At 34.9% G+C, this 127,096-nt stretch overlaps 5 protein-coding genes across 5 annotated transcripts; 2 read left to right on the top strand and 3 right to left on the bottom strand.

The window, feature by feature from the left end:
• Positions 1-6,825: 6,825 nt before the first annotated feature.
• On the bottom strand, positions 6,826-70,602 carry LOC128214072 (muscle, skeletal receptor tyrosine protein kinase-like). The gene is made up of 10 exons (XM_052920325.1): positions 70,173-70,602; positions 62,876-63,148; positions 61,191-61,324; positions 57,398-57,590; positions 56,785-56,808; positions 48,439-48,451; positions 28,032-28,319; positions 19,735-19,901; positions 16,015-16,263; positions 6,826-14,842 (listed from the first exon to the last, which is right to left on the bottom strand). The coding sequence occupies exons 1-10, from the start codon at positions 70,264-70,266 to the stop codon at positions 13,665-13,667; spliced, it is 2,613 nt and encodes an 870-aa protein (XP_052776285.1). The 5' UTR covers positions 70,267-70,602; the 3' UTR covers positions 6,826-13,664.
• Positions 70,603-75,419: 4,817 nt separating this feature from the next.
• Positions 75,420-80,962, bottom strand: LOC128214229 (PAT complex subunit Asterix-like). Its single transcript, XM_052920588.1, has 4 exons — positions 80,839-80,962; positions 79,226-79,325; positions 78,555-78,652; positions 75,420-77,253 (listed from the first exon to the last, which is right to left on the bottom strand). Exons 1-4 carry the CDS (start codon positions 80,886-80,888, stop codon positions 77,184-77,186), a joined length of 318 nt encoding a protein of 105 aa, XP_052776548.1. The 5' UTR covers positions 80,889-80,962; the 3' UTR covers positions 75,420-77,183.
• A 4,158-nt stretch (positions 80,963-85,120) lies between these two features.
• LOC128213319 (uncharacterized) lies at positions 85,121-101,543 on the top strand. The gene is made up of 13 exons (XM_052918922.1): positions 85,121-85,227; positions 85,978-86,075; positions 86,539-86,743; positions 87,387-87,480; positions 88,415-88,591; positions 89,013-89,121; positions 89,892-89,987; positions 90,843-93,180; positions 94,110-94,272; positions 94,669-94,746; positions 94,985-95,125; positions 96,225-96,312; positions 99,686-101,543. Exons 2-13 carry the CDS (start codon positions 85,994-85,996, stop codon positions 99,766-99,768), a joined length of 3,654 nt encoding a protein of 1,217 aa, XP_052774882.1. The 5' UTR covers positions 85,121-85,227; positions 85,978-85,993; the 3' UTR covers positions 99,769-101,543.
• A 2,382-nt stretch (positions 101,544-103,925) lies between these two features.
• Positions 103,926-108,408, bottom strand: LOC128212940 (uncharacterized). The gene is made up of 4 exons (XM_052918344.1): positions 108,302-108,408; positions 107,179-107,295; positions 106,171-106,272; positions 103,926-104,115 (listed from the first exon to the last, which is right to left on the bottom strand). The coding sequence occupies exons 1-4, from the start codon at positions 108,344-108,346 to the stop codon at positions 103,993-103,995; spliced, it is 387 nt and encodes a 128-aa protein (XP_052774304.1). The 5' UTR covers positions 108,347-108,408; the 3' UTR covers positions 103,926-103,992.
• A 1,275-nt stretch (positions 108,409-109,683) lies between these two features.
• LOC128214851 (dynein heavy chain, cytoplasmic-like) lies at positions 109,684-118,249 on the top strand. The gene is made up of 5 exons (XM_052921532.1): positions 109,684-109,796; positions 110,697-110,865; positions 112,412-112,471; positions 114,907-115,032; positions 117,615-118,249. Exons 2-5 carry the CDS (start codon positions 110,704-110,706, stop codon positions 117,636-117,638), a joined length of 372 nt encoding a protein of 123 aa, XP_052777492.1. The 5' UTR covers positions 109,684-109,796; positions 110,697-110,703; the 3' UTR covers positions 117,639-118,249.
• Positions 118,250-127,096: the final 8,847 nt, after the last annotated feature.

The following is a 127,096-nucleotide window of genomic DNA, read 5'->3' as shown; positions in this document are numbered from 1 at the left end:
TACCAGAGTTTGAGAGTTCAGTTCCATAAAACACTTAAATAAAACTTTTCACAAAACTGCTGCCTGATAGAGCACTGTCAAAACATTATCAAAATGACTGAAGAAACTAATCACATAATCAAACTCCGGTAATAAAAATAAGGTGGGGCTCTTTAAAACGACATAGACTGCCCTTTGCTTCATTTAAAATGGTGTAAAGTAAGCAAAATGTTGCCTTCCGACGTAGCATATATGACATAATTTATGATGTGGTTTACCCACTCTGGGTTTGGTACATAAAGGCGATGTGTTTCGGGTAAAACCTATGACCGTACCTCTTCATCACTATCCACACTTGAGGGAAACCAAAATGAGGTTTGGTATGTCCTTATAATTTATGTTAGATCTTCCTGAATGTAGGCATATTAGTAATTGCATAATCCATTGAATTGGTTAGCACCTCGGGGGCATTCATCACTTACTGTGTCAACTCTTGTTGGAATTGTGAATACCCAATAGGGCTAATTTCGGCCCCATTTTAGGAAGAGATGAAACACTGGAGTGCATCCATGGGACCTAACTGTTTTACTTTGTTAAATGTTGTAAAACAAGAGTTGTTTCCCATTGCAATTTTACCTTGGACCTAAAACGCACACTTCTGTTTGGGTTACCCAACCATAACTACGAAATAGGCTGGACCATATTGTTTTTAAGTACTGTTAAGAAAAAAAAGAACAACAGTTTTTTGGGGGGGGGTGTTTTAATATTTTGATTAAATGGTTTAATGCTGAAAATTATTTTTAGGCGTGTCTACCCCACCCGTTTTTGGACAAGCTGTAACTTTAACCACACACATTTTTTTTGGTGGGGCCTTTTGCTATAATTGTATGGTAAGTATTTCATAGACCTTCTTATATCAGGTCATTTTCTTCTACACCATGGGGACCAAAATGATCGACCTTATTGATGTAAAGAATTCTGGGTTGCTGCCCTTAAGGATTTTTACGAACCATCAATGATTTTGTACGGGTAGTGCCTTTATGTCATAAAACTCCCCATTCCTGTTCATTTAGTACTACATAACAGATAAAACATCTGTTTATTTTATTATAATCCATTCATTAAATCATATCTTCCTTACTTATCTATGACGCTGGTTTTTTATTTCTTACATTAAGATAAAATACGGAAGTACGATTGATAGATTTGAGTTTTATATTAAAAACTGCTTTTGAATGACAGAATTTCCGAGGTCTGGTTTTTTTTTGTTTTTACTCCAGGCGAGATTATATCTATGTGCTTTACTACAAGGTTGGATCTCTTGTAACAATACCAGCATGTGCCTACAACTTGTAAAAAATGCACAAACGAGGATAGTTTCATTAAAGGATTTTTGGACCCTTTTATCAACGATTGTAACTATCATTCGATCGCTTTTGTGAATAAGAAACCATGGATAGAACTTGTAGTGATATAGAATTGGAATACAATTTTAAGAACAAAGACTTAAGACAAAGGTTAATTAGGGTTTTAACTGGATGGTAATGAGAGGGTGCTGTACCCTGTTCTTTTTTTAGCAGCACCCTTCTGCCCTCATGGAGACCAGAATGTGCACCTTCCTTCAAGTTATTAAATGCGATAATCAAATATTTCTTTTGTTTTGGTACTTGAAGTATGGTTATGTCCAATTCAAATAAACTTTACATATTTGGTAGTTGGAACCTTATATTTCTAACATTTTCTATGAAATTCATAATGCTTGAATTATTCACTGCCTGGTACAATGTGCCCTTTTGTCCAGCAGCACCCTGTCCCTTTTCTGTAGCACCCCGTCCTGGTAAAACCTGGCTAAAACCCTTGTTATTGCTTAAATGCAAGTATAACTTTCTTTTCAACACTGATATTACATGCACCATAGTATCAAACTGAAATTTATTCTCATCCTTAGGCCTTAAAAAAATAGTCCAAGTTTAGGGCAACGATGGTCTCAAAAATGCTAGGTAGCATGGGGACAAAGTGTTGTTGTTGGTTTTGTTTTTGTTGTTTTTTAATTCCAGTTAAAATAACAAGGCAAAACACAGATGCTTACCATGACATTCTGGTTAATTGTGTATTAAATAATGAATAATTAATGTTTTTAATTGTAATAACACAAACACAAATGGATTTTATGATCAAGAACGAAATAATATTGGATAATCAAATAACTTTTTTTATCTCAGGTTGTAAAAACTCTTAAGTTTGAGGGGTTTCACCAGGAAGGGTTGTGTTGCCCTAAACACCGGTATTTTTTTCTTTAGGCCTTGCAATATTTTGAAGACTTAATATTGATAAGATGTCTTCAAATGCCATCGCTTAAAAATGCATGTGTCTTAGTTTGAAGGAGATGTTTTCATTATTTTGCTTTAAAAAAACTTTTTGCAAAATAAACTTGTAGATGGTATTTATATTAGCTTCTAGGTTCTGATCAAATTCCTAACTATTTGTTTTCAAATATGTCAAACTGTCCTTTTTAATAAAATGAGTATGTTTAAAAGAAACAAACTCAGTCTTACATACAAACTAATAACTACATTGTAAATTGACGAAATGAAACCAATCGACTCTTTGTCTCGCAAAAAAAATGTCTACAAACTTCAGATGTAGATAATATTGAATTGAGCCCCCCAGAGTTTTTAGTATTGCGCTAACCATTAACACAAATTCTTGCAACTATTTTGTGCTTATCATCATGCATAAGTTATTAAAAATAATTTAGAGAAAATTTGATATATTCTTGAATGAATTCGTAATTGGCTTTATGTTTTTTTTACTATGCTGTGTTGTATTACAAAGTTTTGTATTGAAAAAAAACACAAGGCTCATCATTATTTATTTTTCTTGAGAAAATTGACACTTTGTTGATGTTTTAAAAGAAAACTTTGTCTGCTATATGTGAACGTGACAGAAAAACTCAATACCCTTTATATGAGATCAGTAAGATAGACAGTGGAAATGCAGCAAGAATTGAGATACCATTCATTACCATGTCATGAAATGTTCACTTATTAATTAATATGTGCAAATTTTCGAGGAAAAAAATCAAGGAATCGAGACAAGCTGCCCGGTCAGTGCAGTGGTTAGCGCACTCGCTTCTCACCAAGGCTACAAGGGTTTGATTCCTGGCCTTGTCCAGCATGTAAGTTTGGTTTGTGGTCACCAAGCCAGACAAGTGGAATTTCTCCGGATACTCTGGTTTTCCTCACAACACAAGACCACACTCTCGGGCAACAATGTGCCAATTCGAGTGACTTAGTATAAGTTATCATAACTTTCTTTACAATCGTTGAAAAATAAATAATGTTTAAACTTAGGAATCAAGTCTAGGAATCATTGTCACCTTGGTGTCATAAATAGCCGTAACTTTAAAACCACTCAGCCATGCAGCTAGGGGCTATACGCATATGTATAGCAAGGTCAATAACTCTGACTTAAATAATTATTAAGTTATGGCCCTTTTTTGACTGAAAATAAGCACTAGACAAGTATTAGCACTTGTTTCGCTGCGATCTTGTTTTTGCCTGGTCATACAGAGCAGTTAGGTCCACAAATCTTTCAATTCTATTTGAGCTAAAAATAGTGTTTTGGCCATTTATGTAACATGACATAAGGTTCGTTGATTATTGTTGTCAAAAATCGCATGTGCCTTCATTAATTATAATTGGATAATATTTTGTCATTCAGACTCCATTGCACCTAGAGTTATATGGGAAATCTTTTTAATGCTTTTAGCATATTTGTGTTCATTCATTGAATCACTTGCACCTTCATGCAATTTTGCGATGTCATTCTTTGAAATTCTTAGCTGCGGTTGCTGCGTCATCTCTCATATGGGGCTCATTAAGGGGTAATGCAGTCAGGATGAAATTAATGCTCACCATATGAGGTGTTGAGTCAAGCTTTCATTATACCCATAGGTAGATATACATGGGGCTATATGTCTTTTCCACGCTGGCTTGAATGCCTAAAACATGATAAAACTTGTGCAATGTTCTACTCAAAACCAGGGCAATCTAAGTGGCAAACTACTACAATCCTGGAAAACGTAGAAGTTTTTGCCTGTTCAAATCTAGCTGATAAATATGTGTAAAATTTCGTTTTTGTACGCTTTACAACACTTATCCACACTGTTTTTTTATGCTTTCAGTTCGTATGTAAATATTGAATTAATTAGAGCAAATATACGAAAAAAAATCATTTTACAATGCAGTATGAAGTATATTTTTTTTTTTTTTTGTACGCTTTACAACACTTATCCATACTCTGTTTTTAATGCTTTCAGTTTGTATGTAAATAATGAATCAATTAGAGCAAATATACGAAAAAGAATCATTTTACAATGCAGTATGAAGTTTTTATATCAATCGAGGTTGTTGTTTTAACAAGCACCTAATTGCTACAAAAACGCTGCATTAAAGTGTATAGCAGACTGTTATTTGTGAAGCACTTTCCTACAACTACCCCTATACAATTAACGGATGTCTGCTTTGATGGAACTGTACCTGAGTGCCACTGTGTACTTGTTTACAAAGTAATTAATCTTTGTTGGGAAATGTTTTGAGTAAATGCAGCATTGTTTTCATTCTGTAGGCATTCCGGCCATCTAACAAGGGACTGGATGTGGGTAAATTAGGATGGATGACAAACATCGCCAGAAAATAACATCAATCTCTGACGAGAGCCAGTTCGTTATCTCTCTGTGTTGTCAACGAGCTTGGAACTGGGTGCTGGTCATTTCACTGATTGGTTGAGAGGACCACCACAGCTGATCAAAATTCCACATGTTTGAATTTGACAGTTTAAGGGATCTCCCCCATTATTGGCAAGTACTGGTAGCAATTTTAGGGGAAAACATTTGCCTGGCTGAATGCAATCACAGCAAATAATCACTCAATAACTGAAAGCTTGTACCATAAGGAAAATTGCTATTTAATAAATGTTCAACTCTTGTCGTTGAAGTATAAAAGTTTGAACAGCATAAGTAAAAGTGATGACAGGGCATGCATAACTGACAATTCTGCGATACAATTGGTACTATCGGATGACAATACAGCACCATAATCAGTGTTGGTTATCTAAGGACTGAAATCAATATTGGTACATTTTGCCAGGAATCAGCATTATTTTGAAAACAACAACACCAAAACCAGTTAAATAATTAATTTTAATGCTGATTTAATTGAAATTGCATGTTGGTCCCAATTTATGAGAAAATTTGTTTATTTGCTTAGAGAGTTGGGTTCACAATTACAAATGATACCAGAGCCCGATTATTTCAAAACCAAAGCACAAATGAGATTGCATAAAATTGTTCATTGCACTATAAAACATATTTTCTGAAGATTACTGAAGATTAAATTATTTTCGAAATGTAAGGTATTAGAAATATTAAATTTTGTGCCAAGTTACTTGCTTTTTCATTAAGAATTTTATTCTAGAATTACAAATTCTGCTAATGACAAGCACATTTCAGGAACTCCTATCTGCAACTGTAAATAATTCCTCCAGCCAGTGAAAGTCATCATTTATCTCGGCATGCCCGACACCGATGTCCAGATAATGATCTACCCCTGTAGTGTCCCGGCACAAAAGGTGTGCCTGACCTCTGACTACACACTGTCAAAAGGTCACAGGGTTCAGCTCATGGTCATTGTAGTTGACATTGTGAATCTGCTTGTGATTTTCTCATTACCAGGGTGAGGGAAAGGGGTTCTCAGTAAAAGTGACATTCATTTCTTAAGAATTTTTTTGACAGAAAAGATATGAAAATATTTTTTAACCTATAAAAGACTAAGCTATTTTCAGCTTCTACACTTGTGAACTATTTAAGATTTGCTTGTATTTTAATGATGCAATTCTTGGCCAAAATTTCAACTTGATGGAATTTTGTAGAAAGATGCAATGCTGAAATTTTGGCCAAGTATTTTCATATATTTTCTTACAAAAAAGTTACACTTACTGTTTGTTTACATTGGTTGTGACCCGTATTGATCCATGAGAGAACCCCATTAAGTCACGTGATTCTTCACCCTGATTACTATGGTAACCAGAACCATTGTGAAACTACTCCTGATTTTCTCATTACTACCTTAGAAGCTTTGATTGCACTGCTTCTCTTTCTAGCTAGGGTGCTCTATGGATGTGCAAGATACTGTTGACTGGTTATACAACATAAATTGCATAAAAAAATAAGTATCAACTTCATAACCATATCTTGCATCTTTTACTATGGCATTAGCAATCGTTCAGCCATCTCCTCCATGTGACCAGTCTCGGATGAATGCCAAGTAGTTTGTTAAATTAAAAGTAATGATATTAATTATTGTGTTTTAACATGTAATTATTATAAAAGTCAAATTGATTCCCGGTGAAGTGTATTATTGTATGAACAAAAGAGACTCTGCAGAGTTAAAAAACCTTAACTGCTGAATTGAAATAACTATGCAATCTACTTGCAGCAAAGTTAAATATAAAGAATTCTGGCACTGTACACCATACATATACATTCGATTACTGGCAACATGGGTACATAGTTTCATGGGAACATCTTGGAATGACTACACCAAGGCTAACACAAAACCTCAACTTGTTTTTCCTAAAAAACCAACAACGTACCAGCAGATAAACGACAAACGCAGATTGTTTTGTTCATGTCTAATCTGGAGCATCACATGTTATGTACAGTCTGTATAAAATAAAACCATATATTCAAATAAATATGAGACATTTAGACGAGCAAAATCTTACAGACAAAACAAGAAGTTTCTCTCAATAAGAATGTGTACATATATATATAACAACAGTGAATGACTTTCAAAGGATTCTTAAAAATGAACAATTTTCATCCTTAACTTCATGCAATAAAAAATTAATGCAGATTTCATTTAATCCAAAAACAAGAGAGGGAACGTAAACGCTCATTTATTTTTTTCAGTGGATTTTGAGCCATATTTTAACAATCAATAAAACTAGAGTTATTGGCCTTGCTAAACATGTGTGTGTTGTCTCTGACAACATGTATACCAAATTTCATTCAAATAATTTGAACACTTTATGAGTAAGGGTTTAAATTTTGCACAACGCCGAAATTGACACTTTGGCTATCACATTACTTTGAAAAAAAGTTCTGCAAAAAATGGACAAGATCAAAATAATACACATTAAAATTCTGTCTCCGTAGTTTAAAGACAGATTATTAACTTCAAAAACTTATGGTGTAATTGTATTGCTAAGGTCTAAGAATATAAATTAAAATTGCATTAAATGGTTTTTCTTTTTAAACATGTAACAAATGATGAATTATGATTGCCAAAACTTTAATACAATGAATTTACATTCTGATTTCATATATCAGACAAAAGGGCTCAAGGAATCAAGGTTCAAAATAAGATACAGTCAAAACTCGCTATGTCAAACTCTGTTATCCCGACGTTGTGTTTATGTCAAACCTTTTTCGAATGTGTTCCCAATGGTCCAAGTTCCCAATGACTTTGACATAGCGAGTTTTTAATGTATGAAACTGCTGTGTTAATTTTTTTTCTGACAAAATATATTTAAAGGCATCCTAAGTATATTGTTTAAAGTAATTTTCTGGTCAGCTTGATATAAGAAAAATCTTTGGACACTCACACATCATACTATCTACATTCATTATAAAATGTATAAGTACAAATACATCCTATATAATAAATATAAAAGATGTTACGATGAACGTAAAACACGTGTACAAGTAATCAGCACTTGCTGCCTCAAAAAATCGTGAACATTTATAAATAAAACAGCAAGTTGGGTTAAAAGCTGCACTCTCACAGATCGACATTTTTGACAACTTTTTTTTTATTTTTTGTCTGCAATGATTCAATTTTTGTGCAAATGTCTGGAAAACAGGGATACAAGACTACTGACAAGAACAGATCAAAGTTTGTCATATTTCTGTTTCAAAATTGATGTTTTATTTCTAAAAGCATTACTAACGCATTCAGAAAAATGGAAATTTTCTGAAGTATTCCAGACAATTGAGATCTGTTCTATTGATGTTATCTTATATGAAGGCATCGATGCAAAAATCAGTAGTTTCTGAGACAAAAATTAAAACAAATGTCAAAACTGTCAATCTGTGAGATTGCAACTTTAAAATGATAGCAAAATTATTTCATCACGATACTGACAAATCACATTAACTTCGTGAGCATTAGCAAGTATCTAAAATATTTACAAGATTTTTTGCAAATCTCGGTATTTTTCTCCGAATAAATAATGTTCTTTCATCTAGAAAAATTTACTAGTCTTATCATTACTGCTATTGCATTTTATCTTACACAAGCATCTGCTATGGTGGTGTATTTTTCTTATCTTTTAAATGAAATATCAACTTCTGAGACATGTGTCTCTAGAAATTATCTAAAAATCATACGGAGCCAGTGGGGGTCCAGAAAAAGGTGTTTAATGTTCGGTTATATTCTTAAATTACATTACTTAACTTCTTATATTTTTTTTGGCTTGATGTACCGTTAATGCAGATGTTTCTGATCGCAATCTTACGAGTAATTTTCAGATCGCAGCATTAATGAACAAATGACTATAAAAGACTCACAATTCTTGTTTCTTCATGATATTTGTAATTTTTCTGAGAATTTGATCTTCACGATTTTTTGGCTTATCAACATGGCCACGATCTTTTATCATTGCATTTTGACAATGAAATATGGTGTCACAAACTTTAAACCTCAAGAAAAATTTGCCAAAACTGAAAAAATCTAAAAAGAAGGCCATCGCGAAATTAAAACATACAATTTTTAACTGACATGAAAGATAATATTTCCTGAATTTCCTGTTTCAAACTTGATTGTGTTTCGATAGCAAGGATGTTCATAATATTTAAGATTTATAGACAAAGAATTAACCAACTTCTTCATCACCTGATTTTCAAATTTCAGATACAGTAAAACCCCTAAAAAATCTTTTTAAAAATATCTCTCCAAAGTTTGTAATTTATAATACCGCTTTCTACTCATTCAAAAAGATTCTGCAAGCAAGAGCCATCAATTAAAAGTTTAAAAAATTGTTATTCAATTTCATAATGAGACTTAATGCAAAGTTGTTTGATGAATTAATTTATAAATACATCAGTATTCAGGGTTTGGTCCTTGGTTAAATGAAAACTCATCAACTTATTTTCTTATCAATCACGAAGAGGATGCCACGATAAAAAAGTTCTCATCAGAATTTAGAATAAGCCATGCTTTGAGGATGACTCCGTTTATGAGAGCTAATATTATTTCTGAGTACCAAGAAATGATAAAGTTATCATAACTCCCCAGAGGTTTATCAAAAATTGAGGGTTATCTGTCCTTATCTGATCCTTATCCCATCCGCTTCATTTACTCATGATGGAATATTAGCTTAATGTGTCATTGCTAAAGGATATAGTTTCCAGCTTTCTACAAAATATTAGCCAAACCTTATTTTATCAGTACCATCTTTAATCTTTGATTTCCTAGTTCAAATCCCCATGTATCTTCTTAGAAAGATGGCAGACTAATAACTGTAATCAATTGGGTGTCTTTTAAAAAAATCTCATGATAGAACATTGGCCTTTGTGTCGTTGGTAAGGCAAATATAAATGAATTGCTAGATTTTCAACAATTTTATTTTATATGGGGGCGGATCAACATTTTATTATTTTCTTAGATGACTTTCACCAATATAATGTGTTCATGCCCTTTCTTATTGCATTAGGGACCATATACATGTTTCTAGACAAACCAGGAACACCATTGTAACATGTTTACATCGACACTGTAGGTATGATTAAACGTCATTCCCGGACAGTGCCGGACTGATACGCAAATGCAGACCCTAGTTCAACATTTTTATTTGATAAAATTTGAGGGGCAGCGGAAAAAGAGGCCTGGGAGTCAGGGATGAAAATCTAGCAATCAATTTAAATTCACCTAAAGGATATATTTTCCAGATTTCCTACACAATATTAGCCAAACATTACCATCTTTTAATCTTCAATGATTATCTAGTTCAAATCCCCCATGTATCTTCATAGAAAGACGGCAGGGATGGCAGACTCATATCCGGATCTTCTAGCCCCATAAACTCCGACATTTGTCCTTTAATCCTGGCATTAAGTCAGGCATCATGAATTTCAATCTGATATTTTATTCTGCGGAATTATTTACAAGGAGTGAGGTACATAATTTAGATGGTATCAGATCCCCCAGGCCGGGTTTTGAAGTCTTGAAGTGAAACACAGATACATTTTGTTCGAGAACTTCCTCATACATGCCTTACTTAAGTTTTCCACTCAGATTTATCTACAACTATCTGTTTAATAGCATCACAAGTGTGCTTTAAAATAGTATTAACCACAAAATTTTAAACAAAATAAGAATTTTTTTTGGTGAAAAAATGTTCATAGCCTTTTTTTTAGTTCTATAAAAACCTGTTAATCGTAAATGATAATTTATCATTTGAAATGTAAAATATATTTAAATGTGAGGAATAACTTTTCATAGCAATGACATTAGATTTGTGATTTTCTGACTGAAGTTACTTTCCAATTTCCAAATAAAAGTACCGTCATCTCCCTTGTCTTATGATATATTAATAACTTAATAATTTTCTTAAATACTTTATTTTCATCAATTTTATTGAAAAAAACACACAATTATTTTATGTTAAAAACTCTTAAAATATTTTTCTTTAATACTATGACACTTCTAGGAAATCTTCTCGAGTTAGGATACATTTTAGATGTTTCATAAATACAAGCCCTGGCTTTTCTCTATACCAAATTTTTAAAACTCTAACACCTCAATTTCTGGGGGAAAATAGCTTAAATATATTAATTTGGATTCAAGAACATTCACTCGGTAAAAAGTATAAATTAGGCATAATTAATAAGTTTTTTCACATTGGTAAAAGGCCTAAAGATCTCACCCAAATGATAGAAAGGAAAAATAGCAGGAAGTTCTTTTACATGTCACGTTATAACATTATATTTCATCTATAGACACATGCCAGACCTTTCTGTCAAACACTTGTGTAATTTACTGCATGTTCCGCCCAAAGAAGGGACCTGGGTCCCTTAACATTTATAAACAACCATAGGTACTGGGGCGGCATGTATTTTGCTTATGAATAATCAAATCTTGAAATTGTGTCAAACATACCAGTTGGGATATATTCTTTGATTAAGAAAAAGGAAATGAAATGTCAACCACTAATAAATCATTATATTTGTTACATATCATGGATTGTTGCAGTTTAATGGGCACATAAGATTGTTGCAGTTTAATGGTCACAGGATACTGTTGGAGTTGAACGGGCACAATAGATTGTTAAAGTTTAATGGGCACTGAAGATTGTAGCAGTTTAATGGCCACATAAGATTGTTACAGTTTAATGGCCACATAAGATTGTTACAGTTTAATGGCCACATAAGATTGTTACAGTTTAATGGCCACATAAGATTGTTACAGTTTAATGGCCACATAAGATTGTTACAGTTTAATGGCCACATAAGATTGTTACAGTTTAATGGGCACTGAAGATTGTTACAGTTTAATGGGCACTGAAGATTGTAGCAGTTTAATGGGCACTGAAGATTGTAGCAGTTTAATGGCCACATAAGATTGTTACAGTTTAATGGCCACATAAGATTGTTACAGTTTAATGGCCACATAAGATTGTTACAGTTTAATGGCCACAATCGATTGTTACAGTTTAATGGGCACTGAAGATTGTAGCAGTTTAATGGCCACATAAGATTGTTACAGTTTAATGGGCACAAGAGCTTGCTGGAGTTTAATGGGCACAATAGATTGTTACATTTAATGGGCACAAAATATTGTTGAAGTTTTATGGGCACAATCGATTGTTGAAGTTTAAGGGGCACAATAGATTGTGGCATTTAATGGGCACAAGATATTGATAAAGTTTAATTGGCACAGGAGAAGAAAAAATGTACAAATACATACCATAGCATTTGATACTTATTCTTTTAATATTTAAAATATTTAAGGTATCGGATACACAAAGTGTGAAATTTGGCTGCCTGGTGACCACATGCTATTTTGGTCCCATCAGAAAGGGTATATGTGCAGAAATAGGACATTTCACATCCAGTTTCTGTTGAAATAAACAGCAAAAATATACAAACTGTAATAACTTTATGTACGATGTATTTTCAGGCATTTATTTTACAAGCAAATACCCTTTAAACAAAACCCCAAATTGTATGGGTGTAAAAATGAACATTAAGGTCAATTAATCTGGAGCTATCAGAGAACTATCTTAATTGTGGGTCAGATTCAATAAATCTACACAAACTAATTCTGAATGTTTTCAAAGAAAGATATTTAATTATGGGATAAACATTCAAAACTATCATACATGTATATGATCCATATTGAGCACTATGATTGGTTATGAAAATAAATACATGAAATAAATGATCTACTTCCAGTTCCAAAATTAGCATATATCAATAATACATATTTTTGTTCAGTTTTTCCCAACGGACTCACCAAAACACTGGTGGACCCAAATAGTTTTTTAAGCCTCTTCAGAGGTCATTTTTTTTATTTTTCACTTTGGACCTAGGAAGTAAAAATACAAAATTGACCTACATGGACCTACCCACACTTTAAAAATTGGGTAAAGAAATGCCAAATAAACTATTCATTAATTGAGGCCTTGCTTTTCAACAATAATGCCATCTGCCAATGCTAGATTTATTTTCAGCACAATCAGTTAAACCACAGTATATTTCATTAATTTTTTTATTTCAAATTCATTTAATTATATTAAACCTGCTTCTCAAAGTTAAAAAACCATCTTTCTTACTATACATACATGTATAATATATAAACAATCAGATCTATTTTTTGTAACGGCATATACATATATCATTTGTTCCTATCTAACTACATGCAACCGAATGATAGTTCAATAATTTATCAATGACAGATGTAGATGATTGAAATTATATAAATTCTTAAAGGGACTCTCCGATGTATTTTCAAGGCCAGACATTGAAAAATTCAATTTCGTGAGTAATGTGAGCTAACATTATTGTAAATGGTCATCCTGAATTTAAATCAAGGATTTTAATAAAATTTCATAGTTTGAAAATGTGGCAGAATTTTTTTTATGTTGCCCAAAGGCGTAGAGCAATTAATTGTCAATGTTTATAATTGTGTTGTCGTTTTCTTCACTTGAATTCAACAAATATTGACATCAGAGTTATGGCCCTTGCAATTAATGTGCCTATAGTCTCTTGCAAGTTTCATTTGAATATGTTGACAGGTTTTTTAATACGGCCAAGGTCGAGTTTTGACACCAACAAAACCAAGATAACACAAAATACTCAGACTTTCTTTTTATAGAAAAACAGACGATATAATAAATTAATAAAATGACAAATGACTAAATTCATCTTTAACGGATTTTGAAACATTTCTACGCAAATACTATATCTGTGGGAGAGTCCCTCAAAGACTACCTCAAATTATACAATAAGCACACTTGGTCAACTTGGTCCATTAAATCATTAGATAATTAAATAAAATCTGAGACAAATCAATGCTTAAAAGGTGGCGTACACCAATCTGACAATAAATACTGCACAAGTTTCAAACGATAGTAGAATCTTTTGTTCGTTTTCTAGTCAATTCATCATGTAAAGCACTAACTGCATTGAACAACATTTGAAACTTTGGACGACTAAACGGTTTTCTACTCCAGCACTTTAACATGAGCTCGTACACTTGGTTAGGCGTGTGTTCTGGACACACGAGGTTCTTGCCCTCTTTGAGGTATTCAACCACTTCCTCGTGCGTCATTCCGTAGTACGGCTGAAGTGCGAAGGAGAATATTTCCCAGAGAATAACACCATAAGACCACACGTCTGATTCTACCGAAAATTTGTTATAAAGTATAGATTCTAATGGCATCCAACGAATCGGTATTGCGTCATTATCACTTCCCTTGTAATACTCCAATCTATGCACGCTTCGCGCTAAGCCAAAGTCTGAGATTTTTACAATGAGATTATCTGTAATTAGACAGTTTCTTGTGGCCAAGTCTCGATGAACATAATTCTTCTCAGAAAGGTAAACCATTCCTGCAGCGATCTGCCGAGAAATGTCCAACTGGTCTGTAATGTCTAAAGTCACTATTTCACCTTCGATAAATTGCAAGTTTCTTTTTCGAAAGTTAATATACATTTCTGGACTACACATCCTCAAATAACCGTTTAAATCTCCTCTACTCATATACTCAAATAACAAACACATTGGTTTTCCGATTGCACATACCCCTAAAAATTTAACAATATTTGGGTGGTCAAATTCCGCCATTAACGATGCCTCTCTTTCAAAGTCAGTCTGCAGATCGTCTGATGCATCTTCCTTAAGCATCTTAACAGCAATTAGACCATCATCCTTTTTACACAAATTTGGCGCCTTTGCCTTAAACACACGCCCAAATGCACCTTGACCTATATCCTTGACATAAATTATGTCATTTCTAGGATATTCAAATGCCTCGAGTTTTGGATTCATCCTGACTGGTTCTTCGACCACATGGTACGACATGTTCGCTGGAAGTTTTTGAATGTCGATCTCAAGGTCGTCTTGAGGTGTGTTTTTGTACTTGACGCTTTTCCGCTTGCTTATGACAAGATGGTAGCAAAGTACGCCAACGAGTATGAAGACGAACACTCCAACGGCGCTGACAACGGTGATGATTACAATGGTTTGCCATGAAACAGGCTGATCCTCGTCTATCCGCGCTGAAATTCCCTTGTCACCTAAAAAACAAACAAAAAAACATGTTTCATTATTTTTTTAAAATATATAGAGTGTTAATTGTATTTTTATTTTTAGTAACAGTGACCTTCACCTTGACTCCACCAAGGAAGTTAATAACCGAAGTTATTGAGAACACCAGCTTTATTCTAACCTGCTAAAGATATCATCATTCTTATAACCTGGTTTTTATTGAATATGGAAGGAAAAAAAGAGAGAAAAAGTTCATACTGGAATAAGTTTATAGATACAAAATATGACCACTGGGCCCATTCTGCATATGATACAAAGATGTCTTGATCTAACCAAGGCATCCCTTAAATTAATACCTAGCCAATCTGCATGGAAGTTTGATGCATGGTTAGTTCCTCAAGCCGTACAAGTGGGACCTCCAGTTTCCCCTACACCATGAGACCATATTCTCAAATAACAATTACAGGGCTGATTAATATATTGTTGCAAAAGCCTTTTTCTCTGTTTTTGTTTTTTTAAATAATCAAAATATTGAGCTAACATGCCAATGCCTATGTTTTTATCTGTGGAGCAAAGGGAATAGCACAATAATTACTATAGCCAGAATAATGGGCCTTGTTTAACATGTGCATAATGTCTCTGGAAAAAGATAGTTCCCAAATGGCGATGTTTTGTTGAAAGAAGCTGATCTGAATAAGTTTTTCATGAAACACTAGTGTCATAAGAGAAAGGTATAACCTATCAACAATGTGTAACCATTGTGTTTTAATTTAACAATGCACTGTTAAATATTGTGGAATTACAGTCGAAGAATATATTTTACAATATGAATCAGCCGCCTTTAGGCGCTACTTGACTCGCGTACTTATGAATAGCGGACAAAAGGTCTATTTTATTTGGCCGTGCACTTCCGTTTAAAACTGGTTCCTGGATGCTTCTGTTTGAGGTATGAAGCCGGGGGACCAAATGATGCATGCCTGTCGAAAAGTAGCATGATACCTATGAACAGCACTGCTTCGCAGTACCATCCAAAATGGAATACCAAGTTTTTTTGTTTTTTTCTGAGTTATGTCCATATTTCTAGTTTTTGCATAAAAACAAAGCCATTGACAACGACACTGAGGCTACTTGACTTTTTTCCAGACAAGTTTAAATAGACCTGTAGGTTCATTCTTTGAAAACCAGAGAACGTGTCACATACCACATTGAGGGATATCACAAAGCTCCCATCTGAGGCCAGGCACGTCCAGGTCCACGTAGCACCATGGTGACACTTCCTCCGCACCTGGGTTACGACAATAATTTTCTGCCCCTTCCAACTCACGATACACGTCAGGTTTGCGTTTGTGTTTCTGCGGTGTGTCCAGTTCCCACCGCTGACACGGTCTACCAGACCGGGTAACGTTGACTGTGCCATTGTACCATCGACCTCTGGCCTCGTAACATTGGGCTGGAAATAGTGAAATTAAAAGGGCATTAACAATTTGTATTTTCATGCATTTTTGTCTATCCTAATTGTATTAAAATCAAGTATTCATTCAGAAATATAATCTAACATCAAAGACATCTGGCACTAGAGACCTCCAGTGACAGTCAGGATTTGAAAAGGGCAGGGTGGTGAGAAGAGGCAGTTTTGATGCACATATAATGAGCCTTAATCGGGCACTTGCAAGGGTCCATGTTCAAATTTAATTGTGTATGTGTTGTAACTACTATCAATACTAATAATTTGTTATGAATACCTAAGCTGTTTTCTTTACTATAGTGTCAAATAATGTATATTCATTTTATACTTATTTCTGAAAGTTGACCCTGTCAAACAAAAGGGCACAGCAGGGTGTAGTTAAAGGCAGCAGATTGCCGGAAAAGGGCAGCAGGGAGCCCGAACCTGCCATTTAGGCCAAGCTGGAGGCACTGTACCTCCTTTCTTGACTTTATTGTATTTTTATAGAAGCTTAGCATAGCTATTTTATAAATATTGTGGGTTTTTTTGTCATAATAATATGAAATATCTTACTTAATCCAAATGAAAACATGCGAAATATGTTCATGAACAATCTGTGATATAACTTACTTATTTTACGCTATATATTTATTGTATATACACATATGGTGAATTTTTGGACAAAATCAGATAATGATTCTGCGAACTCATGTTTAGCAATCTTATTTGTTTCATTCCTAGATTGTTTAAAGTTAATTACAAAATAAACATAATCATTACTTTGTTATGGGGAACAGCTGCAGATTCAATTCTTATCATTTGATCTGAAACTTGTCGATAATACAGACACGAAATTACAAACACGCACACAGTAAGCGTAAAATTGTGCAGAAAATTTTCAGACAAATTTCAAACGCTACAAAGTCACTTATCTCACATGGAACATCAAGTTCCATAGTTTTTAAGTGATTGTTCAGAAAGCCACTTTGTACTGGAACAAATTTCTGCAATTTCAAAGCAACCATAACATTGGGCGCAATTTCTGCATCACTTAACATTAACCACAGCTTTGCCAATCTTCAGACAGGTGGAACACTATAGTGATAAGACAATTAAGAAATTTTACCCAAACTTCAAACCTTTTCTAAGCAAGACATGGAGTTATGTAGACCGATTGACAGATAAAAACTGTATTCAAAGGCTCCAGAAAACTGTTCTTAACTTATTTGATTTCCAAAATATATGATTTCTTCTCGAGAGAGCGAGGAATTTCACAGATATCACAATATCACAAATCAGGAGAAAAATTAATTCTAAATGGCGCCTAAAATTTGATTTGATTGGATTGGATCTGTCTAAATCCAATATTTTATTACAGCGATGAAAACTTTATGACTCACTTCATCTTATTTTTCATAGTAATCATTCATCCTTTGTTTGAATAGTCAGCACCCACAAGTAAAAAATGGTTCTATGTGAAGTTTATTAAAGAAGCAGTTAAAATCTTCACATTCACTCCTCGCAATATTCTTCTATGTTTCTCTGTCATCCAAATATGCCACGTATGTAATGATATTTTACTGTACAAATATCTTGCAAGAGGTATGAAACTTGTTACACATATGAGTAGTGTCATTTGAAAATTTGCACCAAGTTTCATGAAGGGCAATATAATTTTTATGGGAAGATTCAGAATTTGACGTTAGACGTAGCACATTTAGGTCGCTTAACTGAGAGAGGTAGAGGATTTCCATCCCCTTGCCGAAAAATAACTTAAAAATATAATCTCCAAACACATGTACGTACAGGTCCACCAAAGAAAATGTTTGCTTTTTTAGTTGATAATCGTGGGTTTTCATGTAATTCATGCAAATTTGTTCCACAATACTGTAATGATGTAAAAACTTTTTGTGTGATGCTTGCAGGGTTGTTAATATTTATAACCAAACTGACAGATTTCATGCAGCCTTGCAACTTCGGAACTTTTTGATAAATTATGACATCTGTAGTAAAAACAGCTGAGTCAGCAGTTTTCTAGAATAATTGTAATTACAATTAATTCTACAACTTTTCTTGAAGGTTAATTACCCAAAATACTCGTTTCCACTCCACTTTAATGAGTTCTTAAGTATATTCTGCAACATCCAATTTACTACAAACATTGGAGTGTGAAACTACAATTATATTTTCTGAATAATGATAAGGATCCTTCGTGTTTGTCAAAAAAAACTCCTTCCATTACAATAAAAATAAACAATTTATTTTTTTTGGCATAATTTTGCTCAAGAAAATATTGCCCTAGTAGTTACAAGCATAAGTGTTTACATAATTTTAATTTATTTTTAAGCCTTTTTTCAGTTAAAAACAGCATTAAAATTTTTGATGGGTCTCCTGACAATTCCAACAACATTGAGTGGGGAATCCGTGGTCTAGTGGTAACACACTTGACTGTCAATCCATGGGTCGCAAGTTCGATTCCCCGCCGCACCACTAAAAATACTAATTGTCTTATGGGAGGAACGTTGAATTGGGGCCCCATGTGACAGTGCTATACACTAGTGCATGTTAAAGAACCAGGGTAGCTCTAACCAGGGTTACATTCTATCTGTGCACTATGCTAAAAAACAACATAAAACGACTAACAATCTTATCGGAGCACTCGCCGAATGGGCAAGGCCTGAGTGGGAGTATAAATAAGCTTATACACCACCACAGCAATGATAACAAGACTATGACAATACCTCAAATATTTTCTTAGAAAACCAGGAAAGTCTTATTACCCTTATCTGAAGCATTAAAATATTCAATAAGATGTTTTAAGGCCCAATATTAAAAATCCAACTCCGGCATCTAGCAAATAACATTCAGATATTCATCATCATTGGTATGTTCTCTATTTTATTAATTCTCCCATCATATTATGATCAAGATGAGGTGAGCACACACACGCTTCTCACCAAGGCATCCCGGATTTAATTCCCAGTCGGGAACGGATGTCAGTTTTGTTTGTGGTCACAAAGCCGAACAAGTGGGTTTGACAACATTCATGCATAAAATCGTCCCAACACGAGTGATTAATGTGATGTTGTATTAACTTGTTTCCCGCAAAATATTTTTTATACTAAATAAAAAAAAAAATTATTACTGTAACATGAGGCTACGCTGACTCCAGACAACAACTGATTCCTATAAGTCTGCTTTGCTGCACAGGCGAGTCTTAGCTTGAATTGGTACCCATTGTATTCATAGTCAGGGTTGTCAATAAGAACCGGCCACCGGCCGAAATGGACGGTTCAAATGGAGTTTGGGCTGGTTCAAATTTGGAGGGGAAAACAATTGATCGCGAGTTTTTTTGGTAATAAATGTTCCTTACTGCTAATAAATGACTTTTCTGTTTCAGTCGGTTCAACAAAAACTTATTGACAGCCCTGCATAGTTCCGCAGTAATTTTATTAAATATATTGAAGTATAACCAACCTGTCACTTCTGTCTCATCTCGGTCAAACATCTTGGCCTCAGTGCACTTGCTGTCCCACTTTGAAGGGAGACGGTCACACATGGGCAGACGGGCGTCCGAGCTCGTGTACACAATGTTTGACCACTGCACATAACACAATAACTCCGATACTGCTTTGCAACTCTCTCTGAAATGGACGAAAAAGCAAACATTGATGTTAGTTGCAGGTTGGTTTAGAATAATTTATTTTTCAATTAAGAAAACAGCTGAAAAAGTTCACAAGAATCACTCAAGTCTGTTTCATGGGCAGAAACAAGTACTGTGGTCTTCATGAGGGGCCAAGATAATGTTCACCTGGTGTGGTATTGATGCCACAACCTCTGGGGTTAAAGAGGTAGACATCTATATCACTCTAGTTCACTTTCACTCTGACACCTATACCACTAGTACACTCTCAGCCTGGTTGGAATCAAATCCCCAACCTATCAGGAAAGAGGCCAAAACCTATAAACCCCTCAGGTGCACTCTCACTTTAGTTGGGAAGTACACATAAACTATCAGGTGAGAGGCGGACACCTATATACCAGTAGACCACTTTCACCCTGCTTGGGATCACACCCATGACCTCTGAGTCAAGAGTGGGACACCTATGCAATGAGAGGTGGTCACCTATACCACTAGTCCACTCTTACTCAGGTGGGGATCAAACCCATGACCTCTGGAATGATCTTACCCATGATCAGGTGGGAACCTATACCACTAGTTTACTCTAACTCAGGTCGGGATCAAACCCATGACCTCTGGAATGATCTTACCCATGATCAGGTGGGAACCTATACCACTAGTTTACTCTAACTCAGGTCGGGATCAAACCCATGACCTCTGGAATGATCTTACCCATGATCAGGTGGGAACCTATACCACTAGTTTACTCTAACTCAGGTCGGGATCAAACACATGACCTCTAGAATGATCTTACCCATGATCTGGTGGGAACCTATACCACTAGTTCACTCTCACCCTGCTTGGGATACCACCCATGACCTCTGGAATAATTTTACTCATGATCAGGTGGGAACCTATACCACTAGTTTACTCTAACTCAGGTCGGGATCAAACCCATGACCTCTGGAATGATCTTACCCATGATCTGGTGGGAACCTATACCACTAGTTTACTCTAACTCAGGTCGGGATCAAACCCATGACCTCTGGAATGATCTTACCCATGATCAGGTGGACACCTATACCACTAGTTTACTCTAACTCAGGTCGGGATCAAACCCATGACCTCTAGAATGATCTTACCCATGATCTGGTGGGAACCTATACCACTAGTTCACTCTGGCCTTGGTGGGAATCAAACCCATGACCTCTGTGGTGAGATGTGGACAACTATACCACTAGTCCACTTTGGCCTTGATTGGATCAAACCCATGACCTCTGGGGTGAGAGGCGGACACCTATACCACAAGTCCACTCTCACCTGGGTGGGAATCAAACCCATGACCTCTGTGGTGAGATGTGGACAACTATACCACTAGTCCACTTTGGCCTTGATTGGATCAAACCCATGACCTCTGGGGTGAGAGGCGGACAACTATACCACTAGTCCACTTTAGCCTTGATTGGATCAAACCCATGACCTCTGTGGTGAGATGTGGACAACTATACCACTAGTCCACTTTGGCCTTGATTGGATCAAACCCATGACCTGTGGGGTGAGAGGCGGACACCTATACCACAAGTCCACTCTCACCTGGGTGGGAATCAAACCCATGACCTCTGTGGTGAGATGTGGACAACTATACCACTAGTCCACTTTGGCCTTGATTGGATCAAACCCATGACCTCTGGGGTGAGAGGCGGACACCTTTTACCACAAGTCCACTCTCACCTGGGTGGGAATCAAACCCATGACCTCTGGGGTGCGAGGCGACACCTATACCACTAGTCTTCTCTCACCGAGGTGGGGATCAAACCCATGACCTCTGGGGTGAGAGGCAGACACCTATACCACTAGTCTTCTCCCACCGAGGTGGGGATCAAACCCATGACCTCTGGGGTGCGAGGCGGACACCTATACCACTAGTCCACTCTCACCTGGGTGGGAATCAAACCCATGACCTCTGGGGTGAGAGGCGGACACCTTAACCCATAGTCCACTCCCACCTGGGTGGGAATCAAACCCATGACCTCTGGGGTGAGAGGCGGACACCTTAACCCATAGTCCACTCCCACCGAGGTGGGGATCAAACCCATGACCTCTGGGGTGCGAGGCGGACACCTATACCACTAGTCCACTCTCACCTGGGTGGGAATCAAACCCATGACCTCTGGGGTGAGAGGCGGACACCTTAACCCATAGTCCACTCCCACCTTAATTATAGATTTAGAAATTATATGTTCTACAGGTCAAGTAGCTTTCTATAGGTCAAGTAGCTTCAATGTATCTTTTACATTTTATGAGCAAAAAAAGAAAAAATTATCTAGCTTGAAGGGTTTCACATGCCATTTCTAGAAAGTGCAGTGGCAGATCATTAATTAAATATTGATAAAATTCCATTACTTCACAGATTCCTTTGCACAGTTATTGAATATAACCTAAACATTTCATTGATAAATGCATTCCTCCACTCGCAGAATATGCAATAACACCGGAGAATGACAGAATTATCTTAACACATTTTGCAGTTATCTTGCAACAAAAATCAAGGTAAACTTTCTGCAAAATGTTCAAGTTCATGAAGTTCTTTATTTTTTTTACAAACTCTATAAAAAGATGGATATTTTTTTTTTAGAGATTTTATGACATAATATAACAAATTTTCATTGACATATCTGTCACTGGGGAAAAGAGGTGACATTTCCCATATTCACTCATATCTTTTTGTAAAATCCACTTTTTTTTGTATGATGAAAAAAAGAGTGGCATATCATTAGCAGTGTTAAACTAAGATACCAAAAGCTGGAACCCTTCAGCAAAGTTGATTTTTGCTCAAATATCATCTTTGAAAAACACAATTTTCATTAGCATTAATAACATTTTCACTTTGATGTTATCAATGTATTGTAAAAAGGCCAAAGTATCCCATATTTGTATAAGTCATGATGGCCTAGTGGTGAAAGCTTCGGATTTCTATTTTGTCTTGACTTTACCGGCTTCGCTTCGCACCCCACTAAAACCTAAATATTTTTTTCTTCAATTTCGATATCATAGAGTAAAATAATGATAAAAAGAAATGTTTTGTAACACAAAAAAATCTTGGAAATCCATAAAACATGGAAAATTCTCAAACTTGTATGGTGCAGAAACAAAATGCAAATCTGAAATACTGGCTCAGGTTTCATGACCTTGACCTTGACCTAATGTGTTTTACAAAATGTCCTTGAACATTGATGTGACCTTAAGTTGATAATCATTCTTCAAAAGGTGAACCAGTTATTATGCAGACAGAAAATGTAAGACTCAATATATAGTGTGACCTTGACCTTGAGTTTGACCTTGACCAAGCATATCTGCACATAAACTGAATCTATCCTTCAATAACAGTAGGATTTACCATCAATGAGCAGACATGAAGGTGTTTGGAAATAAAGGAGAAAAAAAGGGGATAAACAGAAACAAAGAGCATTCCCATCCCACTATGGTAGGTTAAAAAAGGGAACATCAAGAGGATGTCAATGCGCATCTATTGTTGTTTCACTTCAGTTGATAAAGGGGCATAAGTTGAGTTTTTTTTAAAGTCAGAGTTATGGGCCATGATACACTGCGTATTGTCAATGGAAACATACTTATGTACTTTTTTGTGTGAAAATTTTGAAAAAAAAGTTAGTTTTGATTAATATTAAATTTTATGTACATCGCAGCAAGCAGACAACAACACCATCACTAGCACTATACATTTTTTCCCCAAAAAAAGTCAGACAAGCTAAAAAAGGTTGTAAGTCATTTAGTCTTCATCATAACTGGCAATCAATTATTTGTCTTTATTAATTTTCTTATTTCACAGATTAAAATTTCTTACATTTAACCCATGTATCAAGAATTCTCATAATTCTTACACCCATCAAGGCTAAATAGTTGCCCATCTGTGGTATATCAGTGGGCATGTCATGATAATCAAATTCCTGGGGAATCCATGTTCCACTGATAAGCATGCTGGCTGAACAAGCTACTGTATATCATATGACATGGGGAGCAGTCAGATGAAACTCTCCACATAAATCAACCATACGAATCATTCAATCTTATTGCTTTATTTCGGATTATCATTAACAATTTTCAAATTTAGTTCCAACCTAATACCTTATCAAATATTTCTTGTTTAAAAATTAACATTATGATGTCGCTTATCACATTGTTAACTTTACCAAAGTTCTGATCAATTGGCATAATAAAGCTCTTTTTTGCCGTTTAAATAACGCTTACGAAAAATAATTATTTTTAGGCTTAAACTTTCAAAATTGGGTTCAAATTAAATCCGCTAATTGCTGTTTGGTATTAATGTCAATAAACTAAATATTTTTTAACAAAGTTTGAAAAAAAATATTGCCATATAATATCTAAGGACAAGTCCCTCTAAAAATTGGAAGCAGCTCTAAAATGTTTTTGGACTTTGTAAAATTACAACTTCAATCAACTACATGAAAACAATAGAACTTAAAAAGTTCTAAAACGAACTTAAAAAGTTCTGCCAAAGCTTGTCTGTTGCAGCTTTTTAGCAAAAGAGGGGCATAACCCAACAATTATCAAAGCCAGAGTTATTGCCCTTTCCACACATATGCCCATTATCTGTGGCAACCGGTGCGATAGTTTACATGGGAATATCTTGAACTTTTTTTTTCTACAAGGCTTGACTTTGTTTTAGTGGAACAATAGACATTCAAGCTTATGCTGGAATCACACAATCATGGAGCAAGCAGTCTTTATATTGTTGTGAAAGTGAGTAGACTGTTGTTCTTTGCCAGACACTTTCACCCAGGCATTATAGATGATAAGGTTGCTTAACTTCTTGGTCATTTATCTTTCCACATGTACCAGGCCTTCAGTAGAGCACCTGGTCTCTGACATAGTACAGACTTAAAGACATTAGGCCATGCAATTACCAAAATACAGTGCTTTACACCGAGCATGTTAAAGAACCAAGAGGTCTCTTCCCAAAAAGCTAGGGGACCGCACCCAGATCTCTTGTATCTCACTGTTTCTTCAAGTCTTCCAATGTCTGGATTTGACTGCAAATGGCTGTCACTTCTATCTCATATGTCACTTATGGCATTTAAACGCAAGTCATAGTGGCGTTAAGGCGAGGTCAAGTCAAAATGCAGCCAATGGGCGTGGGCAGACCATGATAAATTCACATAAACAATCAAACTACATTACTCCATGTTTCTTCCACAAAACCTTAGTATGGTTACTATGCTAGGTCAGATAAAAACAAACAGTCTAAAGAAACCTATAACCTTTCACTTGGACAATAGCTTGATCTCCTTCAAGCAGTTTTATCTGTGCTCAACAGATTGCTAAAGAAACATTTTTATTCATTTAATTATTTTATTATTATTTCATTATTAGTATAATTACAATCATTAATATTAACTTGATAAGTATTTTTATTTTTTACTATTTTTAATTGTATTTCATTAATTTATTATTATTATTATTATTATTATTATTATTATTATTATTATTATTATCAGAATTATTATTAATTCTATGATAACTATTATAATTTTTATTTGTAGTTATGAAACACAAGTCCTATTGATAACTGTGATTTATTACCCTATTATGCTATATTCTATGCCTCTATAAACTCTGGTGGTTTCAAGACATGAATTCTATTATTACCAATCAGACAAATACCTAATAACATTGACACAACAATATTTTTTTCTATTTTGAAAAAAGCTCAAGTGTGTTTTTTTATGGGATGAAAAACAAACATAACTTGCCCGATAATTGATATCAAACTGCACACAGAATATATTTGGTATGGCCTACTCAAGCCACACATGGCTCACTTATCAGCAATGGTTCATATGATATGGCTCTAATTCTTAGTCAATCATTTTCCCATAAACATATAAACTGATTTATAACATCATCCTTACTAAAGAGACCAAACGATACCCTTGATGGTGTAGTTACAAAACTATGCTCTTAATTATTGACATGATTTTTATCAGAACAACATTACTTTTATTAGGAACTTTTATCAGGTGGTCATTACTTTTATTGGGAACATCTTAACCATGGCCTTTAACATCTAAAACTGAAGCTCCATCCAGCCATAACAACAGCTGGTAATGATCAGATCGAAAGAGGTGATAGTTTTCAAAATAAAACATCAATGCAGTCAAGTTTGACATTATTATGATATATTCCCACAAAATGTTTGAATCACTAATGATAAAGTCCCACAAATCTGGTTACCTTTTATAAGTTCACTTAAAGACAAAATAAACACTGCATTTTTAAAATTTAAATCATTATCTACATTACAATAATAATTATAACAACTTCTGTGAAATTTTTAGACAACAATTAGGTTAGATTTTCAACGGGGAAAATATTTTAAAGTATAAGAGGCCCTTAATGGGTTGATGCCCAAAAAATAAAAAAATAAATTAATGCATTACAATGTTTAAATCATTTTACGTTAATGATCAAAACAAAAACAAAACATGTGATTTGTGCACAGTTCAAAACATAAAATAAGTAAGACTTTAAAATAGTTTTTTTTTAATAAATAGCTACATGGCCACAAATCAATTAATCAGTTAAAAAAAAAGCCAAAATATCGCTAATATTTTTTTCATCGGTACAAAAATGGTACACTTTTTTGTTTTGATAATTACAGTCAAATAAATTTAACTTAATAATGCATTTCAATTAAAAACTTTTTTAATCAACCTATATTATGCCACTTTAAGACAAAAAAATATTTCATTTAGACTTCATCATTCTTCATCGGTGAATTTTATGCAAAAGTTTTCTATAGGTTTTAAAAAGGATATAGTATTTGCCTTAAAACTGCACTCCCACAGATTGACAGTTTCGACACATTTCAAATTTTGGTCTCAGAATCAGCTGATTTTGGCATCAATATTTTAAGTGTAGTCATATAAGATAAGTAAGAAAAGAACAACTCTCATTTGTTTGAAAAACTGCCGAAAACTTTTTTCTTAAAGCGTTAAAAATGAAGATCAATTTTCCGGCGTATATATGAAAAACTATGGTCTGATTATTTGTCAGCAATGTTTTATCACTGGTTTCGAAACAATAACCCAAAAATTGGCTCATTCCAAGACAAAAATAAAAAGTTGTCAAAACAGCTAATCTGTAGGATAGCAGCTTCAAAAAAAGTTATCTGCAATCATATTTTAACAATGCACCGGGGTGAAATATCCAATATTCAAAAATCACAGACCATGATCAAAATAATGCTCTTATCTTCTTAAATAAAATTTAAAATAAAATCTATGGACCACATCAAAACAAAGTACTTAGTAGTAAATTACATAGTATGTGGTAAATGACATTTCACAAAAGACATATACAATAGTGTGATCGGTTAGACCATAGTGTATACATAAATAAAATACTAGGGCGAAATACAATTTGACAGAGTGACAATAGTATGTAAACAGATATTATTGATTTGTTTTGAGATACACAGAACTGTTAATTGTTTTTATGTCTGAGCATATGTATTAATTACATACTTAATTAACATTAAAGAGGTGTCATATAGCCACAAATGACAGCAAAAACTGATCATGTTTATCAATAATGACAAGCGATTTCTTTTTAAGTTTTTGTAAAACTACTCGCACATAAACGAAAAACAAAGGACTTGTTTCCAGGCCTCTGACAGAACTCTGCAATTACGTAGGAATGTTAGGTCGCAAAAGCAAAGGTCCTAAAAGAAAAGTTAATTATCCATGCAAGTATAGTGTCACATACATATCTTTGCACATAGAGCTTCTGAAGCACAGAGCTTCCCTTAGAGCTTTAAAGCATTGGATTTAGAATGGCACTCGATCATCTCCAAGCTCCGTGGGTTTGGGGTATTAGCTGGAGTTATGAAAGGGTGCACTACCATATCCTTTTTTCAGTAGCACCCTAAATCTGCCTTCATCGAGACCAGCATGGGCACCCTTCTGTCTTCATAGAATTAATTGCTCAAAACTGCGAAATATTTTTATTTATTCCACATCGGGTTCCTAATACAACAAAGATAATATTTTTCTTCAGCATCAATGCAAACGATACAAAAAAATATTTCCCGGATTCTACATTTTACTTTCATTACCTGCATATTGGCGTTGGAGTGGCGCTGTAGTCCGGGGTCACCAACTCGCCATACCCGGGTTCACAGGGCGGGAACATGTGATTACAGATGAGGTTCTCTGCGTGCCCATTACACCGCTCCTGCAGCATGGGCGTGGCCGACACTTTCATAATCTGGCCCAGAAGCTCGTGGGCGATACGCTCCTGGTGTTCGAACGCGTTGGGTTGGCTCCCGTTCAGGAAAACATATGAGGATCCCAAAGATTGCGAACATATTGTGCCATTGTACGGGACACACAAACCCACACTGCTGAAAAGAGAAAAGAGAATTATTAATTTTAAGATTTTTAAATAATGTAAAAAATCTAAACTAATATTAGAATGAAACAAAATAGACTGATTATTCTGATTATTTAGATGTTTGTTAACATTAACATCATTGTTAACTTTTTTTAAATGATATAATTTATGATGTGCTCATTATATTTAAATAAGCACAGCTAAAAAAAAATTTTCTCAAAATTGTAGATCCCTTATGTGTCAATGAAACTTCCATGTAGTAACAATTTGGAAGTATACAAAGATGTAGTCTAAAATATAATAGATTTTCAATATGGGATTTTTCTAAGGAAGGATTTGACATATCATAAAATAGTATGTCCAGGTACAATTATTTGGACTGACAAAGACGATGTTAACAAGTTCCAATGTTTAGCAACAAAAATATTTCCAGATATTTTTTGTGGCCATATATAAATTTTATAAAAGACATATCACTTATCAGCAGTTACTGGAATTTAAATGTTTACAATAATATAAAATGCCTAAGACCAACTTAGATAGATTCGTGGTGCATCAATTATTAATTTCGTGAGGAAAATTTTCCAATCCAATTTTTACCCCCACTGGAATATCTGTCAGTTTCTCAATATACCATGATTATCTTCAGCAGCAGGGAGCGTAGAGAGTGCTAGACCCAGGACTGTCATTTTTTATCATACCAAAATCTAAACAGTGGTAATTCAAGAGCTCGAAAATCCCTGCTAAAATACACAAAATTCAAATAAAGAATCTTTTTTAAAAACTCCAGACTTTTGAAATCTTTATCAGATTTCATAACATAAGAATAATGGCAATAACAGCCAAAATGTTCTTGCAAATGAATTTCTTCAATGAAAACTTCAAGTAATATAATCACATTCTTATCATTTATCAACCTAGGGCTGCTTTTTGTGACTTTTCCTGGACCTCAAATCATATACAAATGGAGTTAATTAGAGGGAAATGTGAAAAACATTTCCTGTGAACCAAGATAAGACTAGTTAACATTCATTCATACTCAGATGGGATCATTCCTCATGTAAAATCAAGGACACAGTCTACTGCAGACTGGTACTTTTAGTTTCACTTTCAGATGCTATCATTTTGACATATAGATACAGGTGACAGTCAGATTGTTATCAGAGAGGAAAAATGGCTGCCTTCAATCTTTGGGACTCTCCTGAGTTGTGCCATTTCTAACCAATATTGACATTCACATGATCACCCATGTCCATGGACATAAATCATATCTTCCAGAAAACCATCCTGAATGGCCTGAGTCACATAATTACAACAATGCAAAAGCAATACTATGGCAAAAGAGGCAGACCACAAGTCCCTAGAATATTGGCTTATTGCAGTGGAAGTATAAGTGAGAGATTTCCCCTGTGTTTTCTATCATAGTACTTGATGCAGGCCATGTTTGTGAGATGGAAATCAGTCTAATAATGCTTGTAGTAAAAAGAACATCCTTACTGCATTTAACCATGAAACAATTGCTTGAAAAAACAACAAAAGTCTGACATATCTTTATCGACTCAGTCATCGACTGCTTCAGTTGCCCCCTTGCCCCCGTAGGCATTTTCGATAAAGGCGATACGGAAACACCCTGATTGCATGGCCATTGTTTAAAATATGCTGCCAAAATTTGAACAAAACAGATTTCCAATACAATCAGCGGAGTGCACATGACTAAACTTCCAAATATGGAATTGCTTCAACCCAAATGTACATTGCTTAAGCTGTTACGTAGCTCTCAAGCACTTTAAGAACAAATCCTATGTAACAGATCATTTCAAGCGAGCCATTCTTTTAACTCTTTATATATGGCTAGAATTTTGCTGCCTTGTGGAGTGTTCTTTGGCAATGTTCCAAAGATAATCTGCAATTAAACTGAACTGTACCTACCATGTGGATTTAAGGAGGCGGGGCATTTTACCTTGTTTTATTTTCAATGATAGTGCTTTAAGTGTTTTTTTTTTGTCCTAATAATATTGACCTGCATTGCATTGCCCACCATTTTTTTACAATGGTGAAAGGACTTGTTCGAACTGAATTTTCCACAGAAGGAGGTCTGGTCAAAATAATTATATTAACATTCATGATCAACGATATAAGTATATATTTGAGGGTCATATTTAAAAGTATTTTTCATGACACTTTTTTTATAATCTTAATTTCCAGATGTCTATTTTGTCTAACAAATATTTTGCTTTTTTCAATTCAATGTTGAAGAACTTTAGACCTACAATATTTGGACGTATAAACAAATTTTGGCATAAAAACATATGTTACTTATAGTGGAATGTTTTATTATGAAAATATGTCATGACCTCATAACTCGACTCCATCAATCGGACTGGCGTTTGTATACATTCTTACGAACCCAACATAAACACTGATTAACTTGTGTATACTTCACTGGGCACCTTTTATTTATAAAAAAAAACGTCTTTGGTGTTAAACAAGTCGGCACATATTCATGAAACCTTTTATATTGACAAAAATATTTGTGGTTTTCAATCTTTCTTATCAATTCAAATGTAATTTTATTTGCCTTAAGTATACCGAAATTCCTTAAACTCAAAACACCAAAACTACCTTGTATGCTATTACTCACTCTACAAAACAAAAATGATGTCACTGTTCATCTGATTTTAGATTTATCAACGAAAGTACGAAAATTATAAAGATCAATACAAACTATTCATTTGTTAAGGCATTTAAAACTTATTCATTAGGTTTTTGGACGCTTGAAAATATAATGAAAACCTTTCTTTTAAACAAAATTTCACAAATATTTAAATCTCGCCCATGAGGGTCTTTTAAATTCAGCATCCTATCCCGACATTTCATCGGTGCTAGATGATATCAGAGGAACATTGTAAATTGTTATTGTAACTTTTTTGCCTAATCTCTTCAGAGACAGACACAAAATAAATTGTACTTCCGCAAATTAGCAAGTGGAAATTCTAATCACAGCTGCAACAATCTAAAAAAGCATTTTAATCAGATGAATCAAAGATTTCAATCAAACTTATGCAGTGTTTTATTGAGAGCTTCCTGTTTTACAGAATTCTGTAAAATTAAGTTTTTTGGACACTGCATTTATTTTTTTTCTTGAAATTTGGCATGGAAAGTAGCCCGTTTAACAAGGTGATTCGTCCTGCTGAGTGGAAATTAATATTTTTACTTAGAAATAGCCAAGCTCGCTAAAAGCAGCATAATTCTTTCTAAAGGTTCAATGTCATCAGACTAGGTAGATAGTGTTTATTTTTGGTCTTCTCAACAATAAGCTGGCAAACCGCACACAGCCAGACTTTAAATAATCATTTAGAAGAACAAGAATAAATGCTTACTGTTTTAGTGTTCAGCACAAACTGTTTTTCGAAAGCCTTTATTATGTTACTAGCCAGTGCGTATGCAGGAGCTTCATAGTTAACCAATAAATGACTAAATTGAAATTTCGTGGGGTCTTTTGTTACTAAAAGGAAATTTGGCAGTTGTAATCTGCTAAATGGATTTTGGGTTGTGTTGGCTCCTGAAATTATTAGAAGTGAATCTGTCCAGAATTTCCATTGGCTGAGCTTGTTAGAGCTCTTTTAAATGATTAAATGAGAATCTGTCCAGCAATTCCATTGGCTGAGCTTGCCATAGCTCTTTTAGATGATAAAATGTAAATCTGTCCAGTGATTCCATTGGCTGAGCTAGCCGTCTGAACACTAAACACATTCAATATCACAATACATACTAGTTTATAAATGTTTGAAGTTTTCGAAAAATTGGACAAATGAATTTAATGTTTATTTGGAGCTTCGAGATTATCTTCTGTAATCCTAGCCAGCCGTAAAATATTTTATTGTTCCGCAAATGAATAATAAATAAGTAATAAAAATCACAAGAATGTTAGTTAAAATTCAAATATTTAAAATGATTTGAAACAAAGGCTTTTGTTTCAATAAAACAACTGTCTTTAAATCCTCCCATTATTTCTTTTTTCTCACAGTGCAGCTCTGTATTTTTCTGCCTTTGTTTGGAACCGCCTCTTGTAGAATATCTAATCAAGAAAATTTAGAGGCTTTTGAAGACAATAATCAAATGAGACAATATTTCAAATCGTCAACTCTGACAATGAAATTGCGAGATGCAAATTAAATTATCTCATTCGTCCACAACAAAACTCATGGCCACTCAAGTTTCGTCATCCCCTAATGAAGGAAAATAAAAAATTGATCCGTCTCATTCATACTGCAGAGGCATAATATGGAGCATGGATTGGGCAATGTTATACAGTAGTGACGAGCATGAATTGGGTAGTGTTAAACAGTCGACAAACATGAATTGGGCAATGTAATACAGTAGTGACGAGCATGAATTGGGTAGTGTTAAACAGTCGACAAACATGAATTGGGCAATGTTATACAGTAGTGACGAGCATGAATTGGGTAGTGTTAAACAGTCGACAAACATGAATTGGGCAATGTTATACAGTAGTGACGAGCATGAATTGGGTAGTGTTAAACAGTCGACAAACATGAATTGGGCAATGTAATACAGTAGTGACGAGCATGAATTGGGTAGTGTTAAACAGTCGACAAACATGAATTAGGCAATGTAATACAGTACTGACGAGCATGAATTGGGAAGTGTTAAACAGTCGACAAACATGAATTGGGCAATGTAATACAGTACTGAAGAGCATGAATTGGGCAATAGAATATAGTAGACAAGAATGAATTGGGCAATGTTATACAGCAGATGAGCATGAAATTGGCAATTAATACAATACTGACAAGCAGTACAGTAGATAAGAATGAATTGGGCAATGTTATAAAAGTTAGCCAAGCATGAATTGGCAATGTTATCAAGTGGACGTGCATGAATTGGGCAATGTTGTACAGCTGAAGAGCATGAATTGGGCAATGTTGTACAGAAAACAAGCATGAATTGGGCAATATTGTACAGCTGAAAAGCATGAATTGGGCAATGTTATCCAGTAGACGAGCATGAATTCGGCAATGTTGTACAGAAGATGAGCATGAATTGGGCAATGTTATACAGAAGATGAGCATGAATTGGGCAATGTTGAACAGAAGACGAGCATGAATTGGGCAATATTGTACAGCTGAAAAGCATGAATTGGGCAATGTTATCCAGTAGACGAGCATGAATTCGGCAATGTTGTAAAGAAGATGAGCATGAATTGGGCAATGTTATACAGAAGATGAGCATGAATTGGGCAATGTTGAACAGAAGACGAGCATGAATTGGGCAATATTGTACAGCTGAAAAGCATGAATTGGGCAATGTTATCCAGTAGACGAGCATGAATTCGGCAATGTTGTACAGAAGATGAGCATGAATTGGGCAATGTTATACAGAAGATGAGCATGAATTGGGCAATGTTGTACAGAAGACGAGCATGAATTGGGCAATATTGTACAGCTGAAAAGCATGAATTGGGCAATGTTATTCAGTAGACGAGCATGAATTCGGCAATGTTGTACAGCTGAAGAGCATGAATTCGGCAATGTTATACAGTAGACGAGCATGAATTGGGCAATGTTGTACAGCTGAAGAGCATGAATTGGGCAATGTTATACAGAAGACGAGCATGAATTGGGCAATGTCACACAGCAGACAAACATAAATTGGGCAATGTCATACAGCAGACAAACATAAATTGGGCAATGTCATAAAGCAGACGAACATGAATTGGTCAATGTCACAGTAGAATTATTTTTTTATGAAACATTATACAGCAGACATGTCCCTATAAAGAGACAAAGATGATGGTGCCACTACATGTTTTGGACATAGCAGCCACAGCCCTCTACACAGTCAAAGTTCAATGACTTTGAAATTCTAATATGAATTCTAACTTAACAATCATGGATGCATGATCAAATAGAATTATATATATATAATAAAAACAGTTTTTAACTACGTCAGCATTCGTATGTGATGAAAAGTTTATTTTCCTGAAGAAAGATTTTCAATAAATGTTTGACAGACTCAGAGAAATGTTTCTGAATGGATTGCAACAGGAGGCAAGCCATTTATGAATATCAATCACCACTGATTGACAGTGAATACTAATGTCCTATTGAATATTACGCCCACGAAATACTTTTTTCACACTAAAGTACATTACAAGCTATGAAATAGCTATACTTATAGAGTATGCATGCACTAAAATGAATAATGTATAAATTGTTGTTGTTTTCATGAAATATCCCCTTTTAGCTATTTTAAAATGATCACAAGAATATTCATATAAGTTTCATTATAAAACTGATTTAGGTATTGTTTATTTCTGAAAAATTGATCTGACCAAGAGAGCTAAAAGTTTTTTTCAGAAACAACTCAGGTTACAGAAAGTCCAGGGTGTCGTTCCAATTCAGGATTTTAGAATAACTCCAATAATCTTAAATCTGAATAAATATCACAAATTATTCATAATTACTTATTATTTATTTCCTCAACTTAGGGCTCATCTTTGATAAGTTAATTACATTCACACAAACAAGTATGTGTAAAATAAAACTATGGCACTAAGATAATTTCATTTTACGACTAAAGTCAGTTACATTCAAACAAAGATGAAATTAACAAAACTATGGCACTAAGATAATTTCATTTTACAACTAAAGTCAGTTACATTCAAACAAAGATGAAATTAACAAAACTATGGCACTAAGATAATTTCATTTTACAACTAAAGTCAGTTACATTCAAACAAAGATGAAATTAACAAAACTATGGCACTAAGATAATTTCATTTTACAACTAAAGTCAGTTACATTCAAACAAAGATGAAATTAACAAAACTATGGCACTAAGATAATTTCATTTTACAACTAAAGTCAGTTACATTCAAACAAAGATGAAATTAACAAAACTATGGCACTAAGATAATTTCATTTTACGACTAAAGTCAGTTACATTCAAACAAAGATGAAATTAACAAAACTATGGCACTAAGATAATTTCATTTTACAACTAAAGTCAGTTACATTCAAACAAAGATGAAATTAACAAAACTATGGCACTAAGATAATTTCAATTTACAACTTAAGTCAACTAAGATGTTGATTGAAACATGCCAGCCCCAGAGGTTTAATTGAAAATCAAGCAAAACAACATTAGCAATAAAATACATACATTCTTTTATTTCATCATTATAAATCATAATATATAAAAAAATTTAACCCTTTGTGTTCATTTTATCAATCTTAGTAGTGTGAGCTTGTCATGGGAAAGAAAACAGCCAGATAGGGCTTATCAGTACAGCTTCTGTATCCACTTGTACACAATCTAGAAGCATAACCTCATTATATGTAATTCTATCATCAAATCTTGCAATCTATTTTGAATTAATGTATTTTAAGGCGCTTTCATTTGCAGACATCAGACTATCACGAAATGCTTTTGACATATCCATACTCACTTAATATTGCATTTAAACTGACAAGTAAAAACATTAAACATTTTAAATTAAGAAAGATGTACAATTTTTGCCATCAATTTAAATTACTTGCTTTCTTGTGATACCTCTGCAATGATGCCAGAACTAAAGCAATCTTTCTGAAACTTATGCACAGTTTATAGCTATTTTTTATTCAAATAGAGAGCTGTAAGATTTTCTTTTATATTTTTCAAAGAATTGAGATAAAACAATTGAGTTTTTTCATCATAACAGTGTTGGTAACTTGGTATTTTTAATTGTATGTTCATAATGATTATAATCATGTTTGTAGCAAGTCCAACCATTCAGCATCCTAAACAAGGCTACGTTTACATGAAACTTGGTACATTATTATTAAAAGCTAATGCATAAAGATTTTAAGCATGTAATTGCAATTCCAACCATTTGGCAGCCCATACATGGATATACCTTTACATGGTACATTATTACATGTTCATAATGATTTTATGCATGTTTGTAGTAGGTCCAACCATTTGGCAAACTATACAAGGATCCATTAACATGAAACTTGGTACATTATTATCTGTTATTTAGTTACATATATGCTTTTTGTTATATTCGATTTGCATTGTAACATGTATTATGGGCTGGAGGCCTTTCATTTAATAAATTTTCGTTCGTTCGTTCATAATGATTTTAAGCATGTTTTGCAGCAAGTCCAATAATTCTGGCCAATACACTTGCTCAGAGCTTTACCCTTTGGTCATCTGCGAAACACAGACAATCACATCAGGCATTTGTAGTAAGGCAAATTTAAGGTGAAATTATTTATGTATTTTTTTTAATGCATAATTCTTCATTTTGCTAAAATTGCTAATTGTTTAATATTGCAGTTGTTGTTGTTGTTGTTGTTTTTATGTATCAAAAGACATCTTGAAACTATTTCAAAAGTATTCTGCAATTTCAGTTTTAATCTCTTGTGTTTGGTTAAAGAAATTAGGTTCTTTTGGAGTGTGATAATATGGATTGAGTGTTGGCTCCTGAAATTATTAGAAGTGAATCTGTCCAGAATTTCCATTGGCTGAGCTTGTTAGAGCTCTTTTAAATGATTAAATGAGAATCTGTCCAGCAATTCCATTGGCTGAGCTTGCCATAGCTCTTTTAGATGATAAAATGTAAATCTGTCCAGTGATTCCATTGGCTGAGCAAGCCGTCTGAACACTAAACACATTCAATATCACAATACATACTAGTTTATAAATGTTTGAAGTTTTCGAAAAATTGGACAAATGAATTTAATGTTTATTTGGAGCTTCGAGATTATCTTCTGTAATCCTAGCCAGCCGTAAAATATTTTATTGTTCCGCAAATGAATAATAAATAAGTAATAAAAATCACAAGAATGTTAGTTAAAATTCAAATATTTAAAATGATTTGAAACAAAGGCTTTTGTTTCAATAAAACAACTGTCTTTAAATCCTCCCATTATTTCTTTTTTCTCACAGTGCAGCTCTGTATTTTTCTGCCTTTGTTTGGAACCGCCTCTTGTAGAATATCTAATCAAGAAAATTTAGAGGCTTTTGAAGACAATAATCAAATGAGACAATATTTCAAATCGTCAACTCTGACAATGAAATTGCGAGATGCAAATTAAATTATCTCATTCGTCCACAACAAAACTCATGGCCACTCAAGTTTCGTCATCCCCTAATGAAGGAAAATAAAAAATTGATCTGTCTCATTCATACTGCAGAGGCATAATATGGAGCATGGATTGGGCAATGTTATACAGTAGTGACGAGCATGAATTGGGTAGTGTTAAACAGTCGACAAACATGAATTGGGCAATGTAATACAGTAGTGACGAGCATGAATTGGGTAGTGTTAAACAGTCGACAAACATGAATTGGGCAATGTTATACAGTAGTGACGAGCATGAATTGGGTAGTGTTAAACAGTCAACAAACATGAATTGGGCAATGTTATACAGTAGTGACGAGCATGAATTGGGTAGTGTTAAACAGTCGACAAACATGAATTGGGCAATGTAATACAGTAGTGACGAGCATGAATTGGGTAGTGTTAAACAGTCGACAAACATGAATTAGGCAATGTAATACAGTACTGACGAGCATGAATTGGGAAGTGTTAAACAGTCGACAAACATGAATTGGGCAATGTAATACAGTACTGAAGAGCATGAATTGGGCAATAGAATATAGTAGACAAGAATGAATTGGGCAATGTTATACAGCAGATGAGCATGAAATTGGCAATTAATACAATACTGACAAGCAGTACAGTAGATAAGAATGAATTGGGCAATGTTATAAAAGTTAGCCAAGCATGAATTGGCAATGTTATCAAGTGGACGTGCATGAATTGGGCAATGTTGTACAGCTGAAGAGCATGAATTGGGCAATGTTGTACAGAAAACAAGCATGAATTGGGCAATATTGTACAGCTGAAAAGCATGAATTGGGCAATGTTATCCAGTAGACGAGCATGAATTCGGCAATGTTGTACAGAAGATGAGCATGAATTGGGCAATGTTATACAGAAGATGAGCATGAATTGGGCAATGTTGAACAGAAGACGAGCATGAATTGGGCAATATTGTACAGCTGAAAAGCATGAATTGGGCAATGTTATCCAGTAGACGAGCATGAATTCGGCAATGTTGTAAAGAAGATGAGCATGAATTGGGCAATGTTATACAGAAGATGAGCATGAATTGGGCAATGTTGAACAGAAGACGAGCATGAATTGGGCAATATTGTACAGCTGAAAAGCATGAATTGGGCAATGTTATCCAGTAGACGAGCATGAATTCGGCAATGTTGTACAGAAGATGAGCATGAATTGGGCAATGTTATACAGAAGATGAGCATGAATTGGGCAATGTTGTACAGAAGACGAGCATGAATTGGGCAATATTGTACAGCTGAAAAGCATGAATTGGGCAATGTTATTCAGTAGACGAGCATGAATTCGGCAATGTTGTACAGCTGAAGAGCATGAATTGGGCAATGTTATCCAGTAGACGAGCATGAATTCGGCAATGTTGTACAGAAGACGAGCATGAATTGGGCAATGTTATACAGAAGACGAGCATGAATTGGGCAATGTCACACAGCAGACAAACATAAATTGGGCAATGTCATACAGCAGACAAACATAAATTGGGCAATGTCATAAAGCAGACGAACATGAATTGGTCAATGTCACAGTAGAATTATTTTTTTATGAAACATTATACAGCAGACATGTCCCTATAAAGAGACAAAGATGATGGTGCCACTACATGTTTTGGACATAGCAGCCACAGCCCTCTACACAGTCAAAGTTCAATGACTTTGAAATTCTAATATGAATTCTAACTTAACAATCATGGATGCATGATCAAATAGAATTATATATATATAATAAAAACAGTTTTTAACTACGTCAGCATTCGTATGTGATGAAAAGTTTATTTTCCTGAAGAAAGATTTTCAATAAATGTTTGACAGACTCAGAGAAATGTTTCTGAATGGATTGCAACAGGAGGCAAGCCATTTATGAATATCAATCACCACTGATTGACAGTGAATACTAATGTCCTATTGAATATTACGCCCACGAAATACTTTTTTCACACTAAAGTACATTACAAGCTATGAAATAGCTATACTTATAGAGTATGCATGCACTAAAATGAATAATGTATAAATTGTTGTTGTTTTCATGAAATATCCCCTTTTAGCTATTTTAAAATGATCACAAGAATATTCATATAAGTTTCATTATAAAACTGATTTAGGTATTGTTTATTTCTGAAAAATTGATCTGACCAAGAGAGCTAAAAGTTTTTTTCAGAAACAACTCAGGTTACAGAAAGTCCAGGGTGTCGTTCCAATTCAGGATTTTAGAATAACTCCAATAATCTTAAATCTGAATAAATATCACAAATTATTCATAATTACTTATTATTTATTTCCTCAACTTAGGGCTCATCTTTGATAAGTTAATTACATTCACACAAACAAGTATGTGTAAAATAAAACTATGGCACTAAGATAATTTCATTTTACGACTAAAGTCAGTTACATTCAAACAAAGATGAAATTAACAAAACTATGGCACTAAGATAATTTCATTTTACAACTAAAGTCAGTTACATTCAAACAAAGATGAAATTAACAAAACTATGGCACTAAGATAATTTCATTTTACAACTAAAGTCAGTTACATTCAAACAAAGATGAAATTAACAAAACTATGGCACTAAGATAATTTCATTTTACAACTAAAGTCAGTTACATTCAAACAAAGATGAAATTAACAAAACTATGGCACTAAGATAATTTCATTTTACAACTAAAGTCAGTTACATTCAAACAAAGATGAAATTAACAAAACTATGGCACTAAGATAATTTCATTTTACGACTAAAGTCAGTTACATTCAAACAAAGATGAAATTAACAAAACTATGGCACTAAGATAATTTCATTTTACAACTAAAGTCAGTTACATTCAAACAAAGATGAAATTAACAAAACTATGGCACTAAGATAATTTCAATTTACAACTTAAGTCAACTAAGATGTTGATTGAAACATGCCAGCCCCAGAGGTTTAATTGAAAATCAAGCAAAACAACATTAGCAATAAAATACATACATTCTTTTATTTCATCATTATAAATCATAATATATAAAAAAAATTAACCCTTTGTGTTCATTTTATCAATCTTAGTAGTGTGAGCTTGTCATGGGAAAGAAAACAGCCAGATAGGGCTTATCAGTACAGCTTCTGTATCCACTTGTACACAATCTAGAAGCATAACCTCATTATATGTAATTCTATCATCAAATCTTGCAATCTATTTTGAATTAATGTATTTTAAGGCGCTTTCATTTGCAGACATCAGACTATCACGAAATGCTTTTGACATATCCATACTCACTTAATATTGCATTTAAACTGACAAGTAAAAACATTAAACATTTTAAATTAAGAAAGATGTACAATTTTTGCCATCAATTTAAATTACTTGCTTTCTTGTGATACCTCTGCAATGATGCCAGAACTAAAGCAATCTTTCTGAAACTTATGCACAGTTTATAGCTATTTTTTATTCAAATAGAGAGCTGTAAGATTTTCTTTTATATTTTTCAAAGAATTGAGATAAAACAATTGAGTTTTTTCATCATAACAGTGTTGGTAACTTGGTATTTTTAATTGTATGTTCATAATGATTATAATCATGTTTGTAGCAAGTCCAACCATTCAGCATCCTAAACAAGGCTACGTTTACATGAAACTTGGTACATTATTATTAAAAGCTAATGCATAAAGATTTTAAGCATGTAATTGCAATTCCAACCATTTGGCAGCCCATACATGGATATACCTTTACATGGTACATTATTACATGTTCATAATGATTTTATGCATGTTTGTAGTAGGTCCAACCATTTGGCAAACTATACAAGGATCCATTAACATGAAACTTGGTACATTATTATCTGTTATTTAGTTACATATATGCTTTTTGTTATATTCGATTTGCATTGTAACATGTATTATGGGCTGGAGGCCTTTCATTTAATAAATTTTCGTTCGTTCGTTCATAATGATTTTAAGCATGTTTTGCAGCAAGTCCAATAATTCTGGCCAATACACTTGCTCAGAGCTTTACCCTTTGGTCATCTGCGAAACACAGACAATCACATCAGGCATTTGTAGTAAGGCAAATTTAAGGTGAAATTATTTATGTATTTTTTTTAATGCATAATTCTTCATTTTGCTAAAATTGCTAATTGTTTAATATTGCAGTTGTTGTTGTTGTTGTTGTTTTTATGTATCAAAAGACATCTTGAAACTATTTCAAAAGTATTCTGCAATTTCAGTTTTAATCTCTTGTGTTTGGTTAAAGAAATTAGGTTCTTTTGGAGTGTGATAATATGGATTGAGTCTGGACTATTGTTGTTTTTGCAATTGTTTAATCTTGTTTTGGCTTACTGTTTATTCAGTAATTTTAGCACATTTCTTTGTATGGTGCAGTGAGCCACCTGACACCTAGACATCAAAGTTTTTAGAGTAATTAACAAGTCTTACTCTCTTTTCTTATTTGCATAATTATATTATAAGTTTTAATTGGCCATAGGGCCCTTTCCTTTTTTGTTAAAGGTATTTTAATTGGTTGAACTTAATATGTTCCCTCCTACCATTTTATCATTGGGTGAGGACATTTTTGTAAATAGGTACTTATAAAGAATTTTAGAAGAAAAAGAAAAAGGACTTTTCGGGATTTTTGACTTTCAACTCAGAGATAACAAATAACAAGTAACATTAATCCAATTGTAAATTCAGTGTAAAGGTTTGTTTCATGTACAGTTATATATGAAATTCAGTAATTTTTGACTTTCAATTAGGAAACACCGGAATTCTTCTAAGTGGCATAACCGTAGCCACAGTGGCATAACCAGAGACTTCTAAATAGTCCAGCCACATATGAAGATTTCATATATAACTGTACATGAAACAAACCTTTACACTGAATTTACAATTGGATTAATGTTACTTGTTATTTGTTATCTCTGAGTTGAAAGGAACATTATACACAAATAAACGAACAGAAAACTTGAACAAGTCTCTGTGTTGAAACTACAGCAGCCAAACAGAATCACTCTAAGGCTGACCAACGGTGTCTGTTAGCAGGGACTAAGAGCAAGGAGGCACAGGGGCTCTACTGAGTTAATTCCCCAATTATTCGGAGTACCCCCTGTGACCGCGTTAGCGGGCTTGCGCCCAAGTCTTAGCGAAAGACTGCGCATCAGGAATGCAACCCCCCCCCCCCAAGGAACCTGACGCCACTTCAGCCCTGTGACACATTCTGCTAGCAGATCCTTCGTTTAATTTGTAGCTAGGATAACCAACTTATTTTTTGTAACATGCCAATCATCTTGCAGCACTTGCTGTACAAAAAAATGATTTTTTTGCTTTTCTTGTAAACTATATTGAGTGCAGATATTTACTTGATCAAGTATAAATGTATGACACGATAATTAGCTTTCTTTACAAGCAAAGAAACACTCTAACGCAAATTATGTCAATACCTTTAACATAATAACTTCAGTGTTTTTCACTTTTAAGTGACATTGATTGATTGAGGTAAAAAATTAAAAAGAACAGCTGACAAGAGTGCCGAGGAGTAAATTTAATATGTCAACGATTGTCTGTTGATTTTCAGTCAATAAAGGAGTATAACTTGGAAATAATTTATGCATGAGTTGCTGGCCTTACTTTATATGTGCGTATTGTCCCTTGCAACATAATTATGTACCAAGTTTAATTTGAATTTCCTGAAGGGTTTTATAGTTATTGCTTAGGTTAATGTTTTTGCACATCAATGCTGCTTAATTCAACCCAACAACGACAAGAAAACAACAACAGGGTTATGAATATGACAATACCTCAACTTTCAATGATTTGAATAACAAACAAGCCATTAATATCAAGTTAATAACTCCATTTATCTTTTGTAAAAAAAATATGCATATTTAAATGACTAGTTAAACAAACAAACAAAGAATCATGTGGCGTTAACCGGAGCTTTATAACAATTAAACTAAACTTGTAACTGTTCCAAAAACTGATGGAAGCGAGCAAAAATACATGCATCAAAATAAACAACTCCTTTATTTTTTCATGCAGCTTGAAAAACACGCAGTGACTGAACAGCACACTGCCCAGAAAACATTCTTGATGTTCAGCACTCACAACTGACCCCAAATGGCGGGGAAACATTTGGTCATCTAAATACAATTAAGAATCTTAATTCAACCTAAAGCCAACTTCTCAAAATCTTCAGCAAATACTACAGTATATTTAAACCAAGAGCACCAAAATTCTTCATTTTTTTCAGTTGAACAAATCCTTTTTTTCAGTTTTTTCAGTTGACCGTTTTTTTCAGTTCTTTTTCAGTTGACCAAGGGGTAATAAATAAAATAAATTTAGCCTGAGTCATGGAACTTGGTATACATGTGGACATTATCATTGCGAACAAATGCAATAAGCTCCATGGGGCCACACGCATATAATCAACGTACATATGATAAAATACAATAAGTACGATCAAGGAATTCAGTCAAACATAATATATAAGTGTTAAAAAAGTGGCACAAAAGAAATCAAACGTTTTGCTTGAAAAATCAAACTTAATTTATCTGAACTGACAATTGCAATTACGTCTCTTGAAATAGATGTTCTTAATGGCCCTGTTGAACATGGAATTATTATCTTCATAGGTGGCTCACTTGAAAGTTTTTTGCACGACAATGACAATTACGCGTAATGCTATCATGTGCTTAATACCTTTTTTCATGAAAACAGAAAAGCCTAAAAGAATGGTATATAACTTGAAAGCTTGTTTTAAAAAAAATAACTAAGATCTTTGTACCTTTGCAAGAGCTGTCACCGATTTAATAAACACAGACTACCCCCCAACGTTGTGAAAATACAAATCACACTGGAAATATAAAACTTACTTAGTAAATATTATGAAACAATAATATCTTTCGAAACGAAAACATAAGTATGATATGGTAATTTGTAAGGTAATATAATATTCATACACTTAGTTTATAATAAGAAATATCTTCAAATAAACAGGACTTTCACTGTAGTTCATGTTGACAAGACACTTCATTAACATTAAGATAAGCTTTTTTCAAGAGCTAAATGAAACTTGGGGGTAAGAAAATCATTAGCCTTGGCATCTACAGCAGACGAAAAACCTTTAAAAAACTCCATGTTTGGGTAATATTAATACAACTGCATGACAAATCAGTTTTACACATTAAAAAATAAACTTTCAAAGTGCACTATCATCGTAAGTAAAAGCATATTATGTACATAGGTATTTAACTGGGCTATCAAAGTTTCATTTCACTGAGTGAAGGACTTATCATGATATAAACGGTAAAAAAAAAAAAAAAAAAAAGCGGTCTAAAATCGTAATCGATCACAGGAAATAATCGGTCAAGACATTTCCATCAATTTTCAAATTTGCAATCAAAATCATAATCTGTTAAACAATAAAAGTACATGAAAGCAAATTTGTATGTTGTATTTTTGTTATTTTGAAGAATTTTTTGAAAATGATAAAATTAAGATTTTTTTGTCTGTTTAGACAAATTATTTATACTGTTTTTCAACCATTCATCTATTTAAAAAGAATAAAGCAAATTAGCTATAATCGATTCTGAGATTATGCAATCCATTTCCAGTGACCTCAAAAGAAAGAGTATTGCAGCTAAGAAACCCAGAAGTGACAAAACCTTCTCTAGCAGGCAGCAGCCAATCATATAAAACTGGATAAGTTATCCAAAGGTTATCTTTCGGTTAGTTTGCACATAAAAGCAATTTGATTGGTCAACAGTATTTCATTCATTTCGACCAATCAATTACCATTTTGGCTAACTTTAAATAAGTGCAAAGATTAAAAAAAAATGCACTCAAAAATCAGCTGTTTTTTTCTGTAAATCTTCAGTCAAACAGTAAACTGTCAAATAGTAAAATGCTTCATTTCCACTGGTTCTAAAACCCTCGTACAAACCCTGACCATATCTAATAAACCTGTCTCGGCAGAGCAGGTGGCGCAATAATAAAACAATGTAATGTCTTATTTTGAATTTATTGTCCAAGTATACAAACAATTGCTTATTGGTTTCTTTGAAGAATTTTTATTCCTCACACTCAATCATCTGTCTTCTCAGGTTGTACTTACTGGTTACTAACCAAGTGAACTAGATGGACAATTTGTTGGTAGACTCTGACAGCCATTGACATCAACAATTGGAGTATGATTTTCAAAATTCAAGGGACCACAAGCTGAGATATCCTCCCCAAATAGTAATTAATCATGTCTTGATTAAGTTCCTAGCCATAACAGTCCGTATATCAACACCCTGATAAATGCTTCCATCTATAAGAAGCAGCTGTTTTTGGACACCCCATAAACTATTCCTTATCAGTTCAGCTGACCATAGGGCTTTTACAAATCTCATAACTCAAGAATTTATTAGCACCCACCAGCAAGCTTCTTGGGGCACTTGAACCTGCTACTCTGGGTACTCAAAAAGCTTGTAAAATGAGCAGTTTTAAGCATTACTGACATATAATTGACATTTGAGTTTCAATATCTAACAGACATAAGCAATGGCATTTTAATGACAAAAATACAAACAAGTATAGCTTTCAGCAAACACAAACTTGAGCCATTCCTTGTAATTAGCTTCCTTTTTTTTAAATCCCAAAATTCAGGCACGGCAAGTCAACATAATTTTTTCCAATCTTTGATCATATAAGTGTGTTGTCAGATCAGGCCTAATGTGAATGTCAAACCTTGGACCATAGAAGGGCTTTGTAAGACCAAACCTTATTTAAAGGAAAACATGTCTGACCTTGAGCCATATTAAGGGAGCAGTCGGACCAGACTTGAAATTTAAATGGACATTGTAAAGCTGGACTTGGCCATATATTATGTAAGCTAAGGCATTGTCAGACCAGGCATAATGTACATGAACTTTGTTCAACCCGGGCAAAATAAGGGTACTGCCAAGGACACAGCCAAGCCAGACTTCAATAGGCCATATATAATGTAAGCGAAGGCGCTGTCAGACCAGACGTAAGTAATGTAGAGGAACTGTGTCAACTCACCTAGTAACCCAGATCTTTGAGATTTGGCAAATATAAATTGAATTCAAATATACAACATAATTATGCTGCAAGTATACAAATGATTATTGGCTACTGCACTTCGAAACATGCTTTATCAACAGTTTGCTAACTTATTTTTCCGACTAAATAAATACAGTCCTTTTGATAAAAGCTTACAATTTTCCATTCTCCAAAACAATCACGCTCCTGTCCCCAAACAGAGCGCGATATTAATCTGTTCTTTCTTTCCTGTACCCACCATTTTTATTAAATCCAATTGAAAGCCTTCAATTACGCAAATTTGAGATAAAATTTTGTCCCTGTTTTCTTACACGTCTAGTAAAACATAATGCTTCCTACATTAGGTACAAGTTGGATTCCTTATTTAGAACAGTCATTCAGGTTACTCTTAAACTCATCTTAATCGGGATACACTTTATCAATAGTAAAATATTTGAGAACTTTTGTTGAATATGATATACCTGGCCATTCGTCTGACCTTAAACTACATTTCCATAGAACACTGAATCAAGAGTTACTCCAGATGTTACACTTAAAGACCAACATTGGCTCTCCTGGAGAACCACTTTTGATTGACAATCTAAATGGCAAAAACCATGTGTGAAAACCATGGGAGAAAAAATGTTAAACAATAGATGTTGAATATAAAAAAAAGCATATTTCCTTAAATTGTTGCTTCCTCCATACTACTGTTATCAAATTAACTGGTTGTCAACATGTTAATCTTAGCAATGTCACAATGCCATTTTGCACTGCAAGTGACAGTCAATTCGTACAACCCCAATAGCAGCTTCAACAGTCAATTTCAACACTTCAAAGATCTTCATTTGTCACTGCCACACATTTTCTTGCCAATGAATTTAAAGCTACACCTATTACCATAAGTTACAAAGATTTAAGAAAAACCAATGCTAAACTGCAGTGTTCTTGTATGGATTTTTTTAAGCCTGCATCTTCAGTAGTTAGTTCCAAGTTATATGTAAAGTGACATTCATTCAAATGTACACTTTATATAGTTAATTTGCAAACAGTAATTATACATAATGTATATCATACACTGGAAAAATAGTAAATACCCAATATAAAGGAGAAATTCTTATTGACTTGATTCTTTCCTCAGAATAATTTGGGCTCAAGTAAATTAATTCTACAGAAGTTAGAATATTCGCCAGACATCTAATCCAATTCATGTTATTTTCCCCTGATCACTGCAATTCCTGTATTGATCAGAAAATTGCAGGCAATTTGGAACCAAAATGTTGTGGCCAAAATGCACACCAAGAACATGGTCTTCCCATTATATGAGATGCTGTGAAATAAGACTTAATTCTTAAATGGTATACATATAAAAATGATTTTGCACCAGACAGAAGGCATTTTTTGTTGCCCCAATCACTGCTCCAGAATGCAGACAGTTCTGTGGCTGCTTTCAGTGCATCAGAATAAATGCAGCTTAAAATTTGTGGATGCAATCACTTTATCACAGTAAAGGCAGCTTTGTGGATGCAATCACCTTTGTGGATGCAATCACTTTATCACCATGAAGGCAATATTTGTGGATGCAATTCTGACTTTATCACAATGCATACAATATTTATGTATGCAATCACTTATCACAATGAAGGACATATTTGTGGATGCAATAGAATGTTCAAGGATCAAACATTCACAACAAACAAATGTCAATGCTGTTCCATTTTTCAGAGTTGAGCAAGGGGAATAACTGCATAAATATTGCAGTCTGAGTGTTAATTCTTGGTAATGCACATTTTCCTTCTTAACATACATACAAATTTTCAAGATATAAGATTTTCAAAGTTATGGCAAATATTAAAAATATTATAATCAAGCAATTGGCGACAATACACTGCGAACATAGACACCAACACTTTCTATACTTTTTCCAGTGAAAAACAATATGCTTATTAAAAAAAATAATCAAACATTTACCTTTTGCTTGTGTCTGTAGTGGCCATGGGTGGAAGGCAGCACATGAAAAATAAAATAAACACAACACACTTCAGTTCCATTGTCAAACACCACAAATCAATTATCAAAACAAATAAGCTAAAATTCCTTTTTCCATAAAAAATAGTTCTTTGATTGACATGGGTTCTCAGCAGTAAGAATACTGTAAGTCCATTTTTCTTCTCTGCAGATTTTCTCAAAAAAACTGGTTAAGCCATTTCAGTTACGATATTTACAAGCCAAGAACTGCCTTGCAAATAAAAACACATCATTTACATCTTTAAACACCATTTACTGTCAAATTTCACTTTGTCTTAGCAAGTTATAATCCAAATTTGCAGGTGCTGTTCCAAGGAAAATCACAAATGTCAATCCTAAATTTTTTTCATCTAGTTAATAAGATTTCGGTTAATTACACAAGAATAATAAAATTAATGTTTTAACTGTTATTTTTGCACTGACGTTAAATAGTCTTAATACTTTCCAATTACTTTTATTTAAGCCAGGACATATTTCCCGTCACTTTTTCTTTCATTTTTTACACTCTTTTAATTCTTTTTGTCATAAATTGCCAACAAATACAATGTTGAGAACCTCCCTCTACCATAAAGATTAAATATTTTTCTTTCAGAAATACAATCACTAAAATATCACTAAAACACTTTCATGATAATCACTGTGAGTAAAAGAAGCAGTTTGTCATAAAATTTACATAAATATAAATTGTTCACTATTATTTTCTGCAAGCAACATTCTGGGAACACAATCATTTGAATTCTGGTGACAAAATCAAGCACAGCCAATGTTGTCTGCTACTGCCTGGACTGGTTTCTGTTATTTTCTTTTGAATCAATGAATTCTTACAACCAATCTTATAATACCATGCGACCAGTCTGGTCTTTTCTCACACAGAACTAGTTCCAAGCAAAGTAAAGATCAGGCCAAAAAATTGAGTCTAGTGTTTTTTTACGTCAGACTCATTTTGGAAAATCCTGAAAATCTTGGACACTAGGTTTTTATATTAAATTAAAGAAGTACAAGTTAAATGAGCTGAGGTTTTTATTTTAACAAGCAGTTTTCAAATGTTTGTTTTTCTCAAGGAAATAAAAGAGAAGTGAATCTTTTATTGGTCGATTTGAACTCAATCCTGGGTTGTGGCTTGTAACTCTTTGTATTTTTGATAAAACAATGAGACAGTAGCTTGTCTTTACACCTTGGGTTTGTGTGTGTTTGGGAGGGGGGGGGGGGGGAGTGGGGATTTGCAAAAAACAAACAAAAAAAACATCACATGCTGACAAAGGAATGTTGAACAAAAAAAGAAAGAATAGAAAATGGCCATCAGTCTTTCACATTCTTAGGTTAACAACCAACAATTTATATTTTGGCCTCATTGGCTTCTATATGAAACACAGCTCCCTTCCTCTGCTTCTCCCATCTGTTCTGGGACCCCTGGGGCCAGTGCTGGTAATTAATTGATAAATTCTCTCATATTATCAGTATTCTGAAGATTATTATCAAGTAAGCTTTAAGATTAGGGAATATGATAACCAAGTTCTGAAAAATGTTTTTTTGCTGAAACCATAAATAATAATCTCATTTTTCGTACATTATTTCAAGTATTTTAACTGAATATAATTGTTTTCAATGTATCAGCAGAGGAATGAATGCCACTCAGCATTTTAGTTACCAAAGGCTAACAGAAATCACATCAGTGACAATTTAAATATATGGTATTGTTGATAGCAACCCTTCAATAAAATTGACTATGCTGTTGTAAATATCTGAAGTTACTGACAATATATTAAGTGAGAGTAGACAATATTTAAGACTTCATCAATATGTTGATGAAATTAGAGAGCACAGATATATATTGACAAATATGTATTTGACTGCAACAGTATGGTTGATGGATCACAAATCAAATTATTCAGCAAAATGATTGCACAATTGGTGGCAAAAACATATTTGTCAATTTTATTTATTTAATATTATTGTCAAATTTATTGTTAATAGATGGGCTGTAAGACAAACATATTAAAATACTCTGACAGGAATATACATTTTATCAAATTGACTTTTGTTAAAGCCTTCCAGACATGGCAATATTAACTTTCTTCAAAGTAAGATTTAAAATTTGCACATCTTTGTTATTATTATACATTTTGTATATTAAAATGTAAAAAATGCATCACTGGAAACCCCTCATGGAACTATATAGTTCATCTCTTCCAACAAGCCAATCAGTGTCAAGAATGTAAATGTGCTCTCTATTTCATTTTTTAGCCTACGGGACTAAATCTATTCACTTATTGACTTATTATGTGCTTACCAGAATTTTTGAACATGAACAACAAGTCGGTATTAGTTCAGGTATATTACAAACTATAAATGATGACTTTGAGCAAATACCAATTGCACCAGTTCATTAAATGGTTAATAAACTTGCAGTCAATGTTGCACATTTGGAAGAAATTAGATGATCCATCAATAATACAAAAAATGTGATTGGTAAAGTATCATTTTTATGTAACAAAATGTAAAGTTTTAAAATTTAAGCATTATATGTTATTTAAGAAACTATTTGATAAAAGGACTTTATTATGATAATGAATTTAGTTGTATTAACTCCCTTTAATATGTCACATAATAATAGTGAGGTCATAATGGTGTGAATAAAATATGTAATCCTTGCAAAAAATATTATAAAGGTCAATGAATATCTATACTTAACATAAAAATAATCTCGATGTTAATTTAATATCTAAAATGCACTAACACATCTTTGCGTCCTAATGATGGATGGCTTACCTCAAATTTGCAAAGCATGAACTATAACCTATACTTAAAGATCTTTATTTTGATGGACAAGCTTCATAATGACAGGGTTTAACATGTCTAAACAATCATAATTTCTGCAAACCTCATGCCAGTCTTTTTAAAAAAGAATTCGGTAAGTTTGTGATAAAATAATTGCATTATGAGCATTTAACAATTAAGAAGCATATGCAGTGCTTATTTGAACTATAAATCAAAGGCGATATCAATATATTGACAGGACTGTCACACTCGCCTTAGAACATTTTCACAACGTTTACTTCAATCTTACAGCAGATAATATAAAATATTTCTAAAATAACTCGGTCCACTTCTAATCCTTTGATATGAAATTTTATCATTTTAATGTTTATCGACATATTCATAAAGTAGATGTACGGAATGCTCAATCTGCGGCAAAGACAGAAAGAGGAGTGCAAACATTTAATGCAGTTTTTTTAAAGCCGCACTCTCACATATTGAGAATTTTGCCATTATTTTTTACTATTTTGTCTCAGAATCAGCTAATTTTGGCATCAACACCTTCAGTTCAGTCATACAAGATTACGCACTTGTAATAGAACAGATCTCAATTGTTCTGAAAATGACCACATTTTTTAGTTTCCTTCAAGCGTTAGTAACGCTTTTAGCAATAAAACATATTTTTTTTACCATAAATATGAAAAAAATGTGATCTAATCTATAGTCAGTCTTCTTTTATCACTTGTTTGCATACATTATGCAAAAATAAGCTCGTTCAAAGACAAAAAATTGTCAAATCAGTCAATCTGTGAGAGTGCATCTTTAAAGGCCTTCCAAAGTGAAAAAAATGGGTCAAGAGGGCAAAAAATAAACATTTCAAAATTTCAATTTTTTTTTCAATATTTTATTTCAAGAGTTAATCTTACGTACTTCGAAATATTTTTGGGGGTAATAAGGTGTTGAGCAAATTTTACAAAGTAATATGTTATTAGCCTGAGATTTGTTGGAAAACTGTTTGAATTTTAATGGAAAATTCTTTCAACCAGATGAATATTTTTTGTATAAAATTGTCCTATCAACAATGTCTTACATCTGCTTGATAACATATTTTCAAATAACAAAAATATTCAAGAAATAAGTGGTTATAGCGACTGAAATTCACATCCTGGTTACAAATGCAAATGTCTTTCTAAAAATAGAATCAATCAGCACAAAATCACAAAACATTCTTGATTGGATAGTGTGTCAAATATTTTGGCACCATATAGTGTTACACTTTAACGATAAAATGCAAATGCTTTGTTGAGCCAAAATTTGATATTAAAGTTTGTACTTCATAAAATTTGCTTAAGCTCTCAAAACACCTACACATGTTTGTTAACATTATTATACACACTTTATGTTCAACCAAGGACATGACATTTGACTATATGAATATTCAGTGTTTTGGTCCTTCAAAACTACTTCTGCACTGTAAAAATTCCTTAACGAACTTGTGCATGGTATTTGATCAAAGATATGGCTAATATTTCAGGCCGTGTAATTTGTATTATTCACTATAAATTCTCTCAATTCACCTTTTAAAAGGCTGGCAATTACCTCGTAGTAACATAAATGCTCCACTGTCGAACTTGAAGATTTTTTGCCTGAGCTGTTTTTAATTCGTGTTTTGTGTTTTTCTGAATATAACGGAATGTCGATCATTCAAATTATCTGATTTACGAATACCACTGGAACAAAAGTGGCTATATTATGCTAACTTGCATCAATTTTCTAATTATAGGGTTTCATATTTACTTAACAGAAACTGAAGACCTCAAGTACTTTGCAAAGTTATTTAAGGTAGGCCGTAAGCAGACCATCGTTTTTTTGACATTTAGGTACAATTGCAATTTTTGGTACAAATTAAACCATTAAATTCTATAGGTGACCTTAGGCACTGTCGCTTTCAAGTGAATCTAAACCATTACTACAATACTTAAGATTTTCTGCGGTTAAACAAACATTTCCACAGAATTTAAACCAAATATCTTGAGATGTTACAAATACTTTAAACACCTAATAAGGCTTTTCAGCGATTCCATGAGCTCTCTTGTTTGCATGGGGTTTATTATGATGTGATGGTCCATTTTTCTGCTTTTAAAACTAAGTTGCAAAATTCCTATGCAAAATCTGAGCATATTAAACAATTTACGTCTTTCTTTTAACATGTAATAGTTATTGTGTATTTTTTATTTACTAAACCATTACATTTGAGAGGTTTATTATGATGTAATGGTCCATTTTTCTGCTTTTTAAGCTAAGTTGCAAAATTCCTTTGCGAAATCTGAGCATATTGAAAAATTTGCGCCTTTCATTCTTTCGTTTTACATGTAAAAGTTATTGTTTATTTTTGATTTACTAAACCATTAAATCGGCATTAGCATTACCCATAATCCATTGAATGAACCCATTAGCCATCAAAATTCCACTATCAATCACTCTCGTAATAATTCAGATAATGGTCAAAGACTAAACTTATATTGTCTAAAACACATATGGGCCACATTTCAATAATGATCCTGAGGCTTAAGATGGTAAACTTCAAGGCATAACCTGTTTTTTGGGGTAAACTGAGTTTAAATTAATACAAAAACAAAATTTAATAAAAAAAAATAGTGAAAGAAAAAATTAATATTGTGTAGATTTTGCACTATTTAGTGCAGGATAAGGTTTCAGACTAATTTATTTTGTTTATCTTATCGAAGCGAGTCCCTGGAACATTGACATTGTACTAAGCGAAATACTTTTCAGTGTAAAGATATAGACACCTCCATTCTAACATTAAAACCCAAACTATTTTATTGTTTTTAAGCTTATCAGCACTTTAAATCAAGAGGGCTTATCAGTATTTTTAAGTTCTCAAAGCACTCAAAAGGTATCAAAGAGGAAATTGTTGCCAAGATTATTCTTGAAACTTCATTATCAAGTGGTGTTCTGGTGAAAAGGAGACTACCACAGATTGGAGATTTTTCCAGGGAAGCATGAGTTACTAAACCTGGAATCAGCAACACAGCTAACAAGGGAGATAAGTAAAGAAATTTCCTGGATTTTTTTTATTGATAAGTGATTGATCTTTCATTGAAAGCAACAGGGGAGGCAAGTTAAGATATTTCCTGGAAATTTCCAATGATGAGTGACTGACCTTTGATTAAAAAAGAAGCACAGATAACAGGGGAGGTAAGTACAAATATTTCCTGGAATTTCTGGTGATGGGTGATTCGACCCGTGATTGAAAGCAATGCAGCTTACAAGGGAGATAAGTACTGAGATTTCCCAAAAATTTCTGACAATGAATGAAAACCTTTGGAATCAGCAACATGCAGGGAATTGGAGAAATTTCAGGATAGATTGTATATATTGGAATAAAAAGCTGGGTCTTGCTTCATTAAAGTCTTACAAAAAACAACAGTTGACAGCATCTAAAAACATTATGTTCATGCAGATCGACCAACATGTTTAAATGAATATCGTAAAAAAAACTATGACCATACTGTTTTGTTGTTTAGAAATTTTAGTGACCATCTTAATTGTGGCTATTTCTGATATTCAGTAATTTTGAAAATTGATGATTTTTTATACAATTTATTGAGCTTTGACATGCACACAAAATAAATCTACACTTAGACTGGTTATGATAATGTTTCATCTCGCCCCTCCTTTGTCTGATCTGCCACCCACCCACACCAATGTTCTCTCCCCCATCTGTGCCCATATCACCTGTCCAGGTAGCCCAGGTGCCTGAGCTCATACCGGACACCCGAGCCAACCACAACCCTGTCTCCCTTTCTCAGAAAACAAACAAATCCGAGAAACACTGACTGGATACAACCATGCCATATCTACTTATGTGAAACCCTTTAGTTTAAAGTATTAATGCACTGAACCCTCAAAATATGCCTTGTAATTTCTGTGATTCATGGCTTTCTGTGGTTAAATTTCAATTAGCTGGCCTTTCTTGGAAATATTATGAAATGAGCTGTACATGAAAATTGTACAGAGAATGTATGATAAACACACAGTTCAAGTAAAGAGGTGTTCTATTTCAAAACAGTTTTCAGAGATTCATATTTAAGTAGGAATACTTGTTATATGTGTTATTAATCATGGGGTGAATTGAGGCATGCTTCAAACAGAATTATTGTAATTTAATAACCCTGGAAAAATATTAACTTCTGAGACCTACATTTACCGGGATAAATAACTCACAGTTAACATGACCTGTAACAATTACCATGCATCCTTAAACAATACATAAACACTATCTAGTCTTATTAATATATTTATTAGAATCAAATAGACTTAATTATTAGTCATACACTATCTATCACTTTTATAGGTTATAGCTCAGGTTCATAGGTGCTAGAATTAGTGAGTCAGAGATGGTGAAACAGTTTTTGGGGCGAATATAATAATTAATATCTTACCTCCTACATAAATTACGCTATACGATTGGGCTAGGGCGATCACATGGAGGGGGTGTATAATCCATGTACCCCTTGAATTTTTATAATTAATGGTACTCAGTAAGATATCATCCTTACCCAGTTAGTACTTAGGGATGTATGGAATATACACTCAGTGGTTTCAAACCACAACCAAGCTTCGTACACTCATGGTATGAAACCACTAAGGGAGTATATCACTTAATCAACACCCCCCCCCCCTTCCCAAGCACCCCAGCTAGGAACAGTGTACCTAATAATACCTCAAACTGATACTGCCACCTATGCACAGATTATGCTTTTATGATCGATTATAAATAGGTTCACACACCCTCAGTCAAAAAATGTTATACTCCGAAGTTTATTAGACAATAGCTATTACTTACATATATTAACTACATCTTCTACAGACAACACTTTAAATCAAATGCTTTTAGGTCGTTTATAACGTTTATAGACAGGACTAAAAGAAACAGGAGTGACGCAGAGTGAACGCCAAAGCTTGTCCGCTTGTTTTTTTCTAGTAATTGTGCACCATGTTTCTTTTGAATATCTCAATTTTGTTTTGAGTTATGGCCATGGTTTAACCCTTAAGCTGCTGATGGCGATTTTAAAGGCTTTGCAAACAGCTTGGAACCAGACCAGACGCCGAGTAACTCGGCGCCTGGTCAGGTTCCAAGCTGTTTGCCACTCAGTCAATATATCCCCAAAGTTTTAAGTAAATTGAAAGAAATTTAGAATAAACCAGACGACATTTTTGAGCAGACGACAATTTACCCAGCATGCAAAGGGTTAAGTATCTGCACTTAGTGACAGCTATAATGAGGCAAAGGCTATATAAGGTATGACAAAACCACTGCTTTTCTTCTAAAAAAAAAGACGAAAGAAACATTTATAATATTTTTTTATCAAAGAAAATAATGGGATACAAATGATTTCATTCCCTTCTTCAATGTACTGTTAATACGTAGGAGGTAAAGGATTAGGGTTTATGGTCTGTTTTCTAACATAACGTCAGCTTTTAAACTGCTTGCATGCAATAGCTTACCTAGCAGCCAAATGCCAGAATGACCTTTAAAATTCACACACAGATATATATATATATATACATACATACATACATGTACAAACTAGAAAATTTTATCTACATGACTTTGTACACCACAAAAAAAAGACATTGCGTAAACCTCAATTCTCTTTTTAGAAGTACACTAGACATGGGACAACAGATCAATCCTCCTACACAATTTTCAACTTGAAAGTACCAAAAACAGGATACAAAAAAAGATACTCGCAGTTATAATATTGACATTTGATTTAAACACCCAGATTTTAAAAAAAGCTTTTTAATTCATGATATTTCTTTTCTTGAACTAATATGACCTACAACATAATTCATTTAATCAAAATAGTTAATCTGAAATATTTTCAACAGACAGAACAATAATTTCAATTCAGTCACAGACAACAAATGTTCATTGTTGAAAAAAATCTTAAAGCAACCACACCCCTCAAGCCTAAACTTCAACTTGTCCCTTTATCTAAAACTCAACTACTTCAGAGATTTAATGATCATTTAAAACATTGATTGATTTATGAATTTGGTAATTTTATCCACAATTTGAAAATCTCTTGAACTTGTGCATCAAATAAATACCCACCATTGTTCGGCATGACGATGACTTCAAACGTACGGGATCTGACTGTGTCCCCCCCTATATTCTGATTCACAGCCTCACACTCAAACTTGCTTGTCTCCGTCATATTTTCTGCTATCAAAACGGAGACCAAGATCGTGTCCACCACTTCCCAATTTTCGTCTATTCGAACTTTGTGCAGCCTTGGTTCAATTATCTGAAAATAGGTAAAATTTATGGTTATTCATTATTTGAACAAAATTCAACTAGAGCTGTCACAGGAATGATGAATACCCCCATACGCCGCCTTGTCACTGGAATAGTAAACCAATTCTGTGTATAGGGGCCACAACTCTTATCAAACATTTGTGGATTGTAACCTGGGTCAAACTTGACCTGTATTTTATAGTGTTAAACACATGTTCTAAAAATTATTGATAAATCCATTGTACCTTTTAATTTATTGAAATATATCATTCAAACTTCAAGTTTTGACAAATTCTATGTTGAAAAGGGGCCATAATTCTGTCACTTTTTATCAATTGTAAACAAGGTAAAACCGAGTACTGCATGGTGATCGTTTTCAGATACCACCAGGAATTGCCCAAGGTGGATCCCAGGACCCCTTTGATGAGAGGTCAGTGATTTTTTTTTAAATTAATTTCACCGCCTTGCTGTGCCTTCCAAATTGGATTTTTTTTTTACTTTGGGAAATATACAAAATCATGCTGAAATAGCAAATATATTAGCAAATATACATGGTTTTACTTTTTATGCATACATTATGCTGTAAAAGAGCTAGTCAAGATTTTTTTGATTTTTTTGATAATTTCATTGCTTTTTTATTCATTCACAGAATCTGTATTTAATTAACTGGGAAAACATCATGACTTTTGGGGAAAAAATAACATTTTTTCGCTAGGGGAAATGCTAGAGGAGAAGGCAGTAAATTGCACCAAAAAAATCACTGGAGGCAGACACTTGTTGTAATACTACCACACCCTCAATGAGTATTACACTATGATACATCTATTGTATCTACTTTTTTTGACACTTTTAATGATTTGGGATATATTCATGTCTTTAATTGAGCTCTGAACTACAATGTAACTATGATATAGCCTTCTTTTATTTATATAAGCACAATTTACACAGCCATAAAATATCAATAGCTTTTTATTAAACAAAAGTTTCTTTATACGTCAGTCATTCAAATTGGAATTTTGGATGAACAAGCCTATATAAGATCCTATATTATTGCTTGGCATCAATTTTTTTTAACAAGCCCTGCTATAAAAAAATCCAGAATTGAAGGAAGCCCGGAAGGCATTTTGCCAGTGCACCAGGGCTTGCGGGCTTGTGCTTATTTCAAACACTGAGACATGAGGTTTAGTTTTGCCATAACATTGAAGCTCTAATAAATACTATCATTACTGCGGAAAGCATGAGTTCAACAAGTTCTAAATTAATTCATTATAAAGAACACCACAACCTACAGTAAAGATAATATTCAATCATCTTTTACATAAATAACTTTACCACAACAAATAACATTAAGTAACTTACTAAGTAATAATTCATGTATATTTTTGGTGTTCTGAATGATTAAAAAGACGGCAGGCTGTTGGCAGACTGGTGTTCACTAATTATTTAGAAGACTAAAACTTAATGCTAACTTTTTAAGTGTTGACAGTGTGACAGTGTGAATGCTGCAGTTGAGCCGAATTTCTTATTGTCAGACCTCTTCTAACAGATTAAATGTGAATCTGTTCAGCGATCGCATTGGAAGACGCATGATCGTGATTATTCAACATCCTTACAATACAACCTACATTTTCAGCCAATGAAATTGCAGATCGGCAATCATTAAGAACTAGGCTAAATTATTAAGAATTTCACCTTTAGCAGGTTTTTAAAGGTCCGCCTAATTCCACTCAACCAATATGCACTCTCTGCATCAGATTTTGCGTTGACAATGTGTTAGCCAATGAGGTAGCATTCTAAGACAGTTAGATGACCTGAAGTAATATTTTAATGATTAAGAAGGGCCCTTTTGCTGTCCTCACTCTACCCATTCTTAATCATTAAAATGTAACTTCATGTCCTCTAACTATTACTTGTGAAGCAAAATCAGCTACATGAATCATGATTCAACACCTTATATTCAATTGGAAAAAAATTGACAATAATATTGAACATGAGCAGGCAATATTGAAGATTTGATCACTATATTGACAAAATCAGAGATGGAAATTATTTATTAACAAGTCAATATTATTAGTATCCTACTGAAGAGAATGGTTTTCGGAGTAAATATTTTAGTACAATGATTTCTGATACTGTTGCCAAAAAATATTTTTATTTATTCGGTATTATTATCAATTTTATTGATTGGGAATGAGCCATTTTGATCTTTAAAACACTCTGGCACTTGGCTCAAAAATGGTTCCAAAAGATTTCATCACCTAACAAAAACCCTGCTGGCGCACAAAGTTGGCATTCTGTGACCTATCAGAGCAGCAGACAACAAGTCTGACCAACTGACAGGAAGATGGATTTTTCAGACATTTGTCAGGCTAACCAGACAAACCAGGGGAGACAATCACCCACAATACCTCATTGTGAACAAGAACTTAGAGACATCTGTCATGAATGTTATGAAAAGTTCAGAGTCATATTGGCAGACACCAGAACTCAATTGGAACCACCTGTTGAGTGCTACAGAGATCATGTTTTGCCAACACGGGTCCTCATAGAATATTGTCTCGAAAATTAACCTTACAACAAGGAATCATTCATCAATAACTATGAGGACCAAAAAATAAATTTACTTGGTTAGGGTTACATCCTTTTTAAACTCAGGTAGGGTAGGAACCGTAGGCTTTTTTATGTATTTTTTATTTTTTATAGTCTTTACATAAGAACGTAACTGTCATCATTGGAGAATCGTGTCAAAGCAATCTTCGGTATAAATTATTCTTAAAAGGTTCAAAACCACTTATTTAAACACACACTAAAGAAAACAGTAAAAAAGGTAGGGTTAGCGCCTATTTCATATGTTGGGTTCGGTAACCCAAACCAAATGTGGTTGTTTTTTAGGCCTGATTAGTACTGTACAACTTCATACCTAGTACAATAGCTGGTTGAGATCCAACAAGATAAAATAACTTATCATATATCTTTCAATTATAAGACGGAAGCATTTAAACAAATAAATGGTTTTTCATATGCCACTTAACTTACAATCATTTATATTATTATAATTATACAAGTAAATATTTAACATCTCACAAAATTTACCTTTAATTTACAATTTTTTTTAAATGCAACAAGTTTAGGGCAAGTTTCAAATCAAGCTTATGGCAAGCTTTATAACTTTTTTATTATGAGTTTTATACAATATTGTTATAAATGGCAACAAATGTAAGATCTTTTTATCACACAAAACATTTGTTACCAAATAGGATTTGATTCATTTTCGGGCAAAAAAGTAAGTAGAGAAAATTGAAGCATTATAGTTATAAAAGTTTTATAACACTGAGTGCACATGTTATATATAAATATAATATGTAATGGTTGAATTTTACTAGCAACAAGCAACGTCAAAGTTTTGATCATAATTAGTTATGATGATTGATTCCTGATTGTAAAATTTATTTTTCGAGACCTGTCATCAACGCATGGTGAAAAATAATCCAAAAAAAAAACAAAATGATGTTCTCCCAACTTTGATATGAGGCTGATTTTCAATCCATAAAAGCTAGTGTCATTTATGTAACAAATGGGTTCCCAATCTCATTTCCATGGTTTAACTTACAGAGATGCCATTTTTCCTCCACTGAATGGCTGGCGCGGGGATCCCTCCAGCCTTGCATGTGAGCCTTACGTCCTCAAGCTCCGGAACCATCAGTTTCCCCGATGAAGGCCATGTCTGGATGATCTCCACCTCAACTGCGGGAAAAAGCAAATATCATTTATATTAATAGCTAATTTGGTAAGAAAAAAAGCATTGACAAACATCATTTGGTTTAATCTTGCTTAGCAAAATTTAAATAATATTTCATCAAAAGTTGTAAACTCGTAATGAACTGTTTAAAAGCGGAGATATTTCATCACTAGGGCATTCAGAAATTACTTTCGACTGTAGGGTTGACACAACTCACGAGCCTAGACCCTGACTCACACCCTCGAATAATTGGTAAAACAGATTATTGAATGTTTTGCCACATGAATGTCATTCATCACATACTCTCCACACTTAGTTTGCACCACATCTGCAGATACTGACTAAGGCCAACAAAAACAAAACTGGGGGTTCTAAGACTACCACACTAAATTTGCACCATATCTGCAGATACTGACTTAAGGCCAACAAAAACAAAACTGGGGGTTCTAAGACAATCACACTAAATTTGAACCACATCTGCAGATAATTAAGGCCAACCAAAACAAAACTGGGGGTACTAGGCCTATGCTTAATGCTTTAATGCTGGCCAGTATTCATAAAACATCTGAGTTCATTTCCTTACCTAAGTCATTTTCTTAAGTATCACATTGACCATATCATGTAATCCCTAAATCGAACATGTTTTTTAAACAATTCTGACATTCTTTATCAAACCCCACTTATTTATTCTTTAAAACATCGTTCGGGTAAGTCAAGTGACACCAAAAACGTAAGTGCAATATTATTTGTATTGGCCTTTAAGCATGTGAATTTCACAGCTCACTGCTGATTACCAGTGATGGCAATGTAATTATTTACAGGAAAATGCATGTTACTTATTTCGTATTACATTGCACCAATACTTACTAAATGCCTTCTCCAGAGAAGTACAATTATGTTAATATGTTGCAGATTAACAATCGCGCAGATTAAACATAACCATGTGAATGTGGTTAAAATTATACGCTGCATTATTTTTTTATTAGACTTTATCACTTTGTAGTGTTGAAATTTGGAACACAATTTTATTATCCATTATTGGGTATTTAAACTGATTGACGATGGGCTATTAATCATAAGAGAACATGTAAAACATCTTTCCATTTTGAATTTTGGCTATATATAGGGCTGATTTTTCAGAAAGTTGTTAAATTAACCAACTTGTTAATGGCAGGGTTGTTAACTTTTAATGATGATATTTAAAAACAAGCAGAGCTGAATCAGTTGTCTCAATATGTTTGTGAAGTGTGCCACAGATAACAGTGATGTCCGTCGATAAAACTTTCAGAGTATTTAAGATTTGGAAGTTAACAACGATCACGTTAACAACATAGTTAACTTTAACAAAGATCTATACAATCTGTCCATAGAGTAACAAATCTCTTAAGCATATCCTGCCTGGTCTTATTTTTAATTCATGTTTAATAAAAAATAAATTTTATTAATAAAATGCTTCAATACATGTATTTGTCATACTACTGAAAATGGGAAAGATAAAAAATTCAGTAAAAATGATGGTCCTGCAGTTTTTCTTTCAAAAAAGAGCTATAACTAACCTTCGACTATGAGCAACACCGAATCGGAGTACAACACTTCTCGCCCACTCTCCACTCGACACCGATACGTTCCTCGATCTGACACTTTCACGTCCCTGAACCGAAGCGTCCCCGTGCTGCCGATGCGGTAGTTGATCCCAACACGCGGCATCTCTTCCTCATCGTGAAACCACTTTATGCGTGGTTTTGGTTCTCCAGCAGCCTCACAGTGCATCAGGTAGCGCGTGTTTTGGAGGACGGTAGCGTTCTTTGGGGGACGAGTAATAAGTAGTTCTAAAATGGATAAATATATAGACTTATTTGGGATTTTTAATTAATTTTACCACGTAAGAATTAAAGAACCTAAATAATTTACTTTAAGGATTGCAATAAAAAATCATGTCTATTTTACATGCCTCAGGTGAGCCAGGCTTTTGGTTTTACTGAAGAGGTAGTTTTTTAAAAGTGACACTCCTATTTTAAATCAATACATATACACATGTATAACAAACCTAAATCTTGAGTGATAAGTCTTTTAACTACTTACTAAATACCGTAATACATTTATAGAAAATATTAATTACTGATAACAAAATTGTGACCGTGTATTGAATAGCTGAAAATGAACAATATTAAATGACTGGTGGGTCCTAAAAGATTTACAGTGATCAACTATGTCTAGAAATACCGTGTTTTCTGCACCTTTCATTCAAATTAAACACGGTATCCTTAATATAAGAACCACTGTTTTCAATATTTATTCATCCTTTTCAGAACATTTAAATAATTATCAATATAATTGTGGTACATCTTTTTGGGAGTAAGAGTGCATGTTAAACAATATTTACATTGCATGGCTCAATAAAATGACAATCTATTTTTACATCAGATACAATGAACACATTAGAAGTTACATCTACATTATGCGATAAGAACCACAAATGGTAAATGGTGCACTTATATTATTTCGTTTTTATGGAATTTACCAGAGTTTAACACACTGCAGTGTATTTTTTTGGCCCTATTTAGGGCTGAAATTCGGCCCCATTCCCCTCCTGAAAAAATCATATAATTTTCCACAACCTGGAATTTACCAGATTTTAACACACTGCAGTGTATCTTTTTGGCCCTATTTAGAGCTAAAATTCGGCCCCATTCCCCTCCTGAAAAAACATATATTTTTCCACAACCCAGGTAAAAAAATATATTATTAATTTTTTGAGGACTGTCACCATTGTCATTTAGAAATTGCAGCAATTAAGTGCCATTCATGAATATACTCATAGGTTTGTTGAATTAAAGGTTAGAAAAAATGTTAAACATTATAAATATCATGTCAGCATTTTCCCCCTTTTTGCTAAAACAACACTAATTTTCCCCCTATCATAGGGCCCCGCTGACTGTGACTCCCTATTAAGTTGAAAAAAACACTGCCATGGGTATACAAGGATTTGGGGTGTTTTTCTAACCAACTATGGGCCAAAGTTTCTCATTGCTTAATCATGCACTCCCTCCAGAAAGATGAAAAGAAAGTTCCCAATTAATCTCATAAAAAATGGACCCCCGAACTGTATTTTTGAAGAAACCGGATTTGGTGAGTTCTAATAGAATCAAACTTTATTACATTGTTTTATCTTTTCTGTCTATTTTTTAAAACATGCATTCTTGTAACCTTTTGTACTACGCAAAATTTGAATTCCTATTTTTTTTTTTAAATTACACATATTTCCCTATCAGACACCATTCCTAAAATGGTGAAAAAAGAACTGATATGAATAAATAAATACATGTATTTAAACATGAACTTCAAAGGAATCATGTGGCAAGGAAGAAATATAGCGAAACACATTAAATAAATAGTAAATACTTTAAGTTCATATAGCGAGAAATTGTCAAGTAATAATAATGCAATTAATCCATGCCTAATTTCCTGTGTTCACAGCGGAGGGGAAAGTGGTTATAATCGTGATATTGTATTTCGATCAACTGTCGTACTAGCTCGTGTAATGGTACCGAATATTTCCTCTTGTTATAATTTTTTCATATAATTATCAAATTTCTATGCTCTAAATTTTATTTGTAAAGTTCAAAATGGATGGCATGAAATTATTTCATAGGAATGAAATGAATGAACAATTCATTTTGGACTGAACAAATAAAGGCATGCGATGCCACTGTATTCACAAAATGATTTTTTTAAATTTTGTATATATTTTTTCGGCTTTAGAAAAACAACAGGGTTTTGGGGCGTTAGACGACTATCATGAGCCTTTTAAGTCATACTTGCTAATTTAAGTGATGTTGAAGGGACTAGACACCAAATGATACAATTGAAAGAAAAAAGAAAAATTGTCAAAACATTAAATTAAATTGATATCGTTGTGTACAACGCCTTGAATCTTACTTACTGATCAGATTATCACATCGCTTTCAACACATGTACCTGTCGCAGTTTTTGTGTATTTTTCCAATGCGAAATTTAATGGCTTTGTCTACCACGTAAATCCTTGTTAATATAAAGATAGGGTCGGTATATGAATCTGTACTAATTAGGTGACTTTCACATGCTAAATATACACACTATAAACTTGGAAACCATTATACGCTAAACAGGTAAACTCGACTGAGACAGCCACAATTTTTTTTTTTAATCATGTAAAATGATGTATTATCGGTCTCCTACTAGCTGCATGGCATTGACAATTCTAGGCTTGTTTTGAAGAAATATTGTATATGCCTATAATTGGATCATCTGGTGTCTAGCCCCTTTAAGGCCTTAAAAAAAATATTTCAGTTTAGGACAACAGTCCCAAAAATTCTACATATGGCAAGGGACAAAGTTATGTGGTTTTTTGTATGTGTTTTTTAAGTCCAATCAAACAACAAAGTAACTAAGTCATAAATGTTTGATACCATGACATTTCTGTATATTATGTATAAAATAATCAACACAAATAGATTTCACGTAATGGTCAACAAAATTAAAATTGGAAAATCTCATTTTTTTTATCTTAGTTAAAAGACCATCTAGGGCTGAGGGGTTTTGCCAGGAGCGGTTGGGTTTTCCTAAACATTTCAATCTTATTTTATGATATTATTCTTTATATAATTTATATAATGTTCATGTATATTATCTGAATAAAGTAAATGAGCATGTGAAAAATACCTCCTCCTTTAAATTTCTTTAGCAAGAGCAAGTTAGAATAAAATTCTAAAAATTGTTAAATGATATATGTATATATATAAGAAACGCCCCTTTTTGAATCAAAGTGGCAATGATGTGATAAATAATTCAGGATAACATGATGAACTAAACAAACTTGTTTTGATCTTTTAGACAAACATCTTTCTTATACACACTTGTTTTTTCTGCTAGTTTAATACACTACAGCAAGTGTTAAATTGATTGTCTTGATCATGCTGAATATTGAAATGCTATGTAAGAGAATGGCTTCACTAAATTTTACTCAAATTTTAGAAAATTTGAAGTAAATTAATTTTAGAAATGTTATGCGAACTATTTTAAGCCTAATTATGTGTCTGTCCTTTGTTTCAGAACTAACGGTGCAAGTGCGTATTTACATGATATCAATGAAGCGTTAAAGAAATAGCGATTCCTGAACAGATAAATACAGCCCAATGAACATCAAAACATAGTTTTCTGTGATCTTCATTACTGCATTGAGTATATAAAACTGTATTCAGTTGAAGATTTTCAAGCGATTTTTAAACACGACAAGAGCAAACTAAGTGTGATATACCTCCAACGGAGTTAAGGTATTTACAACCTGTTTTGAATTCAAAGTATTCGCCCATAACAGAATCAGGTCAATAGATAGCTAGCTATACCTACAAATGGGAAAATACATTTTAGCCTTATTAAAAAGGTGACATAGTACAGGCCCGGCAAATCATACAAGCAAATCTTAAATACTTAATTTGAAATATTTAACTCTGATGTATCCCTATCTATTATAACAATCCGATATTTAAAAACAAGCCCGGCCTTAACAAGGGCATACTCTGAGAGCGCCCGGGGAAACCAATGATTCATGTTGCACCCAAAATGGCAAGTGCCAAAACCTTGAAAAAATGGGGCTAGTGTTTTCTTAAAAAAAAAATCCAACAATTTGGAAAGGGGGTCAGTGCCATTCTGACTGGATACAAATGAGTCATTTTCAATAAATTTTGAATGCTTTAATGCTTTAAAAAATATTTTTTAGACTAAAAATATAAAAGAATGTGGTCAAGATTGTTTCTTGAAGAATACACAAACTATACCATACACAAAATGGGTCCATTTTTAGGTCCATTTTTATGTTTTGGCGTATTTTTTTCAAGACAAAAAGGGAATTTCATTTTCACATTTTGGAAAAAACGTACATATTTTAACATTAAATACTAATTCGTTTCAGCTCAACTATGAAGACGCTTTGAGTTGATCACTAAGAAGCAAGTCTATTTCTGGGTAAATATCAGTACTAGCATTTTTCATCCAAGATCAAGAGAATGGGGCTCAAACTAGTGTTGGGAATCGGTTCCAGTTTGACTATCGATGAACAGTTCCACTCAAGTAACCGGTACAATCGGTTTTTGACTATACCGTAATTGTAGTTTTATTCTTGTACAATAACTAATAATCCTTAACTATGGTTATGTTATGTGTATGTTATTTAGCGTGGTTGCTGCATTCCACCATATTGTTAGCGATAACAACTCAACACTTCCGAATACATATACGAACTCAAAGGAGAAAATTGGCGGATATTAATCAAACCCAATAATGAAAGGAAAGAAGAAAAACAACTCGCCAGTTAAATTCATGATTAAATTTCAAGCCCAACCATTCAATTTTCGATAATAATCGATCATCTGAACAGCACAAGCTCAACCTCACAACTTCTTGGGTGGGAGACGGACATTTATGAACCTACAAACATGTATTAGGAACATGAAAAGAGACAGCCCTTGGATGATTTTAATACCCAGATTCATGCTACTTTAATGCCAAAAATTATGTGTTTAGTTACATGGCACTAATTTGGTTCAGTGTCTGACTTACAAAATGGCTACATTTGCATTTCTTTACAAATGACTCTCACAACTTCAAGTGCATTTGACAAATATTTTGACAATGTGGCACATTGTTTGATATTACAAATTATACAACTGTGGTGATTTTTACACTGCAAATAGTTGTAGTGGTGCCAACTTTTTTTCAAATCTCTGGGAATCTTGCCAATATGGGCAAAACCAGGCATTGTATGTAATATTTGTTCAAAGTCTATGTAAAGATTGAGTAAAATTAACTTGTAAAGAATTCATATCTTCCGAACAATTAAAGTGTACTCGGGGACATTTCTGACCCAACAAATATCAGTGTTATTTTCAACTGACAATATAGTGTTATCAAGTGGTCTTGCGACAACTGTTTCCAAAACCAGACATTTTTTTCTTTCATCTTGAAAAGAGATTTACACATCCAAAGTATGCACCAAAATCTAATTTCAGTGTTAGATAATTATGATAACCTTAAAATTATTTCATAGGAAAACATTTATCTATCATGTGGCCGCGAAGAGTGCTGCCAAGGTTTTTCTGAACATTTTACCAGTTGACCTATTTTTTGTTCAAACATAATACTGTTTACATATTCAAACTTGACCAGTAGTAGAACTTGATTTACATTCTGACAAAATTTCATGAATATTGGGTAGTAAATGGGACCCCTGAAATATTTTTTAAAAATATGACCTAATGACCTATTTATTACAATAGATATTCTTACTAAGTTTCATGACATTTGGTAGAAAATCTGGCTCCTTGAGAGTAAACAAAGTTTTTCTTATGCTTGTACATATAACATGACCCATAACTATACTTGACCTAAATTTGATTGACCAAGTTTATGAAGATAAAGAAAAAAAAAAGACTTTTGAGTATACAGTTCTCACCTAGTATGTCATTGTCAGATCAGACATTACCTAAATTTAAACTTGAATTTGAACACTCTGTCTCCCGCAATTGACATTGGCTGAAAGTGTGTGTTTTAAAATGTTGTCTGATTTGCAATATTTGACCTAATGACCTACATGTACTTTCATATCCCATTTTTTAACAGATGACCTTGTAACCTACTTTTGATAAGACATGGCCCATTTTCAAACTTAAATTAAATTACAGACTGAAGAACAATTTCAAAAGCTTATATATGAGGGTTAAACCCAGGCCTCAAAGAACATGACCTAAATGCAGGGTCACTTGCAATGCAGGGGAGTGACCCTGAAAATCTACTCGCCCTGCACAAAATTAACATGTTCACAAACAATAAAACACATTAATTCCTTTGATAATAATATAATTATTAATGATTAATTATTTATTTTCTTCAATTCCCTGAGGAATTATCTACAACATATAATTGATTAAACAATCTCAACACTTGACCATATGCATTTGATAAAAAATCATATGAGGTCATATTTCCAGATTTGATTTGACTATTTACATTGGAATGTTTTTCGCAATCATTTTGTTTTACAAAAATAAATAAGATTAATATTTAAATCTGAAAAAAAGTATTCCCGTGGCGGGCAAGTGTGATTGAATTTTTTCACGCCAGACCTTGAAATTCACTTGCAAATTTGAGCGGGTGAGAGCATTTGTTGAGGTCTGTACGCCCCCCTCCCAATCCCCGCAAGTACTCCAGTCCAAACAAATCTTAAGAAAATAATAGATATTTTTTAATTTGTATGTTTGCATATTGAAAACTGTCTTAACTGATGATATATTAGTTCTGCATACCGGATACAACTCTCTTGTAAAATGAATACTCTTAAAAAATCCTCAAATACTGCACGCCAAAATGGGATGGTTATAAAATAGCACAGACATGTAAAAGCAAATGAAATGCTCAGATGAGCTAAAAGAGCATGCACAAACAAAGAGTTTTTATTAACATAATGGATGTATTTTCTTTCTTTAAGCTACTGTGATTTCGAGCATGCATTTTACAAACATTCAATATACAGTTTATTTCAATGAGATGCATTTCAGTCTTCAATCCTTGGCATAACTTTGATACCAACATTCCAATAAATGACATCGTGCTTGAAACATAATTATGTTTTCATTAAAGATAATGCCAACATGCCTTTGTAGACTTATGCCAGCATTAAACTTTTCTTATGCCTAAAACTCCTAAAATCGCAAATAAATACGAAAAGAACCAGATCAATCAATCAAGGTAGACATCAAAAGCGCCGCTAATTCTATACGAAAGGTGACAGGTCAATTCGTCCGAATATACATTACTCACCAGCGCTACAGAATGTCAGCATAAATCCTAAATATAGCCAGAGCTGGACCCCGTCTGTCATCCTACCAGACAATGCATGTGTTATCTGTAACATTTGTATCTTGAAATAGTCATTTTTTCGTAAATCCACAAATCTTTAATACACTAATTGCCAATTAGCAATACACAATATTCAACACATCTCTTAAGACGTAATCTGTCGGTTTACACTTCAATCCAACTAAAGAAAAACATATTTCACACGAGTTGTTTCACACAAATAACACACGAATTTTGACAACTATATTTTAAATCCAACTTTATCGTTTGACTCACTGATTTACCTTTATTTTCAAATGACAATTAGCACAATTAAATCACCTCATCTGTTTTTATAATAACACAAAACTTTCACAACTTCTGTCAACTGTCTATATGCCAGATTTAACCGTTTCGCTTGATGTATTATCACTGCGCGAACTTGTCAACTTTACTTGTCCACTGCGCATAATAAAAGCACATGTCCCGACAGATCGAAATGACAGGAGGTCGAGATTAACCAATCACCTGTGGGCTATATTTAGACAATAACACGTGCGTAAATATACTTTCTAATTTGGGAGAATTTTAAAAAGTGCCATTTTCGCCCTGAAGGTACGGACTTCACACAAATGATAACATTTCCCATCAGCAATGATGTTTATACCTTAATTAACTATTCCTGCAAGCGGTTATTCTGCACCAAACTTCATTAGCAGTAAATTAACGGACAAATTATGAGTTATTAGTTCCAAACACAAGAACGCGGAAATGTTAACAGGCCCGTAGCTACGTTTCTACCACGTAAAATGTGGGAATTATTTTTATTATTTGTGTTATATATTTAAACTTGTGACTGTGCAATTTTATCAACTCATACTTTTCGAAGACAGCTGAATCATGTTATCGAATAAAAAAATAAACTTGAAAATAAAAGTCTGAGTGTATCTCGTAATAAAAAATAATTAAAATATAATACCCATGCAATGCTGCGAACGATTTAATTTTTAAACATATTTAGTTCATTAACTTAACTTCTTTATCATCCTCAATATTAACCTTTTTTGCAGTTTTCCTGTTATTCCCACTGCACGAGGCTTAGTACCAGACTCCCGTGCATTGTAGCACACGATTCTACCGCGATTTAGCCGAAGCAAGAACCGCCACTGCATTTTCTCTGATTATTCTTGCTGATTTGTAGATATAATCAGTGAAATGCCGATCATTAACATATTATCTCGACAATTTTACAGGAACTATCAGATAACTCGTCAATAACATGTTAGGACCATTATATAGATGTATGTATTGTATGTATGTATTTGCTCACGAATTCTCCGGAACGTCCCGCTGGGTTCAGTGACATATGGTTTGACAGCGCTGGGCTCATCAGCAATGCTAGGAACGCTTTTCATTTTCATGATGGATCAAAGTTGCTGTATATATTAGACAGATGGCCTCTGATGTCGTCACGTGGGCCTTATTCATTAAGCAGTATCTTACTGAACATTTTTAACATGGTGAACATTTCATTATTTTCGAAAACTTTTATTTTGAAATGCTCTCTACTTTTGTATCGATTTTTAATGGTTTTTATTATTTAGACATTTTTGTTTTTCAGTTATGTTTTTTTTGGAGCCGGCCAGGCATCACAAGAAACGGACTTTACAAGTGTTATTGTTCTTTACAGAGAAATAAAGTGAAAACAACTCATCATCCTCTTTGTCCCCCCCCCCTCCTCCTCATCATCATCATTATCATCATCGGCAGCAACAGCAGCAGCAGCATTATCATCATCATCATATAATGTTAACGACTGATTTGGGTTATTTAAAACTGGTAGTAAAACGTACACTTGACTCTGACTTAATCTAGGAACCGTCAACAACAAATTGTCGGCGTACTTGTCAGCATTTGCAAAGACAATTATATTGAAATCACAACTACAACAACACATCGTAGGCGCCTCTTTCGTGTTTTTTTTTGTTGTGAGCATTTGCAAAGAAAATTATATTTAAAAAAAATCAGCAACAAATCGATGGCGCATCTTTCGTTCTTCTGTTTTGAGCATTCGCAACGACAATGACATTTAAACAATTGTCCTTCATAGTGCATGCTAGGATCATAGCCCCGGCTGCATGCAACCGTTTTTGTGATCAACCAAAATTTTGACAGAAATATTCATTTCACCTTCAGTGCCATATTTTCTGCTGTTCAATCCATCGTATGTCAAGCCAGTGAGCATGAAATAAGCTCAATGGTAGACAGATCAGGCGCTAAACGAGGCGTGTAAATAGCACCAGGAACATTATTTCCAAGACAAGTACAGCGGAAACATTTGTATTCTAGGAAGTGCCATTTCTCATTACGCGATTATGATTGTAGAAATGAGTGTAAACGTTGTCGTAAAAAGAGATTTATGTACCATTATAATTATGCCGTACTAATAGTATGTGTTTATGTTCCGCGTAAAACAAATGTTTAACTAGTTTTACACGATGGTGCCACCTGTAACAGCTGTTGATAAAACACTAGGCACAAGAAAAACCTGACGAAAAGATTTATTACTTTCAACGAAAATTGAACAGACGAGATAAAAACTGAAAAGCTATCAAAGAGCACTATCATTATATTCAAAAAACGAAAGCGTCCAACGCAATCCGTTTTTTTCTTCTAAATCGAATTAGTGACATAGCTCAAATAACATTTTGACCGGAGCGACAGGCCGTCCTCTCCATACGCCCTTTCTCATAACTATGAATACATGCACCAAGTTTCATGGTACTTTAATTTCTGTGTTTAAGCTCTGAAAGAGGGAGACATCTTGTTCTTTGCGTGTCTGCTGGGTTCCTGCATTGGGAGTCACTTTGTCTGCCGCAGAAGGCTTCGCAGCCGATGTCGGCACCAGGTTAGTACGATAATATAAATTGGTGGTAGTATCAACCAGATTTGGTGTTGTTGTTTTTTATAACCTTTTTTGTACCAGCTCTGACTGATACCCCTTATTAGAACTAACAATTTGATATCGTTCACTGTTTTGTAATTTAATGCCGCTCTCATTTCCAAAACAAACGTCAGCGCGCACAGGACTTGGACACAATTTCAACGAAGTCAGTTCCAAAATGACTACGTTCGCGTACATTTCTTTGAAATATGCTTTACTTTGATTTATAGAGATTTATCAGTGAAATTAGATTTATAGTTCACTGTTTTAAACAGTGAAATAACAGATTGATATCTTTACGGTTTTGAAACATATGCCCTCTCTCAATTTCGAATTAAACGTCTGCGCGCAGAAGACTTGAAAACAATTTCAACGACGTCATTTCCAAAATTGCGTTACGTTCGCGTGCATTTCTTTATATATTTTTTTCTATGATTTATAGAGATTTATCATTGAAATTAACATTATATTTCACTTTTTTAAACAGTGAAATTACAAATTGATATTCTTCCGGTTCTGAAATTTTAGCCCTTTCTCACGTCCAAACATCCAAATCAAAAGTCAGCGCGCACAATGCTGGCTCATTTCAACGACGTCATTTGTTTGTTTCAGTGCGAGATCTCAATATATTTCACCTCGTGCACATGAACACCAGAAGTAAATATTTCACTATTGGCTACGATTCTTCTTTATAGACAGACTAATCAAACCATGCTAATGCAATTGAAATAAGTAGAATTGCATCTGTGTCAAAATAAGTAGCGAAACACCCAGTAAATCAGTAAATCGAACGAAGGTCGGGGGGCTATCTTGTCCAGCTAATTACTATCGCTAATCTAAACACAAGTGGTCATTAATGCGATCTCTGGGCAAACAGAAGCAGTATTTATCAAACAAAATCAGTGTTTACGGCCGGAGATATCGTTCTACTGTTGATCTGGTTCATATCTGTCCATCACACTGACCGCTTCCATCACACCGACCGCGTCTAATTCTGGCTAATGTTATTCACATAATTATTATGCATCATGTCCTCTAGCTGTTCTGTCCTAATTTGCTGCCGATTTTACACGGAATTATACACATAGCAATCGTGATGTCAATGCCAGAAGCTACCAAGACATATTTAAATATTGAAGGTAAAAAAAACTTCTAGTATTAACTCCAACCAATGTTTGCCACAAGGGGCAGCGGCGTGCATAAAGGGGACTTCTGACAGCGGGTGATTCTTGAAAGGTGGGATTTTGACCTGCCCAGTAAGACCTCCTACCCATGCAATAAACTTGGTCTTAGCAAAATCAAAGGCTTTTTCATTCTAAGAACACCTGCGGCTTAAGGGATTTTCACAACTTTTCATGTTCTAAGCTTGGGATTTCGACAAAATAAATGCATTTTGTCCTAATCTCCTTGGTGTGCCGCCGCTCCCGCCTCCCCACCCACCCACGTTCGGGGGCAAAACATTGATAGGCGTCACAAAACTCTCTGCTCTAGCTAGGGTTGGGATTTCGACAAAACAACTTGTATTTTGTCTTAATCCTTTGGGTGTGCTAGACACTCCCCCGTTCAGTGCAGGTTTTCAAGTGATTTGAACATATACGTAACGATGAAAACACTTAAAGCCCCGTTCCCTATTTTGACCAGTCTGTTTATACGTGCGAAAATATTTAGAATAGAGCTTATAGTGAGGACGCAAAAATATCACTTGATCACAAATGCGAATGTGTTTTCTGTGTTAATGACACGGTACTAGAAACCTATATATGGTTTATAGGTGTATGCTAATGATCACCAAATTAAAAATAAAACAACAAATAACCCACCATACTTCATTTGATTTCCGCATTCATCGCCTGTGTATCCATCAATTTGGAAAGGCCTAATTAGGCTAATTCACTTTGGTGGGGCAATCCTTTGCGTTTGGGGATGCACTAAAGCGGCGCAAATTCGGACATGTTCCCCTTCTCATAGGAATCCGAAAAAGGCTCCCAAAGTGGTCGGGATTTGGAGGTTCTTCCCTAGAATATTTCGGCTTTGTTTATCTAAAATAGTGCATTTTTGTGCATACTTCTTTCTGCCATATTTCTTTTACCATACTAACATGAGAAGTTTACTGGGACAATTGTTGTGGGAGGGGGTGCGTGCCAGGTGCGTCCCCTCCCTTCCCCTGGGTCTGCTAGTGATGCAGAATGTCTGGAACTGACATTGTGTTACTCGTCTTTTAACTTTCTTCTCAGACTGAGAATAAACAGATATAAATCAAAATGAAAACATTCACTCAACACCGATTCATCAACATCTTCTCCAGTTTATTTACAGTACATGGTTAAAACAGTTTAGTCTTGGATAAAAACACATCTCTTAGATGTACAAATGATTATAATGCCATGATATATGGAGCGCTGATGGTACAGTTACAACAGTCATTGAAATTAGCCGTTTGTTTATCCCAAACCCAAATTCTTAGATTGCTTCTGGGCTACAGAAATTGTTAAAAGCGGATATATAACGTTTTACGATATATGTTTTAAAGAGAGGCATTTAAATAAAAAAACAATCTGAATGTATTCAACAGAGTTCTAAATTTAGGCCATTTTATTGTGTATTTTAAACTATTTTTATATTTTTGTTGTACAAATATTTTTATTTATAATTAAATTCACCTCAGAAAGAGAGAAAATAAACTACTTTGTTCAAATGTTGAAAATTCAACTTAATTTGCTTTAAGAATATGGCCACTCATTTAAATACAAAGCGATATGTGCATTTATAAATAAAACATAAGAAGAACATTTTAAAGTTCATCAAAAATCTCACAAATGTACAAAAAAAAGTTTAGTTGCAAACATTGAAATAGCAACAGTACTAAAACAGGCAACATATGTAAAGTGCACAAAAAATCCCATTTAGACATTGTATTTCCATTTGACATTTTCCTGTTTCATATATATAGACTAGTTATATGATATATCTCATTTCATTTGAATCATGACGTTCACATGCTCAAAACATGGTTTAACTTTAAAACCTTAAAAGTGATTTCTAGCTCAACTAATGTGCAGACGTTATATATGATGATATGAGTACTTCTAAATAACACCGTTATTCCTTTCTCCATCACTCAATTGACCAGCAGTGTCCTGATTTTTAAATGCTTATTATAAACTTTCATCAGCATTAAACATTACAATGTCAGATTCTAGAACATCATTAAAAAGTGCTACAAACAGAACAACATGTATGGGATTGCAACAGTTCCACCTTTTGATGGGATTTAAAGCATCCTAAGATATTATCATGAACTAAAAATAAAATATAAATAATGATTTTTGAAGTATTTTTGGCAAAAAAGGGCCGTAACTCCTAAATGACTAAAGCGATTTCCATGACTATCGAACTTGATCAAGATATTATGGTCACAAACATGTGTTTAAAGTTTGGTGAGGATTGGACAAACAGTTTTCAAGAATTAGATCGGAAACAATCTTCGGGACGTACGTACGTACGTACGTACGGACAGAGAGACAGACGTACGTACGGACAAGGGCAACCCTATATGCCGCCACTTTGTGGGGGCATAAAAAGTAATAAAACTGATTTTCACTATTTTAACACATTGGTACATAAAAATAAACATATGCATATGTGTTTATTTGTGTTTAGTGTATTTTTTCTCACACATGACCCCTGAGCAATTAAATAATAATCTACATAATTATAATATTGGATATTTTGGCTTTTTTATCTTATGGTAAATATTTATCAACAACTTTTGAAATTGTACACATTTCATATACATATCGATTTTTTTCTGATATTGTTCAAATGGGCTAAAACTATTTCATGAAGTGCATATAACTAAATAGTTTAAGGTTTCAAAGTTAATTTTTTGGTAAAAACAAGCTTTGTTGTAATATTTTCGCAGGATAATAATCCAGTTTGAAAAAGTCTTTTGAAATGAGGTGTTGATTGCACAGGTATGTTTATGATCCCAGGGTTAGAAATATTGGCCCCAGGGTGGTGACGGGTGGCAGGGTCAGGAGGGATGAGGATCACTGCCAGGGTGGAGTCATTGGCTGGGGGTTCTGGAGATATGACATCACAACCGCTGATATGGAAAGCCTGAAATAGAAAGATCAATCACATACCATTTATGATAACATGAAGAAAGCAATGATAAAGGTTAAAAATTTATGGTCCTATTTAAATTGGTACTAAGAATAATTTGTAAGTAGTGAAAATTAAAACATTTCGTTTTGAAAACACATGATCCTGGTAAACATGAAAATGTACCATTTTTTGAACAATTTTACCAAATTTCATTTTTTTTTATTTTGGCTTGTTTTACATACAACTTTAACATGTTATATTCAATTTCTTGCAAGTTATCTATCAAGCAAATAAATAAAATAAATCTCCTTCTGCTTGATACTTGAATAGACTTTGTTGCTGGTACAAAAGAACATTATTTTTCTAGTACCGGTATTAGGAATGATGCTCAGTTGAAATGGATATTTATAAAAACAAAACAAAAAAAACAATGTTTCTTAATTATAACACAGCTGGAAAATTGCTTTCCTTTTACTTTCAAACAAAAGCAAAAAATCATGGAATTTGTGTTAATATAATTCACTCCATCTTTATCAATTTTGGTATTTACTAACATCTTGAGTTTGGGACTCACGCACTCAAACTTATTAAAATGTTACAAAATATCTTCAGTATAATTATTTTTACAAAAGATGTAAATTATTGCCAAGAAGTAAGGGTTTTAGCCAGGTTTTAAAAAGGACAGGGTGCTTCAGAAAAGGGACAGAGTGCTCAGGGTGAAAAGAGCAAAATGGGTCGGGCTGTGAAGAATTTGAACATAATGAATTTCACAGAAAAATGGTATAATTATGCTTAAATGAATAAATACTAGGTTTCAACTTCCAAATGTGTCAAGTTTGTACAATTCATAATTATATTTTAAGATTTTATCAAAGTTGGTTATCTTAAGCATTTAATTCTAAGAAGGCAGGAGGCTGAAAATGCTTGTCCCCATGAGGGCAGAAGGGTGCTTCCAAAAAAGGACAGCAGTGGTCAAGCCCGCAAGCCCTGCACTAGTAAAATGTCTTCCGGGTTTGCTCAAATTCTGAATTTTATATAGCAGGGCTTGTTAAAAAATATGATTCCATGCAATAGTAAGAATTCAGGCTTGTCCATCCAAAAGTCTAATTTCGATGACTGGTACAGGGTGCAGCACCCTTTCATAACTCTTTAGTTAAAACCCTAAAGTAGTGTATGTTATTCTCAAAATATGAAGCAATATTCACCATTATTGCTTTTGAAACAGCCTTTTTATAATAAAATAAAACTTTGCAGTTGGGGGGTTCTGAGTCCCAAACTCCGATTCAAAGCCTTAGCAAATGCTGAAGTCTTACATGAAGCTGCTGAGTGTCTGCTTGGTGTCCTCAGAGGCGCGCGAGTTGGCAAAGCTGATGAACGAGCAGTAGACAGCACACCACGCACACCACTTCAGCTGAAATAGAAACATGATGCATGTAAAATTTCCAGAAGAGGAATAAATCTGGATCAGCAAAACTTGATTTGATTATTTAGAAAGCATCAGATGAAAACAACCGCTTAAGTTCCATTGTGACATAAATCTGTTTTGTTATGTGGGTTTTCAGTGAGTCATGCAGGTGTGCTGGCTATTATAGACACAAATGCTCCAACACTGAGAAAGTTATTAAACTGAGACTAAAAAAATGGCATAGCAAAGCCCAAATAAACAATATTATGAACACCCATTATTAGCCAATAACATTAAGATGGACTAGAGTAGATTTCAGTATGACCCTTAATCACAACTGAGTTACAGTTAACTGATATACCAGTCATGTATATACTTTTGGATGGAGAAGTCTAAATCCTTATACTAGAGTTTACTATCATTTTTTTTAACAAGAATTTGATCAGAAGTTCAGAAAACATTTACTGTGCAGTGCTTGCAGACCTGTGCTAACTTCGACCACTGGTATACATAAATCAGAAGCGGACAATGATCGAGGTTCTTCTAAACTAAGGTTGATAATTTTTCTCCTAGTCTTACCTTCATCATAAGGCCACACATGCTGAAGATCATGCCTAGCAGATTCATGTAGTCGGGGGTTGGGTCATCGCCAGGAGCATTTGTGTCCTTTGGTTTGTACCTGCAAACAGTAAGTGATCCAATATTAATTCAATAAAAATAAAATTACTGTTTATCGTATTTATCAAATTTTCTTTGGGGTTAACTGATTCATTTCACAAAATTGACAAATAAACCTTATCAGTTATCACTATCACGTGTCTGTACACATAACTGATAAAGAGACATGATTTGCCTGATGTATAAGGTAAGAAACATTGAGGTTTTAAAAATAGCTGTTTGTTCCTCCAGAAATCAAAAATCAGAGAGTTTGAGACTTTCAGAAGCTCAGGGGTTCCTATTAATGGTGTTGTGAAGTATATTACTCCCCAAAATTGATAAATTATTGAATTCTTTCAAAATTTAGTCTTGGAAGAACAGAAACTTTGAAGATTTTGAGGTTCACAGTTTAAAACATGTATTGCTACTTTCTATGTTTTTATTTGACTTGTTGACTCAATGGAGATACTCATAAGTGTCCAAGAGACTTAAAACTTCCATATTTGAAAAGAAATCTTCCAAATTCTAAAGTAAGGTAGTTCATAATTCAAGTTTCAAATTCCTAATGAAAGCCCTGCAGACTATATAGTTTGATTGATTGTTTTCAAGTGTGGGGGACTCTTGTATTTGATAGCAAGTTTACAATGAGGCAGTGTAAAATTGGTAACCATCAAACAATTCAGAATCTTTATTGTACTACATTACTTTAAATTGGTTTTGTACATCCTTGTAAAATCAGTGAAAATTATAAACTATGCTTGTTTTTATTCAGACAACTAAAATTGAAATATGTAAATTATTCTGATCTTGCAACCTAATTTTTTTTAATATCTTACAATCTAGGACAGACATTAAAAATACACTTCCAATTGGATCCCTTGATTTTTGCAGCAAAGTTACTTTAGCAGCAGAGCAGGAGCCACAGAGTGATTAACTTATATACCAGTTTTTTTGTGCTATTCTGAAATTTGCCATCTTTCGACACAGTTTATTTCTTGGCTTCTGTTTTTCTTTAGTTTGAAAAAAACACACAATTAACAGGTAAAAAAACTCTAAGGGTTATAACTAAATTTATTTGATATTAATTTATAACTTTTTTTAAAGAACAGTGTAGTTATAATGATTTCATTATTTGTTATTTAAATCAACTGCCAAAGACATGCTATCCACCGGACCCCGATATTATACCAGCGTTGTATTTTTCTGTGAATAGGCACTTGTTTGTAAGTAAAATAACAGTTTTGTTTATATATTCATTCTTTTTTTTCGGAATTTAGGAGCTTCTGGTTTTTAATTTATTTTATAGGAAAATTGTGAAAGATACATTTTGCCATTGGGAACATACCATATACTGGACACTGTATACAATAGAGTCCATAAGAATAAACCTGGCTCTTTTTCCGGAAGCGAAGCTGTAATAATTACAGTCCGAAAATATATATCCGAAGCAAAGCCAGTTGACCCCTATAGTGAAAACGAATTCAAAGAGCCAGACTTTCCATTTATATAGTAAAATGAGTAAAAATGAATTTAACCTGTGGATTTTGTTTGGTCTTCTGGCATCGAATGGAGTTGAAGATGACATTTTGTCCGTTTTCAGCTAGATTGACAAGCGGATGCCACGGATAGGTTGCTTTGATTACTTTACCTCTGTCAAAGATAAACCGGTTTGTGAGTGAAACAGCTAACTAATTAGTTTTTCATAAGACCTCGAATAATTATTTATTTATTAAAAATATAAAAAAAAATCATTTATTGAATAGAATGCCAAGAGTTATAAGTAAACCTTACATAATATAAAAAAGGTGTCGGATAGGCCAAGTGTCAGCTTCCTTGTATATAGTTGTTGTTGGTGGTGGTAGGTTGGTTGTTGTTGTTGTAGAGTTTATTTAAAGTCTGCCCGCGCCCTATAATGGCCGATCATGGATTGAGCCCGTAACATCCACATTTTTTTCCGCAAAGGGAGTAATTTTGTACCCCAAATGCAAAGAGAAATGCGGTATAGCTAGATAGCGAAAATAGCCTATAGAAACCGATTAGAAAGTAATAATAAACACACAAGAGAGATCAGTTTTCAAAATGTTATATAACATGTATTTAAATGCATGGTCACCATTGCTATATCCAAACTATATACTACATTATTCAAATTACAATAATAATAATAATAATAATAATAATAATAATAATAATAATAATAATAATAATAATAATATCAATTGTAAAACTACAGCAACTAAAATACTAGATGTATTGACAGCTGGACACTCAGAACGGAAATCTAATAAGCGGTATGCCTGAACACGACAGTACGTCTGAGAACGGCTGTATGTCAGAGCACGGAAGTTTCACGGACGACTAAGTGCAGGACGTAGAACAAAAGTTTACTCCAGGACCACTCCACGGTCTTAGTTCTGGGACGATTGCGGCGCATGGGTCGGTGGTGCATGACCTTGTTCAACATACATGCATATTGAACGTGACGGAAAGCTCATCACGATGTTCGAACGTAAAGGACTATACTGTGCAATAAAAAAATAAGTTTTTTACCGTTCGATCCACAGCCAGAAGAAAATATCATCATATAATAGCATCATAGCTGTCCATCGGTTCTACCAGCATCTGAAAGCTTCTCCTGCCGATCAAGAACAGTTCAAGAAACGAGTTACCTCGATAGAGAAGTCAGACTCAGTCATGCCGGATGCGTCAAACAACATAGCGATCGTTGAATATATAGGTACATTTCCAGGAAGGGCGCACTATGGTTTTGCTAACACCAAGTACATGCGCACCAAACAATCAGTGAGAAACGAACTTAAAAAAACAGATCAGTAAAAGATATAGAGAGTGAAATAAACCAGACCAACTCTGATGATTATGACAAACAAAGAAATGTAAAATGCGAAATTAACAAAAAAGAACAAAACGACACCTTGTTCTAGTAAAAACATCGCTGACCAAATCGTCTGCGTTGAAGAAATGTCAAAGTCACATGAATTTGTACAGAGTGTCAAACATATGAGCGGACTTCAAAATCCAGTTGTTACACTCTACACAGAACAACAAATCAATGACATCAAGCGTTTCTGTGGGCGGGAAAATGGCACAGTTCTGAGGATAGACAAAACTTATAATCATGCGGAATTCCATGTAACCCCAGCGGTATACAAGGACATGTATGTTATGTGCTATTCAGAGGAAGATGCAAGACCTTCCACAATTCATCGAAACACTTCATGGAATCGTCAAGGAAAAACAAGACGAGAGGTGCAGAGCGATCAGAGACATGGGCAACTTCCGACTCGCAGACCGTTACTTGCACTACCTAACTGATATTGACCACTGGACGAACATCTCAGAAGAACATCGCGCCAAACGGACAAGAAAATTTCTAATGGACGATGGCAAATCGACCCAAAAAACAATAATTTCATCTGACGGTAACAGAACCACTGAAATGACACCAACAGCTGGAAGAAGCCCACAGCTGGTTAAAAGGAAAAGGGCTGAAAGGTCAAGGACTCCAAGTTCTAAGAGGCGGCTGTAGTCGGGAAGGGAGGTCATAGTGGCCTCACCGGGTGTACAACACACCGACAATGGTCACAGTCCTCTAAGACTTAACAGCCTTCTACCAGCCGATGACTGAACTGATGTAAATATGTACATTTGTAAATATAACGAGGGAAAGGGAAGCCACAGGCCATGACGTGGTGTGGCCTGGATGCAATGGGTAAATTTGATATTCGTAATTAATGACATTTCAAAAAATATCAACAGTTTATTTCCAAATATGTTTGTACAAACGTGCTTATTTATCAACAAAAACAAGAATACAAATATAGCCATCTGTAGCTAAACGCTCTTTTATCCACGAGTAACGTGCAATGACCTCTGGTTTGTTTAATATTTATGATTTTGAAGGCTATTTTCTGTAAATATCTGGTTTATTTCATTATAATGATATAGCAGGCTATTTTCGTAGTCAAATGCTATTTTCGCGAAAATAGGGTTTTTTCGCTAACTAGCTTTACCCCGAGAAATACGATAAATGACATCTAGAAAAATTCCAAAGCTCTGATTATTGGTTTTGGTTCCATTTCTCTATTCTTATTTAATGTAAAAAATAAATTTGATATTACATTATCTTAAAAATCTCTTGTAAGAATGGTACATTTTAAAGCAAGACTCGCGGTCAGTGCATTGTCAAGAAAATGTTGTGAGAACAGGAGTTTCGCCCAGTATGTATATACGTACGCTGTTGATGTCGATGCCCGGGTTGCCTCACTTTTTCAATACTAAAACTTCGTCAAGACTAGAGAGTGCGTTGACACGTATTGATTTCCCTACATGTTTTTTTTTTACTTGAAATGTTCATGTACATATATATAGAGAGAGTTACAATGCTTATCAGTGTTGTGAATCTTTTCTGGCCCGTTTTCCCATTTTGGTATGCATCAGCAGGATAATATTATATAGCAGACTTACTAGACACAGACATCATGCCCCTGGTACAGCATGTTCTCTTTTAATCATTGGGTCGTAGCTCTCTATATATTTATATGAAAAACTACAGAAACAAGTCCAGTAGTCAAACGTTTAAACATAACCCCGTTTAATGACACAGGGTCAATGCCAATGACATAAAACGCAAACACAAACAATCACAAACCATGAACGTGGAACAACAACACAAAATTCCACAAACAACACACTACATATATAATATATTAAATTAGGGTGTTTATCAAGGATTGTTAGGTGAGGTCAAAATGTTAATTTACTGGGGTGTATTTAAAATAACGTTGTTATCTCTAAGCGAATGAAATAAAGGCGAGGAATCACAAACTGTTTCTCCTTTCTCTGAACCTGGGCCAAGCATTATGAAACCACACCATTACCTACATATATTAGGCGGATCCGTGCCCTACTGGTAACGCACTTGACTGTCAATCCAGGGGTCACTGGTTCGATTCCCCGTCGCAGCACTAAAAATACTAATCGTCATTCGGGAGGGACGTTAAAAGGGGGTCCCGTGTGACAGTGCTATACACTAGTGCACGTTAAAGAACCAGGGTAGCTCTAACCAGGGTTACATTCTGTCTATGCACTATGTTCCAAAAACCTAAAATGACTAACAATCTTAACGGAGTACTCACCGACTGATATGCAAGGCCCGAGATCTATAATTCAGAGATAACGGTATATTAACCTTATTTTAACCAAGATCTTGCTTAGAGGTACAAAGAACAAGATCGAAAAAACAACACTTTTAGACCATTTTTAAAATATCGCTATTAGTAATGTTAGAGAAACTACCTCGATCGTATACAATTTTACCTGAATGCAATTGATGTAGCATCTATATTATGTGATTTGCCTCCAAAAAACAAAACAAACCTTTTTTTGAATTTCCATTTCCTGTAGCAAACATTCCGCAATGATGACCATTTTGGCTGTTTATTGATGTGCTATGCATGTATTGGCCATTCTCATTCATCAGAGGTTCGATCGTGATAAAGAATGATATGCATACTCGTACATCATCTTTTGACATAATACCAAATCAGACAAATAAAATATGTTTCTATAGTGTCGACTTGAAAAAAATACAAACAAATGTCCAGTACATTAACGCCTGGTTTATGAAATGTGAATTCAGGGTCAAACCAAAATTATCAACGTATAAGACTTAACTCCCATAAACCCATTGTGTACACACCGGTCTATTTTTGAGACCGGTGTGTACACAATGCCGATAAACCGGCACTGTTTAATATTGGTTTTCTGTAACCGTTGTGATACAAAATCGATTAAGTTTCCGTATCCATAATTAAGTTCAGACTGCGGGATTTTTAAAGATTTATTTTTTCAATATTTATAGTGTTCGATACAACTGTATTCATTTGAAACCAGTTTTAGCTAAGGTACGTTTATGCAGGTACATTCACAAGACAATTTAACGTATATTTAGGAATCCCGATCATTTCGTCTCTGTAATGCACCAGTCAATTATAACCACGGCCCCCCACTGCCCCAGGTCCGGGCGGATAGCCGGGGAAATGGGCCGTGTTTTTACCTTCCAGGTGGCCCCGCAGTGCCGGGTGAATGCGATGGTTTTGTGTTCGCAAAAATATAGCGAGGAATGGGCCTTACCTAGGGGGTGCGGGGGATTTGGCAGGGATTTTACACGAGGTTGGCTGGGCCAAAGTCAAAGTCCCCGCTATTCCCCGGACCTGGGAGGGCCGTGGTTGCAAATGACTGGTGCATAACCTATTCGGCCTGGTCCAATTCGACCCAGTTAGTGGCACATTTTCGCTCCACTATAATATTTATCCAAGGTTTACAAGTTAACCAACTTAACCAAATGAAACGTCCCAAAAGCGTCTTTAAAAAAGATGATTGGAGTTTGGTTTTTTGGCATCAAACCGGAGAAGTGGGTTTCCTGTGCGTACTCCCAGTTTCTTGTAAAATCTTGCCAATGAATAAGAGTGATTAATATAATGTTGTTGTAATTTGTTTCACAATCGTAAAACATATCATTTTAAATTAAAATATATAAAAAGGGTATCAACAAATTTAAAGGCTTTTTTCTCTCAAAGGCATTATAAATTAAAGTTATTATTTGTCTTTCAATTACACCGAGTGAAATTTTTAAAATGTCTCTCATATTGCAGTTTCAGGTTTCTTGCAATGGACACTGAAAATGAGGATCCATTTATGTCAGAAGAGGATTTGCCTGCTACTCAAGTGGTTGATGACAGGATTTTGAAAGGTTCCTATTGTCTGTGTGTGTTATCCTTGACCAAATTTCCCAAACACAAGTTAAGGTCATTTCCCAAACTACCCTCCCCAAAATACCCTGTTTCAGTCAATGTTTTATTTAAAAAACAAAAGTATCAAATGACATGAAAGTTTCTTGAAATAATTCATGTTTTGATAGGTTTGAATTCTGCCTGAGCACACCATTTGCGGGTTAAAGTTTGCTGAGCAGTTAGCTGCATTTGAATATATATTTTGGAATAGCATAAGCATGCTACATAGGAAACAGAATTCAATATAATATTATGATTCTAAATTTGTTTTTAGCTGGTTAGAATTTACCATTTAAAAAATTTTTTTTTATCAAAACATAAGGAAACTGGTCGGTAACATTATTTATTGGGACGATTCAGCCCAAAGTTATTGAAAACCCTGTAAATGTTAATGAATTTATAAGCCTATTTCCCTACTTACAGATGTTGTTGCCTATGCTGAGGTTAGGTCAGGCCATGATAACCGTACAGAGTCTGTGAGACGTGAGCTGGAACAGCTAGGAGCCACAGTTGTTAAGAAGTTTGAGGATAATGTCACTCATGTTGTGCTCAGGGAGGGTAGCAAACGTACAATCAACAAGGCCAAGAGGAAAGGAGTGCACCTTGTCTCTGTTCTCTGGGTTGAAAAGTAGGTAAACGTTTTTTGCCTTGTTACTAATTATATTATTTGACCTAAAAAATTCTTTTAGATCAGGTTAGTTACCCGACCCTACCTACAAATATAGGTGCCGACTCTACCGTTTTTAAAGTCTGTCACCTGTGTTGTAAACCAAAATAATAGATTTTCCTTTTCATCTCATAGGCATTACAAGTTAAAATAGCATATTCGGTAATCAATGACATTCAGAATTTCTCCTACTTGTAGGTTTTAGGTGATGGACAATATAGTGTTTAAACACACATTTTATAGTTGTGTTGACCCAGGAATTTTTTGTAAGACTATAAACACACATATGTGTTAGGAAATATGTTTTATAGGTTTAAACTAAGCTGTAGCGCATAACCTTGATTTTTTGTACAACAAAACGCAAATATATGTGAGGCAGGATGTTTTATAGTTTTAGACTACACCCTGGAATTTTTGTATGACTAAACACACATATATGTGAGGAAAGAATAAAGATTGTTTAATAGTTGTAGACTAAACCCTGGAGTTTTTGTTTGACTAAACTCAAATATATGTCAGAAAAGATGTTTTGCAGTTATAGACTATACCTTGTATTTTTGTATGACTTTGAACACACATATATGTGAGAAAATATGTTTTATAGTTGTAGACTAAACCAGGAACATGTCTCAGAGAGGATGTATCCAGCGATTGTACCAAGCCTCAAGGGAACTCCGCTGCTCAGGACAAAACTTAAGGTGACACCTTTAATCTATCTCTAGAAGTTAAGTATTTTGTTAAACAAGTCTGGATTCTTAGCATGCCCTTCTTAGCATTACATTTGCACACTCCCTGCTTTGGGAAGTATTGAATTGGGAAAGCTTAGAAAGCTTTTTACATGTGCAGAGCACAGGCAGCAGTTTTGTTCAATGTTGACAAAACACAATCTTTGGCCATGGCCCATGTTATAAAAGTATAAAATGAGGTATTAAAGAAATATTGTTGTAATTTTGGTTAATATTAAGATTTTTGTGAAAAATGTTACCGGTAAGCAATGTTTCAATCATTTTTGGTGGTGAAATTCAAAAGAAAACAACACTTTCTATAGGGAGGGAGGTCAATGTAACTGCTGCCTGTGATGCAGCGGCTTGCAAGCTTGTACTACTGGTAATTTTGATAGCGCACCTGCGTTCTGACAACTTTTTTTCTTTTTTTTTTGTCTTGGAAAGAGCCGATTTTTGAAAAAATGCATGGAAACCAGTTATATAAGACTACAGACAAAAAGTTAGATTGCAGATTTTAATACTAAAGTTAAAAAAATGTACGATTTAAGCTACAAAACTTTAATTTTCGAATGGAAATATGAAAATCTGTGATCTGATCTTTTGTCAGCAATGTTTTATCATTGGTTTGCCAATATTTACGGAAAAATTTGCTCTTTCCAAGACAAAAAATAAAAAAGTTGTTAAAGGGTAAATCTATGAGAGTGCAGCTCTAAATTTAAAGATTGAAAAGGTCTTTAAAAGATTAGAAGATATCTACGTGTTAAGATGAGCACTGAAGTCTCACAGAAAATGATAACTTATTACAAGGTGAACGAATTAATTATTTGAACATTTTATAAATCAAGCTAGACATTTTTAACTGTAATAACATACATTTCCTTTTATACTGTCATTTATGTTTTTCCAGAAAGCAAAGTCAATGCAGCCATTGGACTTTGAAGAAGAGCTTGCCAGCAGCACAGAGCGGCTTAAACGTAAACGCACACGCCTTGAGAACATGAACAAGCTGCTGTCTAACGGAGACACCCCTCGCAACTCACCACATATGGAGATTCTAGCTTTCGACACACAGCCACGCTCTCCGGTATAACTAGTTGTAGACTTGCATTATCTGAAACTTTTATATATGATGTACTTTTTTGCCTCAACATACTAAGGTCTAAAAAAATAAACCCATGTTTAGGTCAACCTGACCCTTCCTTGCAAACTGCTTGACACAAGAGTGTATTTTTTTACTGGAGTACCCGGAGAAAACCCACTTGTCCGACTTGGTGACCACAAACCAAACTCACATGCGCCCAGGCTGGATATCGAACCCAGGTGGCTTATTAATTTGTTTCTTAAATACTATAATTGCTTACAAAAAAAGCTCTCAGGGGAAAGCCTTATAAATGTTAAAACTAAAAAATGAAAACTTAACAGTAGCATTTACTGTATGAATCATGAATGGATTATCTAAAATGTGCCCTCATTATAAAATCTGTATTACATCATTATTGTAACAGGATGAGAACTATGTGCTGACCCCCATTCGTCTGACGATCCCCGACACCCCGCCCAGCATGAGGGAATGGAAGAAAAAAGTACTGATGGCAAGGGAAGGTCAGGATGGAGGTAAGGATACAATCAAGCTGTTATGAATCGGGGGTATACCGGGGATAGCCAGGGAAATGGGCCGTGTTTTTACCTTTCACCGCAGTGCCGGATGAATGCGGTGGTTTTGTCTTCGTGCAAAATATAGACAGGAATGGGCCTTACATAGGCTCCCTGGGGGCGGGGGCATTTGGCAGGGATCTGACCATCAGTTCATCCCCGCAAGGCGAGGATTTTACCCGGGGTTGGCTGGACTGAAAGTCAAAGTCCCCGCTATTTTCCGGACCTGGGGGGTGGGGGTGGGGCCCTTGTTACAATTGACTGGTGCATAACTGCTTAGCTCAAGTCATTGAAACAAGTCTTGATATTTAAAATTAAGATTTTGAACTATCCTTGCAATCATTTTACCAGCACAGGGCTTATGCTCATTTTGACCACTAAAAATGGACTAAAAACTTGAAACATATTTTAGTGTAATTGGTAGCAATTGAGAAAGTTGAAGGTTGTGCTTATTTGAGTACCCCGGTATGCTTTTTACGCAACAGTCTATCCTTAATTACAAGCACGCACATATCTAAATATATATACATTAGAGCTTAAGCTAGGTTTTAAAAAGGACAGTGTGCTGCAGAAGAGGGACAGGTTGCTAAGGTAGAAAAGGGTACATTGTATTGGACTGTCAAGAACTTGAACATTATGATAATGTTAGGAATGGTGTTTTATTGAAGTCATATTACGTTTCAACTGCCAAATATCTAAAATATATATACATATTTATTTATTTTCTTTAGCTGGTGGTGATCAAGGCTCAGTGACCAGCATGTGTGATGATGAAAGTGACATTGAGAGACTAGCCATCCTCAAACCGATCCAGAAAACACTCTTTGGTGAGTGGTGACTGCTTTTCTCTGCTTTATACAGGGTTTTCAATTGACCCGAGCTCCCGGGTTTTGACGCTAAAACGTTGTAAATAACCTGAAGTTGTAAGTACAAAGTATGAGTCAACCTTGACCCCGGGGAATTTCAGTGCAAGCATTTATGAATAAAGAGATTTTCCAGCAAAAAAATGTCAAATTTTGCTACCCATTGACGAGAAATAAACATGTTGTTGAGTTGTTGCTAGGCAACCTGGTGATCAAATGTTTTGCAACTTTTCTCCGCCTACTATGATGTCAAACAGGAAATTATATATTGTTATTTAAGACGCTTTGTTTGATTGCATAATTGATCATCACCCTAGCAAATCTGCCCTCGTTTAAAAAAAAATAAATCATTGAATATGCAAATTATGTACAAATTTGATGTTAATAATGATGTGTGTTTTCTTTCATTGTTGTTTCTCTCTCAACCTTTTGGGAATGCTTAAAAATGAACAAGAATGCTTCACAAAATTTCACAGAAAAGAAAAAAGGATGTGATAAATGTTGTATCTTAAAGCATTCATCAAGACTTCCATGCAAAATACAGATTGGGGGTCATTTTTATATGAAATAATAAAAAAGTGATAAATTGTATATCTAATATTTGTTATTTTTTTAAAAACTAGAATTGGTAATTCAATTTTACATTTCAGGAAAAAGTAAATGTGTTATATTGGGATTGGGAGCGAAGTTCGGCCATAAATTGGTTAAGGAAAAAAAATGCTTTTAAATCAGTTTTGTTGTTGAATGTTAACCCAACTTTCAGGTTTGCCGTTGAAAACTTTAACAAGCACATAAAATGATCAGTTTGCTTGTTTACAGATGGAGAGGAGAGTGGTCCAGAGTCAGTGGACGACGACATCCATCGCTATGCCAGCAGCATTAACCAGACCTTGAACAAGAGCAACCAGTCAAGTCCGGACACTTCATTACATCTTCTTGACTCACAGGAGATTGCTAGTGTGGTCAAAACTGGTGTGAACTGTAGGGCTTTTGGGAATGCGGTTGATGATGTTGTTAAAGAGATTGCAGATGTTGATGGTCTAACAGTAGGGGGTGATGATAATTGTGATGGTGAAGGAGATGGAACTGAAAGAACTGAGGCTGGTTTGACTAAGCTGAAAGGAAAAGAATTACTACTAAATGATATTGAAACTGCAAATAGGTCTTTAATAGAAGACAGGGTACGAAATTGTTATAATTTTGAAAATGATGGTTCAGAGTTTGGTAGTGAAAAGAAGAGGCATAATGCCCAATTTTGTAGTACCCAAAACAAAAAACATGTTCCTTATATTGATAGTGATGCAACTGACATGTCTCCAATAGTTTGTAGAGTGAATGGTATTGGACATATTGGGAAGGAACTTAAAAATATCTCAGAGAAAGTTCGACACAGCAGTGTAATGAAACTGCATAGTAATGGACACTTTGATGAAATTGAAGGTTTTGGGAATATTTCTCCAGTGGTAGCTAGGGCGAAGGATAAATTTGTGCCAAATGAAGGGAGAACTCTTTGTGACACAGGTGACCAAAAAGGTTTGTCAGATGGTGCTGAAGTGATACATGAAGAGGATAAGACTGCAGCAAAGAAAAATCAGAAAAATGCTCGTAGGAAAACTAAAGTTGATTTTGATCACACAGCAGATCATAATCAAAGTGTTGGAGAATCTGGCAAACTGCAGAAAAATAAACAGAAAAGTACAGAAACCTTATCGGAAAACACGAAGCCAAATAGAAGAAAGTCGAGGAGACTGTCCATTAAACAAGTGATGGAGTCTTTAAATGAGACAGATAGTGTTGGCAATACTCCGGGTGAAAATTGTGATAGAATGGACAGTGGAAATGATTCCACAAAAACAAGCAAAGAGATGGATTGCGATATTGAGCGTCTTAACAGTTCTGTGAAAGGACAGTTGTTGGATGACATCATTCATTCAGATCGAGCACATTTATTAGCTCAAAGAGGTGAGACAATGAAGAAAACTTTTGAAGATGAGTCTAAAGATAAAGAAGTGGAAGATAAGGAGCCTAAGTTAACCAAGTATAAAGGAAATTTGGAAGGTCACTTGGAAGATACTTATGAAAATGTTGTGAAAGCTAAAGGGCCTAAGTTTACAAAATCTAAGTCTGCATCAGATTTGGCTTGTCCTGAGCCAAGTAGAAGAAACAGTAGGAGTAGAAGGAGTGTTTGTGTTAAAGGAACGGGTTTGGTTAATGAGGAGACAACTGTACAAAACAGTAAAGATGGTGTAACTAAAGGAATGCCCCAGAAAGGAAGAAAGAAAAAATTGATGTCTTTGACGGATCTAACAGACCAGCATTCGGTTTTGGTTGATCCGAAGAAGAGTTCAGACACTGATAAACCTCTGGAGTCTTGTAAAGAAAATAATGGAAAGGGACGGAAAAATGTGATGAGCAAGAAGACAGATGCTAATGAAATTGTGATTAGTTGTGATAGTGTATATCCTAATGAAACTGCTCATAAGGGTAAGAAAGGTGGCAAAAGAAAAAGTGTAGACACTTCTGTTGAAGAAGCTGATGAAAGTTCACCTAGTAATGATAAACCTAAGAGAGGTAGAAGGAAGAAGGCTGTCAAAGATTCAAAAGCTGGGGTCAAAGATGATGTGGATGATAGTAAATGTAATAAAACCTCAGGTAATAAACGATCCAGCTCAGCTAAACCTGATCCTGGAAGAACCAACAAAGCAAATAAAAGAAAAGATTTTCAGGTCAATGATACTCATATTGAAGATGATGAGGATAAGAGAAAATCTGGAAACGATTCCTTACAGCCAGGGCCTATAACAAAAATCCATGATGTAACAACACAGCTCAATTTGACCAAGGATAATAGCTTGGTGTGCTCTATTAGAGAGACAACATTATCCATGTCAATGTCAAGGGCGTATAATGACTCAGATGTTTCAACACTTCTAAGAAATCCAAGGCGGAGTGTGGATGAGTTTAACCTGTCACGAAAACAGAATAAGAAACAAAAAGTTGGGAAAAGATCTGTGTTAAATACAATAAACGAACCTGACTCAAATTACAGTACAGCCTCTGAGTCGGACCATAGTGTTGGAGGAGGAAAGAGGGTTCGACTGAACAGCTCTGGGAAAGTTATCAGACCGTCGCTCGTCATGACTAACCTACATTCTCAGTAAGATACGTCTTTACATGATAATTGTTAAAAATAAAATAATGTTCCTCTGTTGGGAGAACGAGTTTCTTACCAAAATTTTACACTAGATAAAACCCTAGGAAAGATAATTCACATGAGAAAAATGTTGAGAACAATTTAGTAGTATCAGATTTCATTTTTAAATTATAAATATTTGGTGAAATCAGTCTAAAATTGACTTGAAAAAAATGTCAAATTCTATAGAAAACAACTTCCTACTATCTAGTTAATATTCTGAAATCTTACATGTCAGAACTTTCCTTCATGTCAAATCAGATGAAATGGTAATCATCTGAAACTATCTGTTTTACCAGCACCTATCAAATAAAGATAATCATTTTCGTAGCAGTTTGAAAGTCAGGCTGTCTTTTACCATCTAATACCAGTTTGAATGATTATCGGTTGAAAGGTTATCGTTTTCAATCTTATACCGGTTTGAATGGTTATTGTTTTTAACCTTTTTGTTAATATACTGGTTTGAATGGTTATTGTTTTTAACCTTTTTGTTAATATACTGGTTTGAATGTTTATCATTTTCAAACTCATACCAATTGAAATGGTTAAAGTTTTCAATCTTAGACCGGTTAGAATGTTAATCATTTTCAAACTTGTACCATTTTGAATGGTTATCTTTTTCAACTTTATTTTGGTTTATATGGCTATTGTTTTTATCCATTAACCTGTTTGAATGGTTATTGATTCCAACATTATACCAGTTTAAATGGGTATTGTTAACTTTTACCAGTTTCAATGGCAATCATTTTCAACCTTATACTAGTTTGAATGGTAAATGTCTTCAACTTTATATCGGTTTGAATTGTTAATGTTTTCAACCTTATATCGGTTTGAATGGTTTATCCCATTTGCACTGCTTGATTGTTTTTCAATTAAGATTGTCCATGTTTCAGTGAGCAAGATGTCATCATATCGGTTGTGAAGAAGCTAGGTGGATTTGTGATATCCGAGTCTGTGAGCGACACGACCAGCCATGTGATATGTGGGGAGGCAAGACGTACACTCAATGTGCTGCAGTGCCTTGTTAGAGGGTTATGGCTTGTCACAAAGGAATGGGTGGGTAGATTTTGAATGCTTATCGGGTTTTTTTGAGAGTCAATCAAAGGTTAAGATTACAGTCAACAGTCAGATGAAATCTTTGACCAAAATAAATAGTTCAAATGTGTTTTCGCTTTCATTGAAATAATTTTTATTGAAAACACTTATTATTCAATCTACCACGTCTTTCTGACAAGCCAGTTCTAAGAAACATTTTACTACCAAAAAAAATTTGGACCAAGATTTAAACCTGCGACAACTTTGATGGAATTGAGTAAATTAGCATTTTGCTAAAAGGACAACCGATGTACATGTTAATATATCAGTGATATGTTTGACAGGTTTTATGTTCCCTAGAGTTGGTAATGTGGATTGAAGAAGATATTAATGTTATTGTATTATTGTGTCTGACAGGTTTTACTTTCCCTAGAGGCAGGACGATGGATTGAAGAACAGGAGTTTGAGGCCCATGAAATTTACCCATCGTGTAGGGTATGTGCAAATATACATGGGAAAAACAACATTCTTTTACAACCTTGTTTTGTTGGATCATGCTTTTCGTGTTGTATTATGCATCATCAGCATTTTGCTTTTTGCATTTAGCTAGTAAAAGCTTTAATAATTTGTTGATACTTGCTTTTTGACTGAAAATAGAAAGAAATCAGATGATTATGTTTTGTTGCTATGCTCTTGGTTTAAAAATTTTCATATAAACTTTCTTATTACCCAGGTGAGCAGATTGGAGCGTGAGAGGTCGCCAGGGTTCTACCGTCAGTCCTTATTCTCCTCAATAGGTCCTGTATACATTTCTGGTAGGGCCAGTCCACCCCGTCAACACCTCGTACAGTTCTTAAAGCTTGCAGGTGGCCAGGTAAGGAAAAATGAATTTTCGTTGCATTGGTCTTATACTAGTTTTTTTTTTCAAAGATATGTTTTTATACACCTGTTTTAAAACAAAAAATGGTACATATTTTATTTTTACCTGCAGTTTACGGGTGAGTGGGCTGGTGGTCTGGCATATGACGTCTAGTATATTGTCCACTCATAACTTTAGATGCATTTGTCACCAAATTTTGTCAGAATGTGTAATGTCATAATAAGTTTAAATACCAGCCATGTTGCTCCAGTCACTCCAGAGTAATAACTCTTGAATTGGCAAAACTGTATTAACAGTGTCTGCTCTCTACATTTAGCTTGAGGTACAACCACTTATCACCAAACTTGGTGTTCTCATACTAGGATGTCTGATTTTGTGACATTTGGCATCTTGTTTATCTATTTGTCATAGCATTGGTGTCAATGTCATGGCCATTTGGCATTTACAGGCCTTCCAGCGTTCCTACTTTTTCCTACTGTTTTTTTAACAGCTTCCTACTTTTTTCTAAAAAACTCCTACTATTCCTACTTTTTTGAAAATAAAGTCCGCAAAAATATTAAAGTTTGATTTTTGTGCTAGTTTTATTTGCAGAAAATGAAAAAAAGATGTCAAACTGGCTGGTTTCTGTTGTTGAAAGGTGTAGCAACATGTTCCACTTTGACGAGCATCATCTTTTCACCCACACAGTTCAGCAACAGAAACCGACCAAGCATCATTCACTAAAATATTCAATGTGGCATATAGAATGGTATGATTTCGCATTAAAAACATCTCCTCTAGGTAATTTAATAGCTATTAATATACATATTTAACCAGAAATATTCCAACTTTTCCTACTTCTTTGTAAAAAATATTCCTACTATTTCCTTCTTTTCTGTCAGAAAACCTCCTACTTTTTTCCTACTTTTTTGTTAGTGACTGCTGGAAGACCTGCATTTAGGGACAAATTTAATGTTGACCATAACTTAAATATGTTTAAAATATTAGCTTTGGACACCTTGATAAATGATTTCATGATTGGCGATTTTATTAGGGTGCTAATACTGTATATGTGTGTGTGTATGTTAAAATACAGTTTTCCTATATTTGCCAGGTGACTGGGAACCGTGAGAGGGCAAGTGTGTATGTAGGCAGTGACTTCCACCCTGGTCTCACGTGTGTAAAACCCAGCTGGATACTTGGTAAGCTATTACATCGCACTTTAATACTTGAAATTGTTTCAATTTCGTACGGTATTTTCCATTTTTGTTACAGCTGAATTTCTTGTAGGAATCCATAACAATATCTACTTATTGTTGATTGTTCATTTCTGTAAGAAAAAGTCAATCGAGTTGTTGGCGATGAACATAAACTTGACCATCGCTAAAAAACATTTGAGTTACTCCATGGACCTATAAACCATGGATTGGCAACTGCCTGATATCGGTGAAACGATAAGAAATAATAATTTACCAACAATCCTTAGCGCGCGCTCGGCAAATATCGGAAAATTCCACCGAATCTTTGATCGGTGATTAACGGCGATCTTCGGTTATTTCCACCAGCTCTGCTGATAATTATTTTTAAAACCGCGATCGACATGTCGCATGTAATATGTTTGTAGTTTGTCGTTATTGCATTTTCTCTAATCATCAGAGTATTAATCAGGACCTAATATATTCCTGATTAAATTTATATTTAGTTTTAATTAATGTTTTCCTTCATGTATATATTCGGCCGATGTCGGACGTCTCGAAAACGACCAAACGGTAAGATCTCGGAATGAAATCGCGCTGCACGCGTGAGTTTGAGCTAATCGGATTAACACAGATGAGAGTTGCCAATCCATGGTTTATAGGTCCGTGGTTACTCACATGAAACTTAATCACATGTTACCATCACAAAAAGTGTGTAAATCATCATTCATGGTCCGTAACCCCAGCTTTAATAATTGTTGGTTCATGCCCCTTGACCAATTGAAAAGCTGAACCTTGATATACATGTAGTTAGTTATTCATTGTATGATCAATCATTTATATGAATTATTTGTGCTTTGGGGATTAAAGCATGTTCCTCCTTCACTCCCAGTTTGCAAGAAAAAGGAATTGAAAAATTGACAATTGAAGTTTACAAGTCTGGCAAAGTATTTGGTTCAAAACAAAACAACAATGAAGGGGAATGCAATTGTAGATTAAACTGACATACTTTGATGAAAGTCCTGCTCTGCTCTGAAAACATTTATTTCCTGAACCGTCTTTGAATATATTTGTGCTTTATAAGATACTTTATGGTTGTTTCATCTTTAAAGCATCTTGATTGTCACGGTTTTGTTTCTGTTCAGTAACTTTAGAATGACTTCTTGTAGAGTCTTTAAACATTTGCTATGGTCAGTAGAAAATTCTGATTGATTTTCAGGTTAGAAATGAGAATGTCAAAAGGATCATGGTGACATTGCTTGACAGGTGAATTTAAGAGACCGAATTCTATTGACAACAAAAAATGTGTGGAGTAGGAATGACTCTTGTACCAAGAAATCATGTTACGGACCATACTTTATGAATCAGGGATGATAAAATTCCGGATTAATCCGGAATTCCGGATTTAAGGCCCCACGGATCGATTTTGAGATTTATGTAAATCCGTTGAGTTTTTTCTTGGGGGGAGGGGTACAGCGAGCGAATCGAGCTCATTTCGAACAATATGGGTACGAAAGGTGAGTTTTCCGGAAGTGTAAAGCCGGAAATTAACGAACCTATTTACGTCTTGGCAATCGAGCTATATGATTGGTTAAGATAGCATCCGGTGATTACGGAAATTACCGATGGGACTAGAAGACAGTATCCGGATGGTCGTATCCGGATATGACAGACGACGAAGACGAATAAACGGGTATTGGAAAATTGGGGAAAAAACGACCACCACAAACTTCAAAACATAGATTCGTCTATTTAAAGGGTATATTTGCCATTTATTTTTAAGAGGAATTCCCGAAACGTTTCTTTTTAAGTTTATAGAAAGTGATCAAACTAATAATGAATTTTGCGCATGTAGCATTATTTCGGACATCCCGATTCGGATTGTGTCATAATAATCGATTTTTATTTTACAAATTTTATTTGGCTGATTGAAGTTTACGCTGTAAACCGTTTCTTTATTATTCTCATAATGTTTGAAGCATTGTTCTCAATAAGAATTGGCTGTTGACCACAATGGGAGGTTCAAATGAAAATTGGTTTGGTTCAAATAAAAAAAAAGAATAAATATTTTGTAGTAGTAATACATATTACGTAGAGGCAGTCATTTTATTTTCTATTTGAGACAGTTCAACAAAACTTCTTGAGGACCCAGTTTGAGTGAGATTTAAATTATATAGTTGTAATTTGTATTTCCAGGTATGTTGATGGTTACAAAAGTCAGGGATGAACAGATACCTCAGCCAATGCATCCAGTTGTTCCTGTCAATGACTGACAATTCAATCCAGAGGCAATGATACTTGGATTTATGACTGAACATGCTCCCTGGCACCACAGTAGTGTGTCTTACTTAGGACACTTGCCAAAGATACAAAAGCTCTCAGCGAATTAAAACTTCAAAGGTGTTCAGCATCATACAAGATGACTTACGGAGTGGCTAGCCATTTCAATGATGAACATGTGGAGGAGTTAATGGATCTCGGTTTTGTTTCAACTAAGACAAGTCAACAAACACAATGAGAAAACTGTTTCAGCTATTTTCCTGCTATAGAGAAAGAAATAGTGTTGAGACATTTGGCCTCCTTAAAAATCACAAGGGCTGATTCTGAATCAATTTTCATAGAATTTGAAAGGCTGTTTGAGAGACTTGAACTGCCGTGGGACAATCTAGTTTGTGTGCTCTGGACTCGTTTAACACCATGAGGGGAAAGAATCTGGCTTAGGGACCAGAATATGTCAAAGTCCACGGCTACGCTGTCAAAGCATTTAAGTCCCGTTTGGATATTACTTGGAATAATAAATATAATAATTAATAACATTATATTCTCGTCAAATGTGCAGAACATGGAATAAATACTCTATATGATACATAAAAATTGAATAATTAACACTTACAATAAACATTTGCAAGCATGATAATCGATACGTTGTTCATTATTATAAATCAAACATCCCACAGTGTAGACTGTTGAGTTTTATGGGAAGTGGACAACTGAACCAAAATGTCAGGTACATGTCTAATGCCTGTGACTTCAGGTAGAAAAAAGTAAATTTAACTTTATTTAAAGACAAAGAACTTCACTGCTAAGATTCCTGATAATTGTTCTGATGTCTCCTGTTGAACATAATTATATCTACCAAACCGAAAGGTGTACTCCTTGAACACTTCTAAGGCAAAAAAGGGTATTCGAAACCCTGAAATACGGAAAGCTTTGCCCCCCTTGTCCCCCCACCAGGGCTTTGCCCTGGACCCATCGGGGGCCTTTAGCGGCCCCCTGAACCCCACGCAGACATTTTCAGGATTGGCAACTTGGCTCTGTTATCATCCCTGATGAATGTTACCCTTATACTTACTTAGTAACATAAACTTTGTTGCTTCAGACTCAATTACTGCTCACCAACAACAGCCATTGGACAGATATCTCCTGGACCGGCCGAAACGAGAGAGCAGTCCGGTCTACTAATTAGTAGCTCATCACGGTTTACCAACAACAGCCACTTGACAGATATCTCCTGGACCGGCCAAAACGAGAGACATTCTAGTCTACTAAATAGTATTTCATCACATTTCACCAACAACACTTGACAGATATCTCCTGGACAGACCGATCAAGAGAGTAGTCCAGTCTACTAAATAGTACTTCATCACTGTTAACCAACAATAACAATTTGACGGATTTCCTGGACAGACCGAAACGGCTAACTCTTTTGGCTAAATATCAAATAAATGACTCTATCACATATGGAATTTGTACATATTTTTTTCAATAGCATTTTTTAGCTGAATGTCGAATGTTCATTTAAAAACAAGAGTGACTTTCAATGGGCCGATTGTTAAGTACATTATTAAAATAAACAATGTGACCTCATTGTTAACTTTTAAATGTGAAATATTTTACAATGTGCTTATATATTTGAATATAAACAAGTACACCTTAACAGTTGCCTCAAATCTTGTTAGAAATACTGCAGATCACAAGTGTATCAATTAAATTTTCAGAGCAGTGAAGATTTGAAAGTTAACAACGATGACGTTAACAACGTAGTTAACTTACACAAAGTTCTCAACAATCGGCCGAATGTCTCTCGAATGGGCTTGACAATTGTTAATGTTTGTGAAATTTGTGACCTTATGTGTTTGAATTCTTAATGCATGGTACAGAATTTCAACTCGGTCATAATTGCCAATATTTGATATGAAATATTTTCACATGTCATATGATTTTTCTGAATTATTTAATGATAGTTGCTGTTCTTTCTGAAAATAATTATTGAATGTTTTCTTATTTATTTAAATAGTAAATTTTTAATTCATATAAATCAAAATCAATTAAATGAATTGTGTAGGACATTTTTAAGGCAGCCATGCGCAAAATACATCTTTAAGGGCCTTCCACTGTGCAAAATTGGGTTGGGGTAAGGACTCTACATCTAAATCTTTCAAATTTTCATGTTTTTTCAGGAACAATCTTGTTTTAAAGCTGCATTCTCACAAATTGACAGTTTTGACTTTCTTTTAATTTTTGTCTTAGAATCAGCTGATTTTTGCACGCCTTCGATTCAGTCATATAACATGACTCACAATAGAACAGATCTCAATTTGTAGGGAAAACTGCCGAAAAATAATTAAGCCATAAAACATCAATTTTCAAACGTAAATATGAATAACTGTGATCTGATCTTTTGCCAATGGTATCAAGACATTTACACAAAAACTAGCACATTCCAAGACAAAAAAATTAAAAAGATGTCAAAACAGTTAAAGCTTTGAGTGTATAGCTATTTAAACACACATTCTTTGCAGTATGTTTTGCTCCAGAGTGCCCAATCAACATCGTCTTATGGTTTTCTTGGTATCTTTTCAAATATAAAGTATATTCAAGGAAATAGTCAATTATAATGAATTTGTTTCATTTTATGGTTACAAAAATCTTCATACATTTATTGAAAATGCCAATGCCAAAAGAATATAGAGATTTGGATTTTAAAGAAACCACACACTATTTAAATTTTTTATCACATGTTAATTTAAGTTTGAATCTATAGTAGTACATAAAGTGTTAGCATGGAAATAATTTTATATTTATATTTATGTATCAATATATCCTTTCAATAAGATTTCAGGAGATTTTTTTTCGTGTTTTTGATGTACATGATCATTTTCTCAGACATCTTTCTTTTAACGGAATATTGTAATGTATGGACTAACGAATTGTAAAGAGTAATCAGTATACGAATTGTGCCAGTATTTTCATACTGAGCTTTAATAAAAATATATTTAATTATTAAACTTCTCAGTTTTTCTCAGTTTCTTTGTCCCCATGTTTATGAATTGAAGCTTCCATCTTCAGCATGTCAATTATTTGCAGCAAGTTTTAATTTGTGGACAATTACTTTGTAGACAGCTGTAGCCTTGGAGTTAGATGTTGTTAATGTTTAAAAATTTCATTTGTGTGAAACTTGCACACATAAATAAGTTAAAACCATTTAATTTGTATGAAACTTGTACACGTAAAAAACGTTTAAACCATTTAATAATTTGCATGAAACTTGTACACAAGTTTGCATTAATAATAATGACTTCCACATTTTAACACTCATTTTAATGATTTATAGGAGCAAGTTATGGCCCTTGGGCTACTTCAATAAAGCTCTTAGTACTGAGTTGGAACTATCTTTCTTAGTGTCATAGTTTCATTATTTTGCTACATATTTATGTGAATTGAATTGAAAGTTAACACAAAATGGAGGGAAAAAAAGATGTATTGTTGCGATTTGAAATGTTTATACAGATTTAAGATCATTGAAGTTACAACTTAATTGCTTTATTGAAACGTGCCACAGGTCTTAACACAATAAAAATCGTCAACATTCAAATAAACAATGCACTCGTGTAATGACAATACTGGTTTATGGCAAGGCACATTACTATTGCCATAATGTTTCATGAGTTATCCCCCTTCCTCAACTTGATCTCATTGCGAATTAGCCATATAAATATTAATTCATGGAGCCACTCATGGTTACTCGTGTCATATATTTCAGGGGTCACCCTCTTTTTTGTTAAATACGAATGTAGTCATAGGAACAGCCACAGGATGTTTCCGTAATAAATAGTGGATGGACTCAATATTGTACCCATAATTTTTTTAAACATTTATGGGTACAATATTGAGTCCATCCACTATTTATTACGGAAATACGATCTTACACTGAAATAAACAAATATCATCTGTTAAGTTGCACTATAAACAGTTTATAGTGCAATTAATAGATGATATTAATGGTGATAATAGAGTGTCATAGAAAAACATATTTTCACGAGTAACGATATCCAGGTAATAATAAGGACCACTTTTCAAGGGGAAGTAACAACAATGGATTTTAAAAGTAGTTCGGAAAGTTGATATTTTCACTCCTTATTTTGCAGTGAAAATACCAATTTCACAGTGAAAATATCAATTTCACTGTTGTTATTTCACTGATAAAACTCAATATTTCATTGAAAAGTATGTAAAAAAATATAATATTGCACATGGGAGTAGACATTTTGGAATTATCTAAGGGCGCTTCGTGTGCATGAGATTTATGACACTATCTAGCATAAACAATAGAAAAGGCTTGGAAGAACTTGATTGGCCTAGCCTAAAATTTATTTTCTAGTTTATATTGCACGTTTTGCAACACATCGTTATGCAGGACCATAATCACTAATATCCCGAGTCTGAGTTGGGACTCAGTCTCAGAAAACCAAATTATATCTGTGGTGTAAAGTTGCTACAGGAGCAAATATGGCCAGAAGTGATGTATCTGTTTAAAGCAACTGTGCAAGAAAATTTGCAAGAAAAAAAGAAAATTATCGAAAACTGTCATAAACTTGGTATTAATGTGTACAATGCATTGAAACTTACCAACTGAAGTACCACATAGTTTACAATTTATTTAAGTTTAGCAGTTATTTCGTATTTTTCCATTAAAAACGATTACTGGGTATGTCTACCTAGTAGAATTAATTCCTTATGCGTGACTGGCTAGTCGGTGTTATAACGTGATATTACCGAGTTAGGTGTATAGCTTAATCATGTCACCCTATTAGATTAAGCATTCATAGCTCAGTGGATACGACGCTGGACTGCAATTTTGGCGACTCGGGTTCGAACCCGGTCTCCGACACATTTTTTTTACATTTTGGTACTTTTTTACAATTATGATATCAAAGCGTAACACATTATATTAAATAATTGTCCTGAGATTCGTTACAGAAAAAAACACACTTTTTTTGGTGCCAATCTGGTGTACAGTCCCTTTAAAAGTAATATGTTCTATTATCAGGCACACACCATAAAAAGCAGTTACATTATAGATATTTTGAAACTTTAAAAAATCATTTTCTGAGCCCGAGTGTCAAACTCAGACTCTTCACGTTAGAAAATATGGCCGACAGAAGCACCACATATTTTTCAACTGACCTGAATGGCCTATTAGAGCCTTTTTTTAGAAAATGATGCCACGTTGAGGAGAACAAACTTGTAACATTTATGAAGGTGTATAAGCTGTAAAACTCGAAGAATTTTTATGATGCCTACCAAATAACATAATAAACAAAATCAGTAAAAAAGGGTTTAATTTCTAGACTTTAATAGACGTGAATTTCATAAATTAGCTAATCAAAGACATGTAAGTCGTGATTACTGAGTGACGGAGTAGTAAGTGGTTGCTTTCCTCCCGCAAGCATTGAGCAAGGAATGACCAAGAGTGTCCTTGCTCAACAGGGTCATTTTGGCGGTGGTCAGTAGATTGACTAACTTCACCTGAAATATTAGATTTGCAGCTGAACTTCTGTCCATATTCTAAGCCCTTTAAGTTGATCTGTAAATATTAAATATTTATTCTCGGTTATGTGCAACGTTTACAAAAGAGAAAACAGCATCTTTTATAATCATATTCATCATAGTCTTCTTGGGAGGCTTGTACACAGCATAGCACTTAATGAATTCACCAAGAATTAATACATTACACAAAAGAAACTGTGTCAAGTGTGCATCAGTATACTCCTATCTCAAATGCTGTCTTGCCTGCGTCAATGTGCACCTACCTCAGAGGCTGTATTGCCTGCGTCAGTGTGCACCTACCTCAGAGGCTGTATTGCTGCGTCAATGTGCACCTACCTCAGAGGCTGTCTTGCCTGCGTCAGGGCGCACCTATCTCAGAGACTGTCTTGCCGGAGTCAGGGCGCATCTACCTCAGAGGGTGTCTTGCCGGCGTCAGGGCGCACCTACCTCAGAGGCTGTCTTGCCTGCGTCAGTGCGCACCTACCTCAGAGGCTGTCTTGCCTGCGTCAATGTGCACCTACCTCAGAGGCTGTCTTGCCTGCGTCAGTGTGCACCTACCTCAGAGGCTGTATTGCTGCGTCAATGTGCACCTACCTCAGAGGCTGTATTGCTGCGTCAATGTGCACCTACCTCAGAGGCTGTATTGCTGCGTCAGTGTGCACCTACCTCAGAGGCTGTATTGTTGCGTCAGTGTGCACCTACCTCAGAGGCTGTATTGCTGCGTCAATGTGCACCTACCTCAGAGGCTGTCTTGCCTGCGTCAGTGTGCACCTACCTCAGAGGCTGTATTGCTGCGTCAATGTGCACCTACCTCAGAGGCTGTCTTGCCTGCGTCAATGTGCACCTACCTCAGAGGCTGTCTTGCCTGCGTCAGTGTGCACCTACCTCAGAGGCTGTATTGCTGCGTCAAATGGCACCTACCTCAGAGGCTGTATTGCTGCGTCAATGTGCACCTACCTCAGAGGCTGTATTGCTGCGTCAGTGTGCACCTACCTCAGAGGCTGTATTGCTGCGTCAGTGTGCACCTACCTCAAATGCTGTCTTGCCTGCGTCAATGTGCACCTACCTCAGAGGCTGTATTGCTGCGTCAATTTGCACCTACCTCAGAGGCTGTATTGCTGCGTCAATGTGCACCTACCTCAGAGGCTGTATTGCTGCGTCAGTGTGCACCTACCTCAGAGGCTGTATTGCTGCGTCAATGTGCACCTACCTCAGAGGCTGTCTTGCCTGCGTCAGTGTGCACCTACCTCAGAGGCTGTATTGCTGCGTCAATGTGCACCTACCTCAGAGGCTGTCTTGCCTGCGTCAATGTGCACCTACCTCAGAGGCTGTATTGCTGCGTCAGTGTGCACCTACCTCAGAGGCTGTATTGCTGCGTCAATGTGCACCTACCTCAGAGGCTGTATTGCTGCGTCAATGTGCACCTACCTCAGAGGCTGTCTTGCCTGCGTCAGTGTGCACCTACCTCAGAGGCTGTATTGCTGCGTCAGTGTGCACCTACCTCAGAGGCTGTATTGCTGCGTCAGTGTGCACCTACCTCAGAGGCTGTATTGCTGCGTCAGTGCGCACCTACCTCAGAGGCTGTATTGCTGCGTCAATGTGCACCTACCTCAGAGGCTGTATTGCTGCGTCAGTGTGCACCTACCTCAGAGGCTGTATTGCTGCGTCAATGTGCACCTACCTCAGAGGCTGTCTTGCCTGCGTCAGTGTGCACCTACCTCAGAGGCTATCTTGCCTGTGTCAGTGTGCACCTACCTCAGAGGCTATCTTGCCTGTGTCAGTGTGCACCTACCTTATGAGCTGTCATATCTGTGTCAGTGTGTGCTACCCTAAAGAGCTGTCTTGCCTGCCATGCGTTGCTGTCACGTCTTCTTCAGTGAACACCTGTCTTCAGAGCTGTCATAATTTAGTCAATGTATACATACCGACAGCCACTGTAAGAGGCGTCAGTGAACACCTGTTTCCAGAGCTGTCATAATTTCGGCAATGTTTACACACCGACAGCCACTGTAAAAGGCGTCAGTGAACACCTACCTCAAGGACTGTCATGCCTGCATCAGTATGAACGTCCTGCCTTTCCGCCAAAGAAAGGGCAAATATGTAGCAATCCGTTCCCTTCGATAAAGTCATCTGGTGCTGCAATAGCCCAAGTGTTTGATTTAAGTCATGTTATGAATTTAACATGATCACAGGGTGTGTTCTCACTCCCCAACCCATCACAGAGAAGACATAGTTTGCCATTTTTCGAGGGCGCAAAATTAAATTGGTGACTATAACGCATGTGTTTAGTAAGTCATATAAGATTTGCATTAAAGGGGCATTTTCGTGTAATTGTTTTTTCGTGTAATTAAATACAAAACCTCTCTAGGAAAAGTGTAAAACATACCAATTAAGTTGGTAGGTTAAGATAAATAAAAATAGAAAATAAAAAAGATGGAGACAATTATTTCACCGGCAACATCGAATGTTCATTGGTATTGGTTTGGAAACTGCTGTGTGTTGTTGGAAGGTGCTTAAATCAAAGTTATGCACCAGTCAATTGTAAACCCGCCCCCCCCACCCGCCGCCCCAGATCCGGGGACTTTGACTTTCGGTCCAGCCAATCCCGGTAAAATCCCCGCCCTGAGGGAAAAAAACTGCTGGTAAAATCCCCGCTTAATGCCCCCGCCCTCCGGAGACATCCTAGGTAAGGCCCATTCCCCGCTTTTTCTGCGCGAAAACAAAACCAACGCATTCACTCGGCACTGCGGGGTCACCTGGAAGTTAACAACACGGCCCGTTTACCCGGCTGTCCCCGGTATATCCCGGACCTGGGGTTGGGTGGGGGTGGGGTGGTGGTCACATTGGACTGGTGCATAATCATTTTTAGGGTTGGGTACTGAGAAGTTTTCAAGCCGATGTCTATTTCTAGATTTCTAAAAATAGGCAAAACATGAGCTTTCCGGAGATGGCCGAAAAGTAACGATATTTCTTTCATGGAATATAATACGGCATTTTAAATTTGAGTTTATATCTAAAACACAACAATAATAGTTTGCTTACCGTGTGGAAGTCGTAGAAGAATGATATTGTCTCGTGCACGGCAGGTTCGTGCGTGTGGTCGGGGTTTTGGGTGTGATGTGGGTGACGTGTTGTCATTTCCGGTTCAATTGTAGCCGCCTGAATTTATTGGACGAATAAAAGGATATAATATCAAGCGTTTCAGAACCCTTTTTAATTTTATTTATTGCATTTGCGGTATTAGGCCTTAAAAAACATTTGGTTCGGGTAACCCGAACCTACCTACGGAAAAGGCGCCGACCCTGACGTTTTTATAGTCAGTTTGAAAAAAATAATAATGAAAAACTAAAAAATAATATCTTTTTTTTTTTAATTGGTTTTCAATATGTAGTTTAAAACATTTAATGCTTATACAGTAGATAACTTTAACACCATTCCGCTATGATGAAAATGACATTCTTATATAAACCTTCATTCATTTGTTAGAAATACGCTGGAATAACATTAAAACAAGTTTATAAAGGCATACTGTGAACGATATAAACATCTATGTAGTAAAATTATTTCACCGATCATGTCTTGCATTTTTCCAACGTTAATGTTCAATCTTACGAAATTTGGGTATAACAATAATGGGCTATTAAAACAGGGGCGAATCCAGGAATTGACGTGAAAAGAGGTGTAACCTAGGAGGCGTTAATTTTTTATTATTGGCCCTCCATCAGAACTGAAATATATTTGGTTTAAAGTGATGGCAAAGGGCCCTTTGAACTATTTCTAGTCCGAAATGGTGCATTTTGGGCGTATTTGATTACCGTTTTTCTCCTATATTGAAATTAAAAGTGAAATATTTTAGGGCGTGCCCTGACCCCATTATTTACCACAGAACGCTTCAGACAGCCACGGTTGTATAAAGACACAAATATCCTGGTCTTATGACCGCTCTCTTTAAAACAATATCTAAGCAGATGATCATCAAACTTGGTTGTACCATAAATAAATTGTTGCGGGTGTCACCTCTGTGCCGCCGTAGAAGACAGCAGTACATACTTCGACATTATGGCCACGTAGCGTTCCAATGACCCCTAATTCGACTATTGACTAAAGTTTGAGTAAAACTGTTTTATTTGTTGAATGCTATTAAAACCACAATTAAAAAACTTACCAAAGCGCATGCCACGAACGCGTACATCAATACACACTTCAACATTTTGGCGACGTAGTGTTCACTTTAACCTCGGAACTTTGTAACTGAAATCTTGGCTATTTGAATGTGCTGACTTCAGTTTCTTATCATTTTATCTCTAACGTCGGCACTTTGGTCTCTCATTTTCACATATCGTGACTATTGAATGCATAAGGAGCGGTCACATGTACTCACTTTCAAACAAATGTTAATAAATACGTCTTATATTCATTCGGAACTTCGGGTTAATGCCGGTACATCACATGAAGTAGTTCGTACAAATAAAAAATAGTATAAATTAATTGTAGTGTGTTAACTTTTACTTTGTGTATTGTGTAAGTTTTAACTGATTGCTAGTGAAGTGTATTATTGCGTGACTTATTAAGATTCCCAAGAATAAAATCATTAAGTCTTACTGCTGAATAAAAATTACTACGCGATCTACTTGCTGCGTCGTCAAATGTAAAGATTTTTGACATTGTAAACCGTCCATATACATCCTAGGTTGTTTTCGATGAAAATGGTCGAGGTGCTTCGAATGTCTTACATTAAGAGACAAAGATACTATTATCTGAAATTAAAGACGCGAAAAACAAAAAGTAATACGAAGTTGAAAATTCAACCTAACTCATTCCAATGAGTCTCTCTTACTTTTGATCGCTAATTCTACGTTCACTTTACTCAACTGTTGTTTTTATCACAAACAAATGAACCTTTTGACAGAACATTGGATATTTATTTTTGTGACACTCCAAAACCATAGGAGATCTTGAAAACAATCCAAGTTAAACTTTAATTAAAAACTTCTCAAATCTCATTATTATCATTGCTTAAGTATGGCAGCACATTATTTTAATGTTACATGAACAAACAAAGCTATATTCTAAACTATAGAATAATGGACTGAACAGACCCTTAAAGCTGCACTCTCACAGATTGACCATTTTATCAACTTTTTATTTTTTTTGTCTTGGAAAGAGCATATTTTTGCTTAAATATCTGCAAACCAATGATATAAGATTGCTGACAAAAAATCAGATCGTAGATTTTCATATTCCGTTCGAAAATTATTGTTTTATGGCTTAAACCGTTACAGTTTTTTAAAAATGCATAAAACATCAATTTTTGAGCTTAAATATAAAAATCTGCGATCCGATTTTTTGTCAGCAGTCTTAAATAACTTGCTTCCATGGATTTTCGCAAAAATTGGCTCGTTCCAAGGCAAAAAATAATAAGTTGTCAAAACATTCAATCTGTGAGAGTGCAGCTTTAAGTAATCAATATCTGACTTAATCAATCGCTTTAACCTGTACTGTGTGTATTGATCTAGTTTTGGAATACCCGATTCAATAACTGGTACGTATACATGTGGTATTCAACCGCAGTGTTTTATTTAATATTGATAACAGGGATTGTATATAAGATATCGAGGGCGGAATACAGTAGAATAGTTAGAAATACCGTACCGGAAAAGGTAAGTTATTTTTAAGTAACCTCGTTATTGTATGATTAGAAGAGTTATTGTTTGTAGTTAGTGTTTTGTTCATGCACGTTATTATAATTTAAATACAAGCTATACCTGAATAAGAACATGTCAAATGAAGTCATGATTTACTACTACCACTACTACTACTACTACTACTACTACTACTACTACTACTACTACTACTACTACTACTACTACTACTACTACTACTACTACTACTATTACTGCTACTGCTGCTGCTGCTGGTGTTGCTGCTGATGCTGTTGCGGCTGCTGCTGCTTTACTACTACTACTACTACTACTACTACTACTACTACTACTACTACTACTACTACTACTACTACTACTACTACCACTACTACTACTACTACTACTACTACTACTACTACTACTACTACCACTACCACTACCACTACCACTACCACTACTACTACTACTACTACTACTACCACTACTACTACCACTACCACTACTACTACTACTACTACTACTACCACTACTACTACTACTACTACTACTACTACTACTACTACCACTACTACTACCACTACCACTACTACTACTACTACTACCACTACTACTACTACTACTACTACTACTACTACTACTACTACTACTACTACTACTACTACTACTACCACTACCACTACCACTACCACTACCACTACTACTACTACTACTACTACCACTACCACTACCACTACCACTACCACTACTACTACCAATACCACTACCACTACCACTACCACTACCACTACCACTACCACTACCACTACTACTACTACTACTACTACTACTACTACTACACTCCCACTACAACCCACACTGCCACTCCCACCCCGACCCCCACTACCACTCTCACATAAATGTAATAAAACAATGTTTCAGATCCGAGATGTCGAAAGAAGATAAATTAAAGCTACTTGAAGAGAAAGCCGAGAAGGTTGCAACGCTGAGTAAGAGGGACATGACAGAGTTGAAGAGCTTCGGTAATCCTCCGACAGCCATCGTCGATGTGCTAGGGGCCACGCTGAAGCTTCTTGGCGAAGAAAACACGGTCAGCTATTTGCTTCATAAATTATTTAAAGATCCATGCACATACAAAGATGGGATACACATACTGAATTGTGCCGATTAACTTTCGTTACCAATGCATAACACCGTATGATTCAAAGCTGCACTCTCACAGAATGATAGTTTTGACACCTTTTTTTTATAGTTTTTCTTTGTCTTTGAATGAGCCAAGTGTTGCGTAAATGGCTGGCAAACAGTGATTTAAGACTGCTGACAAAAGATAAGATCGCAATTTATCATATTTAAGTTCGAAAATTGATGTTTTATGGCTAAACGCGTTATTTACGCCTTAACAAAAATGAACTTTTCGGCAGTGTTACCAAACATTTTTTATTGTTCTATTGTGAATTATCTAATATGACTGAATTGAAGGAATTGAGTTTTTTTCTCTACTCTTAAATCTTTTATACATTATACCAAAATAATATGGTGTCCCCAGCCATCGGAAAGTCTAAAAATAATAAACTTTAATCATAAAATAATGATTTCGTAATTTAAGTACGTATTGCCTATTTAAAGGTAACCCATCCATTATGAATACAATATTTGCGTCTGGTTTAGTTACATTTAAAAGTTACAATATGATACGTTTCCATATTTATCCAAGTTTTCACCAATACATGGGTTTTTAAATAGAACAACAAACAAATCAATTAAAGATGCACTCTTATTCCCAGATAAGATTTAACACAATTAATAATATTCCAAAAAGGATGAATAAATGTCGAAAACAATGGTTCTTAAGGATACCGAGTTTAATTTGAAAGAAATGAGCATAAAACACGTTATTTTACCTTATGAGACTATAGTAGACCACAATCAATCTTTTAGCATTTACACGGTTACAATTTTGATATCAGTAATTAATACTGGTGTTCAAAATGCAATCCATGCATTATAATATAATGCGTAGCTGTAATAAGCAGTTGAGCAAATTTTACGAAATAATATTTTATCACATTTCCAATCAAAAAACATTTACATTTTTCCTGGAAATGTCTTAACACAAAATGAATATGTTTTTGTGTCAAAATTGTCAGTACTACCCAGTGTGTGTATACCACGTGATAAATTACGTCATAAATGCTACGTCGGAAGGCTATATTTTGCTTCGAATGAAGACTTTAAACAAAGATAACTTTCCTATTTCTTCACCATTTTTTCTTTTACCAGAGTTTGATTGAGAGTGTAGTTCCTTAAAACACTTCGACAAACCGTTTCACAATACGGCTGCCTGACGGAGCACTGTCAAAACATTAATTTGGAAACAGGTTTGTCGAAGTGTTTGTTGAAACTTATCAGCTTATCAAACTCCGGTAATGAAACGAAAGCGTGGCTATTTTAAGCGGCATTGACTGCTCTTTGTTTCATTTAAAATGATGTTGTAAAAGAATTGTTATCTTTGATTTAAGTCTACATCTTAAGCAACATGTTGCCTTTTGATGTAACATATATGACGAAATTGGGGCCAGTATAAATTAAACAAACATTCACACAAGTAAATTTTTTAACATTTCCATGGGTTTCAGGATTGGAAAAACATCATGTATAGTATGTCCAGAAATGATGGAAGATCAATGCAGGATTTGGTAAGTCGATAGAAAGATTGTTTTATTGAATTACTCGAGAAAGCGTACGCGATAGTGCACATAAAATATTTATTCAAAAAAGAAAACCTGATTATTTTTTTCCAATTTCTTTCGATGACATCCTATTTAAAAGCCATACTTTTTAAAAGTAAAGTCCAGAAAATTTATTCAAAACTTCATCGATTACGGGATTTCTGATAAAATACAGCATTTTTCTCCCACTTCAGATTAGTAGATCCAATATTTTAACCATGCTAGATATTCTTATCTTGCCCACGGGCGAAGATAAAATGCCCGTATGGAACTCCTTTTAAATGGTCACCACATTGTAATTACCTCCCTTGTTGAAGCCTGTCGTCAGTACCATCAAGGAAATCTTGTCTTATGATAATATTTAAAACGCTAAATAATTATTTATCGCTTCAAATGCCACCATATAACAGTTTTCACGCACCATTCAAGAAATAATGCTTCATTCTCCTAAGAACTATTAAAAAGACCGATTTGACTATTAACATTAACTGGATCACTGCGCGAATATCCATGACATCCACGTGCTATCGCATATCCATACGCAATTATTTTCACTAAGCACAAAAGAGTTCCAGCAAAAAAATACATTTTTACTTAATTTTGTTAAACTGAGGTGGGAGAAAAAGCATCTACCATAGCTGCTCGTGTAAGATAGGTTCATTCCGACCCTCGCGCAGGGTGTTTTGCGGAAACTCTGTAAACTCGTTTCTGCAAAACACCCAACACTCGGGTCGGAATGAACCTATCTTACACTCTCGGCCATAGAAGATACTTATAATCTTATTTGAAGACGTGCATTATTAAAAACACTATAATAGCACAATAAATTGCAAACAACTTACCACCTTTTACAAGATATAGAGCGCATATCATTGATTTTCTGTAATGTGGAGCGATAATCAAAGCAGTAATGGCTGTTTCAAAATTGTTTTATCCCCCACCAACACCACTTCCGGTAAGGGACGCAACTCTTCTGCACCAATAAATACATTGAAATGGTGTATATATCCTTGATTTATCATCTGAGACTTTTAAAAAGAAAAAAAATCGTAGAAGATATTTCATTGGTTTATTTCAGCATTAATTTAACCTGTATCTATTTCACTACGATTGTGAGGAATGTTATATTAACTTATTATACTAAGTCGCTCTCGTTGACCCGGTGTCCCTCGAGAATGTGGTCTTGTGTTGTGGGGAAACCGGAGTTCCCGAAAAAACACACACACTTTTCCGACTTGGTGACCACCAACCAAACTCACATGCGCTCTGGCTGACTCGGGTCTTCTTTTTCTCAGTATCGCAAAGTTATATCAACTGTGTGTATACCACGTGAAAAATTGCGTCATAAATGCTACATCGGAAGGCAACGTTTTGCTTCGAATGAAGACTTAACACAAAGACTATTTCTTCACCATTTTAAATGAAACATAGCGCCGTCTACGCCGCTTACAGAGCCCCGTCTTTGGTCTTTTACAGGATTTTGATTGAGAGTTTAGTTTCTTAAAACACTTCGACAAACCATTTCACAATACGTCCGTCTGACGAAACATTGTCAAAACATTATTTTGGAAACAGGTTTGTCGAAGTGTTTGATGAAACAAATCACCTAATCAACATCCGGTAAAAGAAAGAAGGCGGAGCTCTTTAACCGGCATATAATGCCCTTTGTTTCATTTAAAATAGTGTAGAAAAGAAATGTTATCTTTGTTTTAAGTCTTCATTTAAAGCAAACTGTTGCCTTCCGACGTAGCATATATGACGCAATTTATCACGTGGTTTACACACACTGGTCAAAGAGAAGACTTGGAATATTAAGGCTTATTATTTTTGTTTTCGCGATAAAGTCTCTCTTTTTTGCTCACGGTAAGATAATGGGCCCATTTTTCAGAACTTTGTTAAAGTTCACAACGGGATGAACGAGATCTTTGTTAATCTTTAAACATGAATTATTTGATGATGGGCTGGTATTTTTCAATACAACAGGTACAGCTGAAATAGTTGTCTTAAATATTGTATCTATTACACTCCCAGAGCAGTAACTTTAAAAGTTAACAACGATGACGTTAACAACGTCGTTAACTTTAACAAAGTTCAAAACAATCGGCCACTGCGTACCTTTATAAAAACAACAACAAGATAAGTACAACATACCTTAATCAAAAATGGATAAAATTAGGGACGGATCCAATTGTTAACGTTTCATGGGGCAGACATTAGAACATGGTTAAACCCTTTTCATGAAGTCTAAAAATAGAAATACTTTCCAGGGTAATCCAAAACATATTTTCTACGTATATGAAATATAACGACTGCTCGCTCACTAGTGATAATGTAATATTCAGTTAAATAAATATTGAACTTCAACCTTACAGTTGAATGGATTTTATTTTGGTCACCTGTAGATTGCTGACTACGATCCAGACGACGTCCCGGATGACAAGCGCGCCGAAGCAAAGAAGACCTTGTCTCAGTACGATTTTGAGAAGGTTAACAGAATCTCGGTCTTCACTGCAGTAGTCTATGCATGGGTATGTAGTTCCTTTTGTCACAATTTGACACATGCCTTCACAGCTGTGGTGTACGAATTATTTTATGTAGACCATGACGTCACACTATGACCTCAACATTCACTGCGGTAGTCAATGGAATGTTATGTAGTTCGTGTTATCATTATATGACGTCTATCTTACTTCAGTGGTCTATGAACGTGGATGTAGATCATGTTGTCACATTATGATGTCTGCCCTCACTGCTGTAGTCTATGAATGTAAATCATGTTGTCACATTAGGACGTCTGTCTTCACTGTTGTAGTCTATGAATGGGTATGTAGATAATGTTGTCATATTATGATGTCTGCCATCATTGCTGTAGTCTTTTAATGGGTATGTTGATCATGTTGTCACATAATGTCGTCTGCCTTCATTGCTGTAGTCTATGAATCTGTATGTAGATCATGTTGTCACATAATGACGTCTGCCTTCACTGATGTAGTCTATGCAAGTGTATGTTGATCATGTTGTCACATTATGACGTCTGCATTTACTGCTGTTGTCTATGGATGGGTATGTAGATTATGTTGTCACATTATGACGTCTGCCTTCCCTGATGCAGTCTATGCAAGTACATGTTGATACTTTATCACATTATGGCGTCTGCATTCACTGATGTATTCTATGAATGGGTATGTAGATCATGTTGTCACATTATGACGTCTGCCTTCACTGATGTAGTCTTTGAATGGGTATGTAGGTCATGTTATCACATAATGACGTCTGCCATCACTGCTGTAGTCTATGAATGGATATGTAGATCATGTTGTCACATTATGACGTCTGCCTTCACTGATATAGTCTATGAATGGGTATGTAGGTCATGTTGTCACATTATGACGTCTGCCTTCACTGATATAGTCTATGAATGGATATGTTGATCATGTTGTCACATAATGACGTCTGCCTTCACTGATATAGTCTATGAATGGGTATGTAGGTCATGTTGTCACATAATGACGTCTGCCATCACTGCTGTAGTCTATGAATGGATATGTAGATCATGTTGTCACATTATGACGTCTGCCTTCACTGATATAGTCTATGAATGGATATGTTGATCATTTTGTCACATAATGACGTCTGCCTTCACTGATATAGTCTATGAATAGGTATGTAGATCATGTTGTCACATTATGACGTCTGCCTTCACTGATATAGTCTATGAATGGGTATGTAGGTCATGTTGTCACATTATGACGTCTGCCTTCACTGATATAGTCTATGAATGGGTATGTAGGTCATGCTGTCACATAATGACGTCTGCCTTCACTGATATAGTCTATGAATGGGTATGTAGGTCATGCTGTCACATTATGACGTCTGCCTTCACTGATATAGTCTATGAATGGGTATGTAGGTCATGCTGTCACATAATGACGTCTGCCTTCACTGCTGTAGTCTATGAATAGGTATGTAGAGTATGTTGTCACATTATGACGTCTGCCTTTACTGATGTAGTCTATGAATAGGTGTGTAGGTCATGTTGTCTCATAATGACGTCCGCATTCACTGATGTAGTCGATGCAAGTGTATATAGATCATGCTGTCATATAATGACGTCTGCCCTCACTGCTGTAGTCTATGAATGGGTATGTAGTTGTAAGGTGCAAGCCATTGCGCACAGGCATAATTTAACCATTGTAAGATCCAGTGTGTTTACCGCGTGGTATATTACGTCACAAATGCTACTACAGTAGGCAACTTTGTTTTTTTTCTGTACACAAATAAAAAGATGTTTTCGGTTTGAGCATTAAGGCTCATGTTGTGACACCAAAAATATTTTTTCGGAAAATGCATCTAAAACACATATATTATATAGAAAACCGATAGCTTATTCACTCGCCCTTTAGGACTAATAATAAACTCCACTATTGAAATCATTGGTATCATCACGTAATTGTGTCAATCAACCAATAAATCTACAGCTTTAGATTTAAACCCGTTATTAATGCTTCAAAAGTGTGGATTTGAAAGAAAATATTTGAGCATATATCAACATTTGTTGCAGGGTTCCAGCCGTCAGTATCTTAGTTGTAACACTCTTAATGATTTGCCACACTTTATTTGCTAAAAAACAAACACCGTTGATAGTGCGTTCTACAAACCATAAGTACCTTTAGGTCAAATGAGTAATAATAATGCATTAATATAAGAACATTCCTTTTGTGCATCCATATGTTTAAACTATATTGTCACCCTTAAACAATGTCTTGTGGCTTTGTGGAGAAAATTGCTTTTTTGAATTCAGGAAAGGAATTTAAAATACTATTTTTCTTTATTTAATTCAATGTCTTTCTTATTTGAAAATATATTGACAAAAAGCCACAAGACAACATTGATTGAATCGTTAGGAACATTTTCGCAAAGACAGGTATCAATATCGTTGACATACATTTCTGTTTAAATGCAATAATAGTTTTAACAAATATGTGATAAAATATTACATCGTGAAATTTGTTAACTCCTTACTGAACACAAACACGTACACACGATGTATATGGTCGTCGTGTTTTTTTCAGTGTATAGTCAATGGTTAATTCCACATTTGTTATTACAGGCTGTGGTTGCTGCCGACTTCTAAAAGCCAGTACTAAAGGATATCGGAATGTGTTCAGGCTTTAGACTTCGTTCACATTTGTGAATTAGCTTATGTTGCTTTATTCTGGATGCTATTTTTCACCAAGGCAATATGTTTGACCATGCTTTGCACACGTACTAGATTGTGACCTGAAGCAGCCAATTGTATACAAAGTGAGTTATCCAGAGGTTAACTTTTTGAGTAGTTGACACATTAAAACCATTAATTTGATTGGTTAGTAGTTAATGTTGGATAAATATCGACCAATCAGATCACATTTAGGATAACTTTGACCAAACCAATTACTTCACTTTAATACGACTGGCTACTGAAGTTAAATAATTAAATATACCAAAATACGAATTTTACATGGCTGGAGACCATATATCTCGTAGTTTTGGTATTATTTAATTATGATGTTTTTTTCCATCATCTATGTAACACTTTCATAATCTATATAACCCTCATAATCTGAAAGCAATGACCTTTGAAGGTATATCACCATTTTACCAGGAATCAAACTTTAAAGATGCACTCTTACTCCCAAAAAGATTTACCACAATTAATACAATTGTTTAAATATACCAAAAAGGATGAATAAACGTCAAAATCAATGGTTCTTATGAATGATATCGAGTTCAATTTAAAAGAAAGGTGCAGAAAACACGGTAAATCTTTTAGCGCTCACCAATCATTTGATAGTTTTGCGTTTTCAGCTATAAAATACAGGTAAGGTAAGAAAGGCGACCGCAAGCCGGTTGAACTAGTAATGAATGTAGGAAAAGAAACAAGAAACACTGCGTTGATTGATAATTGGCATTTATTCAAAATGCCATAAAATCAAATCAAAATCAACAAGAATAGGTTGACAAGTGTTTCGTTATGTTTCCCGTAATACAATAATCTGGGTGGGTAAACCGCCCCCATTATGAGAGACAGAGAAATACAAAGTTGTAAATAACGTAATATTATGGCAGTACATGTATAAACAGGGAAATAAAACATTTTGATGAAACACAAGTAATAATGAATCAAATGATACAAAGTAAAATGTGCGGCACCCTAGACAGTCAAGGTCCTTTTTTTAAGAGAAAAAGAGGTGAAGGAGTTGGAGGCGGTGGTAAGTTGAATAAAATAAACCAAATTGTCGAACGCTTCTATTATGCCGAAGGAAACAAAGGAGATGGCTGAAGAGTCTGATTGGTTTACAGAGATCACATGAGAGGTCAAGTGACCTGATAAGCCCGCGTGCCTTAACAAATCTCCTGATTAGGTGATCGCGGTCAGCTGACTGATAAAGACACTGCTAATGAAATATTCGTTGCACAATGACATAAAGAATTTTATGTGTGCATTTAAATACTATTTATATATTCTACACTTATAAGGTTGTAAAGGCGACAGCAAGCCGGTTGAACTAGTAATGTATGTAGGCAAAGAAACAAAAAACACTGCGTTGATTGATAATGGGCATTTATTCAAAATGCCATAAAATAAAACCAAAATCATCAATAATAGGTTGACAAGTGTTACTTATTATTATTATTATTATTATTATTATTATTATTATTATTATTATTATTATTATTATTATTATTATTGACGTTTCAAATTGAGTTTCCATTCGTACACATTGATATTTGTGATTGTGAGAGTAAAGACAATAAAACGAGTCAAGAATTTGTAGTGTTATTTTGTATGTCTTTTAAGAGTTATCTTTTTATTTTTTTTCCGATTGGCCGCTTTGTCGCTTAGTCTTTGTCGATAACGTTTATTCATTGGCCCGGTTCGGCTTTAACCCATTATTATTGTCTATGGTCGATAATGTCCATGTACCATTTTGCAGATAACCTGTCTCACTAATATATCGTTTTTAATTGCCGAAATCTGGTCGTTTGAGCGATTGCCATTTTTTTCAGAAACCTAGGTTATTACATTTGGGTATGTTGGTGGGTTGACAGGAAGTCAGATAGGTGGCGTCAATAATCGTGTATGGGCATTGCAACGAGGGATGACAAAATAGCTTGGCACAAACGTTCTCCATATCAATAAGGTGTGCCCGGTACAAGATCAAAGGTTAACCTTAAACCATACTATAATCTTGTTTCGTGGTAGAATGATCACAATAATACAATAGAAGCTACAGGGACAGGCCCAATAGCCAATACCACACTACAATATTGTTTAGTGGAAGAAGGACCACAATAATACAATGGAAACTACAGGGACGAGCCCAGTAGCCAAACCCATATTTTAATCTTGTTGAGTGGTAGAAGGGTAACAATAATACAATGAAACTACAGGGACGAGCCCAGTAGCCCAAACCATACTTTAATCTTGTTTAGTGGTAGAAGGATCACAATAATACAATGGAAACTACAGGGACAAGCCCAGTAGACAAAACCATACTATAATCTTGTTAAGTGGTAGAAGGATCACAATAATACAATGGAAACTACAGACACAGGCCCAGTTACCAAAACCATACTATAATCTTGTTGAGTGGAAGAAGGATCACAATAATACAATGGAAACTACAGGGACGAGCCCAGTAGCCAAAACCATACTTTAATCTTGTTTAGTGGTAGAAGGATCACAATAATACAATGGATACTACAGGTACAAGCCCAGTAGCCAAAACCATACTATAATCTTATTTCGTGGTAGAAGGATCACAATACTACAATGGAAACTACAGGGACGAGCCCAGTAGCCAAAACCATACTGTAATCTTGTTTAGAGGTAGAAGGATCACAATAATACAATGGAAACTACAGGGACAAGCCCAGTAGCCAAAACCATACTATAATCTTGTTTAGTGGTAGAAGGATCACAATAATACAATGGAAACTACAGGGACGAGCCCAGTAGCCCAAACCATACTATAATCTTACTTAGTGGTAGAAGGATCACAATAATACAATGGAAACTACAGGGACGAGCCCAGTAGCCAAAACCATACTATAATCTTGTTTAGTAGTAGAAGGATCACAATAATACAATGGAAACTACAGGTACAAGCCCAGTAGCCAAAACCATACTATAATCTTATTTCGTGGTAGAAGGATCACAATACTACAATGGAAACTACAGGGACGAGCCCAGTAGCCAAAACCATACTATAATCTTGTTTAGTGGTAGAAGGATCACAATAATACAATGGAAACTACAGGGACGAGCCCAGTAGCCCAAACAATACTATAATCTTATTTAGTGGTAGAAGGATCACAATAATACAATGGAAACTACAGGGACGAGCCCAGTAGCCAAAACCATGCTATAATCTTGTTTAGTGGTAGAAGGATCACAATAATACAATGGAAACTACAGGGACAAGCCCTGTAGCCAAAACCATTTTATAATCTTGTTTCGTGGTAGAAGGATCACAAAAATACAATGGAAACTACAGGGACGAGCCCAGTAGCCAAAACCATACTATAATCTTGTTTAGTGGTAGAAGGATCACAATCATACAATGGAAACTACAGGGACGAGCCCAGTAGCCAAAACATTACTATAATTTTGTTTAGTGGTAGAAGGATCACAATAATACAATGGAAACTACAGGGACGAGCCCAGTAGCCAAAACCAAACTATAATCTTATTTCGTGGTAGAAGGATCACAATAATACAATGGAAACTACAGGGACAAGCCCAGTAGCCAAAACCATACTATAATTTTGTTTAGTGGTAGAAGTATCACAATAATACAATGGAAACTACAGGGACGAGCCCAGTAGCCGAAACCATACTATAATCTTGTTTCGTGGTAGAAGGATCACAATAATACAATGGAAGCTACAGGGACAAGCCCAGTAGCCAAAACCATACTATAATTTTGTTTAGTGGTAGAAGTATCACAATAATACAATGGAAACTACAGGTACAAGCCCAGTTGCCAAACCCATACTATAATCTTGTTTAGTGGTAGAAGGATCACAATAATACAATGGAAACTACAGGGACGAGCCCAGTAGCCAAAACCATACTATAATCTTGTTTAGAGGTAGAAGGATCACAATAATACAATGGAAACTACAGGGACAAGCCCAATAGCAAATACCACACTACAATATTGTTTAGTGGTAGAAGGATCACAATAATACAATGGAAACTACAGGGACAAGCCCAGTAGCCAAAACCAAACTATAATCTTGTTTAGTGGTAGAAGGATCACAATAATACAATGGAAACTACAGGGACGAGCCCAGTAGCCAAAACCATACTATAATCTTATTTCGTGGTAGAGGGATCACAATAATACAATGGAAACTACAGGGACGAGCCCAGTAGCCAAAACCATACTATAATCATATTTCGTGGTAGAAGGATCACAATTATACAATGGAAACTACAGGGACGAGCCCAGTAGCCAAAACCAAACTATAATCTTGTTTCGTGGTAGAAGGATCACAATAATACAATGGAAACTACAGGGACAAGCCCAGTAGCCAAAACCATACTATAATTTTGTTTAGTGGTAGAAGTATACCAATAATACAATGGAAACTACAGCGACGAGCCCAGTAGCCAAAACCACCCTATAATCTTGTTTTGTGGTAGAAGGATCACAATAATACAATGGAAACTACAGGGACAGGCCCAGTAGCCAATACCATACTAGAATTTTGTTTAGTGGTAGAAGTATCACAATAATACAATGGAAACTACAGGGATAAGCCCAATAGCCAATACCACACTACAATATTGTTTAGTGATAGAAGGATCACAATAATACAATGGAAACTACAGGGACGAGCCCAGTAGCCAAAACCATACTATTATCTTGTTTAGTGGTAGAAGGATCACAATAATACAATGGAAACTACAGGGACGAGCCCAGTTGCCAAAACCATACTATAATCTTGTTTAGTGGAAGAAGCAATAATACAATGGAAATTACAGGGACAATCCCACTAGCCAAAACCATACTATAATCTTGTTGAGTGGTAGAAGGGTCACAATAATACAATGGAAACTACAGGGACAAGCCCACTAGCCAAAACCATACTATAATCTTGTTTAGTGGTAGTAGGGTCACAATAATACAATGGAAACTACAGGAAAAAGCCCAGTTGCCAAACCCATACTATAATCTTGTTTAGTGGTAGAAGGATCACAATATACAATGAAAACTACAGGGACAAGCCCAATAGCCAAAACCATACTATAATCTTGTTTAGTGGTAGAAGGATCACACTAATACAATGGAAACTACAGGGACAAGCCCAGTAGCCAAAACCATACTATTATCTTGTTTAGTGGTAGAAGGATCACAATAATACAATGGAAACTACAGGTACAAGCCCAATAGCCAAAACCATACTATAATCTTGTTTAGTGGTAGAAGAATCACACTAATACAATGGAAACTACAGGGACGAGCCAAGAAGTATCACAATAATACAATGAAAACTCTAGGGACAAGCCCAGTAGCCAATACCACACCACTCTATTGTTTAATGGTAGAAGGATCACAATAATACAATGGAAACTACAGGGACGAGCCCAGTAGCCAAAACCATACTACTCTATTGTTTAATGTTAGAAGTATCACAATAATACAATGAAACTTCAGGGACGAGCCCAGTAGCCAAAACCATACTATAATCTTGTTTAGTGGTAGAAGTATCACAATAATACAATGGCAACTTCATGGACAAGTCCAGTAGCCAAACCCTCACTATAATCTTGCTTAGTGGTAGAAGGATCACAATAATACAATGGAAACTACAGCGACAAGCCCAGTAGCCAAAACCATACTGTGATCTTGTAAAGTGGTAGAAGGATCACAATTATACAATAGAAACTACAGAGACAAGCCCAGTAGCCAAAACCATACTATAATCTTGTTTAGAGGTAGAAGGATCACAATTATACAATAGAAACTACAGAGACAAGCCCAGTAGCCAAAACCATACTATAATCTTGTTTAGTGGTAGAAGGATCACAATAATACAATAGAAACTACAGAGACAAGCCCAGTAGCCAAATCCATACTATAATCTTGTTGAGTGGTAGAAGGATCACAATAATACAATGGAAACTACAGGGACGAGCCCAGTAGCCAAAACCATACTATAATCTTGTTTAGAGGTAGAAGGATCACAATAATACAATGGAAACTACAGGGAGGAGCCCAGTAGCCAAAACCATACTATAATCTTATTGAGTGGTAGAAGGATCACAATAATACAATGGAAACTATAGGGACGAGCACAGTAGCCAAAACCATTCTGTAATCTTGTTTAGTGGTAGAAGGATCACAATAATACAATGGAAACTATAGGGACGAGCCCAGTAGCCCAAACCATACTATAATCTTGTTGAGTGGTAGAAGGATCACAATAATACAATGGAAACTATAGGGACGAGCCCAGTAGCCCAAACCATACTATAATCTTGTTGAGTGGTAGAAGGATCACAATAATACAATGGAAACTATAGGGACGAGCCCAGTAGCCCAAACCATACTATAATCTTGTTGAGTGGTAGAAGGATCACAATAATACAATGGAAACTACAGGGACGAGCCCAGTAGCCAAAACCATACTGTAATCTTGTTTAGTGGTAGAAGGATCACAATAATACAATGGAAACTACAGAGACAAGCCCAGTAGCCAAAACCATACTATAATTTTGTTTAGTGGTAGAAGTATCACAATAATACAATGGTAACTACAGCGACGAGCCCAGTAGCCAAAACCACCCTATAATCTTGTTTCGTGGTAGAAGGATCACAATAATACAATGGAAACTACAGGGACAAGCCCAGTAGCCAAAACCATACTATAATTTTGTTTAGTGGTAGAAGTATCACAATAATACAATGGAAACTACAGGGAAGCGCACAGTAGCCAAAACCAAACTATAATCTTATTTCGTGGTAGAAGGATCACAATAATACAATGGAAACTACAGAGACAAGCCCAGTAGCCAAAACCATACTATAATTTTGTTTAGTGGTAGAAGTATCACAATAATACAATGGAAACTACAGCGACGAGCCCAGTAGCCAAAACCACCCTATAATCTTGTTTCGTGGTAGAAGGATCACAATAATACAATGGAAACTACAGGGACAGGCCCAGTAGCCAATACCATACTAGAATTTTGTTTAGTGGTAGAAGTATCACAATAATACAATGGAAACTACAGGGACAAGCCCAATAGCCAATACCACACTACAATATTGTTAAGTGATAGAAGGATCACAATAATACAATGGAAACTACAGGGACGAGCCCAGTAGCCAAAACCATACTATTATCTTGTTTAGTGGTAGAAGGATCACAATAATACAATGGAAACTACAGGGACGAGCCCAGTTGCCAAAACCATACTATAATCTTGTTTAGTGGAAGAAGCAATAATACAATGGAAACTACAGGGACAATGCCAGTAGCCAAAACCATACTATAATCTTGTTGAGTGGTAGAAGGGTCACAATAATACAATGGAAACTACAGGGACAAGCCCAGTAGCCAAAACCATACTATAATCTTGTTTAGTGGTAGAAGGGTCACAATAATACAATGGAAACTACAGGAAAAAGCCCAGTTGCCAAACCCATACTATAATCTTGTTTAGTGGTAGAAGGATCACAATATACAATGAAAACTACAGGGACAAGCCCAATAGCCAAAACCATACTATAATCTTGTTTAGTGGTAGAAGGATCACACTAATACAATGGAAACTACAGGGACAAGCCCACTAGCCAAAACCATACTATTATCTTGTTTAGTGGTAGAAGGATCACAATAATACAATGGAAACTACAGGTACAAGCCCAATAGCCAAAACCATACTATAATCTTGTTTAGTGGTAGAAGAATCACACTAATACAATGGAAACTACAGGGACGAGCCCTGTTGCTAAAACCATACTATAATCTTGTTTAGTGGAAGAAGCAAAAATACAATGGAAATTACAGGGACAATCCCACTAGCCAAAACCATACTATAATCTTGTTTAGTGGTAGAAGGATCACAATAATACAATGGAAACTATAGCGACTAGCACAGTAGCTAAAATTATACTATAATCTTGTTTAGTGGTAGAAGGATCACAATAATACAATGAAAACTACAGGGACGAGCCCAGTAGCTAAAACCATACTATAATCTTGTTGAGTGGAAGAAGTATCACAATAATACAATGAAAACTCTAGGGACAAGCCCAGTAGCCAATACCACACCACTCTATTGTTTAATGGTAGAAGGATCACAATAATACAATGGAAACTACAGGGACAAGCCTAGTAGCCAATACCACACTACAATATTGTTTAGTGGAAGAAGGATCACAATAATACAATGGAAACTACAGGGACAGGCCCAATAGCCAATACCACACTACAATATTGTTTAGTGGAAGAAGGATCACAATAATACAATGGAAACTACAGGGACAGACCCAATAGCCAATACCACACTACAATATTGTTAAGTGGAAGAAGGATCACAATAATACAATGGAAACTACAGGGACAAGCCCAATAGCCAATACCACACTACAATATTGTTTAGTGGAAGAAGGATCACAATAATACAATGGAAATTACAGGAACGAGCCCAGCAGCCAAAACAATACTATACTCTTGTTGAGTGGTAGAAGGATCACATTAATACAATGAAACAACAGGAACAGGCCATGTAGCCAAAAACATACTGTACTCTTGTTTCGTGGTAGAAGGATCACAATAATACAATGTAAACTACAGGGACAGGCCCAGTAGCCAAAACCATACTATAATCTTGTTTAGTGGTAGAAGGATCACAATAATACAATGGAATCTACAGGAAAAAGCCCAGCAGCCAAAACCTTACTATAATCTTGTTAAGTGGTAGAAGGATCACAATAATACAATGGAAACTATAGGAAAAAGTCCAGCAGCCAAAACCATACTATAATCTTGTTAAGTGGTAGAAGGATCACAATAATACAATGGAAACTATAGGAAAAAGTCCAGCAGCCAAAACCATACTATAATCTTGTTAAGTGTTAGAAGTATCACAATAATACAATGGAAACTACAGGGACGAGCCCAGTAGCCAAAACCATACTATAATCTTGTTCAGTGGTAGAAGGGTCACAATAATACAATGGAAACTACAGGGACAATCCAAGTAGCCAAAACCATACTATAATCTTGTTCAGTGGTAGAAGGGTCACAATAATACAATGGAAACTACAGGGACAATCCAAGTAGCCAAAACCATACTATAATCTTGTTCAGTGGTAGAAGGGTCACAATAATACAATGGAAACTACAGGGACAAGCCCAGTAGCCAAAACCATACTATAATCTTGTTTAGTGGTAGAAGGATCACAATAATACAATGGAAGCTACAGGGATAAGCCCAGTAGCCAAAACCATACGATAATCTTGCTTAGTGGTAGAAGGATCACAATAATACAATGTAATCTACAGGAAAAAGCCCAGCAGCCAAAACCA

This window comes from Mya arenaria, chromosome 13, assembly GCF_026914265.1.
Source record: "Mya arenaria isolate MELC-2E11 chromosome 13, ASM2691426v1".
NCBI lineage: Eukaryota > Metazoa > Mollusca > Bivalvia > Myida > Myidae > Mya > Mya arenaria.
Note: the sequence above shows the minus strand (reverse complement) of the source record. Positions and strands in the feature narration are given on the sequence as shown.

Excerpts from the sequence above, each read along its gene's own strand:
- LOC128214229 (XM_052920588.1), bottom strand. The coding sequence starts at position 80,888 with ATGTCATCTTCAACTCCATTCGATGCCAGAAGACCAAACAAAATCCAC. Across the intron at positions 78,653-79,225 it reads TGTGTGGCCTTATGATGAAG|CTGAAGTGGTGTGCGTGGTG; the intron begins GTAAGACTAGGA and ends TTTCTATTTCAG. Across the intron at positions 77,254-78,554 it reads CAGACACTCAGCAGCTTCAT|GCTTTCCATATCAGCGGTTG; the intron begins GTAAGACTTCAG and ends TTTCTATTTCAG.
- LOC128213319 (XM_052918922.1), top strand. The coding sequence starts at position 85,994 with ATGGACACTGAAAATGAGGATCCATTTATGTCAGAAGAGGATTTGCCT. Across the intron at positions 87,481-88,414 it reads TGCTCAGGACAAAACTTAAG|AAAGCAAAGTCAATGCAGCC; the intron begins GTGACACCTTTA and ends ATGTTTTTCCAG. Across the intron at positions 95,126-96,224 it reads TAAAGCTTGCAGGTGGCCAG|GTGACTGGGAACCGTGAGAG; the intron begins GTAAGGAAAAAT and ends TATATTTGCCAG.
- LOC128214072 (XM_052920325.1), bottom strand. The coding sequence starts at position 70,266 with ATGTTACAGATAACACATGCATTGTCTGGTAGGATGACAGACGGGGTC. Across the intron at positions 57,591-61,190 it reads GGAGGAAAAATGGCATCTCT|ATAATTGAACCAAGGCTGCA; the intron begins GTAAGTTAAACC and ends ACCTATTTTCAG. Across the intron at positions 19,902-28,031 it reads ACTCCAACGCCAATATGCAG|AGAGAGTTGCAAAGCAGTAT; the intron begins GTAATGAAAGTA and ends CGTCCATTTCAG.
- LOC128214851 (XM_052921532.1), top strand. The coding sequence starts at position 110,704 with ATGTCGAAAGAAGATAAATTAAAGCTACTTGAAGAGAAAGCCGAGAAG. Across the intron at positions 110,866-112,411 it reads TTCTTGGCGAAGAAAACACG|GATTGGAAAAACATCATGTA; the intron begins GTCAGCTATTTG and ends CATGGGTTTCAG. Across the intron at positions 115,033-117,614 it reads CTGCAGTAGTCTATGCATGG|GCTGTGGTTGCTGCCGACTT; the intron begins GTATGTAGTTCC and ends TTGTTATTACAG.
- LOC128212940 (XM_052918344.1), bottom strand. The coding sequence starts at position 108,346 with ATGTTGAAGTGTGTATTGATGTACGCGTTCGTGGCATGCGCTTTG. Across the intron at positions 107,296-108,301 it reads CGTTCGTGGCATGCGCTTTG|GCGGCTACAATTGAACCGGA; the intron begins GTAAGTTTTTTA and ends CAATAAATTCAG. Across the intron at positions 106,273-107,178 it reads TCTTCTACGACTTCCACACG|CACCAGATGACTTTATCGAA; the intron begins GTAAGCAAACTA and ends GGGCTATTGCAG.